This window comes from Oncorhynchus mykiss, chromosome 3 (assembly GCF_057628025.1).
Source record: "Oncorhynchus mykiss isolate SJ-2025 chromosome 3, ASM5762802v1, whole genome shotgun sequence".
NCBI classification, from domain to species: domain Eukaryota; kingdom Metazoa; phylum Chordata; class Actinopteri; order Salmoniformes; family Salmonidae; genus Oncorhynchus; species Oncorhynchus mykiss.
The window spans coordinates 12502191-12646369 of NC_143024.1; the positions used below are offsets into that span (position 1 = coordinate 12502191).

The 144179-nt window shown below is 43.9% G+C and overlaps 8 protein-coding genes across 10 annotated transcripts in view; 2 read left to right on the forward strand and 6 right to left on the reverse strand.

The window, feature by feature from the left end:
* Positions 1-1058: 1058 nt before the first annotated feature.
* hoxa11b (homeobox A11b) lies at positions 1059-5565 on the reverse strand. The gene is made up of 2 exons (XM_036936745.2): positions 4757-5565; positions 1059-3430 (listed from the first exon to the last, which is right to left on the reverse strand). Exons 1-2 carry the CDS (start codon positions 5388-5390, stop codon positions 3198-3200), a joined length of 867 nt encoding a protein of 288 aa, XP_036792640.2. The 5' UTR covers positions 5391-5565; the 3' UTR covers positions 1059-3197.
* An 8834-nt stretch (positions 5566-14399) lies between these two features.
* On the reverse strand, positions 14400-15679 carry hoxa13b (homeobox A13b). The gene is made up of 2 exons (XM_090230668.1): positions 14974-15679; positions 14400-14678 (listed from the first exon to the last, which is right to left on the reverse strand). The coding sequence occupies exons 1-2, from the start codon at positions 15617-15619 to the stop codon at positions 14437-14439; spliced, it is 888 nt and encodes a 295-aa protein (XP_090086794.1). The 5' UTR covers positions 15620-15679; the 3' UTR covers positions 14400-14436.
* An 8110-nt stretch (positions 15680-23789) lies between these two features.
* On the reverse strand, positions 23790-37317 carry LOC149984371 (3-hydroxyisobutyrate dehydrogenase, mitochondrial-like). The gene is made up of 8 exons (XM_090221028.1): positions 37221-37317; positions 33555-33715; positions 32820-32929; positions 32512-32633; positions 25939-26072; positions 25447-25523; positions 24899-25055; positions 23790-24635 (listed from the first exon to the last, which is right to left on the reverse strand). Exons 1-8 carry the CDS (start codon positions 37288-37290, stop codon positions 24468-24470), a joined length of 999 nt encoding a protein of 332 aa, XP_090077154.1. The 5' UTR covers positions 37291-37317; the 3' UTR covers positions 23790-24467.
* Positions 37318-38437: 1120 nt separating this feature from the next.
* On the forward strand, positions 38438-78022 carry LOC149984372 (tax1-binding protein 1 homolog B-like). Of its 3 annotated transcripts, none has more exons than XM_090221033.1 (17): positions 38438-38661; positions 42267-42460; positions 50047-50149; positions 50737-50927; positions 51027-51185; positions 52361-52600; positions 54418-54603; positions 55435-55686; positions 56054-56296; positions 56419-56491; positions 56754-56872; positions 57626-57751; positions 59783-59869; positions 63329-63515; positions 71540-71697; positions 76023-76111; positions 76998-78022. In XM_090221033.1, the coding sequence occupies exons 2-17, from the start codon at positions 42284-42286 to the stop codon at positions 77200-77202; spliced, it is 2595 nt and encodes an 864-aa protein (XP_090077159.1). In that variant the 5' UTR covers positions 38438-38661; positions 42267-42283; the 3' UTR covers positions 77203-78022. The 3 variants fall into 3 exon arrangements, with proteins under 3 accessions (XP_090077159.1, XP_090077174.1, XP_090077167.1); XM_090221048.1 differs by having other exon boundaries at positions 38515-38661; positions 56057-56296; XM_090221041.1 differs by having other exon boundaries at positions 38537-38661; positions 40165-42460.
* A 997-nt stretch (positions 78023-79019) lies between these two features.
* LOC149984373 (juxtaposed with another zinc finger protein 1-like) lies at positions 79020-116111 on the reverse strand. The gene is made up of 5 exons (XM_090221056.1): positions 115768-116111; positions 87666-87738; positions 84212-84402; positions 83131-83300; positions 79020-80893 (listed from the first exon to the last, which is right to left on the reverse strand). Exons 1-5 carry the CDS (start codon positions 115880-115882, stop codon positions 80552-80554), a joined length of 891 nt encoding a protein of 296 aa, XP_090077182.1. The 5' UTR covers positions 115883-116111; the 3' UTR covers positions 79020-80551.
* A 1756-nt stretch (positions 116112-117867) lies between these two features.
* Positions 117868-122461, reverse strand: LOC149984374 (synaptonemal complex protein 1-like). Its single transcript, XM_090230540.1, has 18 exons — positions 122439-122461; positions 121765-121882; positions 121593-121663; positions 121400-121481; positions 120784-120846; positions 120572-120634; positions 120402-120464; positions 120202-120318; positions 120013-120123; positions 119818-119910; positions 119637-119711; positions 119471-119548; positions 119190-119369; positions 118983-119057; positions 118768-118836; positions 118524-118631; positions 118231-118320; positions 117868-118035 (listed from the first exon to the last, which is right to left on the reverse strand). The coding sequence occupies exons 1-18, from the start codon at positions 122459-122461 to the stop codon at positions 117895-117897; spliced, it is 1620 nt and encodes a 539-aa protein (XP_090086666.1). The 3' UTR covers positions 117868-117894.
* On the reverse strand, positions 122215-133350 carry LOC149984375 (synaptonemal complex protein 1-like). The gene is made up of 14 exons (XM_090230541.1): positions 133206-133350; positions 132738-132867; positions 132561-132645; positions 132260-132303; positions 126507-126671; positions 126320-126387; positions 126161-126234; positions 126001-126059; positions 125793-125859; positions 125594-125667; positions 123062-123246; positions 122894-122961; positions 122439-122735; positions 122215-122319 (listed from the first exon to the last, which is right to left on the reverse strand). Exons 2-13 carry the CDS (start codon positions 132864-132866, stop codon positions 122605-122607), a joined length of 1149 nt encoding a protein of 382 aa, XP_090086667.1. The 5' UTR covers position 132867; positions 133206-133350; the 3' UTR covers positions 122215-122319; positions 122439-122604.
* Positions 133351-141385: 8035 nt separating this feature from the next.
* The window catches only part of LOC149984376 (cyclic AMP-responsive element-binding protein 5-like), a 96538-nt gene continuing 93744 nt past the window's right edge, over positions 141386-144179 (forward strand). Inside the window, exon 1 of the mRNA XM_090221058.1 lies at positions 141386-141440. The gene's annotated coding sequence lies outside the window, so the exon portion shown is untranslated. The remainder of the gene's footprint in view (positions 141441-144179) is intronic.

Sequence of the window (144179 nt, forward strand, 5' to 3'; positions counted from 1 at the left end):
CCTTAAGAATCAATTGAAAACATCCTCAGACTCATATCCCCAAATTGAATAGAAATCGATTAGGCCTATGTAAATCATAGCAATAAGCCTAGCTGTGTTATGTGGTTCTAACCACAGCCGTTATAAATACCACTGCCTTTATTATTCCCCCGTGCAGTTGGGAAAAAGATCATCCTTGCTATGTTTGTTACTATAATTACCACGGTTATATTACGTTATTGTTCTGACACCAAAAACACTATATGGTGCGACTTATTTGGGGTTTTATCCGATTTAGAAATTAATTTGTAAAAATGAATAGCCTAAACCATTGATTTGAGTGGGTACTAGTCTCATGACGTGCGTATAATAATTTCAACAGCCTATTTATTTACCTCTAGCCAGTGGTACTTTAAGTTATTATTAAGTTATAATCATACTTAAAATCATTTAATGCATGTCTCCTTATAGCGGCTAATAAAATCATGTTAACAATGTTTCTTCTGTTCCAAGTTATTCTTGCAACCGGACAAAAAAATATGCCTGCGCCCCTCGTGCGTAATGTGGTACTTTACTACATCCGCTAACAGCTATTTTATTTTTCACTGGAGACTAAAAAGCCCTCCGGTAGCTATGGGATACTCAGCTAGAATGTTCCCCTTCTCAAACACACACACAAACCAAACACATTTTATAATCTCACGTTTCGTATTTGGTAAACTATGGTAATAATGACTCAAATAAGAACCATTCGTTCGTGTTATTTTTCCAGAAAAACGCCATAGACATCTCTAGACAGGATAAGGCGGATGTATACAGCTATTTTCCGTTTAGCATATTGGTTATATTGTATATTATATTATGTGCTGTGTAACGGTAGGTAGGCCTATTCAGTCATCCTCTCCCACACGGAATACATTGGTTCTAATATATTGTGTCATCTAATATTATATTTCCAATAATGTGGATTTCAGCGATAAACCAGCTTTATATATCATTTTCTAGCAGGATGGAAAGGCTCCTTACAAAAACGCCTCACTTTATCCCATTTTGCCAAGAAAAAATGGACCACACGTGTATTTGTTTTCCCATTTCGAGCATTTTGAAATATATTTCGATAAAAATAAGAGAATATGTAACAATTATACACACATCGGGATAATTACCTGAACAATGAAACCCTGTAATGTAATGAGTCTGTCAATCTTTGGATGTTTGATGCATGGGAAGTAGAGTCTCGGCCAGAGTTCCGTCCACATCCACGGCATTGATCCATGACATTGATCCGAGCAGCGCCTCCCAGTGGAACAAACAAACAACCACGTTCGAACTGCAGATTCCACCCTGAATATATTCCTGCCCGTGCACGCTGAGCTGCTGAGACAAATGAAGCAGGAAAAGTCCGCGAACACAAGCTTTCAATGCTCCCAGGCAGGCAGCCGTTGTTTTTAAAGCCCTTAGTCACAGTTAATAACCTTGGTCTCAGACGGTTTATTGCACTACACTCCAATTGTACAAATGTTCCAGACGAAGACGCGTTTTATGGCCAAGTTGCTGCAGCAACAGGGAGGATGTGTCCGTAAAGGCGGCATTCCGGTTAGCCTGACCGGACAGGATGCACGGCCTAAGACCATCATCACCCGGACTGGCTGCAGCCGGCCATCTACACTAGCTTCATGCTGCTATCACTCTTAATTGGTGTTTTCACTAGCCCACTATTCATGAACGCCCATAGGCTTTGAACTATAAGACATTAACCGAAATATTGACAAACGTGAGCCAATTTTACACATAGGCCTAATACACAATCAGTAGGTCTAATGTCAACATTTGGCAATATAATAAAACAACAACTGATCAAGTTTATTTTAAATATAGGCTACCTTAAGTATTTTGCTTTATTTATTTAAAGTAGGCTATACATTCTCTTTTTATAGGCCTAGTATTATTTTTGAAACAATAAACATAAACGCGGGACATTTAAACTCCAGACGTTAATTGTATATAAAAGTCGTCCGGTGATAGATGGTTTAGCATGGTACATAAAGTTGAATAAAATAACGTGCTAGACAACCTTTTGGGTGGAACTTCCGTAATGGATATTTAACATTAAAGGCATAGGATCCCATTTCGGCCCATGGGGGCAATGTAAAGTCAAATACATCATACATCTGATATGACCCACGCAGCCAGGTTTTATGTCGAGAATCATACAAGGAGATATTTTCTCGAGACGTATAGACCCATTCATCCAAAAATAAACTAAGAAAACAAACGGAAAGGTCTCGACCTGTGACTCGTATGTCTCCAATAGGGTGTGTGAAATAGGCTAAGCCTATATAGGGCCTAATCATTCCAAAATCCTTCGTAGGCTATTTACACCGAGGAACATTTGAATTGGCTCAAAAATGAAGACAAAGAACTAAAATGTCCCAATAGCTCAATGTATTGGAGCAGCTTTTCTCTTGCCAAAAACGCAGGAAAATAGCTGATATGTCACGACATTGAGAACTTAAACAAAACGAACACTTTCAAGTATCAGGGATGATTGAACAATTTTACAATATAACCTTTGTATGTCGAATATTTCACGAGAACAAAAACAATGGCAATCAATGCATAAATAACAGGCCTATTTTAAACTATAGCCTAGTCCTTCTGTGCGTGTGTAATGGCGACAACAAACAACCAACAAAGTTTGGGATAAATCATGCCTTCTCGTAATGGAAAAGGTATGTACCCCTTGTAGGTATATATATAATAAATGTAAAGATACATGTTGTTAAATATGTTACATCGTTAAATGTCGAATTTGATATGAAATGGGCGCGCGTAAATCTAACGTTCGTGTAATTCATGCATTATGCATTGATGCCAATTAAATAATTTGCTCGAAAATGTGACTTTTACGCAAGTTAGGATTCGACCAGATATATGTTCTGTTTTGGTGGCACCGCACTTTCATAACAACAAATAGCAAGATCAAAAGATCAACAAGAAAATCACCTACAATTAAAATAGGCCAATAGGCCTAATAATAATAATATTACACTAGATATTACTCTCAACAAATTAAGTATGATGGACAAATAAATCTACAAATGTCTGTCCATCGCGGGAGGGGTGTAATCAGGAATTTGCAGACCAACGAACTTGAAATTAGCGATTGAGCTTCATGCATGCCTTGTCTGAGGGGAGGCGACATCCATCAGCCAGTGTTACAGCATAGGGTTCGTGGTATAATACTGCAAACGGTCTCTGTTCAGTTTCTTCTCTTTCATCCTCCTGTTTTGAAACCAGATTTTAACTTGGCGGTCGGTGAGATTGAGCATCCTCGAAAGTTGAAGACGTTTCTCCTTGTTGATGTAAACACTGAAAAAGAACTCCCTCTCCAATTCTCTGATTTGGTATTTGGTGTATGGGCATCTCTTCTTACGGGTTCTCTGTCCACCTGAAAGGAAGAATTGCAATTCAGATAGAAAGATCAAATAGGAAGCTGCTTTCGTTCCGTGGAAAAATACATACATGGTGTCAAAAGGTTTATAAACAAGAGTCTAAATAGACTGACAACAAAATAAGTTGTGCTTTTTTTTTATCATAAAAACTATAACTGAAAGCCTTGAATTAAGGTAGAAACGGGATACATGTTTTTGGCCATGTTTTGCTTTTAATAAGCATGACATCCCAACATTTCTATGCATATTTAGGGTACATTATGCAACATAATCATGACATTTCTTAGAGTTCAGTATATGGAAATGACGGGTGGTAAAAAGCAATGGCCCTAATAATAACACCTCTGGACAACATCAAACACCTCCCAAACGGAACATCATTACAAAAACGCAGTGGTAAACGCTTTCTAGCGCGGTGTATACTAGCCTAATGTATTCTACGGTGTATGCTGTGCTTTCTACACATTTTCTATGTAATGGGTATGTTTTTATAGATTTGATGGATCCCAGGACTCTGGAAAACAGTGCCCACTGTACAAAAACTGGTTGAATCAACGTTGTTTCCACGTCATTTCAACAACAAAAACATTCAATATGATGATGAAAAACTGATTGGATTTGCAAAAAGTCATCACCGTAAGGGAATTCTTTTTCACCCAACTTCTAACCTAAATCCAATGACATGGTGAATTGTTTTGTTGCTTTCACGTTGAATTCACGTTAGTTGACAACTCAACCAAATGTAAATCAAAACTAGACGTTGAACTGACGTCTGTGCACAGTGGGTGGCAATTGTTACTGAGTGGACTATCCTCCTGGCTAAAAATATTAAATAATCAATTAAATCTATTGCATTTTTTAGATTATTTACCCTATCACCTTATACTATATCACTAAGATTATATTACTATAATTACAATATACCATTCAGGTTATAGGGGGGACCATGCAGCACATATTCAATACGTCCCTGAGTTATAATGTATAAAAATATAATTTTGCAATAAATCTATCAATTCATTAAGTTGTCGTTGCAGTCGTTTGATACGTTATGAAAAGTAAGCCAAGCTATGCGTCTAGAACAACTAATAGGCCTAAAAAGAATGCTCGAATATTTTAGAATGGGAAATTCTCTGTCTTTCACGGCCAATTTCAGTTCCAAGCACGTGATCTTGTCGTTTATAACAACGTTTTTGTTGGGGTAGATCTACAGCCCCACAATAAACCTTACGCGCTTATAAAACAGCATATAAACGCCTTAATAGCAGCGCGTTAGATGCAAACGTTCTCACAGAACTGGTGCACGTCGTCTTTATACTCACCGCTGGCGCTATATTTCTCCTCATTGTTGCCGGAAGAAGACACGGGGCTGCAGCTCACCTCGCCCGGCGGTCCCTCCTCTCTATCCCGGCACTTTTCGGAACCGGTCACCGGAACTATAGGTTGTTTGGTGGCAGTTCTGTCCACGGAGTGTTCGCTTGTTGGTGTGGTGTCTGCGCTCCCTTGAGCAGTATCGAAAAACTGATCAAAGGCTTGCGGTAACACTCCATTCCTACTCACACTGCCCTGGAGACTTGATGTAGAATTGGAGCTGCTGGTGTGATAGACATCACTGGAGTTATTTCTCGTGAATATTTCCCCCAAGGAGGTCGAGCTTGATAGACAGTCCCTATGCACCGTGTCCTCAGTGGGGTAGCAGTGTGACATACCGCCCCTATGGTGGTGCCATTTACTGGAGCTACCAATGCCATGATAGTCCCTGAAAGCTACCTCTCTGACAGACGGAAGCTGTGGCAGAGTTGAGGATGGGTAGGAATATGTCATGGGACAAGAAGACTGACTCTGGTGGGACAAAAAAGGAGGGAGGCTTGAGAAGTCTGTTCCCGAGACGTAATAGGTGCAGCTGCCGGGCAAATACATATTAGACCCAACTGGGACCCGCTCATCAAAATCCATAATGATTCGATCTTGCGTAGCCTGTAGCCTACTCTAATAGTCTACCAACCCTCCATTCGCATCGTTCCTATGTGCTGCTAGGCTCCAGTCACTTTGAAGCAGATCCGTTGAGCAACAAATTCTAAGACGTGAAGCTGACGTGCAGTTTGTTCTCCATCCATTCCTCAGAGCGCCAGTCATGTGACCAGGGGCAGAACTGGACAGATACGTCTGTTCAACTGATGCGTTGCAATGAGTGAATGCGTTTCTTAATTCAAGTGTGTGATATAAAATTATTTTCCAAATGTACAAGTAATCATACCAATACATTATTTGGTATGGTTACTTGTACATTTGGAAAATTATTTAATATCACACACCTTTGAAGTCACGATAAATCAAGGCCTTGTTGGCAGCATGTGCGAATAACCTTTGTTATTAACGACAATCCTGGTGTTAATACTTTCTGAATATGATTTTCATGTGTTATATTCTCTCTATCTCTGGAACATACATTGGTCAATAAGGCGCATGTGCTGTTGTGTGGACACATCAAGGCATTGTAAAGTGTATGGGTAAAATACAATGTGTATGAATTATACCAGAACAACCCAGAGCCTTCTATTTGCCATAAAAGGCTCTGGGTCAATATATTTCCACAACCACTATGCATTTTCCACTAATGTATTACGCTACTAGTAATATTAGCCTACAGCATGTGGGCTAAGGCTGCAAGAAGAATACAATTTTATTATACAAAAGCCCATCTCAATCTAGCGCTATATCAATATATTTGTACGCATTTCCGTTTCTATATATCAATATATTTGGACGCATTTCCATTTCTATATATCAATATATTTGGACGCATTTCCGTTTCTATATATCAATATATTTGGACGCATCTCCGTTTCTATATATCAATATATTTGGACGCATTTCCGTTTCTATATATCAATATATTTGGACGCATTTCCGTTTCTATATATCAATATATTTGGACGCATTTCCGTTTCTATATATCAATATATTTGGACGCATTTCCATTTCTATCTGCATATAAATGGATAGGCTTTATGCAAATTCAGAATCAGTTTCCGTTTATATTTCCTATAAGGCCTATCCGAAGTTAGAATTGTCACTTGTTGACCAAAACAATCTCTCGTGTCTCAATCTCAATCTCTTACGGCTAAACAATTTGATGCAGGGCCGTAGCATAGCAAGACTAGCGTCAGATTGTAATTCTATTGTGGGGCACTCTAAAAATGAATATTGCTTCCAACATTACAGGAAATGGGACATCTCTTGGATATTCTAATACACATATAGCCTAAAGTACACTATGGTTCATAATAAACTAAACTATTGAGAGTCTAGTGAGAGTACGATACATGAATGGAATGGCAGCATACGCGCGTAATGCATTCTCTTTCCTATCACCTGCATCAGTGGACACGTTCGGACATTAGTGTTTTAAAATGCAACAATAGAGTTCAGGGTATATAGCACCAACCAACAAAATCAGCTCGAGTCAGACATGTTTTATTGCACTTTGCAGTTGGCTGTGTAGTTGCCATTGTCAGAACAGACATGTGGGGACTGCTGCGGCCAGCGTGCTCACCAGACGACTAGATGGCATTCAATGAAGTTCAATGAAACGAGACTCAAAACAAGGCTCCAGGTGAGAACTTAGGCCTGTGCGTAAAATGGAGACTGTAATGTCTTGGAATTGTTGGAATGCGTGTAATTTGTAGGCTACGAAATATTGAATGATTAAATGGTTCGTTAAATAATACAACTTTATGGCAAAAGCCTAATGGTTGTATTCTCTGTGAGCATGACATGAGTCCCGTAGGCTAACTACATATAGGTTAAAAAGGGTTTTAAACCATGCTAAAGTATCTCGTTTGTTGTATCCCATTCTTCAGATTGCACAGTCAGTCTCGTTTTGCGTGCTGCAGAACTCAAGTTCGGGGGAGGAAAAGGGTCACCATTTGTGAGAAAGGGGCCACAAACACCCCTGCCCTGTGCCCCGGATGAAGTTCATTCGTTCATTACCGTGACAAATGTCTCAATGGTTAATTCGCGTTAACTGTTTGATAGGCCTATTGCAGCTTTTCTCAAACTCGGTATGAAACGCCTATAAATTCGAATTAAACGTTGTCAACAAATAAAATAGGATGCTAAACTTTACTTTTGAAAAATAAATGACGTGAAAAATATAGCTATTTGATACCAGTTGTTTGTTTGACCTTTTTTGTTCAGATGTAACATGGCTGATCAACAAATGGGTGGTCACGTTCAAGATGAACACATGTACTCCACCAAGCTCATCAACAAGGCTATATGCCAAAGATATTGGTGACTTTCTAAAATGTTGCAGTGATTTGACATTCAATTGTGGTGTTTTCGATTACCTTTCCAATCTAGCCGAATGAAATAAGCCTATACCCATAGCCACGAAGGCTGCTTTTAAAATGGAATTGTCTCGTTATTTAAGAACTCGTCGACATGTGAGAGGCAGGTGTTATAGAACAAGTGGTAACTTAGTTATGTATCTTACACGCTCCATTGCCATTGACTTTAAATAGAAAACATTTGTACTTTACCACTACTTGGGTGTGAGCCATTTTTCCACTGGCGCGCCCTCATATTTATGTCATTTAGATGTTGTTTTTCTGTATAGGCGCTATAGGCTTTACTGCTTATAGCAGTAAATGCCTACGAGCATTTCTTCAGGCTGGGGTGGGGGGAGTTTAGCCTACATCTCTACGACACAAGTGCCTTGCACTTGGAAATGTGGAACATCACAGCTTAATGTCTCTCTATACTGCCTTTTTACAGTAGATGAGATGGGTGGCGGGAACATTACAGCTTTATGTCTCTCTATACTGCCTCTTTAGAAGAGACGGCTGACAGCCGGAGAAGCATAGCACAGAGGAGAAAATAAACATGATAGACCTCATCTCATCACTAAAGACATCATGATAAAAGAAGACGTATGCCAAGAGATGCTTATATGGAAGATGTACGGCAAGAGCTGCTTATGGAAACGAAAAGGGAGTAACCGAGGATGCTTTAGTTGGCAGTACCATAAGAACCCCGGATGCATTGGATATGTTGTTGCAACAAGCGGAACTCCCATCACCATCCATCCTCCTTAAAGTCTCGGATAGTTTAAGGACATACTTGCAGTCAAGAGTCCTGGAAGCAGGATTTTAAAAGACAGCTTTGTGTGTGGGACGAACCATTCAACATGTGAACCCCTTAGATATTATTTACTTGAGTTATAAGGTTATAATCGTTGTAGAAAATAACGTCATATTTGTAATCACACCATTAACTACCATTATTTCTTATTATAGACTATTATTATTATTATTATTATTATTACTACTACAGTTACTATTAGTAATAGTTCTAGCAGGCATACTTGTTATTTTATTACCATAACTAATTATAATGATAATGACTATACACTCTTTAAAAAAAGGCGGATTCTACAACTTAAGGGTTCTTCGGCTGTCCCCATAGGAGAACCCTTTAAATAGAACCCTTTTTGGTTCCAGGTAGAACCCCTTTGGATTCCATGTAGAGTCCTTTCTATAGAGGGTTCTACCTGGAACCAAAAAGTGTTCTCCTATGGGTACAGCCGAAGAACCCTTTTCGAACCCTATTGTCTAAGAGAGTATTGTGTGGCATTGCATTTGATCATTTGATCGACTGGGGCCTACTTTGTGTAAAACGTCACATTTAAAAAACGGAAATGTGTCTGGACCCCCGAGCCATTTAATTGCATGGTAAAGCACCGTTAACAGTCATTGCAATACTTATGTTTTGGGGTTGGTGTTGGAAATTGGACAATAACTAATGTGCTGCTGAATATTCTAATTCAATCTATTGAAAATCCAGGCTGTAAGGCAACATGTGTAAGGAGTATTCGTTCTATGGGTACTGTACATGTCCAAGGCAAGCATACACAAGTTTACAACAGTTATTTAAACGAGTATGTATATCTGATTCAATTAAATTGATGTGTACGGACTTGCTCCCTTGAATGTCAAACTTCAATTGCATGATTTAGAAAAATCTGAATATGAATATAACAAGAGTATAGGAAGGATGAATTGGAATTCCCATTGCCCCTTTAATTTAAATGATCTTTCTGGTTTTTAGAAGAGATCTGATGTATTCCATTGACTGTTATAGTTATATCTATCTCATGCAGGGAACTGAACAGTCCTCTGCTGGTCTACTATAGACCACACCCAAGTGTACACCGCACTGGAATCACTTGAAGCGTTGCAGTCAGATTAGCCTTTGGGTGGCAGCAAAAACAGTACAATCATGAATTGTATCCATTAGTGCACACCGTAGCAAAACGTTTTGCAATTGAAAACCTTTCGCAATGAAAACGGGTGTTTTTTATTGGACAAGTTCAGGTTAGCCTCTCCCTTTTTCCAGTTGGTTTTCTTCTCTTTGGTTATCAGTGAATAGGACCCAGGTTATATATATGTAAGACGCTCCAGTCCAGACTTGCAAAGTCCAGCGCCATAATTTCCCTCGACCCCGCACCTATAGCGGGACCTCTCCTTGGTGGGACATACTGGGTAATGTGGGTGTAGCATAAAGGGACAGTTCAGTGATTTTACATATTTACACATGTGTTTCCTTACATTGAAAGCAGTCTATGGACAAGTGACTGCAATCCACACTTTTAGAATGCTTTACATGTAATGCCCAAATAATCAACTCAATGTTATCATTGAAAACCAACTCATTGAGTAACAATCCATTTAAGAGATGATTTGGGCCATGCCCTTTTAAACGAGCCGTGGATCCACCTCCTGGACACAGTTGTTCCTATCGGTTTAACCTGTTTCCTGGAACTACTATACCTGTCCCATGTCATTTTTTAAAATATATAGTTGCTATCCACGTGATTGGTCCTTGTATTCTACATCATGGGGGTCTTCTGATAGATGGAATGTTGACTTTTAAGAACGCATCACTCACGTAACTACACAGTATTTGTATTTTTTTGCACACACATTTTGTTATGTATGAATTACCATAGAGTTGTCTTTGCATTAGGACTGTTTATACCATGGCATTGTTGAATACTCCTTTCTGATTGGCTTGAAGGGCATTCTAGAGCGTGCATTATTTCCCTATAATGCACAGTATATTTGGACGGTAGAATTGAATGACTATATTTGTACATGTTTTGCTTGAGCTGCTTTTGAAAGCAAAAGTCGAATTGAAAACAATAATGTTGAATTCTATTTTCATAATAGCACACTAGGACTGATGGTTTGGTTAGCTAAACTAGGAAGTCTGTTTGTTTGGTTATCACTGCAACTAACGTTACTGTAGCTATTTAGTTAACTTGCTAGCTACTTCAGTGGATGTTGAACACATTTATAGCGGCAAACTAACACATTTCTAGTGGCAAATGTGCTAAATTATAGCCATGGTATAAAAGGGATAATCAACTCGGTGCTCTGTGTTCTCTGGAAAATACTCGCTAGCACGTCGTGTAACACACTTTCCATTTCGATCATTATTTCCGTAGAAGCATAGCCCCTCGTTGATTATCCCTTATATAATGTATAGTTTGTATTTAGTTATTGTGATGTTGTCATGTGATGTTTAGCCTGATGAAAGACCCTGTTCTGTGGAGACGCATCCTCCTGTAGCCTGTCGATCTGCTCCTACCATACCATAAAGTATGTCTGTAAATAGTTCACAAAAGTGTTAATTGCACGATACAGGCCTGCGTGTCATTTTATGAGTATAATTTGACGCCAGTCGGTATAGCTTAAATTGGAACGTTTGATTTGACATTCCTCCTTTCAGTCATAGTTATTAGTGCTGTATATATAATGACTGTAAAAAAATTTAAACATTTATATTGCCCATCTTTTGATTTTATGTATAGTCTATTGATTAAACATATAATCTCTCATATTTAACTATTTATTTAATTATATATTTGTTTTTCCGGTCATTTTATCCATAAAACAGCTATACCCCTTTTCTGCTGAATTGATATGAAGTTGTATATAGTCTATCCACACTAATTCCCTTCGCATTTCTGAGAATGACCAGTTTTCAAAGCATTACATTCAAAGTTGTTATAAGCTGAACGGAGATGGGACATATTGAGAATAATTTTAAAGATTGAGCATTTGATCATATATCCACAATAGTGTCTGCCTTCCTTTAAAAGGGATTCAAAAAACAACGGGCGCATCGAAAAACCGTCGATTTCTATATAGGCCCAGGTTGGAGATTCATCAACGAGTCTGTAACAAAACGTAATCAGATTACTAAATACCATGCACGCATGATTGCCAAATATTAGCCACATTTAAATCAGTGCATTCATTCCTATTTGGAGAAGAATAAAAAATACCCACAAGGCAGTACTAGCTATTGGTTTTCACGAGTGCACTACATATTTAAAGTTCTCAATTGAGAAGACAAAAAAAAGTGTATTTCCCTTTGGAATGTGTATTCACTCTTTGTTTTCTAACACACAAATGGACAATTTCGCTATTATTGCCATATTAAGGACAAGCATATAAATATTACGTACATCAAGGTAAGCCTTTACATTTCCTATAGTACTCAATAGTGAATCGTTTCCATTCGGCAACATTTCTCACATGAAGAAATCTTGGATAAAGTATCATTCCATGTTTTTCACCTGCATGGGTTAGGCAATGGTCGGAGGCATATATCAATATATACTGAATAAAAATATAAACACAACATGCAACCATTTGAACGATTTCCCTGAATTACAGTTCCCGAGTGGAGCAGCAGTCTAAGGCACTGCATCTCAGTAATAGAGGCGTCACTACAGACACCCTGGTTCGAATCCAGGCTGTATCACAACCGGACGTTATTGGGAGTCCCATAGGGCAGCGCACAATTGGCCCAGCGTCGTCCGGGTTTGGCCGGTGTAGGTCGTGATTGTAAATAAGAATTTGTTCTTAACTGACCTGCCTAGTTAAATTAATAATAAGGAAATCAGTCAACTGAAATAAATTCAGTAGGCCCTAATCTATGGATTTCACATGACCGCCATGGGTGGGCCTGGGAGGGCATAGGCCTACCCACTGGGGTAGCCAATCAGAAGGAGTTTTTCCCCACAAAAGGGAATTATTACAGACACAAAAACTCCCAGTTTCATCAGATGTTCAGGTGGCTGGTCTAAGACGATGAAAACGCCTCATGTGGAGGTCCTGGGATGGCGTGACACATGGTCTGCAGTTGTGAGACCAGTTGGACATACTGTCAAATTCTCTAAAATGACAGAGGTGATTTATGGTAGAGAAATGAACATTCAATTCTCTGTCAAGAGTTCTGGTGGACATTCCTGCAGTAAGCATGTCAATTGCAAGCTCTGTCAAAACTTGAGACATCTGTGGCATTGTGTTGTGTGTATGTGACAAAACTGCATGTTTTAGAGTGGCCTTTTATTGTCCCCAGCACAAGTTGCACCTGTGCAATGGTCATGCTGTAAAATCAGCGTCTTGATATGCCACACCTGTCAGGATACATCATCTTGGCAAAGGAGAAATGCTCACTAATAGGGATGTAAACAAATTGGTGAAAAACATTTGAGAGATATAAGCTTTTTGTGGGTATGGAACATTTCTGAGATATTTTATTTCAGCTCATGAAACAGGGGACCAACACTACATGTTGCGTTCATATTTTCGTTCAGTTTGACCATGGTTAGGCCTACACCTGAACTCATCAAATGCAATGACGCAGATCCGGCAGCAGATGGCAACATTGTCATCTCATCATTATCAGTAAGGCATTTCTCATTCAATAGCCTAATGGCATTATAAGGGCTCAATGTTGCAAGCCTCTACAACATTAAAATGACAAAATGGAAAGCTGTTTGACCCGTTGTATCAACGCTAATCATAGGTCTAATCGGCTTGTAGCCTACCTAAATTCAAGAAATTAAATAAAAAAGCTAAGAAAATGTCCCCGACAAAACGTTACTGCAAAATAAATGCTCATTACTAGTCTGACTTTAAATTTGTCTGAGAAAAAATATGATCAACGTAGTAACGGGGTTTCTCCAACTTTTATTGGGAAGAGCTTATTGGCTATATGTTTGCAGTCAAAAACAGGGGAAACTTTAAATGCAACTGTTCATTAATTGCAATCAGATGTATTTCCATTTGTTATGATAGAAAACGAAATACAGCATTTTCAAACAATGATAACGGCGCAGAAAATTGTTGCGTAAAAAACAGAGTTAAGATGATTATTACTGTATGGGAAAAAAGACTACTCAGACAGAATAAAACAATCTAATCGTTTATAATTAACTGAATATTGACAGAATGCATAAAGTAAATGTAAAGCAATGTACTAATTAATAGCTCAATCATTACGTGATGGGAAATGTTTCAGCTTCTAAAATGATATTCGTAGGCATAAACGATTTGCGGGTTGCGCGCTATAGCGCTCTCACCAACATTTCAATATCAATAATTATAATATAGTTCAATCAATTCAGGGAATGTATACTCAAATTCAACGAATAATCTCAAACCCTCAATATCAATGCTGCACAATTTTTTGAGTCATTAATTCTTACTCTGATGGAGCTAAAATACAATTGTCCCACACAGATTTGAGTTTTTAAACGTTTTTTCCAATTACAGAAGGCTATGTTCTGAGTAGAGATGTCATATTTTAGGCTATGAGTTATTTAGCGTATTGGGAACAGTTTGTAGAAAATTATAAAAGCTATATGTCCGTCGAATAGAGTATGAGACAGAATATATAAACAAGGAGGAAGTTATTTCCCCATTTCTTTCAAACACAGGACATCGAATGGTTTCAATTAATTACGACAAAAAAAAACACACACAAAAAAGCCAAGTGGACCTCCAAAAACAGAGCCAACCCATGGCGGGCGAGAAGGAGACGCCTTATATTGTGTAATAAATTATAATATAGTTCATTTTCATTGAACAACCTTCAAGTCTCTTCTTTTTCTGTCTTTTTGTTTCAGTTGTTCCATATACAGCTAACTGGGACTCTTAAATTTGTTGACAACCTTCTTCTCTTTTACTCGCCTGTTCTGAAACCAGATAGTCACTTGTCGCTCTGTCAGGTTTGACTGATCAGATATCCTTCGTCGTTTGTCCTTTGTGATAAATTTATTGGCGGCATACTCCCTCTCCAGTTCTTTCAGCTGTACCTTGGTGTATGGCACGCGCTTCTTCCTCCCACGTCGAATAGAGCTGCCATCCCCTCCAGATACCGTGTCTGTGTGAAGAGCATAAACACATGCTTAATTAACCTAGAACCATCTGGAAAATTGCTAAAACCGTAGTATAGTTTCTTATAACGATGGGATCTGTCGTGTCTATCCACAATTCACATTACGGTGACAAGATGGATGACGGTTTCTTCTAACGAATTATTAATATGCAAATTGTAAAAGGAAAAACAACGCAGGGCGAATGATGGTGTTTCTGCTTTTGATAAACTGAGGTTTATAATGTTGAAATATGCATAAGCTTGTGAAAACATTTAATAATGTATAGCCATAAATCCATACCTTGAATGGACGATTTCCATAGATGGTTTGACTGTGGCTGGTCCTTAGCGCAGTAAACCTGACCATTCCATCCATTGGTGATAGCCCATGGCTGATAAGGCTCCACTGGCAGAAGAGGCTCATGCCTGGGCTCGGTGGGTCCGCTGAGGGTGGGTACCACTGGGACGTCCAGATAGCTGGAGACAGGTTGGTAAGGGTTGGAGGAGTAGCCTTGGTAGAAAGCGAATTCCTTCGCCCTGGACCCTGGGAACTCCTCTCCTGAAATGGATGTGTCCATGTATTTGTCCCCATAGGCAGAGGAGGGTTGCGCGCAGGACTTGACGCTGCCGTGTGACATCCTACACGGGTAGTAGCTGCTGCCAAAATATCCATAAGGCAAGGACGCATTTGATGAACTTTGGGCTGCGGAACAGGGGCTGCATTGTTTGACAGCTTCGCCCATGCCAGATACTGGCACCTCGCTCGACGTGTAGGTAGTGCTTGGAGCCAGGGACGTCGGATGCGCCAACAAATTCCTGCACTGATTTGCTGCATAATTGCCTCCTGTGAACCCCTCCATGTTTTTATTGATCTCATCCAAACCGTTATCATACAGAAACATGACTGGGTCAATCCAGCGCGAATGGAGAAGTAATGACGCTGTCATAGCATGCCCTACATCGAGACAACCAGCTCTTTTTAAAAAATCCCCACGACTGAAAAAAGAGATACGGAATCTGGGAGAGTAACCGATACTCACGCGCCTGTGTGGATCTAAAGATCGCAAGGTTATTGGGCAAAGCCAGGCACGTGATATGCAAAGGAGCTGATAAACGTCTAGACTGCAGATAATGCAGCTCCAAGCCCAAAATGTTTATACTCTAAAACAATATAGCATTTAGGAGGAAAAATACACATGTTTTAAACAAGATTATCCGTTTCGAGATATCATACAGATAACCATAGGCTTACACTCCATATAGTTGTTATTAATTAATCTATTGGAATCTGTCTGATGTCATTCTTGGTTTATAGCCTAGCATTTTGCTGAGGAAACATCACATGGATGGAGACTGACATTTAAATCCTTTTTGTCAAAATGCTGATAAAAACAGTAGAATGGAGATACGGTGGACGCAGATTTATGTATGCAGCCATTACGCATTTCAATTTATCAACAGTTATATGGCCAAGGCAGTTTGTACGAAATATGGGTTGATACAAATTTAATTCATTCATTTATATTTTTGTATTTATTTTATTACACCGTGTGAGTATGGAAAATCATTTAAACGACCTTCTAATTGACCAGAATGCGCTGAGCTTGAAAACAACGTGCTGCAAATAGCTTGGAAACAACATGCCGTTAGATACGTTTTTTATCCCCCCCATTTGTTTTATATATACACGAAGTAGCATACATCTTGTTTTAAGCTAATAGGAAAATATCAAGGAAGGTGAAACTACATTAAAATGCTTTGGTGGAGAAATATCAGTCATTCAAACTGTAAAGGAAGTCAAGAATAGTCTGTGCGTAAAACTCACTGAAATGTAAACCATGCATGCCACGGCAATATTCTGAAACACACTGCTATTCTAACTGCTGTTCGGTCTCTTATGGGCTTTATAACCTACCGAGAGAAAGCAGCTAGCACACTATTTGGCAGCGAGCTCTTTCACACATGGGTTAGACTGCTGGAGGCCAAGGACAAGGTCAAGTTGAAAGTTAGTTGCAGTCCGTCTAGCCAGAGATGTTGTTGTCATCCAACCACTGACCGTATGGCTTGAATTCCTTCAGGAGAGGTGAGAAAACAAACAACTACATTGTTGAATGAACCCATTGGTGATCTTTTGTCGATGTTTAAAGAAACCTCTGCGCTTCTTCAGTAAAGGCCATAGCATTTCTTAGTGACTTGGGGGGTGGGGGATATATATTCATTTGTCCATGTGAGCTTTTGACAAAGTAGTGAGGAAATTATGTAATTGCAGAAACATGCTGAACATAAAAATGTAAGGGCATCCGACCGGTTTTCGTGTTTACCGACATGGCATTTATCCAGGGGTAATATCACCTGTGTAAAGACATAGGCCTGGCAAACTAGAAACTAAACCCATTCCGTTCGCATTTCAGACGTGTAAAACATTAGCAGACAATAGTAAACCGTGGTTTCAAAGAGAAATTCAACTGCACCATATTTTCAGCTCATTAAGAATGAGAGAAAAAATTCTGCTCTCCCATGATTTTTTATGCATGTGGTAAGAGGCCATCTCAGTTAGGCTACAGGCTATTAGAGGAACGAATTGAGCTAATCAATTCGAATCAATGACAAAGTAGCTGTTTGTGAAATTGCATTTTACTTGTCCACAAATATAACATGTGAAAATTCGGCCGAGAAGAAAAAGAAAAACGGAGCTCGACGATATCTTATTTTAAGTTAGCATGAGCAAAAGACTTTAGGTAACAACATCGCCACTGGCTTTGTCTGTGAGAGAGAACGAACGAATACATTGTACTGCATTTCTTCCATTAGACGTAGTTGCGTGGAATATTTTAATAACAATGTATTCGACATTTTACAAGCAAGAACACCAATACAATAGGCCGAGAAGGTGCCTTTTATGGTTAAGGTATTTGCAGGAGAACATTAGCATTTGGTTGTGACACTGCACCAAAATGGCTTTACCTGTATTCTTCATAGCTATTCAACTGCCCACGTTTTGCAAGATACACAGTTACCTGTATTCTTCATAGCTATTCAACTGCCCACGTTTTCCAAGATACACAGTTCCCAATATATATAGCCTGTCCCTGTCTGTTTGAGGACACAAAGTATACAATTGTGCATATATATTGAAATCTGTTTCAACGGTTTCGGTCGATGCTGTTAACAAGTTATTTTGGAGGGGATGAGATATATGCCTGTGCTTTAAGCATACTGCTATACTATACTGAAGTGTTTCATTCCAAACGTTGGGCGTATTGTCTGTCACCCAACCGAGTGGGCAGGAAATATCACAGCCTGCTAAATGGCTGCTAAATTCACAGTCAGAACTCCTTCCCTTCGAATGGAGCCGAGTTCAATGAGGCTGGGCTATGTTAAACCATATGTTAGGCCTATGTTATTTAAGCCTATGTTCATGCGGCTATGAGAGAATTCAATGGTCGCAGTGGAGACATTAGCGGCCCTACCGCAGACATCGAAAAAGTGTCATGTAGCTAGTCATAAATAAAGCAATGACGCTGTGCTACTACCAACATCGAACATGGCCAGACCCCCAGTGCAGTGGTGGAGTGGGCCGGTGTGGGAAAGGAGGGGATCTAGCCTATACTCCTATCTGCCATGATGGTCACACTCAGGCTCTTCTTAGACAAATAATGGCTTGTGGTGCCATAGCCACACACTGGCTCTGGGCGGTGAATTTCGCGGTCAACAATAACGTCAGCTTTTCTATGGGGGACCAGTTAGAGGAGATGTTAATACGCCATGTCGTGGCACAATTTGGTTAAACGTTTTGGTAAGCTACTTTAATAAACTGGTAAACATCAGCGTGGACATATAGCGCACACAGTAGAAAGAGGCGATACATTGGACCTATAGCTTTAACAAATAATATCTGGGTTCTTGTGTAAATGCGTTCATCACAAGGAGGATAGATCAAGGGGAGATAGTAATCGAGGGTCAAGTAATTTTCAAAGACGCGTTTGACCCGCTGAAACATGAAAAAGGGTCCATAACGTCATAATCGAATGCGGTAGGCTATATAACTTTAGAGAAATTCGAGAGAAAATCAACGATATGCAAGTATCTACTACCACATATCTACAACACAAAATCTATGTGTTCGTGTGTGTGTATAGTGCGTGTGTTATCCTGTGTATGTGCGCGTCTCTTCAGTAGGGCTTCATAGGTGTATTTTTCGTTTCACAAAACAAAACACATAGGCTCACATGATGGTAGAAGTAAATTAAGACCTTTTAATAATTAAAATGGGCAATCTATTGTTGGGAAAAATATGAATACTTTAGGAATACTAGTAGTAGCCTTGCATGAGCTTTGGCTTGTGCGAGACGGAACTGCTCATCTCCTGTAGCGCGAGACAGCTTGTACAAGTACACCCCCTGGACAGGATGCAAGTCTATCCCAGGGCTGTACCCCCCAATCTATCGAGGAGTGCCAAGCAGAGACCCATTGGGTCCCATTTTTACAGTCTTTGGTATGACTCGGCCCGGGATCGAACTCCCAACCTGCCAATCTCAGGACCGACACTAACCACAAGGCTATTGAGGATTAAATAGGCCCACTAGAAAATAGGCCTAATACTAGAAATACTGTTTCGCGAATGATATAGACCTTAACAACAACCCTGAATCCGTATACCTCATTATATGCATAGTTATTCGAACGTTGTTTTTTTTTTTTTTTTCAAATAAATTGATGGTCTATTTAAGAACTGAGTTCAGAATGTGACTAAAACGTGTATCTCAGTGGCCGGTGTAGATGGTAATGTACACATTTTGTTCAATCCAATAAACCGGTTTGACCTGCATTTCTTAAATATGATTGTATTGTTTATTATTTGGCTGTGGCTCATTAAGGATTTCGCTTAATTGCAGCAACCCACTATTTAGATGTTAATTGGCCTATAGCCTACTAGCTATAACTTGTATGACCCTTTAGAAGTTATAGAAATAAAATGTTCGTTAAGGGTACATTTTGAAATAGAGACATTTCAAAAATACTAGGCTATACAACCTTTTACAATTTTTTTTTTAGTAAAGCCTAACACAAATGTGAATGTCAAACAGCGACGTTCTATGCCAATTGAATAAATACAATTATTAAACTAATAACACAACTACTAACTTAACATCATTATTAAACCATTAATCATAACTATTATTATATTTGACGTCCAAATTGACATTAATGTCGAAGTAGCGGTAAAAGAACTAAAACAATCAGCGAATGACGCATCCTGTCTGATGAGCTTTGCATAATTAATTTAATATAAACAATACAGGCTTCTGCTTACTGACTAGTGTGTGTAGCTCGTTCGATAATACAAATACAATGACGTGAAGATACACTTTACGCCTCGTGCCAATTTATAGGAGAGATAGTGAGATTATATTGAAAAATGCATATATTCCTCAGAATAATGTTTTATTCCATTGAACGAAATCTCCAGAAAGGAAGGTTATATCACAATATAATCCTTTAGCCTATTTCGTCTTTAAAAAGACTGGATCACCTGCTTAGTTTATAAATAGCGTATGTAATATATTGTAATGAGTGGACAGCCATTATTGATCCCTGCTAGTCAGAATTTGTTCTGGCATGGGATTTAATTCACTAATAGCAACACACATAAAATAGTGTTGAATTATTTGTGGAGACAAAGCTGGTAAATAATGACCTTAATGCCTAACACTTAGGAGCAAAATCCTTAAATGTCCCTAAAAGTCAGTCGCTTCCATAACCTCTGTATGAAAGTAGAATTTGAACAAAAAAAACACAAACTTCGGGAATATATTGTGCACGTGGAACAGAATAGAGTTCCTTATTTACTTCTGGCAGTGGAGTTGGCTGCTGGTCGGTTGACTACAACCTACAGAGGTGGAAGAGGTGTCAGTGGAGTTGGCTGCTGGTCGATAGACTACAACCTACAGAGGTGGAAGAGGTGTCAGTGGAGTTGGCTGCTGGTCGGTTGACTACAACCTACAGAGGTGGAAGAGGTGTCAGTGGAGTTGGCTGCTGGTCGGTAGACTACAACCTACAGAGGTGGAAGAGGTGTCAGTGGAGTTGGCTGCTGGTCGGTAGACTACAACCTACAGAGATGGAAGTGGTGTCAGTGGAGTTGGCTGCTGGTCGGTTGACTACAACCTACAGAGGTGGAAGTGGTGTCAGTGGAGTTGGCTGCTGGTCGATAGACTACAACCTACAGAGGTGGAAGAGGTGTCAGTGGAGTTGGCTGCTGGTCGATAGACTACAACCTACAGAGGTGGAAGAGGTGTCAGTGGAGTTGGCTGCTGGTCGATAGACTACAACCTACAGAGGTGGAAGTGGTGTCAGTGGAGTTGGCTGCTGGTCGATAGACTACAACCTACAGAGGTGGAAGAGGTGTCAGTGGAGTTGGCTGCTGGTCGATAGACTACAACCTGCAGAGGTGGAAGTGGTGTCAGTGGAGTTGGCTGCTGGTCGGTAGACTACAACCTACAGAGGTGGAAGAGGTGTCAGTGGAGTTGGCTGCTGGTCGGTAGACTACAACCTACAGAGGTGGAAGAGGTGTCAGTGGAGTTGGCTGCTGGTCGGTAGACTACAACCTACAGAGGTGGAAGAGGACACACTCCTATTCAAGGTCACACCATTTCAATTATCCTTTCTCTAACTGCACTTGTAGCCACAGTAGATTGAATGCACATCTACCAATATGTGTTAAATAAGAGTTAAGTCCACGACATATACCAGTGACCCCCCCACCTCCACCCCCAACCCTCTTCCTGCGACAGTGGGTTCATCTCAGATCGGACCCTATTCCTACTACCTGTGATCAGGGCCAATAGGGCTCTGGGGAATATGGTGCCATCTGGGACAGACACACTCTGTAGAACTCCCAGGCTCTGCAGCTAACCCAGAAGAACCTTTCACTTTGGCCTGCCTGGCCTGGTTGCTCTGCTCTATAGGATCTAGGACCAAAGTGGTGCTCTGTTTGTAATAGCTGCCAAGCAGATAACACAGCACTTAGTCTCCAGTGCTTAATGGACTTTTTATGGGTTAGTCTTGTGATCGTGTGACCTATGGCATCCTGGCCTCTCAGTGTCTCTCTTGGTAAACTAGATGAGAAACATGCCGCTCTCTCCTTTGTCTTGGGGGAGAGAGAGAGTGAAAGAGAATACTACAGTTTTTCTATTTCCCTCAGAAAACAAGGACCTTCTTGATTTTTGATGACCATTTCACCCCTTAACTGAAGAGCCACTTCAATCTACAGCGTTTGACTGTATCCTGGAAGCACTTCCCTCCTTGCTTCTATAAGTTTCCTGTTTTCCTGACACGCTTTGGAAGGCCTCTCCTACCTCAGGGTTAACTCACTGTTATATTGGCAACCTTTATAGGAAACGTCTACACTGAGGGTACAAAACATTATGAACACCTGCTCTTTCCACGACACAGACTAGGTCAATTATTGATTCCACTTGTTAAATCCACTTCAAATCAGTGTAGATGAAGGGGAGGAGACAGGTTAAAGGACATTTTTTTAAGCCATGAGACAACTGACATGAATTGTGTATGAGTGCCATTCAGAGGGTGAATGGGCAAGACAACATATTTAAGTGCCTTTGAACAGGTTATGGTAGTACATGCCAGGTGCACTGGTTTGTGTCAAGAACTGCAACACTGGTGGGTTTTTCCACAACCAACAGTTTCCCGTGTGTATCAAGAACAGTCCACCACCCAAAGAACATACAGCCAATTTGCGACAACTTTGTGAAGCTTTGGAGTCATGGACCAGAATCCCTGTGTAACGCTTGCCACCTTGTAGTTCATGCCTCAGCCAATTGAGGCTGTTCTAAGAGCAAAAAAGGAGGGGGGGGGGGGGGGGGGGGTAACTCGGTATTAGGAAGGTGATCATAATGTTTGGTATACTCTTGTGTATAACAACCACTTTTGAATTCTATAGGCTTACTACACAACCACCTTCAGCCAGTCACGTGCACTCTGGCTCACTCCTCCCCGTCTGGTTGCATAAGGCAGCAATAGAGACGCTCCACTTCTGGTCTTTGGCCATCTTCTCCTCTGTGTACAGCACATTGCATTGCTAATTTTGCTTGACCTATAGGAAGAAGCTATACTGTAGCAGCCAATCAGTTCCTGTGCATGCAGAACTCACACACGCTTATGTTAAAAAAATCAGGGCCAGTTGTATTATTTAGTTCACAATGTAGCAAAAACATTTAACAAAACAAGCATTTCTTATTGGATAAATTCAGGTAATTTCTCCCCCATTTCAGCCATTTCTTTCAGTTTGGTTCCTAGTGAATACACCCCAGCTTACACTCTTATTTCCCCAAAAGAAAAAGCAGTCACCTACAGACATGAATGAAAGTATGTGGGACAGCTTAATAAACACACATCCATCTACACTAGAATACATATTTGTACTGTGATGCAACACTTTAAAGTGCTTACCCTCTCTAACAAGGAGCTTAATAAAAATAAAGAGTGATGTAATTATCTAGATCAGTCTCATCAGGCACCTTGTCTTCCTCCTGCTGACAGACAGTACAGACACATCCTCCTGCTGACAGACAGTACAGACACATCCTCCTGCTGACAGACAGTACAGACACATCCTCCTGCTGACAGACAGTACAGACACATCCTCCTGCTGACAGACAGTACAGACACATCCTCCTGCTGACAGACAGTACAGACACATCCTCCTGCCGACAGACAGTACAGACACATCCTCCTGCTGACAGACAGTACAGACACATCCTCCTGCTGACAGACAGTACAGACACATCCTCCTGCTGACAGACAGTACAGACACATCCTCCTGCTGACAGACAGTACAGACACATCCTCCTGCTGACAGACAGTACAGACACATCCTCCTGCTGACAGACAGTACAGACACATCCTCCTGCCGACAGACAGTACAGACACATCCTCCTGCTGACAGACAGTACAGACACATCCTCCTGCTGACAGACAGTACAGACACATCCTCCTGCTGACAGACAGTACAGACACATCCTCCTGCTAACAGACACCTGTGAAAGGCTTTAGAGTAGTGGGTCAAAAAGCAATCCAATATCACTGGAAGGAAACAAGGTCTCTGACCTTTTATTAAACAGTAAAACACACAGAAATAAGACAGGCACATTCTATCCCTCCCCATGTCAAGAGTAAATAAACCCAACAGGAAGAGAAAAACAAATCAATGAACAGGATCAACACGTGTGACGTTGCAGTGAGGTGAGTGGCGACTAGAACTAACAATCATCTGAAGTCCCAGTGGTCTATTGTTGGCGAGTGTGGTCGTTAACGAGTATAATGCGGGTCATTTCCTTGACAACGCCTGGGTCTGCGTTCCATGACGACGTGTCCTAAGGTAGCGCTGATATCGTCATGTTGATAGCTGTAGTGGTTAGTCAGCCTACTGAGTGACAGTGACTTGAGAGCCTCCCCACACCTCAAAAACATCCGTCTTCTAGCCAAGCCATCGAAAACATTATTAGAAAGCTACTTTAACAAAAGGCAGGATCACAGAGGCAACATGACTCCCATCTTACAGACACAGTGTAGTCTAGTACTCTGCTGAGATGATCTGTCACGTCATCACGGCTGGCTGCGCTCTCTTGGCTTTGACCCAATACACACGTCTTGACAAGTCCTGGGGAGAAGGGGGGGGGGGCAAACCGACGCACCCTAACTACATGATAGTAGTCTTGTATGGAATAGACCCTGCTAAAGCTATGGATGGGGGTTGGGGGTTCTGTTCCCCCACCCCTATTGGCCCTCGTTCTCCTCATCCTCCCTCAGGAACTGGAAGACAGAGGAGAAGTCTTTGCTGGCGTAGCCCCGAGCACACATCATGCGGTATATCTGGTGGGCCAGGGAGCCCAGAGGGACAGGGGTCTTGGTGTTGGTGGCTGTAGTCTGGGCTAGCCCCAGGTCCTGAAGAGGACAAACTCTCATTAGCTCTCTGCCATCACCGCTTGTTGTACACAGCACAGTTAACACATGTCAAACGCACATCTCTTTCCAGTTACATGAAAGTTAATACTATTGACAGAGACATTAACTAAAATAAAGTCACAGGAAATTAAAGAGCCCCTGAATAATCATCTGTGTCAGTCAAACATTTGTGTACTAAACATCTTGAGAGAGCGAGCGAGCGAGCGCGCGCGAGAGAGAGAGAGCGCGCGAGAGAGACACACCTTGGCCATGAGTTGGGTCCCAAAGCCTCCCTGGTAGTTGTTTCCAGAGGGGACTCCCTCCATGACACCAGGTACAGGGTTGTAGGTGTCACTGGACCAGCAGCGGCCTGAACTCATGTTCAGGATCTTAGCCAGTAGCTTAGGGTCCAGACCTAGTCTGCCAGGGGCCAGGAAATCACAAGCATTTAAAAAATAAAATAAATGTTTTTATTTTACAAGTTTACTGTGTGTATTTTCTCTGATTGCTGGTTAGTCATAACTACAAGTAAAGGACGAGTCATAGACAACATGTAGACAGCTGATAGAGTAGGAGCTTCATAAAAATAAGGAGCTTTTCCATTGGATAGTTACTTTGAGAGAGAGTTCCATTGGATAGTTACTTTGAGAGAGAGTTCCATTGGATAGTTACTTTAAGAGAGCGACTATAGTGGTAGTGTTACAGATCTGTACGATACTCACAGCATGGTTCTGTTCATCAAGCGTTAAGTGCAACAAGACATTTTGTTGGAGATACGTTCTCTGCTGTGAATGTATTGGGAATACTCAACCTGATGCCAAGGTTCATGGTCTCAGAGGTCCCGATCATGCCTATCGCCAGCAGCATATTGTTGCAGATTTTGGCTGCCTGTAAGAAACAGTCTACTGGTTACATCCCATGTAGTCGTCACATGTCGTTTTGTAATAATCCACCCATAATGCCCCTAGTAGGAATGTAATGTGTGTATCCCCAATGGCACCCTATTCCCTAAAGTGTTTAACCTTTGACCAAGGCCTCGGGGACAGGTAGCCTAGCGGTTAAGAGCATTGGGTCAGTAACAAAAAGGTTGCTGGTTTGAATCCCTGCACCGACTTGGTGAAAAGGCACTTAACACTAATTTCTCCTGTAGGTTCCTCTGGATAGGAGCGTCTGCTAAATGACCCCCCCCACCATTTTTTTAATTATATAAATAAATAAATAAATAAATAAATAAATAAATAAATAAATAAATAATAGGGGGCCATTTGAGACACAGGTCATGTAAATGTGTAGGACTACCTACCTGTCCAGTGCCGACAGCCCCACAGTACACCACGTTGGCTCCCATACAGGTGAGCAGCTCCTGGGCCGCAGTGAACTCCTCCTCTACTCCCCCCACCATGAAGGTCAGCTTCCCCGAGCTGGCAGCCCCCACACCTGGACAAAAGGAGGGTGAGATGCACATCCTAAACTGGAGAATATCTGATGAAGACTTGGGTGAAGTGGAAACGTTGTACATTTGGGTGCATAGCACGCACCAGACAAGCACACGCACAGGGCCTTGGGATGGGCTGTGCTTGTAGCTTATAAAACCTGGCGGGTTTCATTAAAATAGTAAGTCTGTTAGTCACTGCTGTTACTTCTCAAAACTTATGAGGTAATCACAGAAAGATTGAGGCAAATCTACAGAGGACTTTACTAAACAGCTTGTTCCCTTGTCAAAACACCCACCCTTCTCTCACCAAGTTTGGCTGAGAAAGTCATTCCACATCAAATCAACTGAAATTAAACATGAGGCAAGCCCAAGGCTTGTGGATTATTTCAACGGCTTCATACTCAGTCAAACATAAGGTTGTGGATTATTTCATTAGCTTCATACTCAGTCAAACATAAGGTTGTGGATTATTTCAACAGCTTCATACTCAGTCAAACATAAGGTTGTGGATTATTTCATTAGCTTCATACTCAGTCAAACATAAGGTTGTGGATTATTTCATTAGCTTCATACTCAGTCAAACATAAGGTTGTGGATTATTTCAACAGCTTCATACTCAGTCAAACATAAGGTTGTGGATTATTTCATTAGCTTCATACTCAGTCAAACATAAGGTTGTGGATTATTTCAACAGCTTCATACTCAGTCAAACATAAGGTTGTGGATTATTTCAACAGCTTCATACTCAGTCAAACATAAGGTTGTGGATTATTTCAACAGCTTCATACTCAGTCAAACATAAGGTTGTGGATTATTTCAACAGCTTCATACTCAGTCAAACATAAGGTTGTGGATTATTTCAACAGCTTCATACTCAGTCAAACATAAGGTTGTGGATTATTTCATTAGCTTCATACTCAGTCAAACATAAGGTTGTGGATTATTTCAACAGCTTCATACTCAGTCAAACATAAGGTTGTGGATTATTTCAACAGCTTCATACTCAGTCAAACATAAGGTTGTGGATTATTTCAACAGCTTCATACTCAGTCAAACATAAGGTTGTGGATTATTTCAACAGCTTCATACTCAGTCAAACATAAGGTTGTGGATTATTTCAACAGCTTCATACTCAGTCAAACATAAGGTTGTGGATTATTTCAACAGCTTCATACTCAGTCAAACATAAGGTTGTGGATTATTTCAACAGCTTCATACTCAGTCAAACATAAGGTTGTGGATTATTTCAACAGCTTCATACTCAGTCAAACATAAGGTTGTGGATTATTTCAACAGCTTCATACTCAGTCAAACATAAGGTTGTGGATTATTTCAACAGCTTCATACTCAGTCAAACATAAGGTTGTGGATTATTTCAACAGCTTCATACTCAGTCAAACATAAGGTTGTGGATTATTTCAACAGCTTCATACTCAGTCAAACATAAGGTTGTGGATTATTTCAACAGCTTCATACTCAGTCAAACATAAGGTTGTGGATTATTTCAACAGCTTCATACTCAGTCAAACATAAGGTTGTGGATTATTTCAACAGCTTCATACTCAGTCAAACATAAGGTTGTGGATTATTTCAACAGCTTCATACTCAGTCAAACATAAGGTTGTGGATTATTTCAACAGCTTCATACTCAGTCAAACATAAGGTTGTGGATTATTTCAACAGCTTCATACTCAGTCAAACATAAGGTTGTGGATTATTTCAACAGCTTCATACTCAGTCAAACATAAGGTTGTGGATTATTTCAACAGCTTCATACTCAGTCAAACATAAGGTTGTGGATTATTTCAACAGCTTCATACTCAGTCAAACATAAGGTTGTGGATTATTTCAACAGCTTCATACTCAGTCAAACATAAGGTTGTGGAATATTTCAACAGCTTCATACTCAGTCAAACATAAGGTTGTGGATTATTTCAACAGCTTCATACTCAGTCAAACATAAGGTTGTGGATTATTTCAACAGCTTCATACTCAGTCAAACATAAGGTTGTGGATTATTTCAACAGCTTCATACTCAGTCAAACATAAGGTTGTGGATTATTTCAACAGCTTCATACTCAGTCAAACATAAGGTTGTGGATTATTTCAACAGCTTCATACTCAGTCAAACATAAGGTTGTGGATTATTTCAACAGCTTCATACTCAGTCAAACATAAGGTTGTGGATTATTTCAACAGCTTCATACTCAGTCAAACATAAGGTTGTGGGTTATTTCAACAGCTTCATACTCAGTCAAACATAAGGTTGTGGATTATTTCAACAGCTTCATACTCAGTCAAACATAAGGTTGTGGGTTATTTCAACAGCTTCATACTCAGTCAAACATAAGGTTGTGGATTATTTCAACAGCTTCATACTCAGTCAAACATAAGGTTGTGGATTATTTCAACAGCTTCATACTCAGTCAAACATAAGGTTGTGGATTATTTCAACAGCTTCATACTCAGTCAAACATAAGGTTGTGGATTATTTCAACAGCTTCATACTCAGTCAAACATAAGGTTGTGGGTTATTTCAACAGCTTCATACTCAGTCAAACATAAGGTTGTGGATTATTTCAACAGCTTCATACTCAGTCAAACATAAGGTTGTGGATTATTTCAACAGCTTCATACTCAGTCAAACATAAGGTTGTGGATTATTTCAACAGCTTCATACTCAGTCAAACATAAGGTTGTGGGTTATTTCAACAGCTTCATACTCAGTCAAACATAAGGTTGTGGATTATTTCAACAGCTTCATACTCAGTCAAACATAAGGTTGTGGATTATTTCAACAGCTTCATACTCAGTCAAACATAAGGTTGTGGATTATTTCAACAGCTTCATACTCAGTCAAACATAAGGTTGTGGATTATTTCAACAGCTTCATACTCAGTCAAACATAAGGTTGTGGATTATTTCAACAGCTTCATACTCAGTCAAACATAAGGTTGTGGATTATTTCAACAGCTTCATACTCAGTCAAACATAAGGTTGTGGATTATTTCAACAGCTTCATACTCAGTCAAACATAAGGTTGTGGATTATTTCAACAGCTTCATACTCAGTCAAACATAAGGTTGTGGATTATTTCAACAGCTTCATACTCAGTCAAACATAAGGTTGTGGATTATTTCAACAGCTTCATACTCAGTCAAACATAAGGTTGTGGATTATTTCAACAGCTTCATACTCAGTCAAACATAAGGTTGTGGATTATTTCAACGGCTTCATACTCAGTCAAACATAAGGTTGTGGATTATTTCAACAGCTTCATACTCAGTCAAACATAAGGTTGTGGATTATTTCATTAGCTTCATACTCAGTCAAACATAAGGTTGTGGATTATTTCAACAGCTTCATACTCAGTCAAACATAAGGTTGTGGATTATTTCAACAGCTTCATACTCAGTCAAACATAAGGTTGTGGATTATTTCAACAGCTTCATACTCAGTCAAACATAAGGTTGTGGGGAAAGTAAAGGAGCTAAACATATTTAGACATAACGAAGTGGCAGCAAAAAGCTGGCTGAGGGAAAGATGTCTCAAATCTCATGACAAATGTGGGGTAACCAGTTAAAATATAGAAAAAAAAGGGGGGGGATTATTTTAAACACATTAAAAACTTAAGACACAAAGCCCCAAAATGCATAGATAAAAAAGGCAACCCTTTCATTTCTGTTGCCAAAGCTACAGGCCCTCGGTCTCTGCCATAATAATGGGCAGTGTGTGTGTGTGTGACGACTGCATCTCTGCCATCTCACACAGCCTGGGAACCAACACACACACCAATTATGGAGTCTCTAAGGACATGCATTACAGTGAAAGTGAATGTGTTTTTTTGGTGGTTACGTAGCTAGAGTTCTGTGGTCAAACGTTTTCATTCCAGTCAGCACAGTAGTCTTTAATGATAAACATTTCCCAAGGCTTTACGTACAAGTCTAATTGATTTCAACAATTTTATTTTTCTGTGTCGTAATGGACTGGATTTGGGACTAGGTTATTGTATGATGACTACGCTGACAGAGCAGGGGCGCGTTCCAAAATAGAACCCTACTCCCCTATATTGTGCACTACTTTTAACTAGCTCCCTGTGGGCTCTGGTCAACAGTAGTGTACTATATAGGGCTCTGGTCAACAGTAGTGCACAATATAGGGAACAGGGCTCTGGTCAACAGTAGTGTACTATATTGGGCTCTGGTCAACAGTAGTGTACAATATAGGGAACTGGGCTCTGGTCAACAGTAGTGCACTATATAGGGAACAGGGGCCCATTTGGGCTGCATCCCAGGTTTTGTGGCTTTCCTATTATTGCTCCAGAAAACAAGGCATTCCTTCCAACAGTGAGTCTGCTGCCAAACCTCTCTGACGCACTGTGGGTTCTGGCTGGAAGAGGCAACACATGAAGGACAGAGAACCAGAGGTCTCTCAAAAGCACAGGGAAACAGCCTGAGTTTAGACCATCTCGCACAAAGTAAGTCTGGGTTGGAGAAGGTACCCTGGATACGTCCAAACTGGGCTACAGCAAAGCTCCTTGCTGGATTCAGAACCAGCAGAGTTGGAAGTTCTAAATGTGATGTGGTCTCCTGATCAAAGGCTCAAGTCTTGGTTACAGTACCATCATCTGGGTAACAATGACAAGTCTCATCGCATTCCCCTGTGCTCTATTACTACCATGCAACTCATTTGCTCCCCCTCCCCCCCTCAACCACAGGCATTCCAGCACAGTATCAAGGTAGTAACTGCTCCAATACTTGACTCTAACCAAACACACACCTCTGTGACCTGCAGCCACCCAAGTTCAACGTGGGAAGCTGGACAGCCTTAATCCATGAGCACTGCCACAGGAAGGATGCATATAAATCATTACTAATCTTTAGGGCCTGATGGTAAAATATGCCAACATCAACTCAAAGTGGCTTTCCTCAAGTTAAAAGGCGGAGTTCAAACAAACAGTGTGTGTGTAGTGTGTGTTTCCCCTGAAGTGTGCGTGCGTCTACCCTGAAGACTGTGATAGTGTTTTACAGCTTGGAGGTCAGTATGGCGCTTCCCCCATCTTCCCTAACCCATAAGGTACGGCTCCTCCTCTTTATGACCCAGTCTGTCAGGTAGGTACTCCTCCTCCTCTTTATGACCCAGTCTGTCAGGTAGGTCCTCCTCCTTATGACCCAGTCTGTCAGGTAGGTACTCCTCCTCCTCTTTATGACCCAGGCTGTCAGGTAGGTACTCCTCCTCCTCCTCCTCTTTATGACCCAGTCTGTCGGGTAGGTACTCCTCCTCTTCATGACCCAGTCTGTCAGGTAGGTACTCCTCCTCCTCCTCTTCATGACCCAGTCTGTCGGGTAGGTCCTCCTCCTCCTCCTCTTCATGACCCAGTCTGTCAGGTAGGTACTCCTCCTCCTGTTCATGACCCAGTCTGTTGGGTAGGTAGTCCTCCTCCTCTTCATGACCCAGTCTGTCAGGTAGGTACTCCTCCTCCTCCTCCTCTTCATGACCCAGGCTGTCAGGTAGGTACTCCTCCTCTTTATGACCCAGGCTGAACCATCAATAGGATAAGCAGAGAGACTGAATGGATTCACCATTTTGTCAGACATGAAAGGAAATGATCCAGTGTCGGCCATTTTAACCTGAACCAAGGCCCACATGGGAGTCTGCTGTCCTGGGTAGAGTCAGCAGGTTGTCAGAAGAAATACAAATCAGTCCTCCTCCCAGTGGAATTCACAGATACACACGTGTGGCAACAGAGACATGAGTACACATATGATCATGACGGAGATGTTTCTCTTTATATAACTTGGTCAAATGGTTTGCAGTAAAAAAACATGTTTAATTGTTGTGAAGTTGTGCTATGAGAGAGAGATGCACTGGTAGTAGACTTTAAAAAACACATTTTCAGAAAAGGAGGGTCAGAAATAGTTTTTTGAGCTGCTGGGATCTGAGAGCGGAGCGTTTGGATGGAAGGGTCATCGGATCAAACTCCAGATGCTGGGATCTTAAATAATCCACATCATGGGCCACAAATGTGCTAGAGAGAGCAATCTACTAAATCTGGTCCATTTCAACAATTAGGGAGTGAAGAGGCTGGTCCTCTCAGATTGCAGCAGAGACCCCCCAAGGCAATACTGCGTCCCAAATGTCAGCATAGTCCTATGGGCCCGGGTCAAAAGTAGTGCACTATATGTTTTGTTATTTAACTAGGAAATTCAGGTAAGAACAAATTCTTATTTACAATGACGGCCTACCCAGACGACGCTGGGCCAATTGTGCGCCGCGTTATGGGACTCCCAATCACGGCCAGATGTGATACAGCCTGGATTCGAACCAGGGACTGTAGTGATGCCTTTTGCACTGAGAAGCAGTGCCTTAGACTGCTGAGCCACTCAGGAGCCCTATATAGGGAAGAGTGCCATTTGGAACGCAGCCTGTATTAGTCCTTACCTCCTGACACAGGTGCGTCCATAAAAACTGCCCCCATCTTCTCCGCGGCCACGGCCATCTCCTTAGAAACGGCTGGGTCGATGGTGCTAGAGTCGATGAGTAGCGAGCCTTTCTTAACCTTCCTGTAGAACAGTAAAGTACCCACCTTATAGTTTAAAACAGCAGTCTGAAGGGTTTCTGTTAAAGACAGATAGCTAAGTGACTTGATTCTTGTATTAGGACTCTGGTCAAAAGTAGTGCACTATAAAGGGAACAGGGAGCCATTTGGGACATAGCCAGTGAGTAATCGAGAGAGAGAGGGATCTTACTTGAGGATACCGTTGGGCCCAGTGTAAACCTCGATGACGTTGGGACTGGAGGGCAGCATGGTGACGACACGGTCTGCCTGGTCTGCCACCTCCGCAGGGTTATCCACAATCTGACAAAACAGGGCTTTATTCATTAGGGCACGCCGTAGCAAAATGTTTCAAATACAAAAACAAGTGTTTCCTATTGGACAAGTTCAGCTAGCCCCTCCCTGTTTTAGTCTGTTGGTGCCTAATGAATAAGCTACACCCCAGGCAAGCGTAACCATTAGGATTAAATTAAGAAGTAGATCGGCAATGACGAGAGTAAAATCTTATGACGGACTCAGTTTGTTTGGACATTCATTTAAGTGGTTTCAACCATCTACAATAGATTTTGTTTAGTCATGGTATTTTGTTTGTGTTTTTTGAGCACCTACCAGCTGACATCACATCAGAGAGCTATGACATGCTATCAGCTGACATCACATCAGAGAGCTATGACATGCTATCAGCTGACATCACATCAGAGAGCTATGACATGCTATCAGCTGACATCACATCAGAGAGCTATGACATGCTATCAGCTGACATCACATCAGAGAGCTATGACATGCTATCAGCTGACATCACATCAGAGAGCTATGACATGCTATCAGCTGACATCACATCAGAGAGCTATGACATGCTATCAGCTGGCGCATTTCGCTCAATGCACTGCCATTAGCAAACAAGCAAGCTAGTTTTTTTCTGTCCCACCTGGGCACCCAACTCTTGCAGTTCTTTGCAGGACTCAGGGAAGACGTCAGTGGCGATGACGGGGTATCCGTGCTTCAGCAGGTTCTTGGCCATGGGTTTTCCCATGTTCCCCAGGCCGATGAAACCCACCTGGGTCTTAGAGGCCATGGACCTGCTGGAGACTGGGAGGTACAAGGGTGTATTCATCAGTGCAAACCGGTGCAAAACATTCCAACAAAAACTAGTGTTTCTTATTGGACAAGTTCAGGTAGGCCTAGGTCCTTCCCCTTTTGGTTCCTAATACACCCCAGGAACAACTTGTATTAAGACTAGACTACTACCCGAAGCCTTTTGTTATCCTTTCAGCCAAGCTGAGACAGCTCTAATACAGCTTTTCTGTGTAGGCCTTCACTAACAAAAATAAAATGTCAGAATGTGAAAAACTATAGTCTCTTGCAAAATGCTGTTAAAAGGCTCCCTAGTCCATTGAAACAGCCAGGACACTTCTAATCTAGGCCTTGTTGTTCTGTTTCAATGAAATCCAAACATAACCCAGCCCTATCAATAGTTACCCAACACCTGTATAGTACATTGCAGTGGGTAATGTCAGAGGCAAGCTTGGTAAAAACTAAATACGACCAAGGAAAGTTGGCCAGACGTTTCTACTTTGATTCCAGACATTCATTTTTTCCTGAGAATGAAATTAATTTCAAATCCTAAACCATTTGATATGAAAACCCACCGCGGCCGTTGCAGTGCCAAAGTCAAGCTGATGCGAACACGATGATTGCATATCAAAGCAGTAAACAGGTAGTGAACTCCCCATTTCCTATAAAAACATGTATGAAGGCTGAAAGTAGAGACGTATTGGCCAAAGGGCATCTTATAAATAAACTGTGGTGTGTAAATGTGAGGAGGGGGGGGGGGGGGCAGGCATCCAGGCTACAGGTATCTCACATGGCTGGCTCTCCCAGCCAATCTTCATAGTGGCTTCAGTGGAAAAAGACACCTGACCTGCCACTGTTGGACTGACGCCGTGTTCACTTGTTAGTTGGAACTAGGAAACTCCGAAATTTACGACTCGCTAACTGATTTTAGTCACACACGTTCAACGAATCAGCAAGTTGTAAATGCCAGAGTTCCGACTAGCATTTGAACGTGGGACAAGACTACCACACACACACACTACAGCACACAAAACCCCATGGCTGCATCTCAATAATCTCTACTTCCTCCTGAACTGTGTCCTCCCACAAATGTAAAGGCATTAGAATGGTGTAGGCATGGGCTAGAGGGAGTTTCCATGTACCAGTGCCAGTCAATTCCATGAAGGGACGTGAACAAGAGCATACGTCGAGAGATTGTTGGGACCCAACCTCGGTCTTGTGTGGTAGACCTACTGCCATTGCAATGAAGGTCACTTGCCCTTAATCATGACTCAGCTCCATTACACAGTCATTGGAGAAAGGGGTCTTCTGTATGGGGGAGTTTTGTTAAGCGCCCCGACGCTCAGTCTGAACATGAACACGCATCGCTTGCGGTATGGTTTTGGAAGCATAAAGGTTATACATTTTTTTTTTAAGGATACATTTACACACACCTTTATAAAGGTTAGTGTTTCAACATAGCCATATCTCCATGTTGCAGCTCTTTTGAACAGAAAACGGACAGAAGACAGGCGACCACCTACGCTAATTAGCCATCTAGCATTCTCCGAACACCTGTATGCCAGCGTATCTGTGCAAACCTGCTACATCAAGAGCATCTTTTTAAGATTTAGGATTCTGTCTCCCTGATGTAAGGGCCATGCTTCAAAAGCCACGATTATTGTTTTGCAAGCGATAATTATTAACATTTCTAAACGTGAAAACAGTGCCGGGATTGTAGTTGACACAAGTCAGTCGTGGGCGAAGCTAACCACATAAAACTGTAGGGAGAATGCCGCCTAGAGTTTGAGAGCTAGGAGGTCACGTTTTTTCACAAGGCTGGGTTTTCAAGGTAAGAGTTGAGCTACCAGTGAGGACAGTAGGCTGGGTTATCAAGGTAAGAGTTGAGCTACCAGTGAGGACAGTAGGCTGGGTTATCAAGGTAAGAGTTGAGCTACCAGCGAGGACAGTAGGCTGGGTTATCAAGGTAAGGGTTGAGCTACCAGTGAGGACAGTAGGCTGGGTTATCAAGGTAAGAGTTGAGCTACCAGTGAGGACAGTAGGCTGGGTTATCAAGGTAAGAGTTGAGCTACCAGCGAGGACAGTAGGCTGGGTTATCAAGGTAAGGGTTGAGCTACAGGCGAGGACAGTAGGCTGGGTTATCAAGGTAAGAGTTGAGCTACCAGCGAGGACAGTAGGCTGGGTTATCAAGGTAAGGGTTGAGCTACCAGCGAGGACAGTAGGCTGGGTTATCAAGGTAAGAGTTGAGCTACCAGCGAGGACAGTAGGCTGGGTTATCAAGGTAAGGGTTGAGCTACCAGTGAGGACAGTGGGCTGGGTTATCAAGGTAAGAGTTGAGCTACCAGCGAGGACAGTAGGCTGGGTTATCAAGGTAAGGGTTGAGCTACCAGTGAGGACAGTAGGCTGGGTTATCAAGGTAAGAGTTGAGCTACCAGTGAGGACAGTAGGCTGGGTTATCAAGGTAAGGGTTGAGCTACCAGTGAGGACAGTGGGCTGGGTTATCAAGGTAAGGGTTGAGCTACCAGCGAGGACAGTAGGCTGGGTTATCAAGGTAAGGGTTGAGCTACCGGCGAGGACAGTAGGCTGGGTTATCAAGGTAAGGGTTGAGCTACCAGTGAGGACAGTGGGCTGGGTTATCAAGGTAAGGGTTGAGCTACCAGTGAGGACAGTAGGCTGGGTTATCAAGGTAAGGGTTGAGCTACCTTGAGGACAGTAGGGGCACAGCACTGGTATGAGAAGATATGTAATAAAAACATGCAGCAGAACAGACTAGCTATAGCTGGACTACATCTCAATGATCTGTACTGGCCTCACTCCCCCGCTTTTCCTTTCCTTCCATTGTGCATGAGAGCTGGTTGATAAGCTGAAGCAGTGGTTCCCAACCTGGGGGTACTAGGACCCCTGGGGGTACTTGGTCTATTGGTAAAAGGCACATGGGGGACGTGGGACTTCAGGGGTACCCCAGGGATGAGTAAAATACAGTAGCTGGAAAAGGTTGGGAACCACTGAGCTAAAAGTTATTACTAGAAACACGGAAGAGTCTAACACGTGTACTGTACAGCATACATCTACGGAAGGCGTGACATTATAATGGACAATATTTGTGCAAACAATCACCCTATTCAATACAGAACTCGCTTGGCTAATCGACTGACTTGCTAACAAGAGCTGTGGGATTTGACTTGACCCTGAACTTGTTACCTGTGCGAGATGCACACGGACACACCTTTGATTAGAACATTTGCTGGTGTTGGCTATCGGTCGTCTTGATAAACAACAAATGTTTCGATCAACCAACGTCCCATGACTTTAGCTAGCTCTTATAGCTAGCTAGCCATTTCAGCAAACTAACTAACGTTAGCAGAAGTGAGCGAGCCACAACAGCCAATGCTAATCAACTTTTGTTCAACGTTGATTTTTCACGCAGCGGTGCCTTTCGTGACATAGGCGGGAATGGTCATCAAACAGGTCCTCAACATTGATGGTAGACATATTTTTGTTATATTTTTAAACTCCTTACCCAAAGTAAAGTCAACATGTTTGAGGCTCCTTCCCCATAGGTTCCGAGACCCCCTTAAAACAGCGGCCATGTTTCTTTCCTTTCTTACCACGGATTCAGCGTGACATAATTGGGTGGGTTGTAAATGACACGTTTTCTGCCCAATCACAAAGCCACTTACCCAGGTTTATTTGCGATGAGAACAGTGGGGGCGGGACATCTGAACTGCATGAACTTGAAGGACATGGCTGATTTCATACATCTAGCACTGAAATGCACAATCAGAAGTTAATAACACAATTTCAATGGTCTGCTCGGGCGGTGGAAACGCGTTTTCAATAGCTCAACCCTAAAGAAACCTAACGTTATCAGCAAATACAAGCATTTCGCCACACCCGCAATAACATCTGCTAAACGCGTGTATGTGACTAATAAAAATAAGATTTGAAATAAACTATATAATAACGGCATTAGGGGGCATACTGTACTGTATCGTAATACGACGATCATGTTACATGCAGGCTTTGGCAGTCAGGGTTTCCCTAAATATGTCAATTTTGATCGAGTTATATTATATTGTGGAAGAACAGTATCTTGGGTGCCTAATTGCTATTGCTATAAAACAGGTGCCTAATTGCTATTTATTATAATCTGGTTACCAACGTCATTAGAGCAGTAAAAATACACGTTTTGTCATACCCCTGGTATAAGGTCTGTTATAAACATGGTTCTAGCCCTGAAGGCTGATTGCCTGACAGCTGTGGGCTCCCGAGTGGCGCAACGGTCTAAGGCACTCCCTGGTTCGAATCCAGGCTGTATCTCATCCAGCCGTGATTGGGAGTCCCATAGGGTGGCGCACAATTGGCCCAGCTTCGTCTGGGTTTGGCCGGGGTAGGCTGTCATTGTAAATAAGAATCTGTTCTTACCTGACTTGCCTAGTTAAATACAGGTTACATTTATAAATAGATAAATAGCTAAATAGCTAAATAGCTCGAATCCTCGAGGTGACAATATAAAAATCTGTTGTTCTGCCCCTGAACAAGGCAGTTAACCCACTGTTCCTATGCCGTCATTGTAAATAAGAATTTGTTCTTATTAAACTGACTTGCCTAGTTAAATAAAGGTTTTTAAAAAATGGCCCAAATATATTGACATCTACCATTTTGAAGGGTCCTACTCAAATTTCAGAGTTTCATTCCTGTAACAGAAAGTGAGTCAAATATCTATCTATTCATTGTGCCATTCGTTATTTTAGCAACACGTTGTTAACAATTTGTTACATTGTAACAAGTTTGGAATTCCCACGACAAATAACGGTATTTCTCCGGAAGTGATGTAACTAATGTTGTTATTCTATTCCAGGAAGAGAGGACGGGGATTGCGTTTAACATCGAGCAACTGCGTCAATAACAGTTTTGACGAATATCTTTGGTTTTCCTCAACTCTTCAGCATGGCAAATGGGTATGTTATCATATTATGTGCTCTTGTCGATAAAAAAGAATAACTATTGAAAAATGTATTCGTCTTGCCCTGGTAACTTGATATGCTAGCTAACGAACTAACTGGCTAGCTAACTAGCCAAACCAAAGGGTCCCTGACAAAGCCAGGGCAGCAAACAGATAACTAGCTAGCCAACTAGCTAGGTGGGTGGACGGACAACTCACGCTATCTTGGGAGGACATAGTACAAGGTTGGCTGAAGTCTTTGCCCCGTATCACGTTTTCCAGAATAGTCATTCATCTCTGTTAAAGCTAGCTAGATACATAGCTAGCTAGCCTTAGGAACAAGCTAGCTAGGCTATCTTTAAGGAGTTAGCTAGCAATATGTTAGATTACTAGCCTAAACAAGCACTTTACAGCAAGATGCTAGTTTAACTACACGATTTAACTAGGCCTTTTTCTTTGTTTTTCCACATGGCTATATTTATGTCTGGAAGCCATATGATACTTGCCCAGTTAATTCTAATGCCATTACATTAACTAACGTCAGCTAGCCCTAAAGTTACATCATTGTGTGGTTTTAATTTGGCTCTAACACACTCACCGACACACGCACTGGGTTGTCAACAGTTCAGATAAAGATGCTATCAACCTGTAAAACCAAACTAGGTAGGTTCATGTCACTCATCACAATCCATATAATAAATGTATAATTATATATATATTTTTTTTAGGTCACATACATTTGTCATGTCGAACAATGCTCTGCTATTGTCTGGCAATGATGAATTGTATAATTTGGAAATGTTTTAGTACGAGCCTGTTTTTAACATGATTAACATGAAAAAGTGGTGTGTGTTACTGGTGTGTTTTGTCTAGATTACAACCCCTGGCCTGTGTTTTCTTTCTCTATTTACTAATGTTGTCTTAGTTACTTCTCTTGTGCACCATTTTCCTGAACACGTCACTGTGACTGAACAGAGAGACTGGAAATTCCTGCTCATCTTGTCTGATCTTTAGGCTTCTTTATGTAGTGTTGTGGTGTTTCTCTTGTCATGATGTGTGTTTTTTTTCTCCAATTTATTTTTATCCCAGCCCCAAATGAGGTGTTTTGGCCCTTGGTAGGCCATCATTGTAAGTTAGAATTTGTTCTTAAGTGACTTGCCTAGTTAAATAAAATAGAAAAGCCTACATGCCTTTATAAGACTTTTAGCTAGACTTCAGTGATATACCTTTTATCTGTTGAGAATGAGATCGTGGACAGCATTTTTTGCACAAGTCCTTTGACTGTTAACTTCTTTCTCATTGCAACAGTGTGGAATGTAGAATCTCTTATCTTGTTTCAGGGAAAATGCTGACAGAGGAATTCATCAGCACATTTAGGCGACAGTTTAGGCCAGACTAAACCTATACCCTTTACTAAATGGGGAATAGCATTTGGACATTAAACGCTCTCTCACTGTGGTCGCTGATCAAGTCCTTTGTCTAAATATACCGACAACATTTAGTTTGGTTCTTTCCTCAGAGGTCTCAGCGGATGAAACAACTGGAGGCCGTATCTGGACTACTAAATAAGAACCGTCTGAATGAGATGGTATCCTTGCTGCTTTCTGTGAACCAACCACACACACTGCAAAGCTAAACACAGGAAGAACACCGTCCTAACCAATTTGATTTGCATTTTTAGGAAAGACCTTTGTTGTTGGCACATTTAGATTACATTTGACATTTTAGTGACTAAGCAGACACTCTTATCCAGATCGACTTATGATGTTGGTATGTTAAACTTTCTGTTTGTTCAGTCATTGACTTCATAGTTTAGTGAAGCGCTGGGGAACAGACCGTAACAGACCAACCCTTGTCAACTCTAGTCAGGGATGATGAGCGTGTCATAGTCATGCACACCACAGCAACAACAATAGCCATATTCACCACGGCAACAACAGTAGTCATATTCACCACGGCAACAACAGTAGTCATATTCACCATGGCAACAACTGTAGTCATATTCACCACGGCAACAACAGTAGTCATATTCACCACGGCAACAACAGTAGTCATATTCACCACGGCAACAACTGTAGTCATATTCACCACGGCAGCAACAGTGGTCGCGCACGCCACGGGAACAACTACATGGACAAGATTGATGACGGCATTTCTGGTCCGGCATGCGCCTATAAGACAGCTACTAGAGATGAATATCTTTATGACAGACTAATGAGCTGTAACTGAATGTACCAGGCTAATAGGCCCAATGTCATCTGCCCTTCTGGAGATTGAGCTTTGTTTAGAAATATTAAGACACTCCAGCTTTAAAAGAAGACATACGGTTGCGGCATGCCTCTCTGTTGTCCTCCTTCTCTTCCCATGCAGCCTGTGCTGAGTGACCCATGCCTCTCTGTTGTCCTCCTTCTCTTCCCATGCAGTCTGTGCTGAGTGACCCATGCCTCTCTGTTGTCCTCCTTCTCTTCCCATGCAGTCTGTGCTGAGTGACCCATGCCTCTCTGTTGTCCTCCTTCTCTTCCCATGCAGTCTGTGCTGAGTGACCCATGCCTCTCTGATGTCCTCCTTCTCTTCCCATGCAGTCTGTGCTGAGTGACCCATGCCTCTCTGATGTCCTCCTTCTCTTCCCATGCAGTCTGTGCTGAGTGACCCATGCCTCTCTGTTGTCCTCCTTCTCTTCCCATGCAGTCTGTGCTGAGTGACCCATGCCTCTCTGTTGTCCTCCTTCTCTTCCCATGCAGCCTGTGCTGAGTGACCCATGCCTCTCTGATGTCCTCCTTCTCTTCCCATGCAGTCTGTGCTGAGTGACCCATGCCTCTCTGTTGTCCTTCTCTTCCCATGCAGTCTGTGCTGAGTGACCCATGCCTCTCTGTTGTCCTCCTTCTCTTCCCATGCAGTCTGTGCTGAGTGACCCATGCCTCTCTGATGTCCTCCTTCTCTTCCCATGCAGCCTGTGCTGAGTGACCCATGCCTCTCTGTTGTCCTCCTCTTCCCATGCAGCCTGTGCTGAGTGACCCATGCCTCTCTGTTGTCCTCCTCTTCCCATGCAGTCTGTGCTGAGTGACCCATGCCTCTCTGTTGTCCTCCTCTTCCCATGCAGCTTGTGCTGAGTGACCCATGCCTCTCTGTTGTCCTCCTTCTCTTCCCATGCAGCCTGTGCTGAGTGACCCATGCCTCTCTGTTGTCCTCCTTCTCTTCCCATGCAGCCTGTGCTGAGTGACCCATGCCTCTCTGTTGTCCTTCTCTTCCCATGCAGCTTGTGCTGAGTGACCCATGCCTCTCTGTTGTCCTCCTTCTCTTCCCATGCAGTCTGTGCTGAGTGACCCATGCCTCTCTGTTGTCCTCCTTCTCTTCCCATGCAGCCTGTGCTGAGTGACCCATGCCTCTCTGTTGTCCTCCTTCTCTTCCCATGCAGCCTGTGCTGAGTGACCCATGCCTCTCTGATGTCCTCCTTCTCTTCCCATGCAGCCTGTGCTGAGTGACCCATGCCTCTCTGTTGTCCTCCTTCTCTTCCCATGCAGTCTGTGCTGAGTGACCCATGCCTCTCTGTTGTCCTCCTCTTCCCATGCAGCCTGTGCTGAGTGACCCATGCCTCTCTGTTGTCCTCCTCTTCCCATGCAGCCTGTGCTGAGTGACCGATGGCTCTCTTCCTGGACGGGACATCAGTAGGCAGTGCCATGGACACATCAAACTTTGCACACGTCATCTTCCAGAACGTGGGGAAGAGCTACCTGCCCCACGCCGCTCTAGAGTGTCACTACACTCTCACCCAGTTCATCAAACCACACCAGAAGGACTGGGTTGGCATATTCAAGGTGAGTCCGTCCTCTCTCCTTCCTCTCCCATGCGTCTCTTTTAAGGTGGACTCAGTAATATAGCGTACATCACACAGGGTTACTTTCAGCTTACAGAAATCAAACACAATTCCAAATCTGCCATTATTTACCTCCTTCCAATTAGCCTATAGTGTCATTGTGTTTATGCTGTCATGCCAACACCTTGTCACGCCAAACATTTTTTCCACAGCGATGGAGTTGGCAAGAGCACGAACAGACCTGGGACCAGACTAGTTCCCAATGCGTTCCATTGTGTTAGTCTGGTCAGTTGTGGTCATCGTGTTATTGTTGAAGCCTGTAAGCAGGAAGTACCCCTGGCCACACTGTGTAGAATAATAATGTCATGTTGCTTATTCATCTGCCCATAACAGGTCAATTCTATTTTAAAGGACCAAGGGCATCTGTCTTCCAAACTTGATTACACTTCTAGAGTGGGAACCTGGACACCTACTGACCTATAATTCCTATCTGGCCCAATCCACTCGCTTTGAGCAAGCATACTAGAATTGTTGTGTGTCCCTAATAGTTACCTATCCCCTTTTATAGGGCACTACTTTTGGTCAGGCTCCATATGGCTCTGGTAAACAATAGTGCACTATATAGGGTACCATTTAGTACTTAACTGAACTCTCAAGACTCCTGGTTTATCTGAGAGGTTTTGCTTTACTCATGCAAAAAAAAATAAAAAGTGTTTTTTTAAAGTAAGGTAAACCATGTCCTGTAACCACTGTGTTTGAGTGCACTCTCAGTATGAAAAGTGAGGTTGGCAGAAGCGGGGGGGGGGGGGTCTTTTTGTCCTGCTCTGCAGACTGGCGTGTCCCAGATGGATCTGGTTATAGGAGCACATTAAATCCAATGCACTGGCAGGTATTGATTTGAGCCACTTCTGTAGTGAAAGATAGCGGGGCAGAGTGGAGCTGGGCGAGAGGGCCTCATCCAGCAGGAGACCAGCAGCAGGAATGCTACTATAAAGGAGATGTGGAACTGATGAGAGGTGGTCTGTATGTCTGGGCTCACATCTCATCAGACCAGATCAAAGCAGCAGTCTGTTTCTGTTTTCTCTCTATGTGGGCTGGATTGAATGCAGTTCAACACACACAAACACACACACACACACACACACACACACACACACACACACACACACGATTGCTTCTGTTTCTCTGTAGTTTTATGGCACTGCAGATTTTATTTTTATTTTTATCAGAGCGTATGGCAGAAGCCTTCAGTAAGAAGTGACTTTCAGTGTCATATAATTATATCTAATTGAACGGATAAAATGATTAAGTTTGAGTTTAAACCAGAACCATAAACTGGCTCCATAAAAGCAGAACACAAGTTTCTTTTAAACATGAACCTGCTGTTTAATCTGTGAAGTGTAGCATGGCAGAGAGGAGGACAAGCTCCAGTCAGTCTTGTTGTTATATTGGGACTGAGACTGTCCCAAATGGCACCCTGTTCCCTATATAGGGCACTACTTTAGAGCACTATGTAGGGGATCGTGTGTAATTTGGGACGCAGCGTCCGACACAAGGGGGAGGATCAGGGAACATCTGGGAATTTGTTTGAAATATTGGAGTCGTGGATTTGATTGGAGTGTTGTCTGATGGCGATGTCATACCACAGCACCTAACTGCAGCAGTGGTGCAAGTTCTCCCAAACCCCAAACACGCTAATTCACCAAGGTGGAAAAAGCAGAGCAGTGTGGAACATAAATCGTGTAAATGTTAACGGGCGTGTTGACAGACAGGAGGCTGGGGTGCCAAGCTGAGCTCCAGGCAGCACTCACAGGAGGACAGATACCTGGACCATGACTCACTCTCTCACTGTGGGAAGGGAAGAACACTGCTGCTACCTACCTTGAGGACCAAACTGAAGTGACGAGGAAATCCAGCGACTCTTGGACGACAGTGGAAGTAGATAAAAATGATTAAGGCCTCATACCAAAACACACAGATTATTTTTTAAAATCAAATTCTACTTCACTCACTGTCCCCAGAGTTGTGCTGTGTGGTGCAGCTTCACGGCTGGGTCCAATACCTCAGCCTGTAAGGTGCTATCGCCCCCTAGTGACTTGGAGCTGCTATCGCCTCATAACGGATGAACTCAGATAAACATTTTGTCTTTATCTTTCAGCCTGAAATGGTTTCCTGTCCTTGTCTTTTTCTCTTTATCTGCATGATAAGTCAGGGTAGAGCAATAGGGTGTTAAACCTATACTGGGTGTGTAGGTTCCCTAGCGGTTAGAGCGCTGGGCCACTAACTGAAAGGTTGCTTTTCCATGATTTAACCTAGTTTCTCAGAACATTTGTACATGTACCTAGGCTATGCAAACCAATAGTTGTGTACAACAAATGTCATAGTTGTGTAACGGATGTGAAACGGCTAGCTTAGTTAGCGGTGGTGCGCGCTAAATAATGTTTCAATCGGTGACGTCACTTGCTCTGAGACCTTGAAGTAGTAGTTCCCCCTTGCTCTGCAAGGGCCGCGGCTTTTGTGGAGCGATGGGTAACGATGCTTCGTGGGTGACTGTTGTTGATGTGTGCGGAGGGTCCCTGGTTCGCGCCCGCGTATGGGCGAGGGGACGGTCTAAAGTTATATATACTGTTACAATTGCACGGTACCACTCGCCAAGATAAACAAAACGTTTCATCCAACCATTTATTTAGCATCGGCAGCAGAGCAGTGGGGGACAGACAGACTCTTGTTAGGCAGCACCGTGTCTTCTGCCTGTTCTATCTGTCTATGGCTCTTTGATGTTGGAATGGTTGCTTTGAGTTGTGCTCTGAGCGCACACACACAAACCGTGATAGAGGAGTGCCGGGACAGGCAAACACATCCTTTATAATGATCCTGTTGTAGAGCACAGCCCCGCTGCCTGATTCATGAGCCACTTATCCTACCTGTTTGATTGATACAGTGTGATAGTCCTGTCTAGGGGGTGCTCTTACATCACGCCGCCCCATGCTACAGAAACAGCATATAGCCTAGTCCTGCCTCGGACTAGGCTATATGCTAATGTAACAGTATAAATTTAAACCGTCCCCTCGCCCATACCCGGGCGCGAACTAGGGACCTTCTGCACACATCAACAGTCACCCTCGAAGCATCGTTACCCATCGCGCCACAAAAGCCGCGGCCCTTGCGGAGCAAGGGGAACTACTACTTCAAGGTCTCAGAGCAAGTGACGTCACTGATTGAAACGCTATTTAGCGCCCACGCTAACTAAGCTAGCCGTTTCACATCCGTTACACTAACAAACATGGCAAACAAGAACGCCTTCAACTGTTGCAGCAGTGTACTATGCTAGCTACTAGTCCCTAACCTGCAGCGTACTGTGCTAGCTACTCATCCCTAACCTGCAGCGTACTATGCTAGCTACTAGTCCCTAACCTGCAGTGTACTATGCTAGCTACTAGTCCCTAACCTGCAGCGTACTGTGCTAGCTACTCATCCCTAACCTGCAGCGTACTATGCTAGCTACTAGTCCCTAACCTGCAGCGTACTGTGCTAGCTACTAGTCCCTAACCTGCAGCGTACTGTGCTAGCTACTAGCCCCTAACCTGCAGCGTACTATGCTAGCTACTAGTCCCTAACCTGCAGCGTACTGTGCTAGCTACTCATCCCTAACCTGCAGCGTACTATGCTAGCTACTAGTCCCTAACCTGCAGCGTACTATGCTAGCTACTCATCCCTAACCTGCAGCGTACTATGCTAGCTACTAGTCCCTAACCTGCAGCGTACTGTGCTAGCTACTCATCCCTAACCTGCAGCTTACTATGCTAGCTACTAGTCCCTAACCTGCAGCGTACTATGCTAGCTACTAGTCCCTAACCTGCAGCGTACTATGCTAGCTACTAGTCCCTAACCTGCAGCGTACTATGCTAGCTACTAGTCCCTAACCTGCAGCGTACTATGCTAGCTACTCATCCCTAACCTGCAGCGTACTGTGCTAGCTACTCATCCCTAACCTGCAGCGTACTGTGCTAGCTACTGATCCCTAACCTGCAACGTACTATGCTAGCTACTAGTCCCTAACCTGCAGCGTACTATGCCAGCTACTAGTCCCTAACCTGCAGCGTACTGTGCTAGCTACTCATCCCTAACCTGCAGCGTACTGTGCTAGCTACTCATCCCTAACCTGCAGCTTACTATGCTAGCTACTAGCCCCTAACCTGCAGCGTACTATGCTAGCTACTCATCCCTAACCTGCAGCGTACTAAGTTAGCTACTCATCCCTAACCTGCAGCATACTATGCTAGCTACTAGTCCCTAACCTGCAGCGTACTGTGCTAGCTACTCATCCCTAACCTGCAGCTTACTATGCTAGCTACTAGTCCCTAACCTGCAGCGTACTGTGCTAGCTACTCATCCCTAACCTGCAGCTTACTATGCTAGCTACTAGCCCCTAACCTGCAGTGTACTATGCTAGCTACTAGCCCCTAACCTGCAGTGTACTATGCTAGCTACTCATCCCTAACCTGCAGCGTACTATGCTAGCTACTAGTCCCTAACCTGCAGCGTACTATGCTAGCTACTAGTCCCTAACCTGCAGCGTACTATGCTAGCTACTAGTCCCTAACCTGCAGCGTACTATGCTAGCTACTAGCCCCTAACCTGCAGTGTACTATGCTAGCTACTAGCCCCTAACCTGCAGTGTACTATGCTAGCTACTAGCCCCTAACCTGCACCGTACTATGCTAGCTACTAGCCCCTAACCTGCAGCGTACTATGCTAGCTACTAGCCCCTAACCTGCAGCGTACTATGCTAGCTACTGGTCCCTAACCTGCAGCTTACTATGCTAGCTGCTAGTCCCTAACCTGCAGTTTACTGTGCTAGCTACTAGTCCCTAACCTGCAACTTGCTGAAGAACAGTGTGCTGGCATTAGTGGTTAGTGTAGCGTACTGTGCTAGCTACTCATCCCTAACCTGCAGCTTACTATGCTAGCTACTCATCCCTAACCTGCAGCGTACTAAGTTAGCTACTCATCCCTAACCTGCAGCGTACTATGCTAGCTACTCATCCCTAACCTGCAGCGTACTAAGTTAGCTACTCATCCCTAACCTGCAGCATACTATGCTAGCTACTAGTCCCTAACCTGCAGCGTACTGTGCTAGCTACTCATCCCTAACCTGCAGCTTACTATGCTAGCTACTAGTCCCTAACCTGCAGCGTACTGTGCTAGCTACTCATCCCTAACCTGCAGCTTACTATGCTAGCTACTAGCCCCTAACCTGCAGTGTACTATGCTAGCTACTAGCCCCTAACCTGCAGTGTACTATGCTAGCTACTCATCCCTAACCTGCAGCGTACTATGCTAGCTACTAGTCCCTAACCTGCAGCGTACTATGCTAGCTACTAGTCCCTAACCTGCAGCGTACTATGCTAGCTACTAGTCCCTAACCTGCAGCGTACTATGCTAGCTACTAGCCCCTAACCTGCAGTGTACTATGCTAGCTACTAGCCCCTAACCTGCAGTGTACTATGCTAGCTACTAGCCCCTAACCTGCACCGTACTATGCTAGCTACTAGCCCCTAACCTGCAGCGTACTATGCTAGCTACTAGCCCCTAACCTGCAGCGTACTATGCTAGCTACTGGTCCCTAACCTGCAGCTTACTATGCTAGCTGCTAGTCCCTAACCTGCAGTTTACTATGCTAGCTACTAGTCCCTAACCTGCAACTTGCTGAAGAACAGTGTGCTGGCATTAGTGGTGGGTTTTATGGGAAGTATTTTAAGCATGTTGGCATAATGTTTTTTGTTAAGAATGTGTTTTGCATGTTTAAAGGGTATAATTAGCTTAGCTCTTGGATCAGCTAAATGGCTTTGGTCTGTTGTGGGAACTCAAGATTCTCACTTTGTGCACGCTATTGTTATACCAACCTATCCCGCCAATAGACCTATTGGATGAAGTCTACGTTTCCAGCATGATTAGACCCATGTAAGCACCCTGTATCCACTCCTCTCCTGGTTGTAAATGTGGCTGCTTACAGGGCAGACTAGGCCCTCTGGTCCTGTGAAAGGTGCTTTAGTCCAGTCCTGAGAGTCTCTTCAGCCCCTGACTCTCACCTCTCTCACCACTAATGAGTGTTACTGCAGTAAAGCCTGCTTCTACTGGCCTTCCTTCATTCTGTAATGACGGTCACTAACTATGTGCCTGCTTTAATAACTTCCTGTTCTTTACGGCTGGAAGTGGGAACGCCCCCCAGGGACAACTACCCAGGGTACTCTCAACAACACTGGCATCATTGTAGCGTAGCACAGGAGCATCTGTAACACACACACACACACACACACACACAGCAATGATGCGGTAGTGGGGGAAAACAAGCTGGTCAGACGGATGGAAGGAGCACGCTGACCATATGTAAACAAACTGTGAGAGAATTTGTGATGGGGAGAGATTTTGTTTTTGCTTACATAAAGTCTCATCGGTTAGATTAAAGTTTTGGTGTTGTCTGTATCATAGTTTGACCGACCAGGCCAGCACTGAGCCTGTAGTCTGGACCTGGAACCCCAGGCAGCACTGAGCCTGTAGCCTAGACCTGGAACCCCAGGCAGCACTGAGCTTCTAGGCTAGACCTGAAACACCAGGCAGCACTGAGCCTGTAGCCTAGACCTGGAACCCCAGGCCAGCACTGAGCCTGTAGCCTAGACCTGGAACCCCAGGCCAGCACTGAGCCTGTAGCCTAGACCTGGAACCCCAGGCAGCACTGTGATCCTGATTTCGTTTGACAGTTTTATGACCTTGGGCTGACATTCTGGATGTATTTTCTGTACTTCCCCTCACCAGCCATCAGTTAACACATAAAATTCATATAATTACATCTTGGTTTCCATTTTGATGTATAACATTTTCACCTATTTTCCCCTTCCTGTTTGAGGTGAGCTGTTGCCGCTGTTCCGCAGTGGAGCATGTTGACGAGGCCGGGCCTCATTATAGGCCATACACGATACGTGGCACGCAGGAATATAGGACTGTTGAAACCATCCCCCATTTTCACGTCTAAAACCTTCACATAACCTAGAGCCTAAGTGGTGTTTACGTTTTTATATTGCAAAGGGTTTTCATGATTGTGGCCCATATCGACACCATATAGGACCATTCCTCTACATTGTGGTAGCTCCATATTGGCTAATAAAAAGCTTGAGCTGGCGTACAACCAGAGAAAATGATTTAGTGTAGAGGTGCTGACTAACGGCAAATAAACTGTAAGCTATAAAAATACACAGTCACACACTCTCTATATAAACTCAGTGGTTTATTGGTTAAAACAGCAATGTTTCGTCATCGCTGTGCCTTCTTCCGGGTGGCAATGCCACTGTGTCGTGTGTAGGCATGATACTGTTTCACAGCTTTGGGTGGTTTCTCTGTCCACTAACCTGCTCCATTATTACTGGATTTATGTCCCAAATGGTACCCTGTTCCCTATGTAGTGCGTAGTACACTATGTAGTGCACTAGGTAGTGCACTCTGTAGTGAATAGGGTGCCATTTTTAGGTACAACCTGTATGTGATGTGGTGCATTGTGTCCACCCCCCCCCCCACTCCTCTGTGTTGCAGGTTGGATGGAGCACAGCGAGGGACTATTACACATTCTTGTGGTGTCCTGTTCCTGAGGACCACACTGAGGGCACTGCCATCCACAGAGCCGTGGTGTTTCAAGGTGTGATTTGGGACCACTGACTCTGCCGTGGTTTTATACAACTTTGACACTTTTTCTAACCTCAAGTCAAGAGGCCTGGCACCTCAGAGAGCTGTTAAGACTTTTATACCAACACAGTAAAATATGAAACTCTACCCATTAAGGGATTTGTTGTTTTGGTGTTAACAAGATGGTTTTCATTGTGTTCATTGCGTTCTTTATTAATAGGTAGACTGGGACTGGGACCAGAAAAGGGATCTGTTGCTTAAGGTTGAAACTGAGATCCTGAGCATTTGTTTTGTTTTAAATCACAATGAACATGATTATGTAGATGTGGGGTTCATAGTTCAGCTCTCCTACTCTGAGAGGCTTGACGTTGACATTTGAGTCATTTAGCAGACACTCTTATTCAGAGTGACTTACAGGGGCAATTATAGTTAAGTGCCTTGCTCAAGGATTCGAACCAGCAACCTTTCTGTTACTGGCCCAACAGTCGTAACCGCTAGGCTACTTGCTACCTGATATGACCCTAGATACCTAGGCCCCGTCCAGAATGACCCCCTAGCCCTAGACTGTTTGTGATGTTGGTTGTTGTGTTCCTCCCTCAGGATACTACGTGCCCAACGATGATGGGGAGTTCTACCAGTTCTGCTATGTGACCCACAAGGGGGAGATCCGAGGGGCCAGCACGCCCTTCCTGTTCCGGGCTCAGAGCCCCTCAGAGGACGAGCTGCTGACCGTGGAGGATGAGTGCAACTCGGACATCCTGGTGGTGACCACCAGGACCGGATACCTGGAGGTACGTCAGAGAGAGAGAACCAGGCTCTGCAACGATACACACATGCACCTGCATGAATACACACACACACACCTCAATGCTTTCTCTTTGTCCCTGCAGCAAAAGATGGAGGAGGCCCACAGAGAGAAGGAGGAGCTGGTTCAGACCATGAGCCTCCTGCAGAATGAGAAGGCGCAGCTGGAGGAGGAGAAGGGGAGACTGCATAAAGAGTGTGAGCAGGAGAAAGAGAAGTTTGCCCAACTGAGACGAGAGACCCAGGTGAGAACAACCCCTGGCAGGTAGAGCAAAACGTAGCAAAACCCTTTGAAACGGACAACAATGAGTGTTCTTACTGGTCAAGTTCAGTTTGTTCCTCACTCATTTCCAAACCATTTTTTCTCTGTGCTGTGTCCACTGAACACACGACCCTGGTGGCAGTTGAAACGTCTCCCTCTAGCCTGTCTCTCAGTATCCCCCAGTGTGCCACACACACAACGTTCCACCTCTAACCATTATAAATAAATAGAGAAGTTGACAGTAATGATCTTGAGTGTGATCACTGTTCAACAGTAGATATGTAATACTTTGACATGTATCTGTAAAACATTGTGTTAATGATAACTCGTAGAACTATTCCGTTCCATAAAGTTGCTGGTTTTGAAAATGGCTTTGAGATGAAAACATAATTACACATTTGGTGGCTGTTAATTTTACGACAACACTTTTTATATGGGTTTTTTAATGTGCTGCGAAAAAAATGATTCCAAAATTCGGCTCATAAACTTACAGTAGAAACCAATTCCAAATCTGCTGCTGTCTTTTGGAGCCGTCGTTGTGCAGGCCTGTACTTACGACAGAGCAAACTTCCCTTCCAGCCTCAAAGAACAATAACACGCCAGATTGAAATGGATGATTTGTGGCCAGATGATTTTACATCTCAGAAGTAGTATTTATTTGTTTCCTCCTCCGCTCACAGCCACACTGTTAGTATTGGATTTACAGGGTGTGTGTGTGTGTTTGGAAGATTTGAATCCATAAAGGCCTGGCAGTGTCTCAGTGTTTGACACAGACGGGACTGGCTGGGAAATGGCTGGGATTTCCTCCAGCAGCCGCCTGTCTGTCACAGCACTGAGGGTTTGTTCTTGTTGTGCTTTAGAGACAGGAAGTGATTCAATTGAAGACGTTGCAGATATATGTCCTGACATGGTTTCCTATTCTAATCTACATGACAGAGAAGCATGTCTGTTCTGTGTCACGTATTTCTATCTGAACGTTAGGAATGACAAACCAACAACATTCTTTAGGGAAACTAGTTGATGATAGAAGAGAATCTCACTGCCTCAGGTTCTCACAACTTGTCTCCTGCTCTCTGGTTTGCTGTGTAAAAAGGGACACAAAACATACATTTTTAAGTTTACAAGTTACTAACTCCCTCCCTCTCTCTCTGTCCCCAGGAGGTGCAGGCGTCGTGCCAGGCCCTGCAGGAGGAGAGAGAGGAGGTGAAAAGGAGGCTGGAGGAAGCCACAGCCAGGGTCCTGCAGTTGGAGGATGACCTGATAAGAGTCACCCAGAAGGGCCTGCAGAAAGAGACAGAGCTGGACAGCCTGAAGGACCGAGTGAAGAAGCTGACTCTGGAGAAGGACGGCCTGGAGTCACACCAGAAGGATGAGAAGGATGAGAAGGAGCTCTACAAGGTCTCTTTCTCTCTCACACACACACACACACACACACGTCGCGCACACTGCTTGTGTACCATGAGTCATGTGACTGGCTGTGAAGGATCATGCCAAGGGTTGCAAAATTCCCAGGTTTTCCATAAATCCTGCTCGGACGATTCCAGATTTCCTGCAACCGGGATTTATGAAAAGCCTGGGAATTTTGGCAAAGTGACTGGAATCATACCAGAGATGTCTTTTAGACTATAGTCAACATGCCACTCAGATAATCTGACCACTTCTCTCAGTCCAGGTAATCTGACCACTTCTCTCAGTCCAGGTAATCTGACCACTTCTCTCAGTCCAGATAATCTGACCACTTCTCTCAGTCCAGGTAATCTGACCACTTCTCTCAGTCCAGATAATCTGACCACTTCTCTCAGTCCAGGTAATCTGACCACTCCTCTCAGTCCAGGTAATCTGACCACTTCTCCTAGTCCAGGTAATCTGACCACTTTTCCTAGTCCAGGTAATCTGACCACTTCTCCTAGTCCAGGTAATCTGACCACTTTTCCTAGTCCAGGTAATCTGACCACTTCTCCTAGTCCAGGTAATCTGACCACTTCTCCTAGTCCAGGTAATCTGACCACTTTTCCTAGTCCAGGTAATCTGACCACTTCTCTCAGTCCAGATAATCTGACCACTTCTCTCAGTCCAGGTAATCTGACCACTTCTCTCAGTCCAGGTAATCTGACCACTTCTCTCAGTCCAGGTAATCTGACCACTTCTCTCAGTCCAGATAATCTGACCACTTCTCTCAGTCCAGGTAATCTGACCACTTCTCCTAGTCCAGGTAATCTGACCACTTCTCTCAGTCCAGGTAATCTGACCACTTCTCTCAGTCCAGGTAATCTGACCACTTCTCTCAGTCCAGGTAATCTGACCACTTCTCCTAGTCCAGGTAATCTGACCACTTCTCCTAGTCCAGGTAATCTGACCACTTCTCTCAGTCCAGATAATCTGACCACTTCTCTCAGTCCAGGTAATCTGACGACTTCTCTCAGTCCAGATAATCTGACCACTTCTCTCAGTCCAGATAATCTGACCACTTCTCTCAGTCCAGATAATCTGACCACTTCTCTCAGTCCAGATAATCTTACCACTTCTCTCAGTCCAGATAATCTTACCACTTCTCTCAGTCCAGGTAAAGCCATTAGTGTATGTAGCTGCTGTTTCCCTGCTCAGTGGGATCCCACAGTGTTCTGGCTGAACAGGGAATGGTCTGTTCCGGCCCTCTTCCGCCTGGTTCTCGCCTGCTGTTTCCGGGGAGTTTAGTAGTGGTGGTTTTGGTGACTGGTGTGTACAGCTCAGGAACTAGGAGTGGAACACACACAGGCACGCTGTCGCCACGGCAGCACCAGTGAAAGCTGCTCATTTAGTGTCCCAATTGGCACCCTATTCCCTTTATAGTGCACTACTTTTGACCAGAGCCCTATGACCCCTGGTCAAAAGTAGTGCACTACATAGTGAATAGGGGGCCATTTTGGTGGCATCACACAGAGTGGGACTGCAGGGTAGTTTAACGAGCCCACCTCAATCTCTGTGTTGTAATTAAGGTTATGCTGCATTTCTTTTAGGAGTCAGAAACGCTGCTGGCTACATGTTGATGAAGGATGCTGATTAATATAGCACAGAGGGGTGTCTGGAACACCAGGCGGAAACATAGCCCTTTTTAATGATTCCTTTTGTATACCAACCCCCTACATTGTCCGTCTTTCTGGGACCATTTAAAATGCTTGGATCCTTTCTGATTGTAATGTGATTTGCTATTTTAATATATTTGTTTGCGGTTCTAGATCCACCTGAAGAAGCGTGAGCTGGAGAACACTAAGCTGAGTGCAGAGCTGCAGATGCTGAAGGCTGTGGATGTAAACAAGGAGAACACCATCGCTCAGTTCAAAGAGGAGGTGGGACGCCTCCGCTCCTGCCTCACTGAGAAGGAGAAACAACACCAGGAGGTCCTGGCCCAGGCCTCTCCCTTGGTAAGAATCATGATCTTATCATGGCTGCCTCCCAGATCCCTACTTTGGACCAGTGCACTATATAGGTGGTAGGGAATATGGACCGCACACATACAAGAGACTAGAGGCAACACCGTCAAAGCCGCAGAGCAGCGCCCATGGAACCGTCCTTGCTCAAAGGCACAAAGGCAGAGGGTAGACTGGGGATTCGAACTCACAACAAATGTTAATTCCGAGTGTATGATTTGTTCATCCATACCTGTGTATATGTGAGAGAGAAAGATGTGTTTCTCTCCTGGTGTCCCTGTGCATGTATTGACCTCTCTCCCCTGGTGTCCCTGTGTATGTATTGACCTCTCTCCCCTGGTGTCCCTGTGCATGTATCGTTCTTTCTCCCTGGTGTCCCTGTGCATGTATCGTCCTTTCTCCCTGGTGTCCCTGTGCATGTATTGACCTCTCTACCCTGGTGTCCCTGTGTATGTATTGACCTCTCTACCCTGGTGTCCCTGTGTATGTATTGACCTCTCTACCATGGTGTCCCTGTGTATGTATTGACCTCTCTACCCTGGTGTCCCTGTGTATGTATTGACCTCTCTCCCCTGGTGTCCCTGTGCATGTATCGTTCTTTCTCCCTGGTGTCCCTGTGCATGTATCGTCCTTTCTCCCTGGTGTCCCTGTGCATGTATTGACCTCTCTACCCTGGTGTCCCTGTGTATGTATTGACCTCTCTACCCTGGTGTCCCTGTGTATGTATTGACCTCTCTACCATGGTGTCCCTGTGTATGTATTGACCTCTCTACCCTGGTGTCCCTGTGTATGTATTGACCTCTCTCCCCTGATGTCCCTGTGCAGAGTGAGCTGAAGGCCATGAAGGAACAGCTTCGTCAGAAGGAAGAGCAGCTTCAGGCCAAACAGCAGCAGGCCTCCATGTTGTCTGCTGAGCTGAGGGACGCGTCCAGCGCCCGCGACCGCACCATGGCTGACCTGTACCGCATGAGGCTGGAGACAGACGCCCTGCAGCAGGGGAAGCAGGAGGCCCTGGCCCAGTGTAGCCGTCTGGAGGGCCTGGTGAAACAGATGAAGGATGACGCCCAGCAGGAGGCGGTAAGGAGGATGCTTGATTTACCGCTCTTCTTTTGACCAGGAGCCATAGGGCTGTTTGAATTTGGGATGTATAATTAGTTTGCACTCGATTTAGCTTGGAGATTGAACTTTTGGGACGATTCCATTTGTCCCGTTATACTGGAAAAAACTAAATCAAGTACAGCTGATATATTTGACAGACTAGTGTCCTGTCCAGGAAGTGTACTCTGGTACATCAAGTAACCTCACTCTAAAAATAACTGGTAACTGAGCTCCTGTTCTGAATCGGACAAGGTTTACTTGCTCCAATATTTGACAGGTCTGATGTTAACATGAAGTGGCCATCTCTGTTCTCACTGTCCCCCTGTGTGTTGTGTTGTGGGAGCAGCAGGCTAAGTCTGAGGTGTGCAGGGTGGAGGATGAGGCAGGGGCTGACCCAGCCACCGTGGCTGAGCTGCAGAGAGAGGTGGAGGATGAGGCAGGGGCTGACCCAGCCACCGTGGCTGAGCTGCAGAGAGAGGTGGAGGACCTGAAGCTCCGGCTGCACATGGCTGCAGAACACTACAAAGAGAAGTACAAGGAGTGTCAGAGGCTGCAGAGACAGGTGGTCAAGCTCTCTGAACAACCTGGGGTGAGTGACACACACACACAGGCATGGATACACAGACACACACAGGCATGGATGGATACACACACACACACACACACACACACACACACATCAACATGTGTCTTCATATTGTTTGTGTCTAGGAACTGAGGAAGAACCCAGCAGCTGAGACCATGGCCGTCCCTCTGTCTGTCAGTCCAGACATCTCTGTTCCAGGTACACACACGTTCCCCTCATATATTACTACCAGTGACAAACCCTGAATTAAAACAAGTCCTCCTTTGTTGTAAACCTGTCAGGTCTGGTTTACATGCTAAATGTTTGATTTAAAGTCAATTGAACAGAGTTGAATTAGGGGTCAAAATAACACTTCCATCAGACAAGATGTGCATTTGATCCCAGAGGATAAAACTATTTCTAGGTCCTTGATGTTAAACCTATTGATGGGTCAGTAACGGTCTGTCCTGTGTGTCCCCAGGGAGTCCAGGTTCTGCTGACCCCATGCTGGAGGCCATCATCCAGGAGAAACTCAAAGGTTTCAGCAGAGAGGCATCCGACAGGAGCGACAAGTACAGGAAATGCAAACAGATGCTGAGTGTAAGAACTCTTCTTGGCTTCCTGTCTGGTGTGTTCCTCATCGTATTGTCACCAGTTCTTGCATAGTCGACCAGAGCAACCAATCAATCTAAAAATATAGAAAGAGAACACTGTTTCCCCAAAGGTGACAGTTTTTCCTCACTTCCAAGAGGTTCTGGTTTGAATAGGAACAGTCGGTGACCAGAGTGTTGTCTCTATAGGAGAAGGAGAGTAGCTACATGTTGTGACCAGAGTGTTGTTGTCTCTCTAGGAGGAGAAGGAGAGTAGCTACATGTTGTGACCAGAGTGTTGTTGTCTCTCTAGGAGGAGAAGGAGAGTAGCTACATGTTGTGACCAGAGTGTTGTCTCTCTAGGAGGAGAAGGAGAGTAGCTACATGTTGTGACCAGAGTGTTGTCTCTCTAGGAGGAGAAGGAGAGTAGCTACATGTTGTGACCAGAGTGTTGTCTCTCTAGGAGAAGGAGAGTAGCTACATGTTGTGACCAGAGTGTTGTTGTCTCTCTAGGAGGAGAAGGAGAGTAGCTACATGTTGTGACCAGAGTGTTGTCTCTCTAGGAGGAGAAGGAGAGTAGCTACATGTTGTGACCAGAGTGTTGTCTCTCTAGGAGAAGGAGAGTAGCTACATGTTGTGACCAGAGTGTTGTTGTCTCTCTAGGAGGAGAAGGAGAGTAGCTACATGTTGTGACCAGAGTGTTGTCTCTCTAGGAGGAGAAGGAGAGTAGCTACATGTTGTGACCAGAGTGTTGTCTCTCCAGGAGGAGAAGGAGCGTAGCTGCATGTTTGCTGATGAGCTGGCCAAGATGGAGGTGAAGCTGAGGGAGCAGCTGAAGACCAACGGCAGCCTGAAGCTGCAGCTGGCAGCCGAGGAGGACCGCTATAAGGTACATTGTAGAGCAGTACTACAGAGACGTCTGAGATCAGCTGGGGAAGACCACTATCAGGTACAGGATAGATTCTGTAGATACCAGTCTAGGAGGGCTACTACCAGGTACATTGTAGACTATGTAGAGCAGTACACAGATCTGAGATCACCAGAGGAGGATCATATATTGTCAGTTGAGCTTCTGTTTCCTCAAACCCAAAACTGACATGTCTGGGACCAGGCTAGGAGAATCACTACCAGGTCAGTGTAGAGTAGGGTTACAGACAGGTCTGGGACCAGGCTAGGAGAATCACTACCAGGTCAGTGTAGAGTAGGGTTACAGACAGGTCTGGGACCAGGCTAGGAGAATCACTACCAGGTCAATGTAGAGTAGGGTTACAGACAGGTCTGGGACCAGGCTGGGAGAATCACTACCAGGTCAGTGTAGAGTAGGGTTACAGACAGGTCTGGGACCAGGCTGGGAGAATCACTACCAGGTCAATGTAGAGTAGGGTTACAGACAGGTCTGGGACCAGGCTAGGAGAATCACTACCAGGTCAGTGTAGAGCAGGACTCTCCTACTCCAGTCCTGGAGAGCTAGATAGTTCAAGTGATGAGAAGCCTGGTCCCAGATCAGAATGTTTTATCCAACCTCCTCTCCCTATCATTGTCATGCCATGATATAGCCTGGTCCCAGATCTGGATGTGATAGTGATGTAGCCATCTCCTCTGACTTATCATAGTCATGCCAAAGCACACACAGGTCTGGGACCAGGCTAGAATCAGAGCAGATAAATAGATATCAGTCCAGTTGAAGGCCAACTCCAGGGACAGTTGTGTTGATGGGCAGAGTCCGTTCAAAGGAAGGTTTTATTATTGTTTGTGATTTCTGGAGACCGCCAGGTTCGGACTCTGAAGTTGTGTCCCAAATGGGACCCTATCCTTGTATAGTGCACTAGACCAGGGCCTGATGACTCCTTGCTGTCCCCAGTCCACCTGACCGTGCTGCTGCTCCAGTTTCAACTGTTCTGCCTTATTATTATTCGACCATGCTGGTCATTTATGAACATTTGAACATCTTGGCAATGTTCTGTTATAATCTCCACCCGGCACAGCCAGAAGAGGACTGGCCACCCCACATAGCCTGGTTCCTCTCTAGGTTTCTTCCTAGGTTTTGGCCTTTCTAGGGAGTTTTTCCTAGCCACCGTGCTTCTACATCTGCATTGCTTGCTGTTTGGGGTTTTAGGCTGGGTTTCTGTACAGCACTTTGAGATATCAGCTGATGTACGAAGGGCTATATAAATACATTTGATTTGAAATAAGTTTGATCTGTAGGGCTTTGGACAACAGTATTGCACCATATAGAGAATAGTGTGCCGTTTGGGACACACCCACGGAGATAGCCAGGGACGGGGTTGGACTGAGGACTCCTGTTGCCTGACTAATGCAGGAGTTGGCTTTGTTCAGTGTCTCTGTGGAATTCAAACGGCATGTTCTGGTCTGAAGTCCCTCCTGGTGTAAATCTACTGTCTGAACAGGAACTGTCAAGGCCTTTTTATAGCTGCTATCAATTCATTGTTCGTCACTAGAGGTTAAAACTCCATGAAGGGAAAAATTAGTTCTGCTTTCAAGTGTACTTTTTGACAAAGGAGCTAAGATGAGTCTGATGTTTATTTGATATCAAATCATTTTCTCAACACCCATAATCTTAAATTGATGTCTCCTGACTGTCTCCTCCATGTCTCCTCCATGTCTCCTGACTGTCTCCTCCATGTCTCCTGACTGTCTCCTCCATGTCTCCTGACTGTCTCCTCCATGTCTCCTGACTCTCTCCTCCATGTCTCCTCCATGTCTCCTGACTGTCTCCCTCCATGTCTCCTGACTGTCTCCTGTCTGTCTCCTCCATGTCTCCTGTCTGTCTCCTCCATGTCTCCTGTCTGTCTCCTCCATGTCTCCTGTCTGTCTCCATGTCTCCTGTCTGTCTCCTCCATGTCTCCTGAATGTCTCCTCCATGTCTCCTCCATGTCTCCTGACTGTCTCCCTCCTACAGAGTCAGGTGGCTGAGAAGGGGCGTGCGCTGAAAGAACTGAAGGACACTCTGTCCGCTCTGATGAAGGACAAGGAGAGACTTGAGGAGGTTAGTATAGTTGGGGAAGTTAGTAAGTATAGCAACACTACACTATAGCTTTAATTTTCCTCCATTCTAGACTTCTCTCTGAACTAAAAACACCCCAAAAGAGCAGCAATTTTCCCCATATCCTAATCTGGCTGGGGTTTAACACATCTCTAATTGGTGAAGTAAAGCAAAGTGACTTCTTATTTTCCATTCAATTACTCGGAACCACAGAGGAGTCTACATTGGGCCCGGGAAACTGCTGAAGGGTAGCTCGCTCGCGTATGCATTCGTCACTAAGAGCAACAAAACGACCCAATTTGAGGTTGAGACTGTCAATTAAATTGGCGTCTGGTTCAAACTTCCAGTAAAACACAAACCTTCCATTGCCTTTTGTAAATGAGAGGATATTCTTTTTTTAATGAATGACTAATTAAACTGTTTGTGAGAGAGAGACAGGGGAGTGAGAGAGAGACGGGGGAGTGAGAGAGAGACGGGGGAGTGAGAGAGAGACGGGGGAGTGAGAGAGAGACGGGGGAGTGAGAGAGAGACGGGGGAGTGAGAGAGACGGGGGAGTGAGAGAGACGGGGGAGAGAGAGAGAGAGACGGGGGAGAGAGAGAGAGAGACGGGGAGAGAGAGAGACGGGGGAGTGAGAGAGAGACGGGGGAGTGAGAGAGAGACGGGGGAGTGAGAGAGAGACGGGGGAGTGAGAGAGAGACGGGGGAGTGAGAGAGACGGGGGAGTGAGAGAGAGACGGGGGAGTGAGAGAGAGACGGGGGAGAGAGAGAGAGAGACGGGGGAGAGAGAGAGAGAGACGAGGGAGAGAGACGAGGGAGAGAGAGAGAGACGGGGGAGAGAGAGAGAGACGGGGGAGAGGGAGAGAGAGAGACGGGGGAGAGAGAGAGAGAGAGACGGGGGGAGAGAGAGAGAGAGACGGGGGAGTGAGAGAGAGACGGGGGAGTGAGAGAGAGACGGGGGAGTGAGAGAGAGAGAGACGGGGGAGTGAGAGAGAGAGAGACGGGGGAGAGAGAGAGAGAGAGACGGGGGAGTGAGACACGGGGGGAGAGACGGGGGGAGAGAGAGAGACGGGGGGAGAGATGGGGGGGAGAGAGACGGGGGAGGGAGAGACATTGGGGGGGAGAGAGACATTGGGGGGGAGAGAGAGAGACATTCGGGGGAGAGACAGAGAGAGACATTCGGGGGAGAGAGAGAGAGAGAGAGAGAGATGGGGGAGAGAGTGAGACGGGGAGAGAGAGTGAGACGGGAGGAGAGACGGGGGAGAGGGGGAGAGAGATGGGGTGCGGGGGGAAGAGAGAGATGGGGAAAGAGACATTGGGGGGGAGAGAGAGAGAGATTGGGGGGGAGAGAGAGACATTCGGGGGGAGAGAGAGAGAGAGACATTCGGGGGAGAGAGAGAGAGAGAGATGGGGGAGAGAGTGAGACGGGGAGAGAGAGTGAGACGGGAGGAGAGACGGGGGAGAGGGGGAGAGAGATGGGGTGCGGGGGGAAGAGAGAGATGGGGAAAGAGACATTGGGGGGGAGAGAGAGAGAGATTGGGGGGGAGAGAGAGACATTCGGGGGAGAGAGAGAGAGAGACATTCGGGGAGAGAGAGAGAGAGAGATGGGGGAGAGAGTGAGACGGGGAGAGAGAGTGAGACGGGAGGAGAGACGGGGGAGAGGGGGAGAGAGATGGGGGGGGGGGGGGGGAAGAGAGAGATGGGGGGAGAGAGACATTGGGGGGGAGTGAGACGGGGGGGAGAGAGAGAGACGGGGGGGAGAGAGACATTGGGGGGGGAGTGAGACGGGGGGAGAGAGAGAGAGAGATGGGGGGAGAGAGACATTGGGGGGGAGTGAGACGAGGGGGGAGAGAGAGAGACGGGGGGAGAGAGACATTGGGGGGGTAGTGAGACGGGGGGGGAGAGAGAGAGAGACAGGGGGAGAGAGAGAGAGAGAGAGACAGGGGGAGAGAGAGAGATGGGGGAGAGAGAGAGAGACATTGGGGGGTGAGACGGGGGGGAGGGAGAGAGAGACGGGGAGAGACATTCGAGAGAGAGAGAGAGAGAGACAGGGGGAGAGAGAGATGGGGGGGAAGTGAGACGGGGGGGAGAGACATTCGGGGGAGAGAGAGAGGACGGGGGAGAGAGAGAGACAGAGAGAGAGAGACGGGGGGGGGGAGAGAGGGAGATGGGGGAGAGGGAGGGTCTGAGCGGAGGGAGGGGGTGGAGGAAGCGAGAGACCGATGAAGGAGAGGGACTCAGCGGAGGGAGGGAGCGAGAGACCGATGGAGGGAGAGGGAGGGACCGAGCGGAGGGAGGGAGGGAGAGGGAGAGGGAGGGAGGAGGGAGGGAGAGGGAGGGACCGAGCGAGGAGGGAGCGTGAGACCGATGGAGGGAGAGGGAGGGACCGAGCAGAGGGAGGGAGGGAGAGAAGGAGCGGGCGGAGGGAGAACGACCATAGTTCTAGGTGCTGCTGTGAGGTGGTTGTGGCCAGTATTGACTCTCCTGGAGAGGAGGGACATAGAAATGTAGCTGAAGTTAGATCTGTAGCTGGCTAACATGCTGACCACACCGAGCATTGTAAAATAAATGTACACATACATGTTATTCAATCATTGCACTCACACTGCTCGCACGCACCAAGGAGCGTCTGCATTGCCAAGCACTAAAATAGAAGTCAGTTCTATTTATGATGCTTAACGCGGTGGAAGTCCTGCCTCTCCCATCTCCTCATTGGTTTATAGAAACATATATCCACTTGCCATCACCTCATTGGTTATACCCACGTGGTGATTGAAAGATGAACTGAGGTCGGTCGGTCGGTCAGTTGTGGTAATACACCTTATTATGAAAGTTAGATGCCAATCGCCATATAAGGTCCAAAGAAGAAAAAGGAGGAGGAGAGATGACTAGAAACTATTCGGTTTATTATTTTTTTGTGTGGATTAAAAGTCAGAGTCGAGGACCTTCTGAATTAAAGGTAAAATAACAACTCAATGTTTATATCCCAGGACAAATTAGCTAGCAACAGCAAGCTAGCTAAATCGGACAAATTAGCTAGCAACAGCAAGCTAGCTAAATCGGACAAATTAGCTAGCATAAGCAAGCTAGCTAAATCGGACAAAATAGCTAGCAACTGCAAGCTAACTAGCTAAATTGGCATAAATGTTGAATGCTTTTCGACCTGTCCCCAAATGAATATAATTGGTTGAGTTTGTTTTGATATTTCAACCTGGGTGCGTGTCCGGTCTGGACATGGTGTCTGTGTTTTCTTCTCAGGACCAGCTACACTTTGAGTGATGTTTCAGGCATGGCACTTCTTAGCATCAAAAGATCAGATTTACAATATATGAATACATTTCCTCCACAAGATAGCACTGTTCTGTTAGAGAAAATACAAGATCAGTTATTTTAAAAGATTCTCTTTCCAATCCTAAATATATATAATAATGTAATAGTGTCTGTTGTCTTGTCTGTCCCCACCAGGATCTCCAGACGAGTGCTGGTGCTGGCAGGAAGACGGAGGCTGTAGTGTCAGAGGAGATGAGAATTCAGTCTGTGTTCCTGCAGTATCCCCTGCCCTACCCCCAGGATGCCCCCACTCCACTGCTGGTCCCCCAGAGCCCCACACAGCTGCACTTTGGGAACCCCTACTCCACCTCAGATGCAAGAGGTTGGTCCCCCCCCCCTTACTAACCCTACTCCACCTCAGTCACATTTCAGTTTAATATGAGAGGTTGTTGTCCCCCCCCCTTACTAACCCTACTCCACCTCAGTCACATTTCAGTTTAATATGAGAGGTTGTCCCCCCCCCTTACTAACCCTACTCCACCTCAGTCACATTTCAGTTTAATATGAGAGGTTGGTCCCCCCCCCCCTTACTAACCCTACTCCACCTCAGTCACATTTCAGTTTAATATGAGAGGTTGTCCCCCCCCCCCCTTACTAACCCTACTCCACCTCAGTCACATTTCAGTTTAATATGAGAGGTTGTTGTCCCCCCCCCTTACTAACCCTACTCCACCTCAGTCAGATTTCAGTTTAATATGAGAGGTCGTCCCCCCCCCCCCCCTTACTAACCCTACTCCACCTCAGTCACATTTCAGTTTAATATGAGAGGTTGTCCCCCCCCCCCCCTTACTAACCCTACTCCACCTCAGTCACATTTCAGTTTAATATGAGAGGTTGTCCCCCCCCCCCCCCCTTACTAACCCTACTCCACCTCAGTCACATTTCAGTTTAATATGAGAGGTTGTTGTCCCCCCCCCCCCTTACTAACCCTACTCCACCTCAGTCACATTTCAGTTTAATATGAGAGGTTGTCCCCCCCCCCCCTTACTAACCCTACTCCACCTCAGTCAGATTTCAGTTTAATATGAGGTTGTCCCCCCCCCCCCCTTACTAACCCTACTCCACCTCAGTCAGATTTCAGTTTAATATGAGAGGTTGTCCCCCCCCCCCCTTACTACCCTACTCCACCTCAGTCACATTTCAGTTTAATATGAGAGGTTGTCCCCCCCCCCTTACTAACCCTACTCCACCTCAGTCAGATTTCAGTTTAATATGAGGTTGTCCCCCCCCCCCCCCTTACTAACCCTACTCCACCTCAGTCACATTTCAGTTTAATATGAGAGGTTGTCCCCCCCCCTTACTAACCCTACTCCACCTCAGTCACATTTCAGTTTAATATGAGAGGTTGTTGTCCCCCCCCCTTACTAACCCTACTCCACCTCAGTCAGATTTCAGTTTAATATGAGAGGTCGTCCCCCCCCCCCCTTACTAACCCTACTCCACCTCAGTCACATTTCAGTTTAATATGAGAGGTTGTCCCCCCCCCCCCTTACTAACCCTACTCCACCTCAGTCACATTTCAGTTTAATATGAGAGGTTGTCCCCCCCCCCCCCCTTACTAACCCTACTCCACCTCAGTCACATTTCAGTTTAATATGAGAGGTTGTTGTCCCCCCCCCCCCTTACTAACCCTACTCCACCTCAGTCACATTTCAGTTTAATATGAGAGGTTGTCCCCCCCCCCCCTTACTAACCCTACTCCACCTCAGTCAGATTTCAGTTTAATATGAGGTTGTCCCCCCCCCCCCCCCCCCTTACTAACCCTACTCCACCTCAGTCAGATTTCAGTTTAATATGAGAGGTTGTCCCCCCCCCCCCCCCTTACTACCCTACTCCACCTCAGTCACATTTCAGTTTAATATGAGAGGTTGTCCCCCCCCCCTTACTAACCCTACTCCACCTCAGTCAGATTTCAGTTTAATATGAGGTTGTCCCCCCCCCCCCCCCTTACTAACCCTACTCCACCTCAGTCACATTTCAGTTTAATATGAGAGGTTGTCCCCCCCCCTTACTAACCCTACTCCACCTCAGTCACATTTCAGTTTAATATGAGAGGTTGTCCCCCCCCCCTTACTAACCCTACTCCACCTCAGTCACATTTCAGTTTAATATGAGAGGTTGTCCCCCCCCCTTACTAACCCTACTCCACCTCAGTCAGATTTCAGTTTAATATGAGAGGTTGTTGTCCCCCCCCCCCCCTTACTAACCCTACTCCACCTCAGTCACATTTTAGTTTAATATGAGAGGTTGTCCCCCCCCCTTACTAACCCTACTCCACCTCAGTCACATTTCAGTTTAATATGAGAGGTTGTCGTCCCCCCCTTACTAACCCTACTCCACCTCAGTCACATTTCAGTTTAATATGAGAGGTTGTTGTCCCCCCCCCCCCCCTTACTAACCCTACTCCACCTCAGTCACATTTCAGTTTAATATGAGAGGTTGTCCCCCCCCCCCCTTTACTACTAACCCTACTCCACCTCAGTCACATTTCAGTTTAATATGAGAGGTTGCCCCCCCCCCCCTTACTAACCCTACTCCACCTCAGTCACATTTCGGTTTAATATGAGAGGTTGTCCCCCCCCCTTACTAACCCTACTCCACCTCAGTCACATTTCAGTTTAATATGAGAGGTTGTCCCCCCCCCTTACTAACCCTACTCCACCTCAGTCACATTTCAGTTTAATATGAGAGGTGGTCCCCCCCCCCCCCCCTTACTAACCCTACTCCACCTCAGTCACATTTCAGTTTAATATGAGAGGTTGTTGTCCCCCCCCCCCCCCCCCCCCCCTTACTAACCCTACTCCACCTCAGTCAGATTTCAGTTTAATATGAGGTTGTCCCCCCCCCCCTTACTAACCCTACTCCACCTCAGTCAGATTTCAGTTTAATATGAGAGGTTGTCCCCCCCCTTACTAACCCTACTCCACCTCAGTCACATTTCAGTTTAATATGAGAGGTTGTCCCCCCCCCCCCTTCCTAACCCTACTCCACCTCAGTCACATTTCAGTTTAATATGAGAGGTTGTTGTCCCCCCCCCTTACTAACCCTACTCCACCTCAGTCAGATTTCAGTTTAATATGAGAGGTCGTCCCCCCCCCCCCCCTTACTAACCCTACTCCACCTCAGTCACATTTCAGTTTAATATGAGAGGTTGTCCCCCCCCCCCTTACTAACCCTACTCCACCTCAGTCACATTTCAGTTTAATATGAGAGGTTGTCCCCCCCCCCCCTTACTAACCCTACTCCACCTCAGTCACATTTCAGTTTAATATGAGAGGTTGTTGTCCCCCCCCCCCCTTACTAACCCTACTCCACCTCAGTCACATTTCAGTTTAATATGAGAGGTTGTCCCCCCCCCCCTTACTAACCCTACTCCACCTCAGTCAGATTTCAGTTTAATATGAGGTTGTCCCCCCCCCCCCTTACTAACCCTACTCCACCTCAGTCACATTTCAGTTTAATATGAGAGGTTGTCCCCCCCCCCTTACTAACCCTACTCCACCTCAGTCACATTTCAGTTTAATATGAGAGGTTGTCCCCCCCCCTTACTAACCCTACTCCACCTCAGTCACATTTCAGTTTAATATGAGAGGTTGTCCCCCCCCCCTTACTAACCCTACTCCACCTCAGTCACATTTCAGTTTAATATGAGAGGTTGTCCCCCCCCTTACTAACCCTACTCCACCTCAGTCAGATTTCAGTTTAATATGAGAGGTTGTTGTCCCCCCCCCCCCTTACTAACCCTACTCCACCTCAGTCACATTTTAGTTTAATATGAGAGGTTGTCCCCCCCCCTTACTAACCCTACTCCACCTCAGTCACATTTCAGTTTAATATGAGAGGTTGTCGTCCCCCCCTTACTAACCCTACTCCACCTCAGTCACATTTCAGTTTAATATGAGAGGTTGTTGTCCCCCCCCCCCTTACTAACCCTACTCCACCTCAGTCACATTTCAGTTTAATATGAGAGGTTGTCCCCCCCCCCCCCCTTTACTACTAACCCTACTCCACCTCAGTCACATTTCAGTTTAACATGAGAGGTTGTCCCCCCCCCTTACTAACCCTACTCCACCTCAGTCACATTTCAGTTTAATATGAGAGGTTGTCCCCCCCCCTTACTAACCCTACTCCACCTCAGTCACATTTCAGTTTAATATGAGAGGTGGTCCCCCCCCCCCCCCCCTTACTAACCCTACTCCACCTCAGTCACATTTCAGTTTAATATGAGAGGTTGTTGTCCCCCCCCCCCCCCCCCCCCCCTTACTAACCCTACTCCACCTCAGTCAGATTTCAGTTTAATATGAGGTTGTCCCCCCCCCCCCTTACTAACCCTACTCCACCTCAGTCAGATTTCAGTTTAATATGAGAGGCTGTCCCCCCCCCCTTACTAACCCTACTCCACCTCAGTCACATTTCAGTTTAATATGAGAGGTTGTCCCCCCCCCCCCTTCCTAACCCTACTCCACCTCAGTCACATTTCAGTTTAATATGAGAGGTTGTTGTCCCCCCCCCTTACTAACCCTACTCCACCTCAGTCAGATTTCAGTTTAATATGAGAGGCCCCCCCCCCCCCCCCCCTTACTAACCCTACTCCACCTCAGTCACATTTCAGTTTAATATGAGAGGTTGTTGTCCCCCCCCCCCCCCCCCCCCCTTACTAACCCTACTCCACCTCAGTCAGATTTCAGTTTAATATGAGGTTGTCCCCCCCCCCCTTACTAACCCTACTCCACCTCAGTCAGATTTCAGTTTAATATGAGAGGTTGTCCCCCCCCCTTACTAACCCTACTCCACCTCAGTCACATTTCAGTTTAATATGAGAGGTTGTCCCCCCCCCCCCCTTCCTAACCCTACTCCACCTCAGTCACATTTCAGTTTAATATGAGAGGTTGTTGTCCCCCCCCCTTACTAACCCTACTCCACCTCAGTCAGATTTCAGTTTAATATGAGAGGTCGTCCCCCCCCCCCCCTTACTAACCCTACTCCACCTCAGTCACATTTCAGTTTAATATGAGAGGTTGTCCCCCCCCCCCTTACTAACCCTACTCCACCTCAGTCACATTTCAGTTTAATATGAGAGGTTGTCCCCCCCCCCCCTTACTAACCCTACTCCACCTCAGTCACATTTCAGTTTAATATGAGAGGTTGTTGTCCCCCCCCCCCCTTACTAACCCTACTCCACCTCAGTCACATTTCAGTTTAATATGAGAGGTTGTCCCCCCCCCCCTTACTAACCCTACTCCACCTCAGTCAGATTTCAGTTTAATATGAGGTTGTCCCCCCCCCCCTTACTAACCCTACTCCACCTCAGTCACATTTCAGTTTAATATGAGAGGTTGTCCCCCCCCCCTTACTAACCCTACTCCACCTCAGTCACATTTCAGTTTAATATGAGAGGTTGTCCCCCCCCCTTACTAACCCTACTCCACCTCAGTCACATTTCAGTTTAATATGAGAGGTTGTCCCCCCCCCCTTACTAACCCTACTCCACCTCAGTCACATTTCAGTTTAATATGAGAGGTTGTCCCCCCCCCCTTACTAACCCTACTCCACCTCAGTCAGATTTCAGTTTAATATGAGAGGTTGTTGTCCCCCCCCCCCCTTACTAACCCTACTCCACCTCAGTCACATTTTAGTTTAATATGAGAGGTTGTCCCCCCCCCTTACTAACCCTACTCCACCTCAGTCACATTTCAGTTTAATATGAGAGGTTGTCGTCCCCCCCTTACTAACCCTACTCCACCTCAGTCACATTTCAGTTTAATATGAGAGGTTGTTGTCCCCCCCCCCCTTACTAACCCTACTCCACCTCAGTCACATTTCAGTTTAATATGAGAGGTTGTCCCCCCCCCCCCCCTTTACTACTAACCCTACTCCACCTCAGTCACATTTCAGTTTAACATGAGAGGTTGTCCCCCCCCCTTACTAACCCTACTCCACCTCAGTCACATTTCAGTTTAATATGAGAGGTTGTCCCCCCCCCTTACTAACCCTACTCCACCTCAGTCACATTTCAGTTTAATATGAGAGGTGGTCCCCCCCCCCCCCCCCTTACTAACCCTACTCCACCTCAGTCACATTTCAGTTTAATATGAGAGGTTGTTGTCCCCCCCCCCCCCCCCCCCCCCTTACTAACCCTACTCCACCTCAGTCAGATTTCAGTTTAATATGAGGTTGTCCCCCCCCCCCCTTACTAACCCTACTCCACCTCAGTCAGATTTCAGTTTAATATGAGAGGCTGTCCCCCCCCCCTTACTAACCCTACTCCACCTCAGTCACATTTCAGTTTAATATGAGAGGTTGTCCCCCCCCCCCCTTCCTAACCCTACTCCACCTCAGTCACATTTCAGTTTAATATGAGAGGTTGTTGTCCCCCCCCCTTACTAACCCTACTCCACCTCAGTCAGATTTCAGTTTAATATGAGAGGTCCCCCCCCCCCCCCCCTTACTAACCCTACTCCACCTCAGTCACATTTCAGTTTAATATGAGAGGTTGTCCCCCCCCCCCCTTACTAACCCTACTCCACCTCAGTCACATTTCAGTTTAATATGAGAGGTTGTCCCCCCCCCCCCCCTTACTAACCCTACTCCACCTCAGTCACATTTCAGTTTAATATGAGAGGTTGTTGTCCCCCCCCCCCTTACTAACCCTACTCCACCTCAGTCACATTTCAGTTTAATATGAGAGGTTGTCCCCCCCCCCCTTACTAACCCTACTCCACCTCAGTCAGATTTCAGTTTAATATGAGGTTGTCCCCCCCCCCCCCCTTACTGACCCTACTCCACCTCAGTCAGATTTCAGTTTAATATGAGAGGTTGTCCCCCCCCCCCCCTTACTAACCCTACTCCACCTCAGTCAGATTTCAGTTTAATATGAGGTTGTCCCCCCCCCCCCTTACTAACCCTACTCCACCTCAGTCACATTTCAGTTTAATATGAGAGGTTGTCCCCCCCCCCTTACTAACCCTACTCCACCTCAGTCACATTTCAGTTTAATATGAGAGGTTGTCCCCCCCCCCCTTACTAACCCTACTCCACCTCAGTCACATTTCAGTTTAATATGAGAGGTTGTCCCCCCCCCCTTACTAACCCTACTCCACCTCAGTCAGATTTCAGTTTAATATGAGAGGTTGTTGTCCCCCCCCCCCCCTTACTAACCCTACTCCACCTCAGTCACATTTTAGTTTAATATGAGAGGTTGTCCCCCCCCCTTACTAACCCTACTCCACCTCAGTCACATTTCAGTTTAATATGAGAGGTTGTCGTCCCCCCCTTACTAACCCTACTCCACCTCAGTCACATTTCAGTTTAATATGAGAGGTTGTTGTCCCCCCCCCCCCCTTACTAACCCTACTCCACCTCAGTCACATTTCAGTTTAATATGAGAGGTTGTCCCCCCCCCCCCCTTTACTACTAACCCTACTCCACCTCAGTCACATTTCAGTTTAATATGAGAGGTTGCCCCCCCCCCCTTACTAACCCTACTCCACCTCAGTCCCATTTCGGTTTAATATGAGAGGTTGTCCCCCCCCCTTACTAACCCTACTCCACCTCAGTCACATTTCAGTTTAATATGAGAGGTTGTCCCCCCCCCTTACTAACCCTACTCCACCTCAGTCACATTTCAGTTTAATATGAGAGGTGGTCCCCCCCCCCCCCTTACTAACCCTACTCCACCTCAGTCACATTTCAGTTTAATATGAGAGGTTGTTGTCCCCCCCCCCCCCCCCTTACTAACCCTACTCCACCTCAGTCAGATTTCAGTTTAATATGAGGTTGTCCCCCCCCCCCCTTACTAACCCTACTCCACCTCAGTCAGATTTCAGTTTAATATGAGAGGTTGCCCCCCCCCCTACTACTAACCCCACTCCACCTCAGTCACATTTCAGTTTAATATGAGGTTGTCCCCCCCCCCCCCTTACTAACCCTACTCCACCTCAGTCACATTTCAGTTTAATATGAGAGGTTGTCCCCCCCCCCTTACTAACCCTACTCCACCTCAGTCACATTTCAGTTTAATATGAGAGGTTGTCCCCCCCCCTTACTAACCCTACTCCACCTCAGTCACATTTCAGTTTAATATGAGAGGTTGTCCCCTGTCCCCCCCCCCCCCCCCCCCCCCCCTTACTAACCCTACTCCACCTCAGTACCTGGAAAAGTATTCAATATGCTAACGTAGGATATAGAAACGCCGGTAACTTTCCCAGGTTTTCCAGCAATCCCGGTTGAAGGATTCCTGGATTTCCTGATTCTGAGAATTATCCAACTGGGAATTTTGAGAAAGCGGAATTTTTCAACCCTAATATGCTTCTATTCTTTTTGACCCTCTCTTCCCCATCACTCTAGACGGAGCGGACGGGGAGTTCTCTGATGACCTGCTGCCCCGCCTTCCTCCTGTGGGCCCCCCCTCCTGGGATAGTAACGTGGTCTGCATCCAGCCAGCACGCAACCTCAGCCGGCCCGACGGCCTGGAGGACCCAGAGGAGCAGCAGAACAACAACAATGTGAGTCAGCTAGTCTGAGAACAACAACGGTAGTCAGCTAGTCTGAGAACAACAACGGTAGTCAGCTAGTCTGAGAACAACAACGGTAGTCAGCTAGTCTGAGGACAACAACGGTAGTCAGCTAGTCTGAGAACAACAACGGTAGTCAGCTAGTCTGAGGACAACAACGGTAGTCAGCTAGTCTGAGAACAACAACGGTAGTCAGCTAGTCTGAGAACAACAACGGTAGTCAGCTAGTCTGAGAGGACAACAACGGTAGTCAGCTAGTCTGAGAACAACAACGGTAGTCAGCTAGTCTGAGAACAACAACGGTAGTCAGCTAGTCTGAGAGGACAACAACGGTAGTCAGCTAGTCTGAGAGGACAACAACGGTAGTCAGCTAGTCTGAGAGGACAACAACGGTAGTCAGCTAGTCTGAGGACAACAACGGTAGTCAGCTAGTCTGAGAACAACAACGGTAGTCAGCTAGTCTGAGAACAACAACGGTAGTCAGCTAGTCTGAGAACAACAACGGTAGTCAGCTAGTCTGGGAACAACAACGGTAGTCAGCTAGTCTGAGGACAACAACGGTAGTCAGCTAGTCTGAGGACAACAACGGTAGTCAGCTAGTCTGAGAACAACAACGGTAGTCAGCTAGTCTGAGAGGACAACAACGGTAGTCAGCTAGTCTGAGAACAACAACGGTAGTCAGCTAGTCTGAGGACAACAACGGTAGTCAGCTAGTCTGAGAACAACAACAATGTGAGTCAGCTAGTCTGAGAACAACAACGGTAGTCAGCTAGTCTGAGGACAACAACGGTAGTCAGCTAGTCTGAGAACAACAACGGTAGTCAGCTAGTCTGAGGACAACAACGGTAGTCAGCTAGTCTGAGGACAACAACGGTAGTCAGCTAGTCTGAGAACAACAACAATGTGAGTCAGCTAGTCTGAGAACAACAACGGTAGTCAGCTAGTCTGAGAACAACAACGGTAGTCAGCTAGTCTGAGAGGACAACAACGGTAGTCAGCTAGTCTGAGAACAACAACGGTAGTCAGCTAGTCTGAGGACAACAACGGTAGTCAGCTAGTCTGAGAACAACAACAATGTGAGTCAGCTAGTCTGAGAACAACAACGGTAGTCAGCTAGTCTGAGGACAACAACGGTAGTCAGCTAGTCTGAGAACAACAACGGTAGTCAGCTAGTCTGAGGACAACAACGGTAGTCAGCTAGTCTGAGGACAACAACGGTAGTCAGCTAGTCTGAGAACAACAACAATGTGAGTCAGCTAGTCTGAGAACAACAACGGTAGTCAGCTAGTCTGAGAACAACAACGGTAGTCAGCTAGTCTGAGAGGACAACAACGGTAATCAGCTAGTCTGAGAACAACAACGGTAGTCAGCTAGTCTGAGGACAACAACGGTAGTCAGCTAGTCTGAGAACAACAACGGTAGTCAGCTAGTCTGAGAACAACAACGGTAGTCAGCTAGTCTGAGGACAACAACGGTAGTCAGCTAGTCTGAGAACAACAACGGTAGTCAGCTAGTCTGAGAACAACAACGGTAGTCAGCTAGTCTGAGAACAACAACGGTAGTCAGCTAGTCTGAGAACAACAACGGTAGTCAGCTAGTCTGAGAACAACAACGGTAGTCAGCTAGTCTGAGAACAACAACAGTAGTCAGCTAGTCTGAGAACAACAACGGTAGTCAGCTAGTCTGAGAACAACAACGGTAGTCAGCTAGTCTGAGAACAACAACGGTAGTCAGCTAGTCTGAGAACAACAACGGTAGTCAGCTAGTCTGAGGACAACAACGGTAGTCAGCTAGTCTGAGGACAACAACGGTAGTCAGCTAGTCTGAGAACAACAACGGTAGTCAGCTAGTCTGAGAACAACAACGGTAGTCAGCTAGTCTGAGGACAACAACGGTAGTCAGCTAGTCTGAGAACAACAACGGTAGTCAGCTAGTCTGAGGACAACAACGGTAGTCAGCTAGTCTGAGAACAACAACGGTAGTCAGCTAGTCTGAGAACAACAACGGTAGTCAGCTAGTCTGAGAACAACAACGGTAGTCAGCTAGTCTGAGGACAACAACGGTAGTCAGCTAGTCTGAGAGGACAACAACGGTAGTCAGCTAGTCTGAGGACAACAACGGTAGTCAGCTAGTCTGAGAACAACAACGGTAGTCAGCTAGTCTGAGAACAACAACGGTAGTCAGCTAGTCTGAGAACAACAACGGTAGTCAGCTAGTCTGAGAACAACAACGGTAGTCAGCTAGTCTGAGGACAACAACGGTAGTCAGCTAGTCTGAGAACAACAACGGTAGTCAGCTAGTCTGAGAACAACAACGGTAGTCAGCTAGTCTGAGAACAACAACGGTAGTCAGCTAGTCTGAGGACAACAACGGTAGTCAGCTAGTCTGAGAACAACAACGGTAGTCAGCTAGTCTGAGAACAACAACGGTAGTCAGCTAGTCTGAGAACAACAACGGTAGTCAGCTAGTCTGAGAGGACAACAACGGTAGTCAGCTAGTCTGAGAACAACAACGGTAGTCAGCTAGTCTGAGAGGACAACAACGGTAGTCAGCTAGTCTGAGAACAACAACGGTAGTCAGCTAGTCTGAGAACAACAACGGTAGTCAGCTAGTCTGAGAACAACAACGGTAGTCAGCTAGTCTGAGAACAACAACGGTAGTCAGCTAGTCTGAGGACAACAACGGTAGTCAGCTAGTCTGAGAACAACAACGGTAGTCAGCTAGTCTGAGAGGACAACAACGGTAGTCAGCTAGTCTGAGAACAACAACGGTAGTCAGCTAGTCTGAGAACAACAACGGTAGTCAGCTAGTCTGAGAACAACAACGGTAGTCAGCTAGTCTGAGAACAACAACGGTAGTCAGCTAGTCTGAGAACAACAACGGTAGTCAGCTAGTCTGAGGACAACAACGGTAGTCAGCTAGTCTGAGAACAACAACGGTAGTCAGCTAGTCTGAGAGGACAACAACGGTAGTCAGCTAGTCTGAGAACAACAACGGTAGTCAGCTAGTCTGAGAACAACAACGGTAGTCAGCTAGTCTGAGGACAACAACGGTAGTCAGCTAGTCTGAGAACAACAACGGTAGTCAGCTAGTCTGAGGACAACAACGGTAGTCAGCTAGTCTGAGAACAACAACGGTAGTCAGCTAGTCTGAGAACAACAACGGTAGTCAGCTAGTCTGAGGACAACAACGGTAGTCAGCTAGTCTGAGGACAACAACGGTAGTCAGCTAGTCTGAGGACAACAACGGTAGTCAGCTAGTCTGAGAACAACAACGGTAGTCAGCTAGTCTGAGAACAACAACGGTAGTCAGCTAGTCTGAGGACAACAACGGTAGTCAGCTAGTCTGAGAACAACAACGGTAGTCAGCTAGTCTGAGAACAACAACGGTAGTCAGCTAGTCTGAGAACAACAACGGTAGTCAGCTAGTCTGAGGACAACAACGGTAGTCAGCTAGTCTGAGAACAACAACGGTAGTCAGCTAGTCTGAGAACAACAACGGTAGTCAGCTAGTCTGAGGACAACAACGGTAGTCAGCTAGTCTGAGAACAACAACGGTAGTCAGCTAGTCTGAGAACAACAACGGTAGTCAGCTAGTCTGAGAGGACAACAACGGTAGTCAGCTAGTCTGAGAACAACAACGGTAGTCAGCTAGTCTGAGAACAACAACGGTAGTCAGCTAGTCTGAGAACAACAACGGTAGTCAGCTAGTCTGAGAACAACAACGGTAGTCAGCTAGTCTGAGAACAACAACGGTAGTCAGCTAGTCTGAGAACAACAACGGTAGTTAGCTAGTCTGAGAACAACAACGGTAGTCAGCTAGTCTGAGGACAACAACGGTAGTCAGCTAGTCTGAGAACAACAACGGTAGTCAGCTAGTCTGAGGACAACAACGGTAGTCAGCTAGTCTGAGAACAACAACGGTAGTCAGCTAGTCTGAGAACAACAACGGTAGTCAGCTAGTCTGAGGACAACAACGGTAGTCAGCTAGTCTGAGAACAACAACGGTAGTTAGCTAGTCTGAAAAAAATCCACAATGTCAGTTAGTCTGCCTTAAAGATAGACCAGAGGAGGCTGGTGAAGGGAGGACAGCTCCTAGTAATAATTGGAGATGAATAAAGTGTACGTTATGAAAGCATGTTTGATACTGTTACCTTCATTACAGCCTTACAGCTGTCCTCTGATTTAAGTGACACCAGCCTCCACTGAGGTTCTCAGTGATATGTTGCATCATACACAGTGGGAGGAGGATTTCTGCTTCAACAGTTGTGTGTGATAGATAGTATTTCTGAAGTAGTTTTCTACCCTCCACCACAGGGCAATGCCAATGAACAGCCTGCAGCAACTACTGAACCCCACAGCCCATTCTTAAATGATGGACAGACTCCACTTGGCTTCGAGTCCAGGTAACACACACACACACACACACACACTCTGAAGGCCTGCACTCCCCAAAATGCATTGAAGTTGGTCTCTCACCCCAGCACAGCAGCTTCCCAGCTCCAACCTGTGTAAAGTCTTTGTTCTGTAATGTAGGTGTTAACATGAGTGGCCCAGCTAGTGGCCCACCCACGTAGAGTAGACCCCCTGACAGATGGTCTTTATTAGCCTGTTAGCTGTCCTGCTCTGCTCCCTCTGCCAACATCATCACTTGGCCGCTCATTAACCCAACGCGCTTTCAATACCTTCTCTCCCTGTTGCTCTCTCAAAACCTTCTGTCTGTCGCTCTCTCAATACCATCTCTCTCTGTCGCTCTCTCAATACCTTCTCTCTTGGTTGCTCTCAATACCTTCTCTCCCTGTTGCTCTCTCAATACCTTCTCTCCCTGTTTCTCTCTCAATACCTTCTCTCCCTGTTGCCCTCTCAATACCTTCTCTCCCTGTTGCCCTCTCAATACCTTCTCTCCCTGTTGCCCTCTCAATACCTTCTCTCCCTGTTGCCCTCTCAATACCTTCTCTCCCTGTTGCCCTCTCAATACCTTATCTCTCTGTTGCCCTCTCTCCTTCTCTCCCTGTTGCCCTCTCAATACCTTCTCTCTGTTTCCCTCTCGATACCTTCTCTCCTGGTTGCTCTCTCAATACCTTCTCTCCCTGTTTCTCTCTCAATACCTTCTCCCTGTTGCTCTCTCAATACCTTCTCCCTGTTGCCCTCTCAATACCTTCTCTCCCTGTTTCTCTCTCAATACCTTCTCTCCCTGTTGCCCTCTCTCCTTCTCTCCCTAACCTTACTTTGTTTCTTTCCCCATCTTCTCCTTCTCACTCCATTCTCTCTCTCCGTCTCTCCTCTGTGCAGTGTGAACGTCCACATGCGCTGTCCACTGTGTGAGTTGATCTTCCCGCCCAACTACGACCAGAGTAAGTTTGTGGAGCATGTAGAGAGCCACTGGAAGGTGTGCCCCATGTGCAGCGAGCAGTTCCCCCTCGACTGTGACCAGAAGGTCTTTGAGAACCACGTGCTCACCCACTTTGACTCCGCCAACGTGCTCAACTTTGACTAAAAACCTCATCCCCGCTACAACCCTCTGTCAGTCGCCACTGAAATGAAACTGCCTTGCTCTTTTCCCCTGACACATGTAACAGGTGTGACGATCTCGTTCTGATTCACCTTTAGGACCGGTGGCGTTTTGATGAGCGTCTTTTATTAACTAGGGAAACGGTCTTCTTATTCGGCAGTGTGATTGGTGCTCTGATTTGATGTATAATTCAGACCAGGGATACATATATCTGTGTGAATCAGTCTTTAATATGAAGTGTCCCATTTTATTTGTTATTCCTCTGATTGTATTAGTGAGATGTTATGGCTGTGCTCATCTCTGACCCCTCGGATCAGTCCCAGACACTACTAGACTATGTGAAGTCAGGGAAAGTAAGCTACATCAAACATGCATTTCAACTGTTCCAACCCAAATGCTTTCCCCTGAGCTTCATAGTCAAATTCAGGTATTCATGATGTTTAGAAAGCAGCCACCTCGCTGCACTATATGCAGACAGACGGGACAAATCATTTGCTTCTAAACCTGATTATTATATTATCTTTAAATCATCTATTGTAGAATAATCTTTTAAGAGCCAACGGCGTTATAAGCTTTTTCAGTATGTGTATGTCTGGTTAGAAAGAGCTGTTATATTTTAGTGTCAGTTGATTCTCATGATTTAGTCCATTGGTTTGGTTGTCTGAATAAAGAAGTCATGTTTCACCTTTCGCTACTGATTAACATGCATGCCAGGATTCTGTTATTTCACAATTATACAAAACCTTTGATTTCTTTGAGTCCCATGTAATGAAATCTTAACTAATAAAGTCTGTTTGGAACAATATAGAGTATCAGACTATAATATAGCCACTTACTTCCATGCCTTGTACACATACATACTCAGTCAGGGCTCCTTTGTAAAACAGACCTGGGTCTCAATGTTTTAGATGTAAAACATCTGTAAATGGTGCAGAAATGTCCAGGAACACAGAGGCAGTTGTATTGTAATCACAGCTACATTCCTAAAGCAGCTAGTTTTGTACATCAGTCAGTTACAAAACAACCTCTGCTGTTGCCTTAGTTTATAGGGGTGGCAGGTAGCCTAGTGGTTAGAGCCAGTAACCAAAATGTTGCTAGATGGAATCCTCGAGCTGACAAGGTAAAAATCTGTCGTTCTGCCTCTGAACAAGGCAACACACTGTTCCCCGGTAGGCCGTCAGTGTGTTGCCTCTGAACAAGGCAGTTAACACACTGTTCCCCGGTAGGCCGTCAGTGTGTTGCCTCTGAACAAGGCAGTTAACACACTGTTCCCCGGTAGGCCGTCAGTGTGTTGCCTCTGAACAAGGCAGTTAACACACTGTTCCCCGGTAGGCCGTCAGTGTGTTGCCTCTGAACAAGGCAGTTAACACACTGTTCCCCGGTAGGCCGTCAGTGTAAATAAGAATGTTCTTTAACGGACTTGCCTAGTTAAATAAATAAATATATAGGATACATACACACAGTCATCATTCTCCAGAAACATGAAAATATAATTTAATGCACTTGAAACATTTACTATACACAATATATCAAATACTTCCCTCCATATGGCAGTATAATACTGTCAATGACCATCTACATAATGCATTCCAAATGGCACCCTATTCCCTATTTAATGCACTACTTTTGACCAGAGCCATATGGACTATAGAGGGAATAGGCTACCATTTGGGACGCAGCCTTAACGTGTAGTTCCATAAGGACATTGATTTCCGTGATGTTTTGATTGGGTTGTTGATTAGTCCCTTGCTCTCTCTGATCACCAGTATGACACAGTACCGTTTATTAGACTACATAGAGGCTAGAGGGACAAAATACCAGAATTGAGATCTGGCCATCTTTTATTTTGACAAGAATGTCTACTGTAACTCAAGTTAGCCATTCCTGAAGCTATACACAGATACTTACGGGATTGGAACTCAATCTTGTGGTCTACAATTCAAGGCAACCAGATACATAATCTCAACCCAGGAAACACTGGAGACCTGAACAAATGGAAAACTCATTGGAAAGGTTGAGTACTTCCAGTCTGGCTCTCTCTAGTTCCTGTGACTGCTACATGTCAGGTTGGTGTGTGCAGCAGCAGCAGAGAGGTGGAGTACTTCCAGTCTGGCTCTCTCTAGTTCCTGTGACTGCTACATGTCAGGTTGGTGTGTGCAGCAGCAGAGTTATTGGCAACTGGTTACTACAAAGTGCTTAAATGCTTCACCCGGCTTTGGCGAAGAGGATAACTGCTCAGCACCCTAGAATGGAAGGGTTCTGGATAACTGGGACTGCTGTGACACCCAATCCCACGATTCCAGTGAACAGCATAACAGCTGACTCTAAAATACTTTGTTTCCCCCAAATGGCTCCCTATATAGTGCACTACTTTTGTTTGACCTGGACCCACATGGCTCTAGTCAAAAGTAGTGCGCTATATAGGGAATAGGGTGCCGTTTGGGACGCATCCTATCAGAACACACGGGCAGGATTGTGGTGCTGAAATGCTTGTGGTGAATTGTCACCTGAGTCTTTTAGTTCTAAAACACAAAACAAGTGAAAATCCTGGCAAAGTGAATCATAAAAATACACTTTCAGAACAGAACACAAAATATAAGAGCTTACTATTTTACACCTGATTATGAAAGTTTATACATCTTTCAGGAATATATCGTCATCTTTGACAAACATTCAGATTTTGTGATGGTGTGATGGTGATGCTTGCTTTCTCCCCTGGCCTCACCACTCTCATGCCTCTTCTTTTCAAACACAGCATTACCTGAACACTCAAGTCAAATTCATTGGGTTGCAACGTACACAACATATCTGTATGTAAATGTTCCACCATGTTTTGCTCTGCTGAACAGCCCAGAAGCATGGCTGTGAACCTTGACTCATGGTGATGTCAAGACCATTGGGAACTCGCAGGGAAAAAAACGGATCAAATCATGACGTCAGTGATTTTCAGGTCGGAAAGTCAGAGCTCTAGAAAGATGCCAGAGTTTCCGAGTTGGATGACCGTTCGGAATTCCCAGTCACAAAAAGAAAAGATCCCTGCGCTGGGAGAGTTCCGAGGTGTTTTGAACGTGGCAATACGCGCTCTTTCAAACGCATCATCTTAACAGCAAGCCCTATGTGCCAAAAACATTATCAAAAAGACACATGATCGCTCAAATGTGACAAAGTAAACAGCTGTGAAGAAAATACATTCCAAAACAATGATTATAAAATATATCTATACAAATAAGGTGATTTTAAAGCATGCAATAAAAGAGTAGTGTACTGGGTCCATAGAAACAGAATCACTAGAACAGGATGATGTTCAAGGGATTCTATTTCTGTGGGGACGGTGCTACTGCTGCATCTTGTGGATGTGGGTGGAGACTGGCGGGTGGATGTGGGTGGAGACTGGCGGGTGGATGTGGGCGGAGACTGGCGGGTGGATGTGGGTGGAGACTGGCGGGTGGATGTGGGCGGAGACTGGCGGGTGGATGTGGGTGGAGACTGGCGGGTGGATGTGGGTGGAGACTGGCGGGTGGATGTGGGCGGAGACTGGCGGGTGGAAGTTGATGGTGTGGTGTCTCAGGCCCTGGGACGTCTTGTAGCTCTTCCCACAGCGGCACTTGAAGGGCTTGCGGATGTGGACCTGTGTCCGGTGGCCGTTCTTGGCGTGGTACTTGATCCCGTTCACATTCTGAATGAGGGGGAGGGGACAGTACAGAGTGGAAGAGGGCAGAGTAAGCTAAGTCTGAATTAGTCCAGTGTTCACCAACTCCAGTCCTGGGGTGCTACTGGGTGTGTACAGGGCCCTTTGATCTAGCCCTGATTCACACATCTGATTCAAAAATTCAACCAATCAGGGTCTTCGACTGGATTTGGAGAACACTGGATCTCCTATCTCCTATAACAGTCATGAGTCTCTCACCACACTACAGTACCCTAGATTCACCTAGAGATGTCTTCAGTCAACTAAACCTGAGTCAGCGCTCTACACAGCTCTTTGCATGTTTACTGTACAGCCTAGTGAGAATATAATAAAATTATACTTGATCATTTCTACATCTCGTAAAGGATTCAACAATATTTGTCCAGATGTCAGCTGATCTAACTCAACATCCTTCATCTCTGCGTGCTTCCTGTACAGCCTAGAGCAGGCCTGTCAATTTCATTTAGCCCCGGGGGCCGCATTCGGTCTTCAGCACTCTCCGGGGGCTGCACGGAAAATATATTTCCTCACTGTAAAAATGTGCAAAACAATTGTCCTATACTTTTTTATACTCCCTGACTGTCTAGCTTTCACTTGGGTGATTATCAGTGAGCTGGACACAGTCAAGATACTGTATGAATGTAGGTACAATATCATTTGTACGCAGTTTCAAAATGGTTTTACTCATTTTAAAGTATATTGAGTTCACAGGAGACTGCTGAGGAGAGGACGGCTCATAATAACGTCTGTAACAGAGGAAATGGAATGGCATCAAACACCTGGAAACCATGGAAACCATGTGATTGATGTATTTGATACCGTTCCACTAAGCTGGTTGAGAGAATGCCAAGAGTGTACAAAGTTGTCATCAAGGCAAAGGGTGGCTATTTTGAAGAAACTCAAATATATTTGTTTAACAGTTTTTTGGTTACTACATGACTCCATATGTGTTATTTCATAGTTTTGAAGTCTTCACTATTATTCTACAATGTTGAAAACAGTAAAAATAAAGAAAAACCCTTGAATGAGTAGGTGTCCAAACTTTTGACTGGTACTGTATATATGATGTTTCTTGTACAGCCTAGAGTCTACTACTAACTATATATCATGTTTCTTGTACAGCCTAGTCTACTACTATATATCATGTTTCTTGTACAGCCTAGTCTACTACTAACTATATATCATGTTTCTTGTACAGCCTAGAGTCTACTACTAACTATATATCATGTTTCTTGTACAGCAGGATGTCTGCAGGTTTAATGTTTTTCCTTTCAAATAAGACCTAGACAATCAGGTGAGGGGAGAACAGGGGTGGAGGGAACACCCGCAGACACTCGTCCCTCCGTGGAATGAGTTTGACACGTGTTCTAGAGTCTACTAACTGTGTCATCAGCCATAACCCTGTCATTCACATCAGCAATGCCATTTTCTCAAGCTGAGCACCATTTATCCCGGACACACAGCCAACCCAGATGGAACATCCTGGAAAAACTCCCTAAATCACTGCAGTGGACGTGGATGTATGTCAAGATGTTGACATGCTGCAACACCCTGTTTTCTCAACAGCAGGAACACGATGGCGGTGTTTGACATCCGTTTGAACTGGGATGTTATATAGACCTCATATAGCAGCAGCTACTCTTCCTGGGGTCCAACACAAAACATGACATAATACAGAACATCAACAGACAAGAACAGCTCAAGGACAGAACTATATCAATTTACAAAAGGCACACATGGCCTACATATCAGTAGATACACACAGGCTATCTAGGTCAAATATGGGAGAGGCGTTGCTTTATCTGCATGCAGAGCCTTGGTCTGTTTCGGACCAAACCAACATCTTGGGTAATGGATGGTTTTAATCTGGAGTCTTATGAGAAGGAGACACTCGAACAGAAAGCATAGACTATGTATCTAGCCAATATCCACAGACAGGTAGGTAGAGACAGGATACTTCCCTGACCACATGACCTGACGAATAAACACTCTGGCTCTTAGTTTAACTCAGGGCTCTAGTTAAAAGCTGTTTGAGGTTTTTCCTGGACATGTCACATGGAATACCCCTGGCTCTATTCATGGGGCAGTGCAAGGGAGAGGATATGAGACCCCATTTACACTCGGTAATAACATGCGTCTTGTATTATCTGGTTGCAATCATCTGATCACATGTCAGAGCATTTACACATGGTATTGATTAAATGGACTGAGTGCGGTTGGCCCACCTTGTATCGCTTCTTGCAGCCAGGCACAGGGCAGGCGAAGGGTTTCTCCTCTCCTCCATTCATACACATGGAGCTGAGGATAGACTCTGAGCTAATGGCACTCTCTGTGGTCCAGGACTCACCACTGTCTGACTCCTCATAGTCCACCTCCTCTTCATCATACTCACTGCCTGGAGGGGAGAAACACCAACACACAGACACACACAACACCCATCACAATATGATTTGTCATAAAACGTGCCTACTGCCGTCCATAAACAATTAGAGTAATACTCCTATTTCAGCAACTCCAGTACTCTGCTCTGATTCAAGCACAGTTAATGACTAAGGCTGAGTCCCATATGGTACCTTATTCCCTATATAGTGCATTCGTTTTGACCAGGGCCCATAAAGCCCATAGTGCACTATAATAGACTGCCATTCGGGACGTATCCTATGACTGGCATGGGCATCCTAGCCTCAAGGGTTTTGGACCGGCTGATGAGACAGATTCAGACTCAAGCCTTCCACATGTGTTCTGGCTGTAGGGTTCCCACAGGGTTCTACTGTTGCCTTATTATTGAGCCCAAGTTTGTGGAGAGACTGAAAAAAATGCTGTTTTGTGGGAAAGAATTTAGCCCGTTTCACAAGGTCCCAGGGTTAAGGCAATGCAAAATAAGATTTGGCTCCACAACCACAAGAACCAAAGAGACCAAGGAGCAGCAACTCGGAGAGAAAAACCCAGCACATCTTACTAAGTGGCAACATGGGAAAGACACAAACAAAGAACACAAGTAAGTAAATACCATGGCAACTTAAAATGATGAGATTCTGATTAAATAAGCCCTGTACCTTCCCTGTGTATGACTATACCAACTGACTGTGAGAGTCAACCCTCTATGCTTCTCTAAGGACCCTGCTGTGAGACATTACAGCACCCATCTTCCCTGAATTACCTCCATGTCTTCTCCTGAAACTTAAGAGGCATTTCCTGATCCACACTAAAATATGGGACAAGGAAGTGACATAATCCACATTACATAAACTACTGACGCCTGCCTCCTAGATGACGGTGCTGTACTCTGTTGTCACGGTAACCTACCTGTAGGAGTGCTGCTACGGAAGGAGGAGGAGGGTGTGATGGGAGGGGTGAGGTTCCCACTGCTGCGTCTGGGAGGAGTGGAGACGTCACTGCTACGAGGCAGACTGCCTGTCAGAGACTGAGACAGCTTGGGGTGCACCTTCCTCTTCAGCCTCTCAGGCTGCTCCCGACGCGCTGCCTCTGTCATAAACCTGGGCAAGGGAGGGGCCAGAGAGAGAGGGATGAGGACACACAACCACACATCATATATGACCGACTCGGTTCGCGCGCCACAAGGCTGTGCTAGCCTGCTGAGCTAAAGCCTAGCTGTTAGCTCAGGGAGTTAACATAAGTCGGATCTGAGGCAAGATTAGTCTCATCATGTCAGCGTGGTTGTTCACAGAACCTCCTCCGTTACAAACGTATATCGCTGAAGTAACTGTACAACAACATGTGCTCTGAGTCTATCATTCATTGAAACCACTCCCATGTTTAACAGTAGGCCTATATCTCTGACCAAACTAAATGTTTAACAGTAGGCCTATATCTCTGACCAAACTTCATGTTTAACAGTAGGCCTATATCTCTGACCAAACTTCATGTTTAACAGTAGGCCTATATCTCTGACCAAACTTCATGTTTAACAGTAGGCCTATATCTCTGACCAAACTTCATGTTTAACAGTAGGCCTATATCTCTGACCAAACTTCATGTTTAACAGTAGGCCTATATCTCTAACCAAACTTCATGTTTAACAGTAGGCCTATATCTCTAACCAAACTTCATGTTTAACAGTAGGCCTATATATCTAACCAAACTTCATGTTTAACAGTAGGCCTATATCTCTGACCAAACTAAATGTTTAACAGTAGGCCTATATATCTAACCAAACTTCATGTTTAACAGTAGGCCTATATCTCTGACCAAACTTCATGTTTAACAGTAGGCCTATATATCTAACCAAACTTCATGTTTAACAGTAGGCCTATATCTCTGACCAAACTTCATGTTTAACAGTAGGCCTATATCTCTGACCAAACTAAATGTTTAACAGTAGGCCTATATATCTAACCAAACTTCATGTTTAACAGTAGGCCTATATCTCTGACCAAACTTCATGTTTAACAGTAGGCCTATATATCTAACCAAACTTCATGTTTAACAGTAGGCCTATATCTCTGACCAAACTTCATGTTTAACAGTAGGCCTATATATCTAACCAAACTTCATGTTTAACAGTAGGCCTATATATCTAACCAAACTTCATGTTTAACAGTAGGCCTATATCTCTGACCAAACTAAATGTTTAACAGTAGGCCTATATATCTAACCTAACTAAAATGTGTAACAGTAGGCCTATATCTCTGACCAAACTTCATGTTTAACAGTAGGCCTATATCTCTGACCAAACTTCATGTTTAACAGTAGGCCTATATATCTAACCAAACTTCATGTTTAACAGTAGGCCTATATCTCTGACCAAACTAAATGTTTAACAGTAGGCCTATATATCTAACCTAACTAAAATGTGTAACAGTAGGCCTATATATCTAACCAAACTAAATGTTTAACAGTAGGCCTATATATCTAACCTAACTAAAATGTGTAACAGTAGGCCTATATATCTAACCAAACTTCATGTTTAACAGTAGGCCTATATATCTAACCAAACTTCATGTTTAACAGTAGGCCTATATATCTAACCAAACTTCATGTTTAACAGTAGGCCTATATCTCTAACCAAACTTCATGTTTAACAGTAGGCCTATATCTCTGACCAAACTTCATGTTTAACAGTAGGCCTATATATCTAACCAAACTTCATGTTTAACAGTAGGCCTATATATCTAACCAAACTAAATGTTTAACAGTAGGCCTATATCTCTGACCAAACTTCATGTTTAACAGTAGGCCTATATATCTAACCAAACTTCATGTTTAACAGTAGGCCTATATATCTAACCAAACTTCATGTTTAACAGTAGGCCTATATCTCTGACCAAACTTCATGTTTAACAGTAGGCCTATATATCTAACCAAACTTCATGTTTAACAGTAGGCCTATATCTCTGACCAAACTTCATGTTTAACAGTAGGCCTATATATCTAACCAAACTTCATGTTTAACAGTAGGCCTATATCTCTGACCAAACTTCATGTTTAACAGTAGGCCTATATCTCTGACCAAACTTCATGTTTAACAGTAGGCCTATATCTCTAACCAAACATTGTTACATTGTAAAGTATTCTGTAAACGTAAGTCATAAAAATGAACTGTTCACACAGACACTGTTAAAGCAGAAGTGAAATGAACAGATGAAATGTGAAACCACATCAGATGTGTCTAAAGACAGGGAGACAGACAGCGGTAGACAGCCCCTTTATTACACAGTTACACTGTAGCCTCAGAGTGCCTCAGCTCTTTTAAACCTCTTTGATATGGTGATTGAATGGAGAACTGGGATGAGATTGAAATGTCATCTTGGTCTAGTAATGTAGGACCCAGGGCTATATAACATCCTATTACCCAACGCTAACACAATTAAACTGACTTATCCACCAGATGAGGCTGACTGCTGCTAGATGGAAGTTGCTAGTGGAACTAAGATACACACACACACACACACACACACACACACACACACACACACACACACACACACACACACGGAGCAGATTCCCTTGGAAGCTGAAGTGCATGGCCCTATGAAACGACATCAGTTCACTGCTAAAAGCTTTTCTTCCTCCACTGTCCCGGTCCCCTTACTGGGCTCCAACCAGAGGTATTCTGATCACAAACACACGTGGCCGCCCTTCTTGACAACGCACCAACCAGTTGTGCTATAGAAAAGGATCCTATTGGATAGCACCATTGGTGACATTTCAGGCTAGCTGTTGAGTGAGCTGAAGGCATGTTCTTACCTCTACTGTTACATGGACTTAGACCTCAAACACAAACCTCCACACGGTCATACTGACATATGTAACCGTTTCATCTATTTACTAATGACATTTGGTCATTCATGCCTTTTCTGGCCAGAGTTAGGACAGTTTCAACTGAACCATAAGAATAGCGTTCATTAGGGATTTCAGAACCATGATCCTTTCAGACATGGTTCAAGGTCTGATTGGTAAATACACTGAACAAATAGTATTCTTCAGGAGTATTTCTGTCTGTAATAAAGCCCTTTTGTGGGGGAAAACTCATTCTGATTGGCTGGGCCTGGGTCCCCATTGGGTGTGTCTGGCTCCCAAGTGGGTGGGCCTACCCATGGCTGCGCCCCTGCCCAGTCACGTAAAATCCATAGATTAGGGCCTCATTTAGTTATTTAAATGGACTGATTTTCTTCAATGAACTGTAACTCAGCAAAATCTTTGAAATTGTTGTATTCATATTTTTGTTAGGGGTTAGGGTTAAGGGTTAGGGTTAAGGGTTAAGGGTTAGGGGTTAGGGTTAGGTTAGTAGCCTGCTCACCTGTTGATGTAGCTGAGGGCAACATAGGTGGGCTGCTGCTGCTCCTGCTTCTCCAACTGACGAGGATCTGTGTCTGACGAGAGACAGAGGTGGAGAGAGAGGTGGAGAGAGAGGTTAGCCTAATCATATAACAACAGATATGACACACACAAAGGTGCCACTGCACAGTCTTCCTAACAATTGCATGTGGTCAAGAGGGGCAGGAGTGGTTGTGTGTGCGGACTGGGTGTGTGTCACTCTCACCAAAACAACAGTAGCTAGCTAGTGTGATGATGTCATGGGCGCTGTCTAGACTAGTCGTCGTCCTCAAGCTAAGCACCACTGGAGATCGTCCACAAACCACCTCGTATCCAAACCCCTCTCTCACATCTCATCAACAAACTAGATAAATGAGCTTTTTATTAAAAACTCTAATCTAGGCTATACAACGTATTTAATAAAGTCTTTCATAATACTGGCTGGAACTGGCTTTCTCATAAGTCTTCTGATCTGATTCTACTTTAACTACGCAGACTCTTCCTTACTGCAGCCACCATATTGCCCATAGTACCAGACAACACGCCACACACACTGTGCTTTCCCATGCTGTGCTCCAGACGTTTGGCTTGGCTCTGCAGTGCTGCCAAACAATGGACAACCTCCCTCCCTCCATCGCTCTCTCTCTCTCTCTCTCCCTCCATCTCTCCCTCCACACCCTGAGGTGAACCAGGCCCAACTTCAAACAGCCTCCCCACTGCCATGCCATGTGGGAGTGGGGAGATGCCCCATAAAACCACCCAGTGTCTGCCACTCACCAGCTGTGCCTGCCTGCCTACCTAGTGCCCGCCTCTGCCTGGTCTGGGCAAGTGCTGCCCCCCCGTGGCCAAGAAGAGAAACACTGGCAGCATGTGGCCCCAAGGGTCAAAGGTTATATCCCAAATGGCACTCTATTCAGTATATCGTGCACTACTTTTGACCAGGGCCCATAGGGCTCAGCCTATAGGCCATTTGGAACACAGCCAAGCAACCACAGCCCTTAGGGGAAGGGCTCTTCAAAACTACAGGAGTGCCACTAGTGTGTGGGCAGGCTTTTGCTCCAGCCCTGCCCTAAACAACCCGATTCAGAGTGTATCAATATAATGACACTGCGTATGGTGTTCGCCTCGCTGGCATATCTAAATCAATAGATAAGCTAAGTGCAGTTTGAGGGTCTTTAGATCACATAGTCAAGCCTTTTCCATGTTCAAGTAAACGAGCAAAGCAAGTAGCAACATGTTATGTGTGTGTACCAAAACACACCCTGGTATCCGCCTGAGGTCACACTGACTTATTCTTATAAAGCAGAAGCACCCCGTGAATGTCTTCAAAGCTCTCCCACTGAGGTGTTGCCCCAGATTTACACTAGATCTGACCTGTGACCCCTCATAAAAACCACTTCTGCAGCTTTTCCGGAGAGCGTTCACTTTGGGTGGGTCCAACATAGAGATCTTATTCAATTAAGTGTTCTTTATGTAATTCTAGGGGGCCCAATGTTGTCCATGGACAACACTAGCTAGATACACACACACGGTGTACGTGTTATCTGCACCAAAACACACCCTAGTACCTTCGCCCCATCTTCCCATCTGAGGTCCTGCGGCCTGTGTGTGCAGAATGGTGAAAGTGGACAGTGGGTCTGGTCAGAGGAGTTGGGCTGTGTGGATGGACATAGCGGCAAGCGTACAACGCTCCCTCTAACACACTCATGGACGCATGCAAACACGCACGCATAAACACACACGGTGTTCACACACACGGTGTACACACACACGGTGTACACACACACGGTGTACACACACACGGTGTACACACACACACACACGTCAAAGCCGTGCTGGGGTAATGGCTGACAGATGCACCACCAGTCTCAGTAGGAAACCTTCTTCACTGCCATGATTCGCTCTGTCCTCTAATAAATCCTATAGACTAGGCTATAGGCCTCTTAACGCTTGCCTTTATGTTCATTCAGAGTAGGCTGAAGTGTTAATCAGACACCGTTATCCAGAGTGACTTACAGACAGTACATTCAACTAGGCCTATGTTGTTTAGTAGGGAAAAACAAACACATATCCCAGTTACTCAAGTCGACTCTTCTACGACCCATATTCAGCTGTGGAGCTGTCAAATTCAGCTGTGGAGCCGTCACATTTAGGTGTGGAGCCGTCACATTCAGGTGTGGAGCCGTCACATTCAGGTGCGGAGCCGTCACATTCAGGTGCTGAGCCGTCACATTCAGCTGTGGAGCCGTCACATTCAGCTGTGGAGCCGTCACATTCAGCTGTGGAGCCGTCACATTCAGCTGCGGAGCCGTCACATTCAGCTGCGGAGCCGTCACATTCAGCTGCGGAGCCGTCACATTCAGGTGCGGAGCCGTCATATTCAGCTGTGGAGCCGTCATATTCAGCTGTGGAGCCGTCACATTCACGTCACATTCAGCTGTGGAGCCATCACATTTAGCTGCGGTGCAGTCATATTCAGCTGTGGAGCCGTCATATTCAGCTGTGGAGCCGTCACATTCAGGTGCGGAGCCGTCACATTCAGGTGCGGAGCCATCATATTCAGCTGTGGAGCCGTCACATTCACGTCACATTCAGCTGCGGTGCAGTCATATTCAGCTGAGGAGCCATCATATTCAGCTGTGGAGCCGTCACATTCACGTCACATTCAGCTGGAGAGCCGTTACATTCAGCTGGAGAGCCGTCACATTCATGTCACATTCAGCTGGAGAGCCGTCACATTCAGCTGGAGAGCCGTCACATTCAGCTGGAGAGCCGTCACATTCAGCTGCGGAGCCGTCACATTCAGCTGCGGAGCCGTCACATTCAGCTGCGGAGCCGTCACTTTCAGCTGCGGAGCCGTCACATTCAGCTGCGGAGCCGTCACATTCAGCTGCGGAGCCGTCACATTCAGCTGCGGAGCCGTCACATTCAGCTGCGGAGCCGTCACATTCAGCTGTGGAACTGAAACCAAACATTGCACATCACTGTAGATGTGAAATGAGGCTGGCCATGCAGCCTGAAGCTGTAAATTAACACCACCTCTCCATTAAAAGAGAATAGAGATGATATTACCACTATACTATCATTATTCAACAAAATGGCAACGGAAGAAATGGCAGCAGTTTTATGGGTGGCCAACCAATTGTGCCATTATGTGTTTTTTTCCCGAGTTATTTGTAACTTATTTTGTACATAATGTTTCTGCAACCGTATCTTACAGCAAAAAAAATATTCTGGGATATCAGGACAGCGATCACTCACCTCGGTCGGATTAGACAAAGATTTTTTCTACAACAAAGATGACGCACAAGACATTCTCCAAACACACCACAGAACCGACATCCCCGTTATTTGCAAGAGGAAGCGACAAAAGGTACAGAGGACAAAGATCCGGATGCCTGGTCAGGACCTGGAGAAGGCGACTGGGAAAGCTGCTGTTACCGTCAATACTACTACTCAAAAACTGTAATATCCAATGTTTCACAGAATCGTGGCTGAATGACGACATGAATATCCAGCATGGAAGAGGAGGCTTTGGCCTGGCAGCAAGCAAACCAACGTTCCATAAGGCAACAACATCTGAACGCAGGAAGCTGGTGTTCGAGGAGGTGCGCAGACAGGAGGAGACTGCAAGAAGTGCAAAGGCTGTCTCTCTTGCTAAACAAGGGCAATGGACACGGTGGGAAGGCCTGGAGAGGAGAAAGATCAACTGGAGTGAGCTTTGGCAAATGGAGGCAAGCAACATCAGCTTCATCATAAGAGCTGTTTATGATGTGCTTCCATCACCAAAAAATCTACATCAATGGTATGGCGAGGACTCGACCTGCCCCCTCTGCCCAGATCCAGCGACTCTCAGGCATATAATGACAGGTTGCAAGACCAGCCTCTCACAAGGCCGCTACACCTGGAGGCACAATCAGGTCCTCAAGAGCCTGGCTGCAGCACTTGAGACCAAGAGGAGTGCAACCAATTCATTACCTCCAAAAACAAGCAATCCCGTCAAAACAACAACATTCATCCGGGAGGGACAGAAAAGGCCCAAGTATCCTCCTACAAAGCCAGAAACTGGACACCTAGCCATGGCCCGGGACTGGAAGATGCTTGTCGATATTGGCCAGCAACTAATTTTTCCACCTGAGATTGCTTCTACCAACCTTAGGCCAGACATGGTACTCTGGTCCCCTTCACGAAAGGCTGTGTACATCATAGAGCTCACAGTCCCGTGGGAAAACTCTGTTGAAGAGGCCTACGAGCGTAAGAAACTGCGTTACACAGAGTTGGCAGCAGACGCAACTCAGCGTGGCTGGAATGCAAAAGTCTGGCCAGTTGAAGTGGGATGCAGAGGATTCGTGGCTTCTTCCACCATCAGGTTGCTGAAAGAACTTGGAATCCATGGACAGGCTCTGTGGCAGACCGTCAGAGCAGTTTCTCAAGCAGCTGAAAGAGGCAGCCAGTGGATCTGGATTAAACGGAAGGACCCTTGCTGGGCTATAACTTCATGACCCCCCACCCCCACCTGAGAACCCAATTCAGATCCCTCCAACTTGAGGAGGGCATATGAGGTATGCGGTCAGCTATCGGACTGGCTCAGGGAAGGGGACGCCCCTGCCTTGCATAGTCCCGTGGGACATCTTAATTGGGCATGGGACACAAGCTAAGGCTTGATCACCCTTTAGCTGGCCACCTTTGATGAGAGTGTTTAGTGATTAAAGGCCGAAACATCCACTGATTCGAAGGCACACTACTGAGGATGTGTCCCAAAATTGACATCTTAACCCAGTCTAAGAAATAAACCTCCCATGCCACTCTGTCAACATCACGGCAAATCTCATGCGAGTGCATTCCATCTATTGGCACAATGGACAGGTTTTAACATCTCGTCCCGTGTTTTATGATTCTATTTAGCTAGCGGGATATACGCTGCACCGGCAAGATAGAACAGCACACTCCGGTAAGACGAGGGGGGAGGGGGTCTGTGCATATTTGTAAACAACAGCTGGTGCACAAAATCTAAGGAAGTCTCTAGAGTTTATTGTGATAAATTGAAGGCCACACTACTTGCCTTGAGAGTTAACAGATATACTTTTCGTGGCTGTTTATTTACCACCACAGACAGATGCTGGCACTAAGACCGCACTCAGTCAGCTGTATAAGGAAATAAGAAAACAGGAAACCACTCACCCAGAGGCGGCACTCCTAGTGGCCAGAGACTTTAATGCAGGGAAACTTAAATCAGTTCTACCTAATTTCTATCAACATGTTAAATGTGCAACCAGAGGGGAAAAAATGTAGATCACCTGTACTCCACACACAGAGACACATACAAAGCTCTTCTTCACCCTCCATTTGGTAAATCTGACCACAACTCTATCCTCCTGATTCCTGCTTACAAGCAAAAATTAAAGCAGGGAGTACCAGTGACTCGGTCTATAAAAAAGCGGTCTGATGAAGCAGATGCTAAACTACAGGACTGTTTTGCTTTCACAGACTGGAACATGTTCCGGGATTCTTCCGATAGCATTGAGGAGTACACCACATCAGTCACTGGCTTTATCAATCAATAAGTGCATCGATGACGTCGTCCCCACAGTGACTGTACGTACATACCCCAACCAGAAGCCATGGATTACAGGCAACATTCGCACTGAGCTAAAGGGTAGAGCTGACGCTTTCAAGGTGCGGGACTCTAACCCGGAAGCTTACAAGAAATCCTACTATGCCCTGCGATGAACCATCAAACATGCAAAGAGTCAATACAGGGCTAAGATTGAATCATACTACACCGGCTTCGATGCTCGTCTTATATGGCAGGGCTTGCAAACTATTACAGACTACAAAGGGAAGCACAGCTGCGAGCTGCCCAGTGACACGAGCCTACCAGACGAGATAAATCACTTCTATGCTCGCTACGAGGCAAGCAACATTGAGGCATGCATGAGAGCATCAGCTGTTCCGGACGGCTGTGTGATCACCCTCTCCGTAGCCGACGTGAGTAAGCCCTTTAAACAGGTCAACATACACAAGGCTGCAGGGCCAGACGGATTACCAGGACGTGTGCTCCGGGCATGTGCTGACCAACAGGCAAGTGTCTTCACTGACATTTTCAACATGTCTCTGATTGAGTCTATAATACCAACATGTTTCAAGCAGACCACCATAAACCCTGTGCCCAAGAACGCAAATGACTACCGGCCTAAATTACTACTGACAGTTTTTACTACCACTATTCATTCACTACCACTATAATACCACTACCACTATACTATCACTATACTTCCACTATAGTGCCACTACTGCTATTCATTCACTACCACTATAACACCACTACCACTATACTATCACTATACTTCCACTATAGTGCCACTACTGCTATTCATTCACTACCACTATAATACCACTACCACTATACTATCACTATACTTCCACTATAGTACCACTACTGCTATTCATTCACTACCACTATAGTACCACTACTGCTATTCATTCACTACCACTATAATACCACTACCACTATACTATCACTATACTTCCACTATAGTACCACTACTGCTATTCATTCACTACCACTATAGTACCACTTCTGCTATTCATTTACTTCCACTATAGTGCCACTACCGCTATTCATTTACTACCACTATACTACCACTTGGTCTTTACAACACCAGTGAGACCTGAACCAGAGTCTGACCCAGCCAGCCACAGAGGAGAACACCCTAGTGGTAGCAAGGGAGAGTAGACTTAATAATAATAACCTACTTAATAATACAAATAATTCATTTGATTTGTTAAGTGCATTTATCACCAGGAGAACTCTGGGCCCTACTAATTATCTATTAATAATTATAATACATGGGTTTTATATAGCATAGTTATTTATTCATAATTATAATACATGGGTTTTATATAGGGTAGTTATTAATAATTATAATACATGGGTTGTATATAACTTAATTATTTATTCATAATACATGGGTTTTATATAGCGTATTTCAAGGACCCAAAAATGATTTTACTCACCCTATTACTCAGGGCCCAGCGTTGTTCTTGGCCAGGTCATATGGTCAACCAGGGAAGACTCCTGGCACTAGGTTGACTATGAATACAGCTGTAACCCAAATGGATCCCAGTTCTCTATAAAAACACACTGCTTTTGACCAGGGACTGTATCCACATAGCAGCATCTCAGAGTAGAACATTGATCGAGACATTTTATTCCTACTCTTATGGCTAAACATAAAAACTATGCATGAAGCCTCTTTACTCATAAGAGTCCCACCTGGTCAACAGATATTTAGGAGACTTCATGTCCTAAACAGTTAAGAGTTACCAGCAGTCTTGTTGATAGAATAAAGACAGTCAGTGGTCCCCACAACAATGGTCAGGCAATTGCTTTGGAGCTGTTGAAATAATGTTTTGATATTTGGGGCGGCAGGTGGCCTAGTGGTTAGAGCGTTGGGCCAGTAACTAAAAAGTTGCATTATCGAATCTCCGAGCTGACAAGGTAAAAAAAATAATAATAATAATTTAAAAGTCATTCTGCCCCTGGACAAGGCAGTTAAACCCACTGTTCCCCTGGACAAGGCAGTTAAACCCACTGTTCCCCTGGACAAGGCAGTTAAACCCACTGTTCCCCTGGACAAGGCAGTTAAACCCACTGTTCCCCTGGACAAGGCAGTTAAACCCACTGTTCCCCTGGACAAGGCAGTTAAACCCACTGTTCCCCTGGACAAGGCAGTTAAACCCACTGTTCCCCTGGACAAGGCAGTTAAACCCACTGTTCCCCTGGACAAGGCAGTTAAACCCACTGTTCCCCTGGACAAGGCAGTTAAACCCACTGTTCCCCTGGACAAGGCAGTTAAACCCACTGTTCCCCTGGACAAGGCAGTTAAACCCACTGTTCCCCTGGACAAGGCAGTTAAACCCACTGTTCCCCTGGACAAGGCAGTTAAACCCACTGTTCCCCGGAAGGCCAGCATTGTAAATAAGAATTTGTTCTTAACTAACTTGCCTAGTTAAATAAAAGGTTCAATTTAAAACATTTAAAAAATATTTCCGTACGATGAATCCAGAGATAATCTAGACCGTGCAACAACATACATTATAACGATCAAACTATCGTGAATACCAACTTCTGAGTTGATTTTACTGCTGGCTCAGAGCTAGTCTGGGCAGTGTCTTAACATCATCCTAAAACCTACTCTGAGCTGAGAGTTTTTTTAGTCTTAAAACAGGTTGTAACAGGATTCCTAGGACCTTTTCTGAGATGCTTTGTGGATACGGGCCCAGAGCTCTATGGGCCCTGGTCAAAAGGAAGTGCACTACACAGAAAATAGGGTGCCAATTGGGATGCATCCCCTTTTTTGGGCATTAGGCCTACACTAGTGCGTGGCAGTGGTAGTGTTTGCTTGTGGTCTCCCACCAGGTAATGTATTGTAGTGGTCCAAACATCAACCTCAGCAGTCTGGAGGGAGGTAGGTAGGTAGGGTTTCTCTCAGAGCTCCACCACTGAGACTGAGTGTTTCATTAAGTGTTATTTACCCACTGTGAGATGGGCTGCATACCTCCTCTCCCACACGCTCGGAGACATGAAGCTAGAAAGACACATTAATGACTGCATTATTCCCCTCCTGCCAAAAGCTGGGAGAGTGGATTATATGGGGTAGGGTGGGTGGATGTGGGGTAGGGTGTGTCGTGTCTTTGACTATGCCGGATTAAATGATATGACATGCTATAAAATAATTTCTCCGTAATTAATATTACCTGATTGAGCTAATCATGTAAATGTAATTAACTAGAGTCGGGCACCACAAAATAATATTTATAGAGCGGTTATCTTCTGAATAAACTCTTAAAGACCTAGTAATATTTTACATCAATAGCAGTCCATATTAATCGTCATTTTAATTCAGTCTCATCTGAAAGTTGTAAATTCTTGGTTATCTGCACGAACCCTGGCTAACAAGTTGAACCAGCAATACAAAATTGGGTTTAATTATTTATTTACTAAATACCTAACTAATCACACAGAATTACACATACACATAATTAAATCATAACTTGATTACAAATTATGTCATAAAGGAAAACGTCCCTAGCGGGCGGAACAGATATGACAGCTTGTTACACAAAGGAAAAGGGCTGGGTTTGAGTGAAAGAGCGGGAAGACTGAGGAAAAAAGGGAGAAGCTGTGCTATCGTAAATACATTATCTTATGCATTCTAAATTACCGGCCATTTGGAAAAGGAAAACGCAATAAATATTTACTCTGAGCTGCGCTTCGGTAGGTTGGTGGTAGATGGAAGGCCGTGTTGCCCAACAGAGTCCTTCGTCCTTTGAAGAATGTCTCTGCTGGTAAATGGAATACGTTGTAGTAACGTCGTTGTGTGGTAGACGGGATACTCTGTCTGTTCCTTCCTAACCCTCGTTGCTAACTCAACGGCTAGGAGGTATCACTTCTGTAGTGAATAAGAGTTCAAAGTTCATACCATTCGCAACCAAAGCTCACGCTGATGTTGGCTTCGTTCTGTGGTTATTATCTGAACCATTCTGACATCGGACCGCCGTCCTCACGTCCTCGGAACAGGAGGTTATATTGTCGTCATGGGCTTATATAGGAAGGGAGAGGAGGGCGTGTTTGAAAAGTTTTATAGCCCATGTCCCTTCACAGGGGCGGGCCACTGATTGAGCAGAACCCTATCTTATGAAAACCCAAATCTCACATTTTAGAAGCTAAAATCACATTTCATCCCATCACAAATAATTGTATATTCAAACATTTAAATTTAACAACAATTCCATGTGAATCCGATAACTCTGATGTGTAGACTTTCCACTGTAGAGTTTATGTCATCTTATCATTGATGAGAATGTCTCAGATGACAACCGAACTGACATCATATTCATTAAGTACCACCGCATATGTTCAGTTGGTCGGATTACCAGAATATAGTTCATTTCCCCCCACCTTCTGATGGGGGGAAATGTTATCCAAGGGGTTTGCAAATGTAACATCAGTAGGGTAGAGAGGGGAAAAAGGGGGAAGAGGTATTTATGACTGTCATAAACCTAACCCCCAGGCCAACCTCATGACAGGTTGTGGGGTAGGGTGGGTGTATGTGGGGTAGGGTGGGTGTATATGTGCCTGTGTGAGGAAATCCTGTCTAAGAGGCCTAATGATCAGTACAAAGGGGCAGAGTCATGGAGTCCTCTAAGATGCCTAATGATCAGAAACTTAAATGTTTTACCTCTCTGTTTATCTCTGTTGCAGATAACCATGCCCCATATAAGAGATTAAGGGTAAAGGACAGATCTACCCATGGTTCACGCATCAATTGTCTTAAAGATTTAATGAAAGAAAGTTAGCTTGGGCTAAGGCTAGATTGACTGATTCTACCTCTGACTGACAGTCCTTCAGACATTTCAGAAATAGATGTCTTACTCTGGTTAGAAAAGCAATGTCAACATACTTATTGAATTGTGTATCTGTGAGTGGTGGAAATCCAGCTAAATTCTGGAAAGTGGTCCAGCAGGTTAAGACAGCCTCTGGTCCCATAACAGACAGACATTTGTGGTGCTTTTAATAGGCATTTTGCCTCAGCTGGCCATCTGTTTGAAAGAATGGTTTCTGAAAATATCTCAAGTTTCACTAGATGGAGTCCTTTATTCACCTCTAAAACAGATAGAATAGAATGATGCACGTCCATGATGTATTAAGTGCCTTGCAAAAAGTATGTGTCCAACAATCCAGCGGTGCAGATTTGCTTTATCCCTTTCTACTGCAGCTTCTGGGGCTATCCCTAAGATCTGGAAGGCAGCATGTCCTTCCCCTTCACAAAGACGGGAATCCTTCTGACCTGGATACCTACTGCCCAGTTTCTAAACTATATTGCCTTGTAATATTTTTGCAATCACTGGCAAATTCTCAGCTAAGAACTTTCTTAACTTCAAATTCTATTCTTAATGTGTACCAGTCTGGTTTTAGACCTGGACAGTTTCAGCAGCTGCGCTTGTCTTAAATGATATATTAAATTGCTTAGATAATAGGAATCACTACGCTGCCATATTTATAGACCTGTCCAAGGCCTTCGATACTGTCAACCATCGCCTACTCATTCAAAAGGTTGTCTGAAATGGGCTCGACCAGGCGTCTTGCAAGTGGTTTGGGAACTACAGTTGACGTCGGAAGTTTACACACACTTAGGTTGGAGTCATTAAAACTAGTTTTTTAACCACTCCACAAATTTCTTATTAACAAACTATAGTTTTGGCAAGTCGGTTAGGACATCTACTTTTTGCATGACAAGTCATTTTTGCAACCATTGTTTACAGACAGATTATTTCACTTATTCACTGTATCACAATTCCAGTGGGTCAGAAGTTTACATACACTAAAGTGACTGACTAAACAGCTTGGAGAATTCCAGAAAATGATGTCATGGCTTTAGAAGCTTCTGATAGGCTAATTGACATCATTTGAATCAATTGGAGGTGTACCTGTGGATGTAGTTCAAGGCCTACCTTCAAACTCAGTGCCTCTTTGCTTGACATCATGGGAAAATCAAAATAAATCCACCAAGACCTCAGCAAAAAATTGTAGACCTCCACAAGCCTGGTTCAACCTTGGGAGCAATTTCCAAATGCCTGAAGGTACCACGTTCATCTGTACAAACAATAGTACGCAAGTATAAACACCATGGGACCATGCAGTCATAATGCCGCTCAGGAAAGAGACGTGTTCAGTCTCCTAGAGGTGAACGTACTTTGGTGCGAAAAGTGCAAATCAATACCAGAACAACAACAAAGGTACTTGTGAAGATGCATGGAGGAAACAGGTATAAAAGTATGTATATCCACAGTGAAACGAGTTCTATATTGACATAACCTGAAAGGCCACTCAGCAAGGAAGAAGCCACTGCTCCAAAACCACCATAAAAAAGCCAGACTACAGTTTGGAACTGCACATGGGGACAAATATCGTACCAAATATCTTTTTGGATGTCCTCTGGTCTGATGAAACAAAAATAGAACTGTTTGGCCATAATAACCATTGTTATGTTTGCAGGAAAAAGGGGGAGGCTTCCAAGCCGAAGAACACCATCCCAACCATGAAGTAAGGGGGTGGCAGCATCATGTTGGAGGTGCTTTTCTGCAGGAGGGACAGGTGCACTTCACAAAATAGATGGCATCATGAGGGAGGAAAATTGTGTGGATATATTGAAGCAACATCTCAAGACATAAGTCAGAAAGTTAAAGCTTGGTCGCAAATGAGTCTTCCAAATGGACAATGACCCCAAGCATACTTCCAAAGTTGTGGCAAAATGGCTTAAGGACAACAAAGTCAAGGTATTGGAGTGGCCATCACAAAGCCCTGACCTCAATCCTATAGAAAATGTGTGGGCAGAACTTTAAAAGCGTGTGCAAGCTTTTTAAGGCCTACAAACCTGACTCAGTTACACCAGGTCTGTCAGGAGGAATGGGCCAAAATTCATCCAACTTATTGTGGTAAGCTTGTGGAAGGCTACCCGAAACATTTGACCCAAGTTAAACATTTTAAAGGCAATAAATAGTAAAAATAGTAAGAATAGTAAGTAAACTTCTGACCCACTGGGAATGTGATAAAAGAAATAAAAGCTGAAATAAATAATTCTCTATACTATTATTCTGACATTTCACATTCTTAAAATAAAGTGGTGATCCTTACTGACCACAGGGAATTTTTACTAGGATTAAATGTCAGGAATTGTGAAAAACTGAGTTTAAATGTATTTGGCTCAGGTGTATGTAAACTTCCCACTTCAACTGTATCTGTCAGATAGGACACTACGTGCTTTCTGATGGTGTCAAGTCCAGTTACTTTGAAATTGCTAAAGGTGTCCTGCCGGGGGTTGATTTTGGGACCTGTCCTCTTCACTATTTATATAAATAATATTGGTCTATCTGCAAAAACCTGTAACATTCATTTGTGTGCAGATGACACTGTTATGTAAGCTTTTGCCTCTATGGCTGACCAGGCTTTTGGAACTGCAGTCTGATTGTCACCTAGCAGAAAGTCCTTGTTGACTTAGAATGGTACTTCATGCAGTAAAACTAAATGTATGATGTTTTCTAATTCTCATAGAAATACTTCGGATGCAGTCTACCGTAGCGGCCTTCACTTTATCACAGGTGACACCATTCATGGGAGTGTAGTAGCCACTAATCTTAAACCATTGGATGCCGTCAGTCTACCGTAGCATCCTTCACTTTATCACAGGTGACACCATTCATGGGAGTGTAGCAGCCACTAATCTTAAACCATTGGATGCCGTCAGTCTACCGTAGCATCCTTCACTTTATCACAGGTGACACCATTCATGGGAGTGTAGCAGCCAATAATCTGAAACCATTGGATGCCGTCAGTCTACCGTGGCATCCTTCACTTTATCACAGGTGACAGTTTTAATATGCATCACTGCATCCTGTATCAAAAGGTTGGCAGCTCCTCCTTAAAGTCCTGTACATCACTTCATTACTCTCTTTCTGTTGACAAAGCTCTACTATACAAGCTTCCGACTTACCTAACTTCATTGTTAACGTATAAAACCGTGATTCCAAACCCGTCCACAGGATTGGTTAACTCTTGAGATTCCTCTGCCGAACTAGGCAAATCCACTTTTAGTTTTCATGATCAACATTATTGGAATCACTTACAACATTCATGACATTTGGATTCCCTGGTGCCACTAGTCATTTTAAAACCCTGATGATAAAATGAGTTCACCGAGGTGTGCAATTGTTTTGATTGACTAATCATTTGTTTATGATGCCTGTGATGTTTGTGATGTTCTAACGTAATGTACTGGTTATTCTATATTTTATTTGATGTCAGAGAACCACTACAAATCAGACCGTGGTCTCAATGGGGCTCCCATGATTAAATACAAGTGAATAATGATAATGAGCAGCACAAGGAGCAGAGAGCAGAGTAATGGAGGGCTGCTCACCGACCACTCTATTAGCCCTGGATCAATCCACTCACACACACTGTAAATCACACACACCTCAGCTGGCGTGAGTGTGTGTCCGTGTGTCTGGTAGGGGGCCAGCTAGAGGGGCCAACTTCCCAGAGACCCAACCAACCGCTCCCCTCTGGGGCCACCTGCACAGAGACCTCCATGGCCCCCTCTGATCCCCCATCCCCCTGACGGACCACCAGGACCAGGGTGTGGACGACCCCCCCCCCCCCCCACCCACCCATTAGGACCAGGGTGTGGACCCCCCACCCATTAGGACCAGGGTGTGGACCCCGATTAGGACCAGGGTGTCTCCTGGAGAGGAGAGAGGGCTAAACCATCCACACAGGTGGTCCACAGCGGTGGTCTGTCTGTCTTTTGGTTCTAGGGTGTATTGGTTTTGTTAAAGTCACCTGATGCTGTGACAAAGACAACACCCTCCCTCCTCGAGCCAGTGACTGGCAAGCAGGTACAGGAAGAAAACTTTAAATCAGTGAACACAAATGAACAAAGTGACTCAATTAGTTGTGGCTTTTAACAAACTCACTGACAGGCCTGTAAAAGGTAGTAAGGTGAGACTGAAAACATCCCAGCAGCATCAGTAAGAGGCAGACATGACTTAACGGCCCAATTCTAGTTAGGCCAGATAGTTAGAGACCCCTCACTATGTCCAGTTAGTTAGAGACCCCTCACTATGTCCAGATAGTTAGAGACCCCTCACTATGTCCAGATAGTTAGAGACCCCTCACTATGTCCAGTTAGTTAGAGACCCCTCACTATGTCCAGATAGTTAGAGACCCCTCACTATGTCCAGTTAGTTAGAGACCTCTCACTATGTCCAGTTAGTTAGAGACCCCTCACTATGTCCAGATAGTTAGAGACCCCTCACTATGTCCAGTTAGTTAGAGACCCCTCACTATGTCCAGATAGTTAGAGACCCCTCACTATGTCCAGTTAGTTAGAGACCCCTCACTATGTCCAGATAGTTAGAGACCCCTCACTATGTCCAGTTAGTTAGAGACCCCTCACTATGTCCAGATAGTTAGAGACCCCTCACTATGTCCAGTTAGTTAGAGACCCCTCACTATGTCCAGATAGTTAGAGACCCCTCACTATGTCCAGATAGTTAGAGACCCCTCACTATGTCCAGATAGTTAGAGACCCCTCACTATGTCCAGATAGTTAGAGACCCCTCACTATGTCCAGATAGTTAGAGACCCCTCACTATGTCCAGACTCCAGACTGCATGGGCCTGCCAACCACAGGACGGACGGTGATCACAATCATCACACAACACGCCTTCCTGAGGCAAGACAGGAAGTGACGCCCCCTGTACCCCATTTATTTCCACCAACCAGCCAGTCAGTCACCTATCCCAGCAGCCCCTTCCCCCTCAGCCCAGCACACTGTTGGACAGCGTGGAGTGGCAAGGTTCATGGTGACATGTTTATGGTGGGTCTGAGCAGTGGGGGACACTGGCCAGAGTCCTGGTACCACTTCCACAGAGGAAATTAAACCACAGAGTCAAACTGCACTTCACTGGTTGGTAGCCTGTAATCTGCTGCTACTGCAGAGATTTAAATAACACGGCTGATTGTACAATGACTGAACCTCAGATGTGAAACTTGACTGAAAACACATAGGCAATGCACGCACGCACACAGGCACGCACACACACACACACACACACACCCCAAAACCAGATCCCCTAGTGAATGTGTAATATCAACACAGCCTGCAGGCTATCTACTACAACATAAAGACAGTTGTGTTATAGAGTCAGAGTTAGTTATCTACTACAACTCCACTACAGTATAAAGACTGTTCTGTTATAGAGTCAGACGACTACAGCTCCACTACAGTATAAAGACAGTTCTGTTATAGAGTCAGACTACTACAGCTCCACTACAGTATAAAGACAGTTCTGTTATAGAGTCAGACTACTACAGCTCCACTACAGTATAAAGACAGTTCTGTTATAGAGTCAGACTACTACAGCTCCACTACAGTATAAAGACAGTTCTGTTATAGAGTCAGACTACTACAGCTCCACTACAGTATAAAGACTGTTATAGAGTCAGAGTTAGTTATCTACTACAGCTCCACTACAGTATAAAGACAGTTCTGTTATAGAGTCAGACTACTACAGCTCCACTACAGTATAAAGACAGTTCTGTTATAGAGTCAGACTACTACAGCTCCACTACAGTATAAAGACAGTTCTGTTATAGAGTCAGACTACTACAGCTCCACTACAGTATAAAGACAGTTCTGTTATAGAGTCAGACTACTACAGCTCCACTACAGTATAAAGACAGTTCTGTTATAGAGTCAGACTACTACAGCTCCACTACAGTATAAAGACAGTTCTGTTATAGAGTCAGACGACTACAGCTCCACTACAGTATAAAGACTGTTATAGAGTCAGACGACTACAGCTCCACTACAGTATAAAGACAGTTCTGTTATAGAGTCAGACGACTACAGCTCCACTACAGTATAAAGACAGTTCTGTTATAGAGTCAGACTACTACAGCTCCACTACAGTATAAAGACAGTTCTGTTATAGAGTCAGACGACTACAGCTCCACTACAGTATAAAGACAGTTCTGTTATAGAGTCAGACTACTACAGCTCCACTACAGTATAAAGACAGTTCTGTTATAGAGTCAGACTACTACAGCTCCACTACAGTATAAAGACAGTTCTGTTATAGAGTCAGACTACTACAGCTCCACTACAGTATAAAGACAGTTCTGTTATAGAGTCAGACTACTACAGCTCCACTACAGTATAAAGACAGTTCTGTTATAGAGTCAGAGTTAGTTATCTACTACAGCTCCACTACAGTATAAAGACAGTTCTGTTATAGAGTCAGACGACTACAGCTCCACTACAGTATAAAGACAGTTATGTTATAGAGTCAGACGACTACAGCTCCACTACAGTATAAAGACAGTTGTGTTATAGAGTCAGAGTTAGTTATCTACTACAGCTCCACTACAGTATAAAGACTGTTATAGAGTCAGAGTTAGTCACCTCCTGACTGAGAACAGCACTGAGGGCCAGAGCAGTGACTGACTGGACTGGTGTCAGCCATTGTGTGTGTTACTGGTAGGGGTGACTAACTGACTGACTAAACTGTCTGCAGCACAAGTGTCAGCCGGGGGAGGGGCAGTAAATGTAATTAGGTCCACCAGGTGCAGAGATCGGGGCGCCAGTTACTGCTTCCCAAATGTATTATTTCCGCTCAGCAGATTTTTGGGGGTGCATTCCTCGAGCCCCTAAATGAGCCCCCTGTGCAGAGAGCAGCTACAAACACACCCATTGTTAGAGCAGGCAGACAGACAAAAGGCAGACAGATTGTCTGGGGCTCACCTCCATCCCTGCCAGCCTGAGACACAGCCAGGGCTACATAACCGAGGATAAGGCTCTCTCTCTCTCTGGTCCTACACTGACCTGTCTCCCATAGAACACACAGAGAGATCTGAGCTGGGACAAACTAAACCCACCATTGGTCAGTTTAACCACTACTAGACCACTACAGGACCATTGGGGAGCTTACCATAACATGGTGGTTGTGCTGAAATTGGCCTTAAAGCTCCTGTTATTCCCCAGTCAGTTTTAGAGAGCCAGTCCAGGGCTATGTCCCAAATGGCACCCTATTCCCTATATAGTGCAGTACTTTTGACCAGGGCCCTAGTAGTGCACTATATAGGGAATAGGGTGCCATTCAGTATTTAGTTCAGGATCCATTAGCACCTGTTGTGATAAACCCTGCTGAGGGTTGGAAGGGGTTAATGGACTTAGTGGACCGGCCAATATTCACATTAGCGGCTTAAGTCTGTTTTCATATCAGAGTGGAAATATAGAGTTTGTAATTAGGGGAAACGGAGGCAGAACCACTAAACAGAGTCCCGTGAAGCCACACCACCTTGCAACATATTCACTGGAAATGGTGTTGAAGTTGTAATAGACCTCAGCATTTATGGGCGGTGGTAGCCTCGAAGTTAGACAGATGGGCCAGTAAGGGTTGACGGTTTGAATCCCAGGGCTGATGGGAGAATATCTGTTTATGTCAGGCTGTGTCCTCAAAACACTTGAAAAGTACTGCAATTAGGACAATGGTACATTTCTTTACACACTATGAGCAGGAAACAGTAACTTTCTTTACACGCTCTGAGCAGGAAACAACAGTAACTTTCTTTACACGCTCTATGAGCAGGAAACAACAGTAACTTTCTTTACACGCTCTATGAGCAGGAAACAACAGTAACTTTCTTTACACTCTATGAGCAGGAAACAGTAACTTTCTTTACACGCTCTATGAGCAGGAAACAGTAACTTTCTTTACACGCTCTGAGCAGGAAACAACAGTAACTTTCTTTAGACGCTCTGAGCAGGAAACAACAGTAACTTTCTTTACACGCTCTATGAGCAGGAAACAACAGTAACTTTCTTTACACGCTCTATGAGCAGGAAACAACAGTAACTTTCTTTACACGCTATGAGCAGGAAACAACAGTAACTTTCTTTACACGCTCTATGAGCAGGAAACAACAGTAACTTTCTTTACACACTATGAGCAGGAAACAACAGTAACTTTCTTTACACACTATGAGCAGGAAACAACAGTAACTTTCTTTACACGCTCTATGAGCAGGAAACAACAGTAACTTTCTTTACACGCTCTATGAGCAGGAAACAACAGTAACTTTCTTTACACTCTATGAGCAGGAAACAACAGTAACTTTCTTTACACGCTCTGAGCAGGAAACAACAGTAACTTTCTTTACACACTCTATGAGCAGGAAACAACAGTAACTTTCTTTACACGCTCTATGAGCAGGAAACAACAGTAACTTTCTTTACACACTATGAGCAGGAAACAACAGTAACTTTCTTTACACACTATGAGCAGGAAACAACAGTAACTTTCTTTACACGCTCTGAGCAGGAAACAACAGTAACTTTCTTTAGACGCTCTGAGCAGGAAACAACAGTAACTTTCTTTACACACTATGAGCAGGAAATAACAGTAACTTTCTTTACACGCTCTATGAGCAGGAAACAACAGTAACTTTCTTTACACGCTCTGAGCAGGAAACAACAGTAACTTTCTTTACACACTATGAGCAGGAAACAACAGTAACTTTCTTTACACTCTATGAGCAGGAAACAACAGTAACTTTCTTTACACGCTCTATGAGCAGGAAACAGTAACTTTCTTTAGACGCTCTGAGCAGGAAACAACAGTAACTTTCTTTAGACGCTCTGAGCAGGAAACAACAGTAACTTTCTTTACACACTATGAGCAGGAAATAACAGTAACTTTCTTTACACACTATGAGCAGGAAACAACAGTAACTTTCTTTACACACTATGAGCAGGAAACAACAGTAACTTTCTTTACACACTATGAGCAGGAAACAACAGTAACTTTCTTTACACGCTCTGAGCAGGAAACAGTAACTTTCTTTAGACGCTCTGAGCAGGAAACAACAGTAACTTTCTTTACACGCTCTATGAGCAGGAAACAGTAACTTTCTTTACACGCTCTATGAGCAGGAAATAACAGTAACTTTCTTTACACACTATGAGCAGGAAATAACAGTAACTTTCTTTACACGCTCTATGAGCAGGAAACAGTAACTTTCTTTACACGCTCTATGAGCAGGAAATAACAGTAACTTTCTTTACACACTATGAGCAGGAAATAACAGTAACTTTCTTTACACGCTCTGAGCAGGAAACAACAGTAACTTTCTTTACACGCTCTGAGCAGGAAATAACAGTAACTTTCTTTACACACTATGAGCAGGAAATAACAGTAACTTTCTTTACACGCTCTGAGCAGGAAATAACAGTAACTTTCTTTACACGCTCTGAGCAGGAAATAACAGTAACTTTCTTTACACACTATGAGCAGGAAATAACAGTAACTTTCTTTACACACTATGAGCAGGAACACATTCAGTAGATATATCCAGTCACATGATGCTTGTGAAAAGCATCACCTCTTTAGGGGCACCAGGGGATGCTGATCTAGGATTGTGTCCTCCATGTCCATGTACTCTTATTCATTGTGATCCAAAATGCTAAACTGATCCTGGATCAGCTCTCCCACCGAGATGCTTGATCCATACAGCTCTTTCAAATGGGTGGCAGGAAGCCTAGCGGTTAGAGTGTTGGACCAGTAACTGAAATGTCGCTAGTTCGAATTCCAGAGCCAACCAAGTGTAAAAATCTGTCGATGTGCCCTTGAGCGAGGCACTGAACCCTAAATTGCTCCAGTTGATAATGGCCGACCCTAGCTGCGACCACAGGGTGTCTCAGGGGGAGTTGGGATATGCCAAAAACACATTTCCAAATCACACATTTGTATAATACACACTTGAAATAGGACAAATAAGCACCCACTGTTTTAGCACAGGGGCCTCTCATCAACGACCCACCGCTGCCCCCTACTGCTCACAACCCCAAACAGGAGGCTCCCGGCTGGAACATGGAAGGAAAATATGCGGACAAGAATGCCTTGTGAGCTTGTTTTCCAGGCCCCTTCCCTAATTATACAGCAGAATGTGTTTGAGAGCAGCAGGCCACCAGATGAGGAGGAAGAAACGCCAAATCAAGCACCCTCGTTGTAATCCGCTTGGCAGGATGCGGCAGATTTCGCACTCCTGTGAGGCGAAGGCGGGCACAGGGCAGCAGACCTAAGAGAGGGATCAGTGTGTGTGTGTGTGTTGAGAGGCAGGGGAGCTGTGGAGTTTTTCCACTCTGGGCAGTACTAATTGGCTCGTTATTCCCCAATAAGTCGTTGGAAGTGTTGGGAGCCCCCCTCCTTGGGCTAACACCTTGGACACATGCACAGCACACAATCAGAGGGCTAAAGGAGGGATATAGGATATTAAAGACCGGGCTGGGCAGGACTGAGCTCGGCACGACTGGGCTGGGCCTGGCACTTGTGGTTATGTCTGAGGGCTGGGGGTTGGGCCTGGGGGCTAGGGTTATGGCTGGGGCTGGGCTAGGACTGAGGGTTGGGCTGGGGGTTGGGCTGGGCTAGGACTGAGGGTTGGGCTGGGCTGGGGGTTATGGCTGGGCTGGGCTAGGACTGAGGGTTAGGCTGGGTGTTATGGCTAGGCTGGGCTAGGACTGAGGGTTGGGCTGGGCTGGGGGTTATGGCTGGGCTGGCCTAGGACTGAGGGTTGGGCTGGGGGTTATGGCTGGGCTGGGCTAGGACTGAGGGTTGGGCTGGGGGTTATGGCTGGGCTGGGCTAGGACTGAGGGTTGGGCTGGGCTGGGGGTTATGGCTGGGCTGGGCTAGGACTGAGGGTTGGGCTGGGGGTTATGGCTGGGCTGGGCTAGGACTGAGGGTTGGGCTGGGTCTGGGCGGCTGGGGTTAGAGGTTGACATGGGAGTGAAAATGCATTCCTGTGCCATCTTGTCCTGTCAAATGTTTTCCCGTACAGTCCCGATCCCGCAACAGTTCTATAACCCCCACAACTTTTCTGTCCTGATAAAAATCCCTCCCTTCCTGTCCTGTCCTCATTTTAACGAGTAGAAATACCTTCCTCTGTTAGCTGCTCCACTCTGTCCCCTCCCTGCACTCTGCTATGTGTGAGTTTCCATAGCAACAGACTCATTTTGGGCTGCTCATTAGAAGAGAGAGCAGTTAGTTCACTGTTAGCTAGCTACTTTTCGTTGCCTGCCTAGCAGATAAAGGCCAATTCTATATGTTTTAATTAGTGATTGAAGACTGAAGAAATCGTGTTACTGTTCAAAAATGATGTGGCCTCCTAAAACTGCTTATAACACAAAAATAACTCAGTTTAAAAATAAATTCCTGTACTTCCTGTGGACTGACCATCTTGTCCCAAATTTGACTCTAGAATTTCAATCCCGTTCCTGCAGGAATTCTGTTCCTGTGTCAACCTCTAGCTGGAGCTGGGCCAGGTCTTTCTATTGGACTGGGCCAGAGCCTTTGTTTGGGCTGGGCCAGGTCATTCTATTGGGCTGGGCCAGAGCCTTTGTTTGGGCTGGACCAGGTTGGCTTCCATACTTTAGCAGTCTGGATCCCTAGGATGGTGGATTTATTGGGTCAGAACCTGCAGATATAATGTAGGCCAACGTGTAAAACTGGTGCATATGTAGTGGATGTTTCTAAACTCTTTTCAAGAGAGGCTAGTTTGACTGTGTAGTGCTCAGTATCTACAATCTAGAATGTCCTTCAGCTTCCTGGTGATATGGAATTCCTCAGGTGTTGTAGTCTAGGAATGACCCTCATATTCCAGCTGTCACTGTGTATTGTGGCAACCGGAAGTGTTGCAGGCAGATTCCCCAACTGTCTCACTGTGTGTATCTTGAACCATAACTAGGCAAGTCAGTTAAGAACAAATTCTTATTTACAATGACGGCCTACCCCGGCCAAACCCTAACCCGGGCCAATTGTGCACTGCCTTATGAGACTCCCAATCACGGCTGGTTGCGATACAGCCTGGAACTGAACTAGGGTCTGTAGTGACGGCTCTAACACTGTGATGCAGTGCCTTAGACCTCTGCGCCATTTGGGAGCCCATTGTGGCAACCTGAAGTGTTGAAGGCCGTTTCCCAGCTGTCTCACTCTCAGACGGTGGACACGTCTCCCTCTGTTGGTCAGATTAACTCAATGTAAATATCTGCTCCCTCTCTGCACCAACACAGTCAAACTAAACTAATATAGGCTTCTGAATAAATACAACTAAACATTTTGAATGTTTAACAATCAAACTAGGACCCCTATGAATACTGGGGAAATGCATGGGATTTAAAATGTCATCTGAAATAGATAGTTTAGGCCTAGACTGTGTCATTACTAATACAATGAGTTATTGTACAAAATTCAACATTCTAAACAGCATCATGGAGGCTACAGCCATATCACGGCTAAACAGTGGTATGTTAGGCTACCACAGCAGGAACACTGACGGGAAGGCCCCATGTAGCCTATACCTATAGCCTCCCAGGCCTAGCAGAGAGAACAGGGGGGTCAGCCCTATAGCCTCCCAGGCCTAGCAGAGAGAACAGGGGGGTCGGCCCTATAGCCTCCCAGGCCTAGCAGAGAGAACAGGGGGGTCAGCCCTATAGCCTCCCAGGCCTAGCAGAGAGAACAGGGGGGTCAGCCCTATAGCCTCCCAGGCCTAGCAGAGAGAACAGGGGGGGGGATCAGCCCTATAGCCTCCCAGGCCTGGCAGAGAGAACAGGGGGGGGGGGGGGGATCAGCCCTATAGCCTCCCAGGCCTAGCAGAGAGAACAGGGGGGATTGGCCCTATAGCCTCCCAGACCTATCAGAGAGAACAGGGGGATCAGCCTTATAGCCTCCCAGACCTATCAGAGAGAACAGGGGGATCAGCCTTATAGCCTCCCAGACCTATCAGAGAGAACAGGGGGATCAGCCCTATAGCCTCCCAGACCTATCAGAGAGAACAGGGGGATCAGCCCTATAGCCTCCCAGGCCTAGCAGAGAGAACAGGGGGGTCAGCCCTATAGCCTCCCAGGCCTAGCAGAGAGAACAGGGGGGGGGATCAGCCCTATAGCCTCCCAGGCCTGGCAGAGAGAACAGGGGGGGGGGGGGGGGATCAGCCCTATAGCCTCCCAGGCCTAGCAGAGAGAACAGGGGGGATTGGCCCTATAGCCTCCCAGACCTATCAGAGAGAACAGGGGGATCAGCCTTATAGCCTCCCAGACCTATCAGAGAGAACAGGGGGATCAGCCTTATAGCCTCCCAGACCTATCAGAGAGAACAGGGGGATCAGCCCTATAGCCTCCCAGACCTATCAGAGAGAACAGGGGGATCAGCCCTATAGCCTCCCAGACCTATCAGAGAGAACAGGGGGATCAGCCCTATAGCCTCCCAGGCCTAGCAGAGAGAACAGGGGGGTTTCTCATTACCCATCCACTCTCCATGCAGCCAGTCCATTATCTACATCCCAAAGGCACCCTATTCCCTTTATAGAGCGCTACTTTGACCATGGCCCATTGGATACCCATAGGGCTCCAGTCAAAAGTAGTGCTCTATGCCTCGTCACCATACAGCTCCTCTCCAATCCCCACGGATCCTGAGAAAACCCCACCACGCAAAATGAACACACACCAGTAAAACTAAAGCACGTGCCCCCTCAATTTGATCCATTTTTAAATACACACATACAAATAACAGGCCTACAAGATATGGGCTAGTCTACACAGCATTACGATACGGCCTAGTCTACACAGCATTACGATATGGCCTAGTCTACACAGCATTACGATACGGCCTAGTCTACACAGCATTACGATATGGCCTAGTCTACACAGCATTAATGCAAATATATTGAATTTGGATTTCAGTGTTCCCTCAACAGTTTTTGGTAATGCCATTTTTATAAAGGAAGTGATAAAGGATGTGGTGGAACAAACTAGACAGAAACCTAGTCATTAAACTGATGTCCTCTAAAAGTAGCAAATGGTGCAATGATTACAACCCTGCCAGGACTTCTCCCTGCATTCCACCCAGTGACATGTTTAATTTTACGTAGCGTGGCAGCCATGAACCTACAGTGCATTCTGAAAGTATTCAGACCCCTTCCCTTTTTCCACATTCTGTTACTTTACAGCCTTATTCTAAAATGTTTTCCTCATCGATCTACACACAATACCACATAATGAAAAAGCAAAAACAGGTTTAGAAATGTTTGCAAATGTAATCAAAATAAAAAACTGAAAAACCGTATTTATGTAAGTATTCAGACCCTCTGCTATGAGAATTTAAATTGAGCTCAGGTGCTTCCTGTTTCCATTGATCATGCTTGAGATTTTTCTACAACTTGATTGGACTCCACATGTGGTAAATTAAATTGATTGGACCTGGATTGGAAAAGCACACACCTGTCAATATAAAAGGTCCCGCAGTTGACAGTGCATGTCAGAGTAAAAAAACAGCCATGATGTTGAAGGAATTGTCCATAGAGCTCCGAGACAGGATTGTGTCGAGGCACAGATCTGGGGGAGGGACCTAAACCTATCTGCAGCATTGAAGGTCCAAAACCTATCTGTAGCATTGAAGGTCCCCAACAACACAGTGGCCTCCATCATTCTTAAATGGAAGAAGTTTGGAACCACCAAGACTCTTCCTAGAGCTGGCCACCCGGACAAACTGAGCAATCGGGGGAGAAGGGCCTTGGTCAGGGAGGTGACAAAGAATCCAATCGTGACTCTGACAGAGCTCCAGAGTTCCTCTGTGGAGATGGGAGGACCTTTCAAAAGGACAACCATCTCTGCAGCACTCCACCGATCAGGCCTTTATGGTAGAATGGCCAGACGGAAGCCACTCCTCAGTAAAAGGCACATGACAACTCGCTTGGAGTTTGCCAAAAGGCACCTAAAAGACTCTGACCAGGAGAAACAAGATTGAACTCTTTGGCCTGAATGCCAAGCGTCACATCTGAAGGAAACTTGGCACCATCCCTACAGTGAAGCGTGGTGGCAGCATCATGCTGTTGGGATATTTTTCAGAGGCAGGGACTGGGAGACTTGTCAGGATTGAGGGAAAGATGTTATTTGTATTTTATTTAACTAGGCAAGTCAGTTAAGAACAAATTCTTATTGACAATGACGGTCTACCCCTGCCAAACTCTAACAACGCTGGGCCAATTGTGCACTGCCCTGTGGGACTCCCAATCACGGCCGGATGTGATGCAGCCTGGATTCGACCCAGGGACTATGCCTCTTGCACTGAGAATGCAGTGCCTTTGACCGCTGCACCACTTGGGAGCCCAAAGACAAACAGAGAAAAGTACAGAGATCCTTGATGAAAACCTGCTTGAGAGCACTCAGGACCTCAGACTGGGGTGAAGGTTCACCTTCCAATAGGACAATGACCCTAAGCACACATCCAAGACAACGCAGGAGTGGCTTCGGGACAAGTCTCTGAATGTCCTTGAGTGGCCCAGACAGAGCCTGGACTTGAACCTGATCAAACATCTCGGGAGATGGCTGTGCAGCGACGCCCCCCATCCAACCTGACACAGCTTGAGAGGATCTGGAGAGAAGAATGGGAGAAACTACACAAATGCAGGTGTGTCAAGCTTATAGTGTCATACCCAAGAAGACTCGAGGTTGTAATCGCTGCCAAAGGTGATTCAACAAAGTACTGCGTAAAGGGTCCGAAGACTTATGTAAATGTGATGTTTCTGTTTTTTTGTTTTTAATACTTTAATACTTTAATACTGATTAGATTGATGAGGGGAAAAAACAACTTAATAATTTTTAGAATAAGGCTTTAACGTAACAAAATGTGGAATAATTCAAGGGCCCTGAATACTTTCCGAATGCACTGCATCTCATGGTTTTGGACTGGTCAAGGGGCTCTGTCTGGGGTTCTCTGTGTGTCAAGGGGCTCTGTCTGGGGTTCTCTGTGTGTCAAGGGGATCTGTCTGGGGTTCAGCCAAGGGATACGATTGATTTTGGAACAGATTGTTTATCATTCAGGACTGGGGTGATGTCATGGAGCTAAAAAGCCAACAAGACAGACTGCCTTTATCTTGAGCCAGAATCCTGTCAGGCCTGACTGAATGCAGTGGTTGGTTGGAGTCTTTAGGAATGGTTGCCAGCTGATCAGAGACAGGCATCATGTTCACAGTGATAGAAGCTTAATCAATATGGGAGGATCTTCTGTTACTGTGACCCTTGAGGGACAACATCATGTGTGAGTGAGAAGAGGTGGGGGCTTGGTGTGACCCACATCCAGGTTCATCAATATTCAGTAACTCTGTGCAGCACAAGACTCACGCCCACGCGTCTCCCAGGGTGACTAACATTCACCTTCACTGTTCTGTACTCCTCTACTGTCTGCTGCACAACTGCATACTCTAGCAGTTTGTGTGAGAGCGAGAGACTCACACATTCTGAATGCAATTATAATGCATGAGTATAACATTGTAACTAAACTTATATTGCACTGTGATCTGAGCCCCATGGCCATTGTAATCTCATAGTAACAAGGAAGGCACCGTTAGAAGTGTAAAAACAGTAATTGTCAACAAACTAACTAGTTACCAAGGAGCTTGATCTTCAATTAGGTTTATTTAAAGCTACTCAAGTTGTCAACAGTGGTTCGTTCTCAGTGGTGTAAAGTACTCAAGTAAAAATACTTTAAAGTGTTACTTAAGTAGATTTTGGGGGTATCTGTACTTTATTATTTATATTTGTGACAACTTTTACTTCCTTACATTCCTAAAGAAAATTGAATTTTTACTCCATACATTTTCCCTGACACCCAAAAGTACTTGATACCTTTTGAATGCTTAGCAGGCCAGAAACATGTACGCACTTATCAAAATAACATATTTGGTCATCCCTACTGCCTTTGATCTGGCGAACTCCCTAAATACACATTATTCGTTAGTAAATTACGTCTGAGTGTTAGAATGTGCCCCTTGCTAGCCGTAAATAAATAAAAAACAAGAAAATGGTGCCGTCTGGTTTGCTTAATATAAGGATTTTTAAATGATTTATGTTTACTCTTGATACTTAATAAGTATACATAAAACCAAATGCTTTTACTCAAGTAGTATTTTACTGGATCACTCACTTTTACTTGAGTCAATTTCTACTAATGCATCTTTACTTTTACTTAAGTATAACAAATCAGTATTTTTTTCACCACTGTTCGTTCTATCATTGCGCTGCTAGTTGCAGTATCTAGCAAGTGTTTGCAACGTAGCTTGCCTAGGCCTGGTGCTGCAAACAGACAGGGCTGCAAATGCCATGTTAGAGTGAGCAATAGCTCAACACGGTTCCGTGCGTAAACGTTGAATGCATTGACCAACTGGCGCTCCCGAAGTACGAGATGGTTCCCAATCGTGCAGTTTGTAGCTATATATTGCAATGCTATAACGTGACAGTAAGTAAACAAAATCTAAAGACAAACGTCCCATCAATACCACACCTAACAACAGCGCTGTCAGACGCAGGAAGTAGCTATAGTTAGCTAACTGGTTCGAGCTAGCCCTAGCCAGGGCAATTGCAGAAGTGGAATGAGCACAGATTGACTGTTTGTTTGGTTCGTTCAATGCTTACCGATGTGGTTATCCTCAATGTGCACGATGAGTTCGGCCAACGATTCGAAGTGGAGTCCGCAACCACCGAACCTACAAATGTTAGAGAAGAAGGAGGCAGCGGCGATGCCTGTCATGGTCTAAGCTACCTGTACATTGAATATGTGTGCCAGTGAGGGGAGTCAGCTACAGACACCAGCAGGCAGCGGCGCTAGCAGCTGGAGCATAAGCATGGGGTGGGAGAGTGGAGCGAGAAAGGGCAGAGGGGCTATGTTCACGTGCTAGTCGGAACTAGGAAACTCGGAAATTTCGATCTGCTCATTTGTTGAACGCGGCACGTGAATAACTACAACCAGTTAGCAAGTCGAACATTTCCGAGTTTCCTAGTTTCGACTAGCACTTGATTGCGGCTAGTGGGCGGCAGGTAGTATTTAGAGCGCTACTGGACTAGTAATCAAAAGGTTGCTAGATCGAATTCTCGAGCTGACAAGGTAAAAATATCCCCTTTCTGCCCCTAGGAAAAGTTAACCTATGGTTCCTAGTCCGTCATTGCAAATAATAAAACGTTCTTAACCGACATACCTAGTTAAATTAAAAAATACAATTAAAAAAAATAGGGACAGTGACAATATCATTGCGTTTGAGCACCCCTTAGGTCACTCACTTTATAATCAACGTCACGAATATACTTGACGTATTACGTTGCAATATTGTGAATTGTAGACAAGAACAGTAGACAACACATTTCAAAAACACACCATACCTGTTTGAATTATGTGATAGGGTAGTAAGAACCTTACTTTTGGTCATTGTTTCCCCTGGGATCCTAATTAGGGAGTCACATTAAAATGTTTAAAACGAGTGTATTAGTCGGAGGGATAATATTACCATCTGAGTAAATACAAATAAATGACTAACAAATTGAAGCATCATTTTATTTGGTAGCAATATAAATAACAATATGACACCTGCTCGTGGAACATCTCATTATAAAATCATGGACATTAATATGGATTTGGTCCCCCTTTTGCTGCTATATCAGCCTTCACTCTTCTGGGAAGTCTTTCCACTAGATGTCGGAACATTGCTGCAGGGATTTACTTCCATTCAGCCACAAGAGCATGTGAGGCCAGACACTGACGTTGGGCGATTAGGTCTGGCTCACAGTCGGCATTCCAATTTATCCCAAAGGTGTTCAATGGGGTTGAGGTCAGGGCTCTGTGCAGGCCAGTCATGTTCCTCCACACCGATCTTGACAAATCATTTCTGTATGGACCTCGCTTTGTGCACAGGGGCATTGTCCTGCTGAAACTGGAAAGGGCCTTCCCCAAACTGTTGCCACCATGTTGGAAGCACAGACTGGTCTAGAATGTCATTGTATGCTGTAGCATTAAGATTTCCCTTCATTGGAACTAAGGGGCCTAGCCCGAACCATGAAAAACAGCCCCAGACCATTATTCCTCCTCCACCAAACTATGCATTCAGGCAGGTAGCATTCTCCTGGCATCCACCAAACCCAGATTTGTCCATCTGACTGCATTGCGTTTGGTGATCTTAGGCTTGTGTGAGGCTGCTTGGCAATGGAAACCCATTTCATGAAGCTCCCGACGAAAAGTTATTGTGCTGAAGTTGCTTCCAGAGGCAGTTTGTAACTCGGTAGTGAGTGTTGCAAACGAGGACAGGCGATTTTTACGCGCTTCAGCACTCGGCGGTAGCCAAATCCACTCATTTGAAGGGGGTCCACATACATTTGTATATATAGTGTATAGGTTCATTAAAACCACACAAGCAAAAACAATGTTACAAACAAATAAATTAAATTTCATGAAAACATGAACTTATTCATGTTGAATAGAGTCAAAGGAGGCAAGTTTGCTCAAAACAACAAGCATTTGACATATTCTTCCATGAATAATGTGAGTAAGTTGCTAAACAGTAACAACAAAACAATATAACATATACTTGGTTCATTTCAAATTCGTTTGACTTGCATTTGAAATTCCTATTTCGGTCAACAGCTTTCCCAGCATCAGACAACTATAGACATGAATGAACTTGAGAGCAGTGGTATAATGAAAATAGCAGACTGTTTTCAGATTTGTCAGACACACAGAAAACGGTCTATCTTGAAAAGCACAGCACTTGCTTTTTATGCAAAGATCTTTTCAACTGTTTTTTTCTTCTTCTTTTCAGCACCAGTGACAGATGTCCAACCAGCATCCCGCATCCTTTTCATTGCGGCGAGCTTTAAAGTACTCCCAGGTGATTTCTGAATGGCAGGGCTCTGGATCTGAAACATTACAGACTAATACTGACCTGGACATCACAGCATTAACTACTTTTAAGTTACAGACTATATTTTAGAAGTTGCAGAGTATAGACTATACCATACAATATGGTATTTCACAACTTATTTCATAATACAGAGGGTGTACTGCCAAGTAAGTCAAGTATTTGGTGTTAATGTAAGGCTGGCTCATTCTACCTTCCTGAATATGTCCACTTTCTGATTCTGTGCTGCTGGGACACTTGACTGCAGGCGGCTCTTGAATGGATCAGTTGCAACTGCAATGCTCTGCCATTATATGAACCAGAAAGACCCAAGTTAGAAGAAGTGATATGTAAAGCAAAATGATTTCCACAATTAAATGTGCATGTGCACACCATATAGCTTGCATATAAAGTTATGATAATATATCCTGAGTTTGAACAAATCCAATGTTTTAAGTCTATCCAAGTTCGAGCAGTGTGTTCATTAGATCTTGAAGCATTATTTACCAATAAATCATTATGTTCCGAGCTGTCAGACTTGGGGTCAAGCTCCAGGGTGCTCATCCCCCAGGGCACAGACTTCCCAGTGGAGGGAGGAGTTCTGATTCTGTAAGACTGTGGAGAAAATCACTCAATCACTCACAAAGAAAAAGGATGGAGAGAATCCTCTGGGGGAATGGCTCAGTCAATAAATGAAAACACAGTTAATGAATCTTAAACATAAACAAAATCTATCAACATACTCCAATACCTTAATCCGTGGTGTTGCACTAACTATATTGGTGGAGCTCCAAGATGGAGTTCTGAGAGCTTCGGTTTCCTTTGACGCATCAAACATACAGTACCATGTCAGTTCATCTAATCAATTCTACGGTGATCATACAACATACAGATAATTTATTATTGAATAGCCTAACTTATGCATTATTGAATACAACACACAAAATAATCAACCAATTCCAATACCTTAATTCGTGGTGTTGCTGCAACTCTAGTCATGGAGCTCCAAGATGGAGTTTTTGGGGCTTCGTTTTCCATTTCCTTTGACACATCAACACTATCAGTTCATCTAAGGTATTATACAGTGATGATGCACATGGATATAGTGGAGAAACATTTCAGAAAATGTTTGACCCGAACACAATCATTTTTAAGAAGTTCATGATCACTTACATTAATGTTTGGAGTCAATACAACTATTTTCTCTGAGGTTTGGGATGGGGTTACAGAGGCTTTCAGAGTTTTTGTCTTTCTCTGACTTTCCTTTGCCAAACGGAACATAGGCATCTTGGCGGAGGAGTATACTTTGGGGGTTTCAGAACACCTAACTTCTTTGGACTTTGGCTCAGGCAGCTAATTTGTAAATATAAAAATGTAAATGTAAAATAACAATTTTTGTCAGACACTTTTAAACAACACAAACTGTTGTTATGCTCTGATATCTGAATAACTACCTGTTCATCCTGTGTCTCCAGTTGCCTGCTCATTTTCTTTTCTTTTTTCAGGGCTGTAATCTCTTGTAGTAAGCTTTCCTACAACACAACATTACATCATGACTGAGTAAAGAGACAACATTTGTCACTTGACACAGCTTTGTCAGCATGGGACATGACCACTTACCCTCTCGTTCATTTCTTTCTTTAGTTGTTCCTTCAAACGGTCATTCTCAATGTTCTGCTGTGACAGCACCAATTCCTGAGGAAAAATCAGAAAAATATCCAAGAAGCAGAGGTATAACACTACTGAAATGCTCCCAGTTAATCCAATCTCATGTGTATTCCTCTACTATATTGTAGCATACCAGTGATGTTCTATTAGCAGTTGCCTCCATGTCTTTCCTCTTCTTCTCATCAAGCTCTGCATCTTTCTCGTCAACCATTTTGTCATACTGGTTCTGATACCAACAGAGAACTAAATGTTAACAAACACACATGGATAACATTTAAAACAACATGCAAGATGACAGCGGTGGATATTGACCTAAAGATAACTTTACCTTGTGCTTTTCCATCAAGGCAACCATGTCTGCTATCTTGTTCTGACATTTGATTTCAGTATCTTCCTTACTCTTGATGGCATCTGTTGCTGTAAGATGTAGCTTTTTCACCTGCAGGGATCAATATGTGCAGCAAGTATGTTGCCACATCTACCAGAATGTACCATATTATTAACTTCCAATAAGCACCTTTTTCTGAAGCTCTGCCTCAGATGTTGCTTTGGTTTCAAGGTCATCAAGCAAATTTTTACATTCCTCTTCATTTGATCGTTGAACATTTTCTGACTCCTCTTTCAATTTGTTTATCTGTAATGGATGAAAAACCAAGTTGCATCACAACTGAACTACAATTTTGCACTTGTAAATTACCATTTAAAGCCACGCGGTACCTCATTTTCAAGTTCACTGGATTTTGCAGTCTCAATTGCAATTTGTTTCTTCAAAGTTTTGTTCTGAGAACAAACAAGTAAATGAAAAACAGGTTATAGAAAGCTGAACAGTTTATATTATTGTATAATTCATTTGTCATTTTATAATCAATTTTTTTGTCAACACAAACCTCTTTTTGGTATTCGTCCTGGATTTTAGTTTTACTCTCTAATTTTATCTTCAGGTTGGACAGCTATAGAGAAAAATCAAAGTGTTTGATAAGATAATTCAAGAAGATAAGAAGATAAGATAATCTTCAAGAAGATATCTTATCAAGAAGATATCTTCAAGAAGATAAGATAATTCAATAATTCAAAGTGTAGACATGACTTTGATAATCACCTTTGACTCCACTGCTTTCATTTGTTTATCTTTCTTTGAGAGCTCAGCCTGCAGATCTCCACACTACAGACATGAAGTCAAACAGAAAATAGTGAACTTTATTTACTATCACTCATCAGTGTGAATATAGAATAAAACAGACGTGCATTTAGATTTGGACATTTACTCGGCCATATAATATTTTTTAAAAACAGTGTTAAACTGACATCATGTTGAAAGTTCCAATACAGACATTTTATCTCAATATCAAATATTTTTTGGGTAACAATTAAGCACCTTACTGTGATTGTTTTAAATAAAATGGTAAAAAATAAAAATAACTTCTTAGCAAATAGCAATTTCTCAAGCAAGAATTTTGCTAGGACTATCTGGGAGTGGTTTGAGTAGGGAGGGGGAAACTGAAAACTATTATTGTTATTGGCAGAGAGGTTTGGAACACTCTTTCTTATTGGTCTAATAACTAATTTACCACATGGTGATGACATCAGGCAGGTCAAAACTCCATGCAGAAATTTCAGATGGTCATTTCAAACTGCTTTTACACTAAAGGGGCATTATCATAATTTTCACAATTTTACAATATTATTCCAACCTCATAGACAGTTGATTTGCTTACACTTTCTTCAAGTTTCTTCTGCAGATTCTCAGTGTCTTGGCCTTGCTCTTCAACTTTGGCATTTAAGGATTTCAATTCCTCTCTACAGGAAAAAGGCGAATGATTTTGAAGAAAAAAAACGAATGTTGCTGCATGCAGCATTGTATAATGACTATCATTACTAAAGATTTATAAACAATTAACTCTAACTGACTGTAATTGGTGGTTTTCTTCTTGGAGTCTTTCAATTTCCTTCTTCATCTTCATCTCTTTTGCCTCACTCTCCTGAATGACAAGAATATTCCCATTACAACACAAGAATGAATTATCAGCAAACTGCTCCATTATTCTATACAGACAGCATCACATGTTCAATTCATACAGACCTTAAGTTGTGCTACCAGAATGTTTGCCTCTGAGGATTCATTCTGAATCTGCTCCAGAATAGTCTTCTTCTCAAGCTGCAGTTGATTGAAACTTGCTAATAGCTCCTTATACTTCACCCTGGAGAATAATTCACATTCAGCATTTACAGAGACGTGGAGGAAAACTATCCCTCAGGTTATTGAATACTTTATACTTGAACATCCAAGGACTCACTCATGCTGTACAATGTCTGTCTTTAGATTCTCTTTCTCCTTGATGGATTTTTCATCTCTTCTCATTGCAGCAGATAACTGCCCCTCAATCTCTTTTATTTTCCTCTGTGGGATACAACATATTAACAATTTCTTTCCTGGACTCATCTATGTACATACAGGTGTCAAACAAAACATGTAAACACAAATATGCATTGCCAATATTGTGCAAGGAAAATATAATTAATAGAATGAAACCTCAGTCATATTGGCTTTTTCTTTCAAGTCGTTTTGCATCGTTTCAGCATTTCCAAGAGCCTTTTCCAGTAAAATGTTTTCAACAGACATGGTTTCCACTTTATTCTAGAAGGGTACAACATATTCCAATATTAAAAGATAATAAGATTTATGCAAACAATATCCTTCTGAATAAGTAGCACTATAAATGTATCTACACAACAATCATCTGAACATCATCTCACCTTAACTTGGTGAATTTCAGCATGTTTCCCCTCAAGCTCTGTGGTGAGTTCTGATGTTCTGGCCTCCACAACTTGAATTGTTTCCTCTAGTGACTGTATGGATTTATTTTTGACATCCTAAAAGGTAAGAGTAAAATAATTGCTCTTTCATTAACCTCACCATGGACTAGACATGACAGTTATGAGGGAAGTGCCAATTTGAGTTCACAAAACATAGGGGACATATAATCTTTACCAATTCATCTTCAAGGATTTGTAGCTGTCTGTCTTTCTTTTCTTTCTGTTCTTTGATCTCTCCTAGAAAACAAAACTTATATTAAATCTCTGGTTGCATACAAGCTAAAAACAAATGTCAATGTTCAAAAAAATAATGCAATTGTAACACGAAAGGGTGTGTGATACACTTTTTTTTTAGCACAGTCGCAAGTACGAGGCGAAGCCGAGCAATACTTTACCTAATTCAAGGTTTTTCCTGTCAAGTTCCTCTGTGACTGCCGTAAGCTTCAGTTCAAGTTCTTTTGCCCTGAGAAACAAGTTAACATTCAAAGTAATATAAGAATCTTGATTACCATTTTGGGGTTCACCAAACAGGGGATAAAATAGTACCTCTATTAATTTCCCACCTCTGTATCTCAACTGTTAATGATGTCTGAAATTCCTGGGCTGTGGCCTGAATCTGTACAAGCTTGTCTGCTTGTTGATCTTTTATTTTGTTGAGCTCTTCCAAGCTTGAGTCTTTCTTGGCAATAACCTTTGCATTCTCCTCTTTGTTGCTCTCTAATGCTGTAGCAATAGCTTTTCTACTTTCCTATAGAGATTTAAAGTAACAATGCACATTTTCCATTGTCCCATTATGTACTGTCCACAGCCACATGAAGATATATAACAACTTAGAATGTAAAATGACAAACATATGCCTCCTTGGATTATACATGATGAACTGCATAACTTGCGTTTTAAATATACTTTTTAATAGCATATTGGAGTATAAAACAACATACTAACCTCACATTCTTCATTGAGCTGTTCTGCATTTTGCAGACTTTCTAACAGAGATTCTTGTTCTTGTTTGGAACGTTGAAGGGCTTCCTGGTGTTGTTCTGTCAAAGGAAATAAGATGTTATGTTCTTGTCGTAAAATATGATATTATACAGGAGTAAGGAAGTTTCACTTCCAGTAAAATGCATGAAATGGATTTAAAAGTTCACCAAGACCTATTCGAATGGAATTCATTTTACTGAGCGTAATGTAATTGTGTACAAGAACAAAACACCACATCTGTAATTTTAGTCCTGAATCTGCCATGGCAGGAGAGTAACAATTCCAGCCAGAATAACCAAGGTCCTCTGATATTACGACTCTTGTTCTTATCGACATCACTGTGTTTTCCGTGACATTAGAGTTTGACAGGTATTGCTTGCAGTTTGAGCAAGAAAACATAGAACTGATTTGATCAATTGAAGCTTAAAACAAAGTGCTGCACATCAAATATGTGGACACCCGCACGTCAAACACCACATTCCAAAATCATGGGCATTAATATGTAGCTGATCCCACCCTTTGCTGCTATAAAAGCCTCTACTTTTCTGGGAAGGCTTTCTACTAGTGGTTGGAACATTGCTGCAGGGACTTGCTTCCATTCAGCCACAAGAGTAAGTGAGGTTGGGCAATTAGGCCTGGCTCGCATTCGGCGTTCCAATGCATCCCAAAGTTGCTCAATGGGGTTGAAGTCAAGGCTCTGTGCAGGCCAGTCAAGTTCTTCCACACCGATCTCAACAAACCATTTCTGTATGGACCTCGCTTTGTGAACGGGGGAGGGGGGGTAAAGGTGCCCACATACTTTTGTATACAGTGTATATTTCATTTAACTGCCTTTATCAACTTTCAAAGTGAATACTTTTGTTTATACCTTTTGTGCCAGTGAACTGAAGTTGAACATTGTCAAATGCATCAGTTTAATTAAGCCTAAATACGCAATAAAAAAGTATTGCAGTTATAAGCTTATTAAAAGGGGCAATCTGCATTTGCTACATCCATTTTGAGATTTGTGAATTATTGATATGTAGCCATTGATTCTTGAAGAATATAATTTATAAATGACTCATGAGCTTAGTTCTACTGTCGTACCACATCAAAAACAAAAATATAAGCTTGTTTTACTTTGTTTGTAAAGAATGTAAATGTAAACAAACACTACATAGCCTAAAAACATGATTACAACTATAATGTTGATATCATGGATGCCCAGACTAAGCATCCATTGTTCTGTCTATGGATTTGAGAGTGGTTACACTTCTTCAACCCCATCCCTAAGCTTTTTTACCAAAACAGGGGCGGGAGAAGGCATTGTTAGTGTTTCAACTGCTGATTGTCTCTTTAAAGAAACCCTGGCTGTTGATGTAGTAGGCAGTAGATCAATAGAACACAAAGCATCCCCGATCCACTGAGGTTAACTTTGTTGGACATGGCAAGTTCACTTTCTCATCCATAAACGCATCTCAAGTGCAAATAGGTCTACTGTTCAGCAACTCATATCAGCAGGATGCGGGGCATTTTTATTAGGAGGAACTTTTACCGTGGATCTCTAAAATAATGATTTTGATCACACTTCCTCAATTTAAATATTATGAGGGCACCTACACATGTTGGCAGCCAAGCACAAGTTATCAATGTAGCCTACTATCTTGACATGACCTTTAAATATTTTCACACCTTGAATGAAGAAAAAAAAAGAATTATAGGAGGCTGTTTGGAAAAACATCCTACGCAAATCATCCTCTGGAATAATGCACATGCTGGGGTAATTACATAATCAACGTCTCTAGTAATACTAGTCCTGTCCAAATAGGGCTTAAGACCTAGGCCTAATCAATGAACAAAAAGTGCCCATCTTACGTGCTGCCTGTTGTAACCGTTTGCAACTCTCTCGGGTTTCATGGAGGTTGAGCAGGATTGCCTGAAGTTCTTTTTCTTTGTCCTTCATTTTCATCTGAAGTATCACAACCTGTAAGAGACATTTTCAGTTTCCATAGTCTACATACACAACGCCAAATACTGTTCATATTGTTTGTGACAACAATAGGTTACCGAAAATGTGTTTTAAAAACCACTCAGAGAGGGTGTCCATTACTCTACTCATGTTCAGTCAGACCAACCTCTTCTTCTTTCATACTGAATTCTTTCTCAAACTTCTCCTTTAAAACGGCAAATTCTTCCAAATCCTCTTTAACTGTAAAATATTCACATCATTGGCGTTATTGTTCTCTTTTTATATACTGTGTAAAGTGCCGAGTGTTATGTTCACAACAACACAATACAAGTGCATTGATGATGATATATTTCAAGTATATATACCTTTCAGCATTTCAAGGCGGTCAGTTTCTGCTTGAATACGTAGGCTTTCAAAGGCAGCATTCATCCTCTATAACAATGAATAAAAATGTTTTAACAAATATTCTTCTTCACTAGCATCATATAACTGACGCCATACATGGTGTATTAATGAAGATAACAAATCAATTATGTTATTTTAATCAAAAGAACAGAAAATTATAATATTTACCTGAATAGTTTCACTGTTTTCCATGAACAAGTGATGGGTTTCCTCTCTTTCAGATTCAACTAAGAGAACATAGGACAACGTAGACCACAAAATGTCATCATTTCGCATTCAGGCAACTAGTATGTACACTTAGGCTGAGTAGTCGGCATGTTTTACTCACATAGATGAATTTTCTCAGCTGATCTTTCAAACGTATCCTTTAGTATATTACATAGGTTCCGTGTTGCATTGTTTCTGTTGGAAAAATAAACATTACAGAAAAAAACAGAATGATGATACAATCTATAGTGACAGTATCATGTTATAATCAAATACATACTTGTTCTGTAGATCATCATTCTCACTGATCTGATCCTCTAGTTTTATGCTGAGGCTTTCATTTCCGAACTAAAACATAAAGAAAAGGAAAAATAGGATATATAATAATAATACTTTTTTTTTAAAGGACTTTAGCATTTTTACTCTGTCTTTTCAATAGGCACATTTGTACATTTACAGGTACATACCTGCAATTCCTGAATGGCTTTACGTTGGGTTTCAATTGTTCTTTTGTTTTCTTGCAGCTTCCTGTCTTTTTGCACTGCCTCTGAGTCCACTTTGACTTTCCAATACTTTACTTTCTGAACTTCTTCAAACAGTTTTGAATACAGCTGACTGGGTTTGCAATTGGTCTAAGAAGATTTAGAAAACACATGTCAGAACTCTACAGCATAATCTATGCATAATCACATCAGCGGAGGCTGGTGGGATAAGCTATAGGAGGACAGGCTCATTGTAATGGCTGGAATGGAATCAATGGAACAGCGTCAAACATGTGGTTTCCATATGTTTGATACGTTCCATTTATTCCATTCCAGTCTTTACAATGAGCCCGTCCTCCTATAGCTATTTCCTCCAGTCTCCTCTGAATCACAGCCTATTATGTAAAACTAATGCTCCTGAGAATTGAGATAAAGGCTAATTTGCTCACATGCGACTAATCTCGGTTAACCCAGAACTAAAGTCTTGCGTAATTGATCAGATGCTCGATTAAGTTCTGGGTAAAGAAGTGTTGAGAGAACGAGGAGCTCTACCCTCTCTCTTTGCAAGTTACGGGTAAGTCTATGGGTCAAATGTCCCCTCCCCTTCCGAAATTCGACACACCACACCAAATCTTGATTTTTCCAAATAACCGGTGACAAAAAACCCAAGGACCGGAAATAATGCTGCTCACCATCTCCCGCAACCAGTTGTATCATGACAGACCTACGGTACCATTTATGTTTCTGTAGTCTGTCCACCAGAGATCAACACTCAACTAATATTGGCTTGCTGGTGAGTTGTACAATGTGTTATCTATCTAGGCCAGTGGTACGCAAACTCTTTCAGAAGGGACCCCATATCTTTAGCCAGAATTTCTGGTGATCCCATCCCTCCCCAAATCTGATGACACAACCTTAAAATCAGTCAATTTCAATGTTTACATCAACAAACAACCTTAAATTCATTAAATGTTCATATTTCTTATCAATGTATCTTTCCCAAAAAATGTTTGTATGTTGTCCCATACAATAATTTGTACTCATTTTTTGTTCCTCCCAAAATTATTATTATTATTTTAATTGGGGGGACCCTACTCCAATTCCCCCATGACTCTGACTTCGAATACCTCTGATCTAGGCTTCCAGTGCATTCAGAAAGTATTCAGACCCCTTGGCTTTTTCCACATTTTGTTACCTTACAGCCTTATTCTAAAATGTATTTTTATTCTTATTCCCTCATCTATCTACACACGATACCCCATTATGACAAAGCAAAAACAGGTTTGTAGAAATGTTTGCAAATGTATTAAAAATGCAAATCTGTACATAAGTATTCAGACCCTTTACTTTGTTGAAGCATCTTTGGCAACGATTACTGCTTAGCGTCTTCGTGGGTATGACTCTACAAGCTTGGCACACCTGTATTTGGGGAGTTCCTCCAATTCTTCTCTGCAGATAATCTCAAGATTGGTCAGGTTGGATGGGGAGCGTCGCTGCACAGGTATTTTCAGGTCTCTCCAGAAATGTTTGAATGGGTTCAAGTCCGCGCTCTGGCTGGGCCACTCAAGGACATTCAGAGACTTGTCCCAAAGCCACTCATGAGTTGTCTTGGCCGTGTGTTTAGGGTTATTGTCCTGTTGGAAGGTGAACCTTCGCCCCAGTCTGAGGTCCTGAGCGCTCTGGAGCAGGTTTTCATCATGGATCTCTCTGTACATTGCTCTGTTCATCTTTCCCTTGATCCTGACTAGTCTCCCAGTCCCTGCCCCTGAAAAACATTGCCACAGCATGATGCTGCAACCACCATGCTTCACCGTAGGGATGGTGCCAGGTTCCCTCCAGACGTGACGCTTGGCATTGAGGCCAAAACATTTAATCTTGGCTTCATCAGACCAGATAATCTTGTTTCTCAAGGTCTGAAAGTTCTTCAGGCGCATTTTGGAAAACTCCAAGTGGGCCATCATGTGCCTTTTACTGAGGAGTGACTTCCGTCTGGCCACTCTACCATAAAGGCCTGATCGGTGGAGTGCTGCAGAGATGGTTGTCCTTCTGGAAGGTTCTCCTATCAACACAGAGGAACTCTAGAGCTCTGTCAGAGTGACCATCGGGTTCTTGGTCACCTCCCTGATCAATGCCCTTCTCCCCCGATTGCTCAGTTTGGTTGGGCGCCCAGCTCTGGGAAGAGTCTTGGTTGTTCCAAATGTCTTCCATTTAAGAATGATGGAGGCCACTGTGTTCTTGGGGACCTTCAATGCTGCAGAAATGTTTTGGTCCCTTCCCCAGATCTGTGCCTCGACACAATCCTGTCTCGGAGCTCTATGGACAATTCCTTTGACCTCATGGTATGGTTTTTGTTCTGACATGCACTGTCAACTGTGGGACCTTATATAGACAGGTGTGTGCCTTTCAAAATCATGTCCAATCAATTGAATTTACCACATCTGGAGTCCAATCAAGTTGTAGAAACATCTCAAGGATGATCAATGTAAACAGGATGCACCTGATCTCAATTTCGAGTCTCATAGCAAAGGTTCTTAATACTTATGTAAATAAGGTATTTCAGTTTTGAATTCTTAATAAATTTGCAAAAAAATATAAAAACCTGTTTTCGCTTTGTCATTTTGCGGTATTGTGTGGAGATTGATGAGGAAAACGTTATTTAATACATCGCTGCAGCTGTACATAGTCTATCGGTAAATAGCCCACCCATTTTTACCTACCTCATCCCCATACTGTTTTATTTATTTACTTTTCTGCTCTTTTGCACACCAATATCTCTACCTGTACATGACCATCTGATAATTTATCACTCCAGTGTTAATCTGCAAAATTGTAATTATTCGCCCACCTCCTCATGCCTTTTGCACACAATGTATATAGACTCTCTTTTTTTTCTACTGTGTTATTGACTTGTTAATTGTTTACTCCATGTGTAACTCTGTGTTGTCTGTTCACACTGCTATGCTTTATCTTGGCCAGGGCGCAGTTGCAAATGAGAACTTGTTCTCAACTAGCCTACCTGGTTAAATAAAGGTGAAATAAAAAAAATAAAAAAATAAAGGCTGTAACGTAACAAAATGTGGAAAAGTGGAAGGGGTCTGAATGCTTTCCGAATGCACTGTATATTGTGTAGAGGTCGACCGATTAATCTGAATGGCCGGTTAATTAGGGCCAATTTCAAGTTTTCATAACAATCGGAAATTTGTCATTTTGGACGCTGATTTGGCAAATTGTTTTTTTTTACACCTTTATTCAATCTTTATTTAACTAGGCAAGTCAGTTAAGAACACATTCTTATTTTCAATGACGGCCTAGGAACGATGGGTTAACTGCCTTGTTCAGGGGCAGAACGACAGATTTTTACCTTGTCAGCTCAGGGATTCAATCTTGCGACCTTACGGTTAACTAGTCCAACACTCTAACCACCTGCCTCACGAGGAGCCCGCCTGTTACGCGAATGCAGTAAGAAGCCAAGGTAAGTTGCTAGCTAGCATTAAACTTTATCAATCATAATCACTAGTTATAACTACACATGGTTGATGATATTACTAGTTCATCTAGCATATCCTGCGTTGCATATAATCGATACAGTGCACATTCGCGAAAAAGGACTGTCATTGCTCCAACGTGTACCTAACCATAAACACCAATGCCTTTCTTAAAATCAATACACAGATGTATATATTTTTAAACCTCCATATTTAGCTAAAATAAATCCAGGTTAGCAGGCAATATTAACCAGGTGAAATTGTGTCACTTCTCTTGCGTTCATTGCACGCAGTCACCCTGACTGCGTGCAATGAACGCAAGAGAAGTGACACAATATGCAACAGTTTGGGCTGCCTGACTCATTGCGAACTAATTTGCCAGAATTTTACGTAATTATGACATAATATTGAAGGTTGTGCAATGTAACAGGAATATTTAGACTGATGGATGCCACCCGTTAAGATAAAATACGGAACGGTTCCATATTTCACTGAAAGAATAAACGTCTTGTTTTCGAGATGATAGTGTAACGGCAGATTTCCTCTTCGTCTGAAGAGGAGTAAGGATCGGACCAAGATGCAGCGTGGTAGGTGTCCCTAACTTTAATCAAAGAAAGCGTGAAGAAACGAAACCCGAAACGGTACCGTGTGGCGACAAACACTGACATGGAAACAAACACCCACAAACCAACAGTGAAACCCAGGCTACCTAAGTATGATTCTCAATCAGAGACAACTAACGACACCTGCCTCTGATTGAGAACCATACTAGGCCGAAACAGAAACCAAACATAGACTGCCCACCCCAACTCACGCCCTGATCATACTAAATAAAGACAAAACAAAGGAAATAAAGGTCAGAACGTAACAGATAGTTTCCAGATTTGACCATATTAATGACCTACGGCTCGTATTTCTGTGTGTTATTATATTATAATTAAGTCTATGATTTGATAGAGCAGTCTGACTGAGTGATGGTAGGCACCAACAGGCTCACAAGCATTCATTCAAACAGCACTTTTGTGCGTTTTTCCAGCAGCTCTGCTGATCATGACTTCAAGCCTATCAACTCCCGAGATTAGGCTGGTGTAACAATGTGATGTGAAATGGTTAGCGGGGTGCGCGCTAATAGCGTTTCAAACGTCACTCGCTCTGAGACTTGGGAGTAGTTGTTCCCCTTGCTCTGCATGAGTAACACTGCTTCGAGGGTGGCTGTTGTCGTTGTGTTCCTGGTTTGAGCCCAGGTAGGAGCGAGGAGAGGTACGGAAGCTATACTGTTACACTGGCAATTCTAAAGTGCCTATAAGAACATCCAAAGGTATATGAAATACAAAATGGTATAGAGAAATAGTCCTATAATTCCTATAATAACTACAACCTAAAACTTCTTACCTGGGAATATTGAAGACTCATGTTAGAAGGAACAACCAGCTTTCATATGTTCTCATGTTCTGAGCAAGGAACTTAAACGTTAGCTTTCGTACATGGCACATTTTGCCTAGCTAACATCGCCAGCATAGTAGCCTAGTGGTTAGAGCGTTGGACTAGTAACCGGAAGGTTGCGAGTTCAAACCCCCGAGCTGACAAGGTACAAATCTGTCGTTCTGCTCCTGAACAGGCCGTTAACCCACTGTTCCCAGGCCATCATTGAAAATAAGAATTTGTTCTTAACTGACTTGCCTGGTTAAATAAAGGAAAAATAAAATAAAAAAACATTTTGCACTTTTACTTTCTTCTCCAACACTTTGTTTTTGCATTATTTAAACCAAATTTAACATGTTTCATTATTTATTTGAGGCTAAATTGATATTATTGATGTATTATATTAAGTTTTAAAAAGTGTTCATTCAGTATTCTTGTAATTGTCATTATTACAAATACATTATAAAAATCGACCTATTAATCGGTATCGGCTTTTTTGGTCCTCCAATAATCGGTATCGGCGTTGAAAAATCATACTCGGTCAACCTCTAATATTGTGGCGTGCTAAAGTTGATGTGACCACGGCTTTTCAGAAATTAATGTTTGGAACACCCCAAGTTGTTTTCTAAAGACCCACTCTTGTTGATACTCATTGGTGTAATATAAACAGGTGAATGTATAGGGAAACTTCAGGAATCAAGGGGCTTGGCAAAGCAAACATCCCCCTCTGCTCTCTATAGCAGTTTTATTCCCCCACGTCCCACCAGCTCCAAGTCACATCACATACCATTATGTTTTCATCTGTGTTCACACCAAACTAAGTTTACTTACTTCTTCATTTTCCATTGGTGGCACAACTTTCATCTTGAATACATCTTTTGGGGGAGAGAAAATCTATGAGAAAATAATTCTAACTCGAGATGCATGTGCAACTCATGATTCAGAATATATACATTTTGCACAAAACTGTAGGGACCGGTTTAGCCTATCCCTATTTCCTTGACTAAAAAACACCTTCAATGCAGTATCTGGGTTTGACAAACCAGCCCTAAATGTAAAAAAAAAAAGGGATTTCTGAAATTAAAGTTCCATATGAATTTGTACAAGTATAATGCATATGGTAATAAAATACCTGATCTGGTGGGTTTTGTTGGCACAACCATATTCATAGAGGGAAACGGTATGTTTGATTCTTTGTCCAAACATTTATTATAACCCTAAGAATTGAAGTAGCACATCAGTGTAAAGTCATTCATATTGACAAAATACCAAACAATTTTAATTCAAACAAAACATAAAGCTGAGGTACCTGCTGCAAAGTTTGCATGAAACATCCCCCATCCTCCACTATTTCTTGTGGTTTGACGGTAGAAACCTGTCCTGGGATTGGGTTGACTCTAGGAGGCACCAACAGCTTGAAGTTGAATCCTCTCTCCATCCTGAAAACGAAATGGTAACGTTAATGTTAGCTAGCTATAGTAGCTAATTGACAACAATACGCTATTGACATTTAGTAAAGTAGCAAGCATGGGGCTTTGGCAATTTTTTTGTTCATAAAACCTTAGTTAGCAAACTGAAATTTCGTCAAAACAGCAAACATCTAGCTAATTTTAGCTAGCTAACGTTACTGTTACTGCTATGCTGGCAACGTTAGCTGACGTTACTAGAAAAATAAATGTTGCGGTCGGAGACTGGCCACATTTACAAGAAAACGAAATATATTTCCCTAATATATTACGCGAATTAATATCTAGCTAATTGTGAATTATTTGCTTACGTTAGCTAATAGCACGGTACTTGGAGGTGAAAAAGACAGCCAACGGTTTTTGAGTTGAAATTCAACGGCTGAGTTCAGCTGGAGGCACGCGCAGATCTCATTTAAAGGGGCGCGTGGAAGGCGATGATTTCGTCACTTTCCAAACCTAAAACACAAACGACGTTTAAACTTTATTCCATCCTAAACGACATTTTTAAATATCTAAAATATCTATATTTTTTTGTGAGCGTGTGAGGAATGTAGCTATCAAACGGATACATTTGAAGAAATAGAAAGTTGCATTATACCAGTAATTTATATGTATTTTATGGAAACATTGTAGACTAAGTTAGCCAATTAATTCAAGCAGTTATTTTATACTTTGGCCACAGTAAATAACTGATCCAAAATAAATGACAGTATGTGTTCAGTTGTTTTATTTGTTTGTCATTGCATTTTCTTCATCTTGAATATACAAACATTAAGAACATCAGCTCTTTCCATCACAGACGGACCAGGTGTGATGTTATTTGTTAAATCCACTTCAATCAGTGTAGATGAAGGGGAGGAGACAGGTTAAATAATGATTTTTATACCTTGAGACAATTCAGAGGTTGAATGGGCAAGACAAAAACATGTGCCTTCCTTTGAACGGGGTATGGGGTGGTAGGTGTCAGGTGCACCGGTTTGTGGCAAGAACTGTAACGCTGCTGGGTTTTTCACAATCAACAGTTTCCAGTGTGAATCAAGAATATTCCACCACCTAAAGGACATCCAGCCAACTTGATACAGCTGTTTGAAGCATTGGAGTCAACATGGGCCAACATCCCTGTGGAATGCTTTGGACACCTTGTAGAGTCCATGCCCCGACAAATTAAGGATGTTCTGAGATGTTTGGTATACTCAGTGTGTCTTTAATTACATCATAATATCTCTCCTGGCTAATGAACACAATATCCCATTTCTGTTTTCTTTTTTGTGTCAAGACCACATTATGGTCATCATCAATGTATGAGAGACATGATTAAAAGTATCTTTATGTGCTTATTTGCTGACGTCAAAGTGCCTCCCTCCAAGTCCCTTGAGCATGTGAAAATGATGATGACCAAAGATGGTCTGTTCCATAGAATTTGGAATTAGAACAATTTACTAGGATCTCGAGGTAAAACTGTCCAGTAGACAAATGTGTAGTGGCTGTGTGTGATCGTTGCTATGAGAACCATTTTGATGAGTGCCAATGCTTTTTTGAAGAAATGTTTGAAGCCTGGTAAATTTGACACTAATGTATCTGTTTGTTTTGATTATCACTGTTTGTTTATTCAAACAAAAATACTATTTATTGCTTAGAAAGTTATGCCACTGCAGTAATGTATTTTTGTTTGCAGTTTGTGTTTGGACCCCCATGTTTGGACCCCCATGGGTCCAAGCAGTATTGAACCTGGCCTCTATTGAGGTTAGTCTTTCAGTTATGTATTCATATTTCTACAATATTGTTGTTTATGTTTACATGTAGTGGCTAACTTTCTCTTTCTTTCATGCTATAGTTTTGTTTTTCACTGTGTGTATAAGTGTGTGTTTGACAGACATCTAAGAGAGATTCAAATATGTTTCATTCACTTCTTTCTTGTACAGTTCTTGGTAATGACCACAGGGTGGGAGTGTGTGACAGAAAACTAAAACAACTAGTAAAAGAGACATTGGGCCCTTACCTAGCGAAAGCTTCCTACAGGACTGACTAAATACATTAAGGATTATTATGAAACTGGCATCCCCTACATAAGGCCTGATCAGCATTGTTTTCATATGTATTGTTTTCAGAAAGATAATACATTGTTGTCAACAGAAAGTTATACAGACACAGTTCATAACTTTGACCATGAGTGCACACAGCGATCCACAGGGAAAAAAGGGGCATCTGAAGTCTACCTCAGATTGCAGGCCTGAGGCCCTGTCACATCTGATGGGCTCTCTCTCACGTCAGTTCAAACATGAAAAATAAATAAACCAGGCTGTACCTTCCCCTCCTCCACCCTTCCATCCAGAACCGTACGTAGGAGGTGAGGAAGGACTGTGGTCTGTCATAGAAACCTATCACCAAAAAGGCAGGAGATCGGCAGCAGTAGTGCTCTCTAATGGAAGCCTTATGTTCCACATAGGAAAGAAAAGGGTTCATTAAGTAAGTAAAGCTCTTCCATCCATTCCTACCTAAGCTACAGTACCTCTCCTTCTCTCCTTACTTTTTCCTTTCACGTTCTTTGGCACGTGACTTGGCCCTGGTTGTGTGCCCGGTGGTGGTGTAATGGACTGGGTCCTCCTCACCGGCCCAGCCCAGGCAGCATCAGAACCGGCAGCATCGCGCTTGCTGCTGGTAAACCTGTTTTTTCCAGGGTTGCAATGACACCCTATTCCCTATATAGTGCGCTACTTTTAACCAGGCCCCTTCCCTACATAGTGCACTACTTTTGACCAGAACCCCATATAGGGAATAGGGTGTCATTTGGGACACAATCCAGGGCTGCTGGGCTGAGTAGTGTGGGATCTTTACAGTGAAAGCATCATGGCATAATGACATCACAGTCATCTCCCTGTACTGTTTGAGAGAGAGAGTCAAAGGCTTTCATATGAAATGCTGCCACTGTTGCCTCTCCAGTCTCCACGGCTATTTATCCATGGTCGTTCTTGATGAGTAAAGCTGCTACTAATCAGACATCATTCACTACTGCGCAATTCATTACAGCTCATAAAAGCGGATGAGGTCATAGCAGTTATGTGTGATTTTCTGCATCAGAGATTTAGTGAAGACATTGAACCTCTGGCAAACCAACCTACACACTAGTTCTATACTATGTGGTATTGTGGGGTAGACAGACTACTGTCAGTATTGGATTGGGAATCAGAACTTCCACAGATATCCGTATGGATGTCTCTACTGAATCCCTCTCCCATGGTTCTGGTCCATAACTGCTCTATGACTGTTGAAATCATGTTTATTTTATTTTGTGTTCAATCTTTATTTATTCAGGAAGTCCCATTGAGGTGAGAAGACTTATTTTACAATGCTGACCTGGCCTGTTCATGCAAAACCATATATCTTGGCTAGACAGAGAAGCTTCTGATGTCACAAAGCCCCTCAAAATAAGCATTAGGAGGAAAGTATCAGACACACAGATTTAACAGAGCAGAAGGCCTCCTGGGAACCCAGTATTTGTTTAAATTCCAAATCCATACGTTGTGTTTATTTATCAAGTGTAATCTGGCCTAGTTATCAGTGCTGGAAGGGCAGCTCAGAGTTTACACACCAAGTTCAAATATTGCATTTTCAACGCAGCGAGCAATTACAATATGTCCTCACATGAAATTGAATCTCTTGAAAGAGCAAGCGAAAACAAACAGTTGGTTACTTGCTAATGACATCATTATGTGCGTACCTGGATATCATTACTCTACACATTAAGGTTGTATGGTTCTGTACAAGCCTCAACTTTTCATCAACAAACAAAACATTGCTGCTATATCCTAAATCTTCAATGTCTTCCTAATACTACTGTATATTATAAACATGACATTCTCATATCATAACCTTCTATTGTCGGGACATAAAAACTCATGAATTCCCTCGCTTTGTACCTTTGCAGCGCACCGAGACATTAGTCAACATCAACGTAGCTACAGATGATGCATTAAATATATTACGTAGGCCTATGTAGTATTACAGTAACAGGTAAATGCCTGGCTCTGCCTAAGACAGGCATTGTCTCCATCCCAAATGGCCCCCTTTCTCTATGTCGTGTGCTACATTTGACCTGGGCTCTGGTCAAAATTATTGCACTTTAAAGAGAATATGGTGCCATTGGGACGTAGCCTTTGCCATATTGAGGGACTGTACAGAGGAAAGGCTATGTAGTGCATTACAGTATTACATAAAGCCTAACGCCAATGTTTCCAGCCCTGCAGGCACAAACCAGCCATCATTTCCCAAGGTATGGTAAGAGGTAAACACCCTGACACTGTAACATTCCATCAACAAGATCAAACAGAGAAGCCATCCACAGCCCTGCCCAGGTATTAAACAGTACAGTACACCACTGTCTTCATAGGGGTGTGCACTAAGAAACCTTTCCAAGGTGATCCCATTCAAAAGCACTGTGGAAAGCAAAGCACACATTCAGGAGGAGGAGGAGGAGGACGAAGGATAAAACCACGTCCTGTACAATATAGATCAAATCTCCTTTAGTGGAGGTCAACGACCCCTCACTGTATGCCTCTTTTACCGTTAATAGTCCCGTTCTCCGGGGATATGATGTTTGGATTGTTCTGGAAATATATAGGCAATAAAGGACAAAGGGGTGTCATAAACGTTGATTAAAGCTCTTCTTAAAGGAGCCAGGCGGGAGAGGTTCCTGAGTTATGGAGGCGTTTCAGTCGCCGTTATTGTTTCTGTGACAGAGACCTCTTAATGCTGCTGCCTGAGTCTGGCTGGGCCATCTTGGACGACACGGTGCAGCGGTAGACATCTCTCTCTCTTTGAGGAGAGGAGACAGTCATTAATCCCCAGGCTGGGACAGAGGAAAGGAGGAGAGGGGAGGAGGGAAGACATCACACCCAGCCAGGCCAGCCAACAACCCAGCCCCGTCTCCCAGCTCCCCAGCCCAGCCTCCCAGCCCAGTCTCCCAGCTCCCCAGCCCAGCCTCCCAGATCCCCAGCCCAGCCTCCCAGCCCCCCAGGCTCCCAGCCCACAGCTTCCCAGCCCAGCCTCCAAGCCCCCTAGCTCCCCAGCCTAGCAGTCCAGCCCAGCATCCCAGCCCCCCAGCCCAGCCCCCCAGCCTAGCAGTCCAGCCCAGCCCCCCAGCCTAGCAGTCCAGCCCAGCATCCCAGCCCCCCAGCCTAGCAGCCCAGCGCCCCAGTCCAGCCCAGCCTACAAGCCGCCACCAGCAGGTCACAATAACCTCCAACCTGCATGATTTTTCACCATCCAGATGTCTGTTTTATTTCTTTGGTCAGTTTGAACTGAGGCTTAAATTTCAATGATCCTGGTGGTGGTAGTAGTGGTGGTTACATTGTTTAATGGCCTTTCTATTAAATTACATTATGATTATAATAACTCTTGATACACTGTTAGGGAGGGCTGTCTGTAGACTCTTTTTTAAAGACAATATTGCATGTCATCACATTTCATGTCTCTTTAGGCCTATGTCACATTCTAAAGAAAAATGCTAAGTGGAATTCAGAGGATGAAGTGATGAAATGTAGGATAGCTGCAAACAGTTGCATGAATAAGACTCAAGATCATGACGTGATTTAACTATCCTCCTGGCTCCTACATTAACAACTGAAATAAATAACACCGGAGTAGAGGAAACACAACACTGCTCTGTCTGGAAACATGACCGTATCTAAGACAGTGACAGAATTAGGGAGAAGGGATGATCATTGTACAAGTGACAGGCAATTCATTTGTCCATATCCATCACTAAGCACCTCTCTTGTCTGTCATCCATTTAATGTGTGCATAAACCACCCCCTGACATAAACATGGAGAAGTGCCATAGATAGAAAGAGTCTGTATGAGTTCTACAGACAGATGGTTGTTTAGTTTGTTTAGTTTGATGGTAGAACCAGGATGATGTTCTACAGACAGATGGTTGTTTAGTTTGTTTAATTTGTTTAGTTTGATGGTAGAACCAGGATGATGTTCAACAAACAGATGGTTGTTTAGTTTGATGGTAGAACCAGGATGATGTTCTACAGACAGATGGTTGTTTAGTTTGATGGTAGAACCAGGATGATGTTCAACAAACAGATGGTTGTTTAGTTTGTTTAGTTTGATGGTAGAACCAGGATGATGTTCTACAGACAGATGGTTGTTTAGTTTGATGGTAGAACTAGGATGATGTTCTACAGACAGATGGTTGTTTAGTTTGATGGTAGAACCAGGATGATGTTCTACAGACAGATGGTTGTTTAGTTTGTTTAGTTTGATGGTAGAACCAGGATGATGTTGTTCAGACAGATGGTTGTTTAGTTTGATGGTAGAACCAGGATGATGTTCTACAGACAGATGGTTGTTTAGTTTGTTTAGTTTGATGGTAGAACCAGGATGATGTTGTTCAGACAGATGGTTGTTTAGTTTGTTGAGTTTGATGGTAGAACCAGGATGATGTTGTTCAGACAGATGGTTGTTTAGTTTGTTTAGTTTGATAGTAGAACCAGGATGATGTTTGACAGACAGATGGTTGTTTAGTTTGATGGTAGAACCAGGATGATGTTCTACAGACAGATGGTTGTTTAGTTTGTTTAGTTTGATGGTAGAACCAGGATGATGTTCTACAGACAGGTGGTTGTTTAGTTTGTTTAGTTTGATGGTAGAACCAGGATGATGTTCTACAGACAGATGGTTGTTTAGTTTGTTTAGTTTGATGGTAGAACCAGGATGATGTTCTACAGACAGATGGTTGTTTAGTTTGATGGTAGAACCAGGATGATGTTGTTCAGACAGATGGTTGTTTAGTTTGTTTAGTTTGATGGTAGAACCAGGATGATGTTCTACAGACAGATGGTTGTTTAGTTTGATGGTAGAACCAGGATGATGTTGTTCAGACAGATGGTTGTTTAGTTTGTTTAGTTTGATGGTAGAACCAGGATGATGTTCTACAGACAAATGGTTGTTTAATTTGATGGTAGAACCAGGATGATGTTCTACAGACAGATGGTTGTTTAGTTTGATGGTAGAACCAGGATGATGTTCTACAGACAGATGGTTGTTTAGTTTGATGGTAGAACCAGGATGATGTTCTACAGATGGTTGTTTAGTTTGTTTAGTTTGATGGTAGAACCAGGATGATGTTCTACAGACAGATGGTTGTTTAGTTTGATGGTAGAACCAGGATGATGTTCTACAGACAGATGGTTGTTTAGTTTGTTTAGTTTGATGGTAGAACCAGGATGATGTTCTACAGACAGATGGTTGTTTAGTTTGATGGTAGAACCAGGATGATGTTTGACAGACAGATGGTTGTTTAGTTTGTTTAGTTTGATGGTAGAACCAGGATGATGTTCTACAGACAGATGGTTGTTTAGTTTGATGGTAGAACCAGGATGATGTTCTACAGACAGATGGTTGTTTAGTTTGATGGTAGAACCAGGATGATGTTCTACAGACAGATGGTTGTTTAGTTTGTTGAGTTTGATGGTAGAACCAGGATGATGTTCTACAGACAGATGGTTGTTTAGTTTGATGGTAGAACCAGGATGATGTTCTACAGACAGATGGTTGTTTAGATGGTTTAGTTTAATGGTAGAACCAGGATGATGTTCTACAGACAAATGGTTGTTTAATTTGATGGTAGAACCAGGATGATGTTTTGTCTGTCCTTGATTTCCCCTGCATCACATTACCTCTAGCCTACCTAGCATTACTTCTGGAAAAATATCTCACTTGTTCTTTGTCTGTGTAACAGCATCTCTTAAATCCAACACTTAGAGGTCGATATAATGCCTCCAATTATTTATTTACTCAAGGCAGCAGCATGATTATTCATTATTAAGAGGTAGAGGATGGAGAGAGGAGAACATTCTCTCTCTCAATTCAATTCAATTCAAGTGCTTTATTGGCATGGGAAACACATGTTAACATTGCCAAAGCAAGTGAAATAGATAATAAACAAAAGTGAAATAAACTCTCTCCCTCTGTCTAGCTTTCTTTCTCTCTCTTCTCTCTTTCTATCTCTATCTATCTCTCTCTTTCTCTCTTGCGCTCTCTTCAAAACAAGGTCCAAGTCTGCTATTCAAGGCTAACTTTCTTGCGTTTGTGAACTTGGGTAAGTGGAGATGAATCAAATTGCTATCGGTCTACTATACTACTGTATATTAAATCATTAAATATCAATTTCAAATGTAAACTTTATTTACCATGTTAAAAGCAGCCACTATTCCGGCTGATCAGTTTTTTTTTCTAACAAGACGTGAATACCCATTTGTATAAGGTAGCGTTTCAATAAGTATTGGTGCAAGTTGATAGTGGTGTACCCTCTCAGTTTTGTGCCATACGTACCTTATGTCCAGCAGTTTGCAAACTCTGCCTTGCTCGCCCCAACAGCCCGCCTCCAAGCGGCCCACGATGATTCAGAAGTTCAGGAATCCCACGTGACGTCACCGAGGGGTGATGTAATGCTTCTCTAAATAGAACGTATTGTAATCTTTTCTCAGTCCAACGTGGTTCCTTCTGAGAGTCTGTTGCGTATTTTCTACACTTGTTTGGTAAGTTAAAATAATTGCTTTCCACCACAGTAAATTATAAACATGCAATTATGGATTGTTAATTTCGTTTTGTTCAGCTGCATTGTTATTTCTTTTCACTTCAGTTGATGTGACAAGTTGCTCAGAGAATCGCATCAACAGAATGCTGCGGCGCTCTACAGATTTCTTTGAATATTATTTTCTGTTGTCTCGTGCATATTGTATTATGTGCAGAAATGTGTTTAAGTCCGTTATTTACTCGTATAGTGGCAGGCTTGCCATCTCGGTAAAATATTTAGAAGTCTCAGGACGCGCGTGGACTGACTGTTGAATGTTTTTGAAGTTGAGCAGAGATGTCAAGTGTTGCTCTCTGCTCGCGAGCTGTCAGAGCCGTAGCTTCTAGCTACCATAGTAATTTACCCCACAAACTGGATGTGTGAGTAGGTTAGCTATGTGTAGTATCCAGTGATGTGCCAGTGCAGGGTAGCCTATGGCGCGCAATTACTAAAGATAATATTTGGAGGAATGAATTGGCAATGGTTATCAACAGCAAGTACTGACACAGCGTGGGCTATGCGTGTCGACTTATAAAAAAAATCTAGAGCTTTACAAAGTAATATTTTTAATGATTCTGAAGTTTGCAGTGCTTTGCAACATTGTCCCCCTGTCCCATGAATGGATGCAGCCCACTTCTAGACGTTGTCCTGTGTGTCAAACTGGACTGCGGGACGGGACGCGGACGCAGTTTACAAACGGTCACGTCCTCGACAACGGTAAAAGTAGCTAAAGAGGAGCTGTCATTCCATCCATAATACCAATACATGTTTATGATACTGTGGTAGCCTATAATACTGTTCATTTTGAAGAGTAATCTAACCGAAACATTACGTCATTCTGCAGGCCAGCAGTCGCTATTTGATTAACCGCCGCCGAGCAATTGAAGGTTTCAGAGGAGTTCTGCTGACTGGGCACACTTTACGTTAAGTGCCTGCGGTATAAAAATATGTTTTAATCTTATGATTAGATTGTCATTGAATTTAAATGATGGCGAACCATTCTCCGTTTGTCAGTTTCCAGTTTTTTATTATTATTGTAGCCTATAACGATCAAACATTCTCTCTCTAAATTTACCTGGGTGCCTCTCTTCTGCAATTACTATTCACTATCGATGACGATGATGACAATGTTAATAACTATTATTATTGAGTTTGTGGTTTAACTAAATATGATTCATGTGCAACATTATAATATCTGCTGAATCCATCTTCATAAATAAAATAAAAACTCGTATTAAATAGCCTAAATTAAAAAGAACATGACCCAAATTATTTGAGGCACTTAACTTAAAATAAAAAATAATCGTTATAAGACTAGTAGAAGCGAGGGAAAGAGAGTGTGCTGGAATTTAGGCCTACTGAATATAACTGTTCTGACTGATGGAGGTACGACTGGAAAAAAAGTTCATTGTTATTGACAGACTAATTATTTCTTAGCGAATGTCCTTGTGTTTGAAGCCCGATAGTGGGTATATATAAAACATACATCTAACACTAAACGGAGAGTAGACTGAAGTATACTTCTTAAAAATGTGTTTATTCCTAATTTAATTATTATATATGAAGATATTCATCAAATCTGTCACCATAGATCAGCTACCATGATCAACACATTGGTATAAAATAATGAACACAGTAACACAGAGTGAAACATTTACTTAATAATCTAAGTGAACTAATTAAGTTAACTTCAGTGTCAGTGTAGTTAAGTGAATACAACAGGTATACACCACTATATGTGTGCTTTTGACCAGCTGTAAATTCAACCACTTTCCAGTTTTGAGTCTATTTAACTAGGTATAGATTAAGATGTGGTGTTATAATCCTCATGGTTTTACATATTATACTTTGGGTTAGTTAAGGTCCTGTGTTGCTCTGTTGGTAGAGTGTGGTGCTTGCAACACCGTAGTTGCGGGTTCGATTCCCACAGGGGACAGGTATGGGGAAAAAGTGCATAAATATATCAAGTTGCTCTGGAAAAGAGCGTCTGCTAAATTACAAAAATGTTTGTATTTTTATGAGATTTTTTTGTTGTTTTTGAATAGTCTACTTTTATAAAACAAACTCTAATAACATGATTATAAAGAGGGTGAATCGTACAATTTGCCGTGAGTGACACCGTCCACACAATCACAGTCCCCTCTATAAATAAAGGCCGATCTGACTCCAGGTATTGTAATAGTGTAGAAAGGCCCTGTGGTTGACTGTGTATTATGCCGGGCCCCTCCACAGCTCAGCGTTAGTTAACACCTTGTTGTCCTCAATGTGGATGTGAGTGTGTTGTCTGATGAAGCCCTGGGGTGGAGGTGTCACTATGCTTGTTGGAAATGTACACACACACACACACACACACACACACACACACACACACACACACACACCGTGCGGGGACTGAGAGGTGGTGATTGACAGTGATTGAGGGTTGCCTCTCAGGGGCCCCTCTGTGCTGTGTGTGTACAGCATACTATAGGGCCTATATGAGGAGTTCACAGCACATACAGCATTGTTTGAGCAAGCCGTGTTCCTCGCCTCAGGGATCGCTGTGATCCCACCATGAACCTGCACTGTTGAAGGCCCCCCCACCCCCACGTCGAACACACACACTGAACACACACACACCGAACACACACACACACCGAACACACACGCTGAACACACACACACACACACCGAACATACACACACCGAACACACACACACACGC

Bases quoted from the DNA above. Each gene is read 5' to 3' on its own strand.
- hoxa11b (XM_036936745.2), bottom strand. From the start codon at position 5,390: ATGGATTTTGATGAGCGGGTCCCAGTTGGGTCTAATATGTATTTGCCC. The intron at 3,431-4,756 runs GTGAGTATAAAG...TCTTCCTTTCAG, and splicing joins GGAGAAATATAGCGCCAGCG to GTGGACAGAGAACCCGTAAG.
- hoxa13b (XM_090230668.1), bottom strand. From the start codon at position 15,619: ATGACAGCGTCATTACTTCTCCATTCGCGCTGGATTGACCCAGTCATG. The intron at 14,679-14,973 runs GTATGGATTTAT...CTCTTCACACAG, and splicing joins ATGGAAATCGTCCATTCAAG to ACACGGTATCTGGAGGGGAT.
- LOC149984371 (XM_090221028.1), bottom strand. From the start codon at position 37,290: ATGGCCGCTGTTTTAAGGGGGTCTCGGAACCTATGGGGAAGGAGCCTC. The intron at 33,716-37,220 runs GTAAGGAGTTTA...TGTACCTCCCAG, and splicing joins ACATGTTGACTTTACTTTGG to TCTCCAGCAGGTCCATGGCC. The intron at 32,930-33,554 runs GTGGGACAGAAA...CTGTTTTGTCAG, and splicing joins TGCAAGAGTTGGGTGCCCAG to ATTGTGGATAACCCTGCGGA.
- LOC149984372 (XM_090221033.1), top strand. From the start codon at position 42,284: ATGGCTCTCTTCCTGGACGGGACATCAGTAGGCAGTGCCATGGACACA. The intron at 55,687-56,053 runs GTAAGGAGGATG...TTGTGGGAGCAG, and splicing joins ATGACGCCCAGCAGGAGGCG to CAGGCTAAGTCTGAGGTGTG. The intron at 63,516-71,539 runs GTTGGTCCCCCC...CCATCACTCTAG, and splicing joins CTCCACCTCAGATGCAAGAG to ACGGAGCGGACGGGGAGTTC.
- LOC149984373 (XM_090221056.1), bottom strand. From the start codon at position 115,882: ATGACAGGCATCGCCGCTGCCTCCTTCTTCTCTAACATTTGTAGGTTC. The intron at 84,403-87,665 runs GTGAGCAGGCTA...TCCCTTGCCCAG, and splicing joins GCCCTCAGCTACATCAACAG to GTTTATGACAGAGGCAGCGC. The intron at 80,894-83,130 runs GTGGGCCAACCG...CCCCTCATTCAG, and splicing joins GCTGCAAGAAGCGATACAAG to AATGTGAACGGGATCAAGTA.
- LOC149984374 (XM_090230540.1), bottom strand. From the start codon at position 122,461: ATGCTGAAATTCACCAAGTTAAG. The intron at 121,664-121,764 runs GTCTGTATGAAT...CTTGTCATTCAG, and splicing joins TTCTGGTAGCACAACTTAAG to GAGAGTGAGGCAAAAGAGAT. The intron at 119,058-119,189 runs GTAAGTGATCAT...GATGTGTCAAAG, and splicing joins TATTGACTCCAAACATTAAT to GAAATGGAAAACGAAGCCCC.
- LOC149984375 (XM_090230541.1), bottom strand. From the start codon at position 132,866: ATGGAGAGAGGATTCAACTTCAAGCTGTTGGTGCCTCCTAGAGTCAAC. The intron at 125,668-125,792 runs GTATATATACTT...AATATTTTACAG, and splicing joins CCGCCTTGAAATGCTGAAAG to TTAAAGAGGATTTGGAAGAA. The intron at 122,962-123,061 runs GTGGGAAATTAA...CTTGTTTCTCAG, and splicing joins TTAACAGTTGAGATACAGAG to GGCAAAAGAACTTGAACTGA.